General features: G+C 32.8%; 3 protein-coding genes and 1 long non-coding RNA gene across 13 annotated transcripts; 2 read left to right on the top strand and 2 right to left on the bottom strand.

Annotated features, from left to right (window-relative positions):
* Positions 1–223: 223 nt before the first annotated feature.
* On the bottom strand, positions 224–11,331 carry LOC100372865 (uncharacterized). Its single transcript, XM_006813397.2, has 11 exons — positions 11,223–11,331; positions 7,069–7,170; positions 6,256–6,349; positions 4,693–4,760; positions 4,257–4,375; positions 3,821–3,896; positions 2,852–3,417; positions 1,865–2,118; positions 1,469–1,615; positions 1,087–1,365; positions 224–645 (listed from the first exon to the last, which is right to left on the bottom strand). Exons 1-11 carry the CDS (start codon positions 11,304–11,306, stop codon positions 605–607), a joined length of 1,830 nt encoding a protein of 609 aa, XP_006813460.1. The 5' UTR covers positions 11,307–11,331; the 3' UTR covers positions 224–604.
* A 412-nt stretch (positions 11,332–11,743) lies between these two features.
* Positions 11,744–20,118, top strand: LOC102804924 (uncharacterized). Of its 3 annotated transcripts, none has more exons than XR_014928872.1 (6): positions 11,744–11,839; positions 16,686–16,809; positions 17,749–17,887; positions 18,258–18,365; positions 18,684–18,806; positions 18,948–20,118. XR_014928872.1 is itself a non-coding variant. In XM_085496525.1 (6 exons), exons 4-6 carry the CDS (start codon positions 17,809–17,811, stop codon positions 19,052–19,054), a joined length of 309 nt encoding a protein of 102 aa, XP_085352651.1. In that variant the 5' UTR covers positions 11,744–11,839; positions 16,686–16,809; positions 17,297–17,506; positions 17,749–17,808; the 3' UTR covers positions 19,055–20,118. The 3 variants fall into 3 exon arrangements, 2 of the variants coding, with proteins under 2 accessions (XP_085352651.1, XP_085352650.1); XM_085496525.1 differs by lacking the exon at positions 18,258–18,365 and adding an exon at positions 17,297–17,506; XM_085496524.1 differs by lacking the exon at positions 18,258–18,365.
* Positions 20,119–25,713: 5,595 nt separating this feature from the next.
* LOC146747567 (uncharacterized) lies at positions 25,714–32,563 on the bottom strand. The gene is made up of 2 exons (XR_014928964.1): positions 32,444–32,563; positions 25,714–27,038 (listed from the first exon to the last, which is right to left on the bottom strand). It is a non-coding gene; the product is annotated as an uncharacterized LOC146747567 (long non-coding RNA).
* Positions 32,564–32,567: 4 nt separating this feature from the next.
* Positions 32,568–93,219, top strand: LOC100374828 (ELKS/Rab6-interacting/CAST family member 1-like). 8 transcript variants are annotated; one of them, XM_085496908.1, is made up of 20 exons: positions 32,568–32,707; positions 32,787–33,609; positions 65,008–65,415; positions 67,599–67,712; positions 68,423–68,578; positions 68,901–69,068; positions 69,280–69,447; positions 72,383–72,661; positions 72,813–72,953; positions 73,786–73,809; positions 75,314–75,510; positions 76,105–76,128; positions 76,829–76,964; positions 82,227–82,358; positions 83,183–83,343; positions 84,747–84,900; positions 85,020–85,106; positions 86,419–86,433; positions 88,744–88,811; positions 90,902–93,219. In XM_085496908.1, exons 2-19 carry the CDS (start codon positions 32,836–32,838, stop codon positions 88,768–88,770), a joined length of 3,165 nt encoding a protein of 1,054 aa, XP_085353034.1. In that variant the 5' UTR covers positions 32,568–32,707; positions 32,787–32,835; the 3' UTR covers positions 88,771–88,811; positions 90,902–93,219. The 8 variants fall into 8 exon arrangements, with proteins under 8 accessions (XP_085353034.1, XP_085353038.1, XP_085353039.1 ...); XM_085496912.1 differs by having other exon boundaries at positions 32,569–33,609; positions 85,020–85,082; XM_085496915.1 differs by lacking the exons at positions 32,568–32,707; positions 32,787–33,609 and adding an exon at positions 61,938–62,071.
* Positions 93,220–103,362: the final 10,143 nt, after the last annotated feature.

The following is a 103,362-nucleotide window of genomic DNA, read 5'->3' as shown; positions in this document are numbered from 1 at the left end:
AGTACATGTGTCAATGGTTTACTGGGTTTTATTTCTGCTGATGGCAAAATGCCAAAATCTGTCACAAAGCAGTGAATTTTAAACATACTGAATAGCTCTGCAACATCAAATCTGCTAAAACCAAGGTAAACAATGTTAAAAAAGTAATAGAAATATCAATACCAAAATAATAAGTTTTCTTGAGTTGCAATGGAGGGAAAGATTATTATACTTATGTTATCACTTAAAACATTTCAGATTGCAAATTTAAAGACAGGAAAAGTAAATTCAAAAATATTCTAAGAATTGGTTATGGTTATTTTGGTGGCAGTGTTATATAATTCAGGACCAAGTGTTGGCATCCAAGAACCAAAAATTGAAATCCAGGGACCCAGTGTTGGAATCCAAGGACTGAGAATTGAAATCCAGGGACCCAGTGTTGGAATCCAAGGACTGAGAATTGAAATCTAAGAAACAAGTTTTGCAATCCAGGGTCAAAGGTTGGAACCAAGAAACAAAATCCATGAACCTGTTTGTTTGAATCGAGGGACCAAAAGTTGGTTTCCAGGGACCAAGTGTTGGGATGGGGCAATTTTTAAAAGACATTTTTTATTGTATTCTCCTGTCATGTTGAATCCATTTTTCTTCGCTTTGAATTAAATGAATCTGAAATAAAACAAAAATAAAACAAATTATTACATCGCATTGAAACTGTTAATTAGAAAGCACACCAGACAAATATTAAGAAAATTATTCACCAAAATTTCTTACTAAAACAAAAGATAAAATGATAAATCAATAAAAAAGCTAAAAATTGGCTAATTATGCAAATTGGGTAATTATTATGCATTGATTTCAAACCTAAAACTAATCAGTTTTTCAAATTGTCCCAAAGGCATCTGTGTACCAAGTTTCATTGAAATGCAATGATTAGTGCTTAAATGTCGATTGAAAAACCAGGAATTGACTTACAATAAAGCTAATTAGATAATTAATAGTCAATTTTAGATTTTCATATTAAACTACCTGGTTGTCAGGTCTTTGAAACTTGATGATTTTTCCGATAATGGTAAGACAGACATACATACAATTATTAGTTTAACTCACCAGACTTGTTGTCGCCATAAACCTTTGCAGTCAGTAGACCAGACTGCTGCCTGGTATTGTACGTTGGCTTCACATTGGGGAAATGGTTTGTCATCTGAGCATTGAATGTCAATGCATTTGGTGTCAACTTCTTTGGAGTTCTTGAGGTAGATTTGCCACCGCTGGGATTTCCAAAATTACTTGGTTTGATCTGTTTGCTTCCACAATTGTCTGTTTCCATAGCAACAACATTCTCCACGTCATCCATAGTCAGGGTGGCATCCCAAAGTTCCGGATCATCTTGAGAAATGAAAAATTTGAGATATAATTTAGAGAAAATTGATATCTCCCATATCTCCCGTCTTGGTAGAGCCAAGGTAAGTAGGTACGAAGTAGAACCTACCTTCACCAAGGAGAACACCCTCAGTTGGCTGATTTCCAGCAACGTCAGGTGGAGCAATGATTTGGTGATTCGGTACAATGATTGCTGCAGGTGCATCCTTTGGTGGTAAATCGCATGGCGTTGATGTGGCCAGTGGAGATAATCTACCTGTAAATGTGTAAATCAAAGTAACAAAACTTAAGGCTAACAGAAATGCATAAAGACAGTGATGTATACAAGCTAAATATTTGTATTCCTTAAAAGTAAACTGTTTCAACTGCATCATCAGAGCCAAACTTAATACTGTATACACACACACACACACACACACACACACACACACATAGAGAACAAAACACAAGTCCCCGTTTTTAGACTGCGTCTGAATGAGGTGAAGGTGAAACGGTGACGTATTACCATTCATCATTGTAGCCCATTCATCCGCAACCAGAGGGTGCTGTCTAGCTGGTGTTTTCATTTCTTGCTGCTGTTGCTGCTTCTTTTTCAAATTCTCCCTGAACTCCAGCTGTTTTTGTTGTTGTCTTAATTTCCTCTGAAGCAATTCATCAGGGGCTGCAGTGGACGACGAGGTTGATTTAATGGTTGATGATTTGGGGGGCAAATTTATTTCTCTTGGATTGGTTTCGTTTGATGATGAACTGGCAGGCATCCTGGTAACGCAAACAACCAATATAAAGATATTATGTATGAGAAGACTTTGGTAAGCAATGAGGACAACAATCTCAGTAGAGATAAAAAAAAATCACAGTAGTATATCCTCATCAAAAATGAGTATTAGATGATCATAGCAAGTTGACAGGACTCTTAAGGAAATGATTAGGAGCAAACAAAAACAATACATTTTACACATGTTGTATACATCACTATGGGTATCATATTGAACATGGCATGGTGCGATGACAGTAGCGCTTTAACGTTTTGAATGTATAATGACAAGAACACATAAAAATAGGTAATATTCTAATGATAAAGTATACAATAAATGCAATTTTTGCTTTATATGCAATTCTAAGAGAGGACACACTCATGTTCAGGTCAATGTACTAAAAATAAACTGATGAGAACACAACATAACCAGTACATGAAACAAGACTGATCCAAGAAAAATTATGCCTGAAAAATTCACAGTGATAGTAGCTTCATTGATCTGTCAAGCTTGTACCGACATAGGATCAGGCAGTTATCCCAATCAAATTATCCAATCAGAGTCAAATAAATTACATGAAAGTGTCAGCTGTGTTTTCAATACATACATGTATAATTCAGGGGCTTGGAAGAAAATGAGAAATAGCAAACAAATGTACAGTAATTGTGACAAGAGATAACAAGACCATTGGATCTCATTCATGTACACATGTCTGAGAGTAATAAATGTCAACTTACTTTGGTTCTTGTTTGATGCATTTATTAGGCACAGGTAAAGATCTTTTAATACCATCTGCTCTTGGCTGTACAACACAATTAGGTGCTTTGAAAGCACTATCAGATGAAGCAGATATGCCTGGAACAGGTGTATTCTTTATTATAACTGGCCTGGCAATACGTGAACTGGGCCCTGCAGTCTGTATACTGCTTGGGGATATAAATGCACTAATGTTCGATCTGACTTCCAAATTATTCTGATTTAAGGGGCTGTTTGTTGAATTTATCTTTGGCCCTGAAGTTTTTTCAACAGGTGTCATCTTTTTAGCCTGATCGTTGCTAGGAGAGATATTCTGATTCCCGGCTCTGCTCATACTAGGGCCTGCAATCGCTTCAGGAGTTCTGATGGCAGTTCTCAAATGATGTTCATGTTTTTCTGCATCAAATATTTCTGTATCCATAGCGACAGGCTGATTAACGGATGCCCCGTTATGATGGACATGATTAGGTTTTTTGTATCTAGCTTCTTCAACATGTTCACTAATGTCATTCCTTTTCATTTCTGAAAGATCGTAAGATCTTTGGGGCTACAAGAAAAAACATGCATTATTTAATACACAATAATAGTAGAAGACCATTGATAGTTCATTATAAAAATGCTTTAAAACTGATAAAAAGTTGCCCAATGCCCACACAATTACCTTGGAAACTTAATTGCATATTCAGGCATAAACAAATGTTGGCTACATAGTGGTGAGGCAGGGATGCAAATGATTTCATTGTGTAAACATTTGATAGCCCATCAGCGCACCGGGAACCAGGGAAACATGTGAACAAATTGTGTGATCTAGATATCAACGACCCATTTTTGTACAGAAACCGACTGATGACGCTATTGCTCACTATGGGTCAATTATCAAACGTGACGCGGTGCCACAGCTGTAGAACCTAAAACTGCTTTGTTCCTCTAAACTATTAAAACTGACTTACAGGTTTAGGAGCTTTTCCAATGTATTTCAAGTAATCCTTATCACCAAGACAGTTGCCAAGACCATGACCAAAACTCCTGCAAAGGAATTTTCGCATATATCATTTTCACACAATTTAAAACATTCGTCTACATTGTCACAATTTTAAAAACAATTATATTCAAAAGCAGCCCCGAATCCCCACATCAAGGTACTGTAAATAGTTTAATATTTACCGATACTGCTAGATTTGATAGCATTTGTGAAAACAAAATTTCACTGACACCGTATATATATTATATATATTTATTTATTGCCAGCCAAATTAAAATCATAATACAATGCAAGTTCAAAGCCAACTGAAAAGTTATATTTGTGTATATTTGACAGTACAGTACAGGGAATACAAATGGAGAGATAGTCATGTTTACAATCACGTCAATGTACGGGGTACTTACTTAAGCGCCCTCTTGAGACCATCTGTCACTGCTTCTTTCCTTGCCTTTTCTAAAGAGAGTGCTTTGGATTTCTGGCCTTCACTGACTCCATAGCCCACATCCTCATGGAAAACACCATCCTAGAAAAAATAAGGTCAATTACACATCAGGTCTATTACTTTCTCTGCTTGGATGATCCATGTGTCATGGATTATACATCAAGTGAATAGCGCCACCCACAGAAAAACAAAAAAACTTGGAATTAAAACCTCATGAGGGCAATATTTAAAAAATTTAGGAAACCGTATCACTATCTTTTTGAGGTATGACGGTTTATACAGAAAATAAAAACTTTCTAGTAGATTACAAATCAGCCAGCATGAATTTTCAAACAGATCGAACATGCTCTTGGCAGAAGTACAAACACAAAATCCCTATAAACACTGATTAAGTTTACCTTTAATTGTACTTTAACTATGGCGCTCACACCCACATAATACTTAGAGTTCATCTGATCAACAAAATCTGTAGAAATAACATGCAAGAAATGTAAGTCCTGTATTATTCAAGCTGTTCTCTGAGATCATTCATATAGCATCAGACCACTAAAAGAACAGACTGTGGCGATCAAAATCAGTCGAATTAACATACTAAAAGGAAACATACTGTTTGAACTTTTATGAACAAGCAACTTCACACACGAAATAAAGTTGACAATGTTCTGTTTGATAAGATAGTAGCTGTTAGCTTTTTGCCATGGTTATTGTTCCCTCAATGCTCTTGTCATATCACAACCATGGTAGTTTACATTAATGTTGCCATGGCAATTAAAAATATAATCAGCTGGTTACCAATCCCATAGAGTTCCACCCAAGGTTCTCACATACAATTACATATAACTGAGCTAATAAGTTTGTAAAAAGAAGTCGAAAATACTATTTTTTACCAAAAATGACAAAAACATTCACAAAAATATAGACTTGAAGATGACGTCAAAAAAAGGAAAAAAATTTGACAGAGGTCAACCCAAGGTACCTTCCGGAGAAAAATACCAAGTATCTAAATCATTGGGCTTGTAGTTTTCAAGAAGATGTTAAAATTGTGATTGTTGAAGAACAATAGGCAATCAATTATTTGAAAAGTTGTAACCAAACCAGGAAACTCAGTGTTTTTTATACTCCACATTATATATTCATGTATCACAGACTTAGGAATACTTGGGTTAAATTTTTAGTAGTGCAGTGATTTTAAATCTTGTGTTTACATGTTCATATGCAAAAGTGAGTACAATGAAAACTCATTCTGGGTGTAAAAATGATAATACCGTACGGGGTTCATCCTGAGTAAATAACAGAATAGAAAGGGTGCAAACCATGTTCTGTACGTTCCCCATGCACTCTCATAAAAGAACGAACCAAACTACTGGTACTATACCAATCACAATTTTTATTAAAAAAAAAAACTTTTTACACGCATAATTTAAAAAATATCGTCGATGCCTAGTAAAAACACCCTGGGCTAAACTCGTTAAATGTCTAAAAACAAAGAGGGTGGGCTTATACTGGGGGAGGTACTTATGATCCTGCAAGTACAGTAAATCAACTAGGTATGTTCAATGCAACAGTTTGATACACAGTAATTACGGTACTCTATGTTCATTTTTCACTAGCAATCAAAACATCACTGTATATGACATTCAATAGCATGAATAATGCATGAGTTACAGGAAATATTTGAGTAGTCCTCTGATACAATCCTAATTACAGTAGGCCACATTAATTTAAAAATTAATGAAGCTTTGTTAATTCATGTACGTCTGAACTCTATTCATAAGAAATAGAAATTGTAATTCAAACAAACAATCAATAAGCTGAAACGATTGCCAACATTCAGACTAGCTAAAAATCATTTAAATTTTAAGGTTTACATGTTGTAAATATTTTCCACAATTTGCGAGAGTTAAAGGAGTTAAAAAAAAAAACGAAGTAAATACTATGTTTACAGTAGCTGTTCAACTTACCAATATTTTGATGTGTCACTGAATGACTCCAGCCGTTAAAACCAAATGTTTCGTTTGCGAGCTGGATAATTCGCCAACCTTCAATGTATGCTAGCTGAAAGTCAGAAATAATGTGAAATGTCATACTAGAATCTCTCAAGTGAATTAATTAATCTATTTATTAATATTCAATACAATTTATGACATTTTCACAGTTTTGATGTTGTGCAAATCGTTCATTGACATCTAATAAAGACATCTTTATCTACTTTGCACATTAATCAACTGAAGCTCAGTATTCTCCACAGGATACAAGGGTGGTAAACTGCCACAGTGCTTTGTTTTACCACTACACTAGTCTGACACCACCACAGTCATTATCCTGACTGCCACAGTGCTTTGTTTTACCACAACACTGGTCTGACACCACCACAGTCATTATCCTGACTGCCACAGTGGTTTATTATATTATTGTTTGCATCTGGAATGAGTGTTTTATCAAGTATTTTAACCCTTATCCGGTCAAGTCAATGTAAAAGTACATGAGGCTGGTAGAATAAGTGTTAATCATTACAGGGTTTGTGATAATTTAATTGAATTACTGGTAATTATGCAAATTAGTTTGGAAATTGTTACCCGTGGTTTAAATTTCTGGGGATTAAAGTTAAATTGACTTTATGTTTACAGTTTTTGCAACATGCTATATCATTCTTGTGACTTAATTTCACCAAACGGTATTTGGATAAGTATGCTTTGTAAATAACACAGTAAAGGAATGAGCAAAACATAAACAGAAAATATCTAAGAATTCTTATTTTGTATACAAGTAAATACCTTTTGGCCACCTGGACCAGCTCTCTGACTGATAAACTCTGGTCCTAATCTCTGCCTTAGTGCTTCTTGGACTGATCTGTGTTCGTCTTCTGTAAATTCAGTCTGTTCATTAGTGAAGAAAAAATCATGATCATCAATGAATTTTTGTAAGTATACAAGGTAGATAATTTGCATATACCGGTACACTAACAGAATATAGAAATAATTAATATATTAATACTAGTACCTCTATTGTTACTAGTATTTCTGTAACCGAGTAAGGTAAAATTGGCAAGCTTAAAGATGCAGTATGAATTAAAACTGTAAAATCTTCATTAGAAGCCGCAGCTTCTATTAAAATAGTACAATGCAACAGAGGGGATGCAGCTTCAATTAGAGCATCTACACATGAATTTTTGATTCTCAATTATTCAAAAAGAATTGCTGTGATTTCTATTAAAGATGCAGCTTCTAATACAGATTTTACAGTAGTACTCTTTAGGAAAAGGGAATCAGACAGGGAATCAACTCAAGCCAGTTCAATAATCAGAAGTGGCAACATTATAGGACCTTACAGCTACATGTATTCCATCTCGAAAATCACATTGAGGTTGTTATCAAATCAGAGGATAAGGTTGGGGATGTTAGGCATAAGGATTTGTATTTAGCAGTAGCAGTTAACGGATGCAACTTGCTACCAGGCACTGGAAGCAAATATAACCACCAACCGGATATTATAACAACTCTGTTAATGGGTGTTGTTTTTTTCAAGACAGGTATCTACAGAGTGAGGCCAGGAATCTTATTATTCATGGACCTCCTACTCCAGTGTTCTATTTATTACCCAAGATTCACAAGACACCAATAACGTACTTAGGAAACTGGAACTATTTCGTCTTGTGCCAGATATGCCTACTTTTTCCAGCCTCCTTTGGATGTGAAATCATTGTATACATCTATCCCACATATGGGCATCAGCATTAACATGCTTTCTGAAGAAGTGAGTCATGCAGAATCTTGCAGAATTAGGTTTAACAAACATAAAAACTCACACTGTTAGTTACAAATGTACACTACACGCCAATGCAGTATAATCATTCCTTCAGCGAAAATTAATTCCAAGTGAAAATAAGTATTATACAGTAATATTTGTCATCACTTGCCAACCACTGTCATCATTAGAATGGTTTATTATAGTACATGTATGTGTACAGTAAATGTGGGATTGGCTCTACAGTTCATCGATGGGAGAGGGGGGGGGGGGGTATGGGACATTTTGCATTTGCGGTATACTGGGTAGGAGGAAACATTTATCCAGTGTTGTTACCTCATACTTCTAGTGGTCTATGCATTTTAGATACATGTATTTCAACTTCTGGGTTTGTTTTGTTACTAGTAAACAAGATCAGTTACCACATGTAGAAGATCAAGTCATATTTCAGACCTGGAACTAGACTTGCTTGCAGTCTGTTGCGATTCCGATGAAAAATCCTTTGCATAAACGAGGGGTGAACGCGAAAGTCATGAGACCGTGAAATCCCAACAGACTTGCCATCAGTGTAAGCGCCCTCACATTACCGACCAGATTCGGGCTTGTAAATTTGCTTATATGTAATAAGGTGGGCGGAGCAGCCGAGCCACGAATCATAACAATAAACTGGACATCGCACGTGCATGTGTTTACTTGTCTCGCGCTACGCGCTATGTTACCATGTTGCTGACGCCAACAAAATTGAGTAAAACAACCACCGTTTCTCCGAGAACGCAAGAAATTATCTGTACTGTGTGCGGTCTTGACATCGTAAAGGCAAACGACAGGCAATAATTGCTTAACGCTGGTAAAAAGACCCTTGCTTGCCAGGAGATTGTTGATCCGCTTTTGCAGGCAAATGTCGCCAGTTGAAGTTGTTCAAGGAAGGCGACAGCTATCGCAAAAAATATTCTAAATTTGAAAAAGTTGTGTATGATTTCCGGGGTCTCAGTTGATATGTTAATTAGCCTGTCTTCCGATTGTTTGAAACATACTAGACATATCAATCATTACAAGCCCGAATCTGGCCGGTAATGTGAGGGCGCTTACACTGATGGCAAGTCTGTTGGGATTTCGCGGTCACATGACTTTTGCGTTTATATGTACTTTTCAAGAATTTATCATCGGAATCGCAACAGACTGCAAGCAAGTCTAACCTGGAACCCAATGTAATGAATTTAACTGTATGTCATAACAATATGATACGCGTTTAATTGTAGTATTGTCCTAGTCATAGTTCTATTGTTTTAAGTTCTCTATTGTTTTAATATTTATGCAAATTTCAGTATACCCATTAGTTCTCCCATGGAGGTAGAAAAGAGAAGGAGTGAGGACGCTATTTAAGCCCATGTTAATCTTATAAACATCCTTTGTCTTCGCTCTGGTTAAGCCACTTATTGTTTTTGTTTAGAAGTCGTTTTATCTACATGATGATAGCCGCTTATTTACACAAGAAAACGAGAGTAGAACTGAAAAAAATAAATTCCGTTTAAACATCGTCTATAAAATTGAATGCGCAAACCATAAATAAAAGAATTGTGCATGCGCAATGACCTTTATCGGATCACAAAGGTCATTTCACACTTGTAGGTACCGGAAATTCTGCATACGGACGCCACCAAGATGTGTGATTACTTCTTTTCTGATATTTTACATCGCAATAGTCGTCCAACTTTGGACATTGATTAAAAAAATCTCGCAAATTTCCGCAGTGAAATTTAAATATACATGATAAGATTATAACAAGATGTTTTGACTCGTCATTTTTCATTGGTGTGCAGAACTGTGCAGATGTTTAAAATCGCGCATTTTGTTGTAATAGATTTCGGGCGTTGAGTACACTCAGCGTACGTTTTTCACTGCATTCTGTATTATTGTTATCTGTTTGGGCATGCGCAGTGCGTTGAGAATCTTCGTGAAGCTTCCGAATACAGCCGAAACACGTAAGCCGATTAACTGTGACATTGTACAGCGTGTTTGCAAACTAATTACATTGTGTATGTGAGTAAACAAATCCAAAGCATCATGAAACCAGCGGAAACAATAGCGTCATCACTCCTTCTCTTTTCTACCTCCATGGTTCTCCTTTGCAGCTAATCCTCAATCAGTGAAAAAAAAAATCAAACTTTCCTGATATTTTGTTGCAGTGGTTTTGCAACTTTTGTTATTCATATAGACTCGGTCAATGCATTTGCAGTCGGCTGTGTAAAACCAACCCTCAACATGAAGGTAGCTAAATCTGTACAGTTCTCATATAAATTGTGAAATCATTTAAATAACTAACTGTCTTTATGTCAAGGAATTATCTCTTGATCAATTGTCTGTCTCTCAGGTGAATTCTCTTGATTTGGAGATACTGGTAATCTCCATTTTGGGGGAAAATGTCTTAAAGGTACAACATTGGGTTCGTGATCCACTTTTGTCTAGCACTCTGGTTTTAAGTGGAGTTAAGCCAGTATAGCCAGCATGCTTGAGAAATTATGTAAAGATTAATTAACAAGACTGAAATTTTAATAATCCAGAGTGACAGACGAGTTAATCTTTCGCAGAAAAGTCAACTATTCAATGCTGCAGCAAATCATGTCTGTAAACTCCTAATTTGTACCAAAATATCAAATAGTTACATTGACCCATGATTGACCACATGTTCATAAACACGAATATGTATATTTCACCACAGTCAGAGGGACTGTGATTTCACCTTTCTTCGGGGTCTGTAAGTAACGAAAATTGAGGGAATCGCGGAAGTATGTGATGCTCACTAGAACTACAGTACATTGAAAATGCATATTACCCACTTATACTATCATTCCATGTCAACGGGCTCGTGACTTTTAAGTCAAAATAAATAAAATTTACTGAAATAGACGGCGTTGTTTGTTGTTGTTTTATTTGTCAATGAACCGTCCCGTGGCCAATGGTAGCTGCAGTGCCTGCAGTTCTGTAGCTATGTAGTTCTGTACCACGACGAACGAAATAACCGACAGCAAAACCAAGTGAGCTACAGAACTGCAGCTAGGCCAATGGTGGGTATGTGAAACTGGTGTACATTTTACACCCTGCTTTTACAACGAATTCGCTTGGTAATCATAGTTTTTGTTCCTGTATATGGTACACCTTATGTGTATATAAGTCGTTACATTACCTGACCAAAACATGGTGTTCGTATGTTCGCCATGATCAGACTCCGATATTCAGCGAAAACGAAAGAAACAAAATCACAGTGCATGTGAAGTTGTTTTGTAAAACTGCGCAAAACCAAACAATTCGAATTATGCGCACTTTTTCTGTTGACCAATCAGATCGCTTGTTGCTAGTCATATACCTTCTGACTCAAACCCGGCTCAAAAAAGGAACTTTAAAAATCTAATATTTCCATAATCATTTTAAGGTAAAAGGAACCGCATTTCGTCTTTTGATGTGTCTACAATTGTGTAATAAAATATTTTGCTCAAAATAATTAATTTTCCCCAGTTCATGAATATTTAATTCTTAGCTCTGAATAGCGCCATATTGAATTTCATTCGTCTGATGTGCGAGGTATAATTTTTACCGGAATACGGGTAAGAACCGCATATAAGAACCTCGCTCTGATTGGCTGACACTACGAACTGGCTGCCTAGCACGCTCAAAATTCACCTCACGCATGCTCACTTCACTGTTTTCGTCCCAGAATCGTAGCGAGAATGAAAATAGTGCAATGTAATGTGATTTTTACCATCGCTATTTAGGTTTTGATGAATATCTGACTAAATCCATCAGGTAAATCACGTTCATTAGAGAAATATCTCTTTATATGATTGCCAACTAAAGGTCACTGACTGCCCTTTGGTGTTTTTTTTCAAAAGGTTCTTGACGCATCAAGGTTCTATGTTTCCGCGATCAAAAGCCTGGTATTGATTCATATTTACTCATAAGATCATATATCAACTCCGTAGATCTATATACAATCTATAATATTAATAATATTATTCTCTAATTTCATATTTTAATATCAAGCTTCTTAAAGTACCATATATTGTATCAAATATAAGGTTCTTGGAATTCTATGCTTATTAATTCAATTTAAATAATATTTTAGTTTTGTAACCCCACATATCAATTTAATAGTTCCATATACACAATCTATAATATTAATAATATTACTGTCATATTTCATATTTCAAAATGAAGGTTCTTAAGGTACCATATATTGTACCAAATATAAGGTTCTTGGAATTCTATGCTGATTAATTCAATTTAAATAATATTTTAGTTTTGTAACTCCTCATATCAATTTCGTAGTTCTATATACAGTCTATAATATTAATAATATTACTGTCGTATTTCATATTTTAATATCAAGGTTCTTAAAGTACCATATATTGTACCAAATTTCAGGTTCTTGGAATTCTATGCTGATTAATTCAATTTAAATAATATTTTAGTTTTGTAACTCCTCATATCAATTTCGTAGTTCTATATACAGTCTATAATATTAATAATATTATTGTCATATTTCATATTTTAATATGAAGGTTCTTAAGGTACCTTATATTGTACCAAATATAAGGTTCTTGGCATTCTATGCTTATTAATTCAATTTAAATAATATTTTAGTTTTTTAACCCCACATATCAATATAATAGTTCCATCTACAATCTATAATATCAATAATATTACTGTCATATTTCATATTTTAATATCAAGGTTCTTAAGGTACCATATATTGTACCAAATATAAGGTTCGTGGCATTCTATGCTTATTAATTCAATTTAAATAATATTTTAGTTTTTTAACCCCACATATCAATATAATAGTTCCATCTACAATCTATAATATCAATAATATTATTGTCATATTTCATATTTTAATATCAAGGTTCTTAAGGTACCATATATTGTACCAAATATAAGGTTCGTGGCATTCTATGCTTATTAATTCAATTTAAATAATATTTTAGTTTTTTAACCCCACATATCAAATTAATAGTTCCATATACACAATCTATAATATTAATAATATTACTGTCGTATTTCATATTTTAATATCAAGGTTCTTAAAGTACCATATATTGTGCCAAATATAAGGTTCTTGGAATTATATGCTTATTAATTCAATTTAAATAATATTTTAGTTTTGTAACCCCACATATCAATTTAATAGTTCCATATACACAATCTATAATATTAATAATATTACTGTCGTATTTCATATTTTAATACCAAGGTTCTTAAGTTACCATATATTGTCCCAAATATAAGGTTCTTGGAATTCTGTGCTCATTAATTCAATTTAAATAATATTTTAGTGTTGTAACCCCACATATCAAATTAATAGTTCCATATACAATCTATAATATCAATAATATTACTGTCATATTTCATATTTTAATATCAAGGTTCTTAAGGTACCATATATTGTACCAAATATAAGGTTCTTGGAATTCTATGCTTATTAATTCAATTTAAATAATATTTTAATTTTGTAACCTCACATATCAATTTAATAGTTCCATATACACAATCTATAATATTAATAATATTACTGTCATATTTCATATTTTAATACCAAGGTTCTTAAGTTACCATATATTGTCCCAAATATAAGGTTCTTGGAATTCTGTGCTCATTAATTCAATTTAAATAATATTTTTGTTTTGTAACCCCACATATCAATTTAATAGTTCCATATACAATCTATAATATTAATAATATTACTGTCATATTTCATATTTCAAAATGAAGGTTCTTAAGGTACCATATATTGTACCAAATATAAGGTTCTTGGAATTCTATGCTGATTAATTCAATTTAACTAATATTTTAGTTTTGTAACTCCTCATATCAATTTCGTAGTTCTATATACAGTCTATAATATTAATAATATTACTGTCGTATTTCATATTTTAATATCAAGGTTCTTAAAGTACCATATATTGTACCAAATTTCAGGTTCTTGGAATTCTATGCTAATTAATTCAATTTAAATAATATTTTAGTTTTGTAACTCCTCATATCAATTTCGTAGTTCTATATACAGTCTATAATATTAATAATATTATTGTCATATTTCATATTTTAATATGAAGTTTCTTAAGGTACCTTATATTGTACCAAATATAAGGTTCTTGAAATTATATGCTTATTAATTCAATTTAAATCATATTTTAGTTTTGTAACCCCACATATCAAATTAATAGTTCCATATACAATCTATAATATTAATAATATTACTGTCATATTTCATATTTTAATATCAAGGTTCTTAAAGTACCATATATTGTACCAAATATAAGGTTCTTGGAATTCTATGCTTATTAATTCAATTTAAATATTATTTTAGTTTTGTGATCCCACATATCAAATTAATAGTTCCATATACACAATCTATAATATTAATAATATTACTGTCGTATTTCATATTTTAATATCAAGGTTCTTAAAGTACCATATATTGTACCAAATTTCAGGTTCTTGGCATTCTATGCTTATTAATTCAATTTAAATAATATTTTAGTTTTGTAACTCCTCATATCAATTTCGTAGTTCTATATACAGTCTATAATATTAATAATATTATTGTCATATTTCATATTTTAATATGAAGGTTCTTAAGGTACCTTATATTGTACCAAATATAAGGTTCTTGAAATTATATGCTTATTAATTCAATTTAAATCATATTTTAGTTTTGTAACCCCACATATCAATTTAATAGTTCCATATACAATCTGTAATATTAATAATATTACTGTCATATTTCATATTTCAAAATGAAGGTTCTTAAGGTACCATATATTGTACCAAATATAAGGTTCTTGGAATTCTATGCTGATTAATTCAATTTAAATAATATTTTAGTTTTGTAACCCCACATATCAAATTAATAGTTCCATATACAATCTATAATATCAATAATATTACTGTCATATTTTATATTTTAATATCAAGGTTCTTAAGGTACCTTATATTGTACCAAATATAAGGTTCTTGGCATTCTATGCTTATTAATTCAATTTAAATAATATTTTAGTTTTTTAACCCCACATATCAATATAATAGTTCCATCTACAATCTATAATATCAATAATATTACTGTCATATTTCATATTTTAATATCAAGGTTCTTAAGGTACCATATATTGTACCAAATATAAGGTTCGTGGCATTCTATGCTTATTAATTCAATTTAAATAATATTTTAGTTTTTTAACCCCACATATCAATATAATAGTTCCATCTACAATCTATAATATCAATAATATTATTGTCATATTTCATATTTTAATATCAAGGTTCTTAAGGTACCATATATTGTACCAAATATAAGGTTCTTGGAATTCTATGCTGATTAATTCAATTTAAATAATATTTTAGTTTTGTAACTTTTCATATCAATTTCGTAGTTCTATATACAGTCTATAATATTAATAATATCACTGTCATATTTCATATTTTAATATGAAGGTTCTTAAGGTACCATATATTGTACCAAATATAAGGTTCTTGAAATTATATGCTTATTAATTCAATTTAAATCATATTTTAGTGTTGTAACCCCACATATCAATTTAATAGTTCCATATACAGTCTATAATGTTAATAATATTACAGTCATATGTCATATTTTAATATAAAGGTTCTTAAAGTACCGTATATTGTGCCAAATATAAGGTTCTTGGAATTATAAGCTTATTAATTCAATTTAAATCATATTTTAGTTTTGTAACCCCACATATCAAATTAATAGTGCAATATACAATCTATAATATCAATAATATTACTGTCATATTTCATATTTTAATATCAAGGTTCTTAAAGTACCATATATTGTACCAAATATAAGGTTCTTGGAATTCTATGCTTATTAATTCAATTTAAATTATATTTTAGTTTTGTGATCCCACATATCAAATTAATAGTTCCATATACACAATCTATAATATTAATAATATTACTGTCATATTTCATATTTTAATATCAAGGTTCTTAAAGTACCATATATTGTACCAAATTTCAGGTTCTTGGAATTCTATGCTTATTAATTCAATTTAAATCATATTTTAGTTTTGTGATCCCACATATCAAATTAATAGTTCCATATACACAATCTATAATATTAATAATATTACTGTCATATTTCATATTTTAATACCAAGGTTCTTAAGTTACCATATATTGTCCCAAATATAAGGTTCTTGGAATTATATGCTCATTAATTCAATTTAAATCATATTTTAGTGTTGTAACCCCACATATCAATTTAATAGTTCCATATGCGTTCTAAAATATTAATAATATTACTGTCGTATTTCATATTTTAATAAAAAGGTTCTTAAAGTACCATTTATGACACAAACACAGATAGGTACATGAAAAATAAAGTTTATTACTTTGGCAAAACAGGGGTGCACACAATATAAGGTTCTTGGAATTATATGATTATTAATTCAATTTAAAGCCTTGTTATTGAAAGAGACCTCTTCATATGATTGCTAACTGAAGGTCACTGTCTGCCCTTTGGTGTGTTTACTTTTTTGAAATGGTTCTTGATGCATTGATACAACTTTCAAGGTGCCGTTATCCATGATCGAATCCATATAAATATAATCTTTCTTTTTTACAGAAATATGAAAAGAGCATGGCGTGATCTGGTTTAAAGTTCTAGATCAAAACTTCAGATTCATGACGAAGCAGAATATGTCAGTCACTTGCCAAGAATAGTTAGGGCAAAACGACCATGCAACCAGGTAGATGTGAATTTTGTCAATTTTCTGTCTCAAAATTGTATTGCCAGCAAACCGTAGTAGATCTAACAACTTTAGGAAAATCTTTCTAGTCCTGATAAGCTGAAATGTGCACAGTATTTTCTTCTTGAATATAGTGATTCGATGGCTTTTAGTTGTATTTTAATATATATTCATGCATGAATAACAACATTTTTAGTGGTAATACACATTATAAATTATTTTTTGGTTTTACAATATTCTATCAAATATTGTTGTCAATGTTTGACCCGTATCTTATACATTTACATTTTTATGGTGAAAATAAGAAATAATTTAATGATTTAGTAGAGGTTCACCTCTATTAGAGTTGCGCTTCTAATAATAGAGCTAATATGATAGCCATTATTGTATGAAAATTGAGTTTGCTAAGTTATTGCCCTTTTTAAAATAAATATTGTTATAATATTATGTATTTGTGTCATAGAATAAATTCTATGTTGATTTTTAGTCTTTTGTACATGGTGCAAAATCTGGAACAGACAGTGATGTTATTGAGTCAGACCAGAATCTTCACCTGAACCTATATGCAGTGAAGAAATCACTCCTGCAATGCCAACTTATATTGAAACTTAAAAACCGCAAAACAGTATTTGCCTGCAGTATTCAGTACAATGTATTTGGAATGGTGGACTATAACCACAAACAAAGGGAACTGAAAGTGATTTGCTTTTACTAATTATTATTCCCTGTTCGAACAAAGTCTAAAAATGAGGACTTATGAATTGACCTTGGTGTGGGTGAGTGTGTATCCAACCATATCTAGCCTTTTCTCACACATGCTTAGAATTATTAAGTTCAAAGTTTTCGGACATTATATTGTAATTGTGCTCATAAAACTACAATGTTACACAAATAGACCTGCTTTTGTATTAAATCATCTTTTAATTCTGATTATTGTAGATAGACAAATACATTTTTGTTCATCGAAGAGGGATGTATTTGGCTGGAACTTGTCACTGAATGTATACATGTTCATGTGATAATGACAGAAAGTTACTGATTGATGCTCTGCCACCATTTGTTACTGCAACATATAAAGGTAATAAATTTTATTTGCTAGTTTATTCTATTATTAACTTTTATTTTACCCAATCAGATATTGGTCATTTGTTTTTGTTTTTTTGTATATATCTATACTTAAATTTTATATAATATGTCATTGACTCAATTCTAGAAACATGCATATTGTTTAAAATAGATTTGCTGGACACATTCATTTTCCTCTTTCTTCTGACCGGTTTAACTTTGCCAGATTCAATGTTGCCACATCTGTATTATATAGCAAAAGTATATTAAATCAGCATATGCAGATATATATATATTTCTTAGTAATATTGATTTATTAATTGGAGCCCCACCCCTCCGCATGGGTATGTTTTATTAACCGTGGTTCTTTTTCTTCAATGTAGAATGCACTTTTGCAGGGAATATTAAGTGTCTCATGTTTGGTTGGTTCTTCGTTTGAAATATTAGCCTTCTAACAAGCTTATCAAATGTAGTAGAAAAGTTATTCTATGGTAATGTACCTTCTCGACTGCATCCATATTGTGCACTTATACTTTTGTCACAAAAATGTGTCAGTCAGTCAGTCACAATTTAATTAGTTGTATCATAGAGGGCTTACATTGAGGTGTGATATGAATAACATAAATCAATGTATAGAATTATGTTTCGGCTTTTTTGTGCTTTTCAGTCCCTTGGAATGTATATATTAAATTTTAGCCAGTATTTTATAGATTCTCAGTAGAAATATAAGTTGTATACTATTGAATACCAGAGACTGTGTCATGACATGACTTGTTATTACTATAAACATGTATATTTTATCATTACAGCACCTTCTGTTGTCATTTATGACAATGCTTGCAATTTGTATACATACTTCTTGAATAGAGATCTATGTTTCATTCAGAAGACTAGATTTTATGTTGATCGTCTTCATTGGAAGAATCACACTGGTAAGTAATAAATAGTAACATGAATGGTAAGATTAATCGTTTTTTTCAGCTTATTCTTCAGTACCAGTAGTATAAATATCAACAGTTTCTTTGCTGTGAAATATTATCAATAAAAATGAATCCATTTTTTTTTATTTGCAGGTTGCTCCAGGGCATACAACCTAGATGAGTATTCAGAATGGTGCCATTTGAATAGCCAAGTGGTAGAGCAATCTAATTCCAGAGTGAAGAAATTGATAATCTACTAGTACAGTATGATGGTGTGGCTTTGTATGTTTGTGCACAAATCTTCTCTCAACAAGTCCGTACAGAAAACATTTAGGTCACGTAATGTTTGTTTATATGCAGTAACCCCATATGTTGTTTACATTAAATATCATTAGATATATTGCTAAATATTATTTTGGAAAGTGTTTGCAGTTCATGTTTTTATTTGTATGAGGGCCCTTGATGTAGTACAATAACATGTAATATTAAAGTTACACAAGATTATTTTTAGAATATAAATACCATGGCATGTATTTGATTTTTATCACAGCCAGATAAACAGTCTAGTTTGTATTCTTCCTAATGTTGTATTCATTATTAAGTCAAAAACGGGGAATGCATTCAAAGCTGTATCTCAGGCATACCTTGAGCAATTCTCTTCAAATCTTGTATACTTAGTCTGTTACAGGTGTAATGATTTTGTGATTATGTCAAAAATGGCTGACAGGGACTGCGCACTGCAATATCTATTCTTGAATAGGCAAGGTTGTAATAGTTACACTATGTTTGGAAATTAATTACATGTATGCGAACATGATGATTTCACTTGAGTCATAATTATTGTATTCGGACAAATTGAAATTACTACATTTTATATTGCATAATATAATGTATTTTTTTATAATTTTCACATGAAATGATTTAGATCATGAAATTTCAGTTTTTGGGAGTTATTTGCTGCTGTTTAATGTTATAACACTATTAAATCAAGTCAACTGAATGTTTACTTTGAATATTTGAATATATATATTCTAATGTTAATTAAAAGCCATCAGTAAGCATGATTACAAGCCATTGGTGCTTGGAAACATTGTGACTTCATAACAGTAACATATTAATGAATTGTTCTGGTGGTCAGATCTCATAATACTAATTTATTGTAGATAAAAACTAGCCATGATAAACTCATCATATTGTGTTGCTGCAATGTACAATACCTCTGCAATAACTGGATTACACCCTTTGGTACTCATTACCCTTTTGTAAGAGCACTCATCATGTACCAATGTTAATTGTTATTATTAATAAAACTGCTTAAACTGTTGACTTGTGATTATGGCCTCATATTTCAAGACTTTATTTTATGCAAATCTGTAAGTACCTTACAATCATTAAATGCTGCCTGGAAATCAGATACATTTAGCCAATTCATGCTATATAAATGGGTCTTATAATATAAATTATAGAAATTGTTATTGTTCTGTATGTAAGTCGCTGTGTTTCAGTATGATTTTGTGGCGGCCCTGGCCCACAATGTGCTATGTTTCCTATTTATCAGAGCCGCCACTGTACAAGCAATCTCTTCTTTCATGCTAGACAAACTAAAAATTTAAACATGTTTTCTTTCTCATTTAATTTCAGGAACTGTAACAGCAAAAAACAAACTTGTTAACATAATTAGAAAAATGCAAAATTCCATGAGCTAGTGATTACCATTCCTTAAACAAACCGCCCATAAGTTCATACAACAATCACTGAAAAGAAAATGTTAAATTATTCATAGTTATGACATTCCTTACAGTTCTGGGCTGAACATAACTGTAATTAATCATAGACTCCTCTCCATAATATAAGTGTCAATACATTAAGTTGATAAATGTGATGCTTCAATTTCAATTTAGCACCATGCCCATGTAAATCAAACAGACAATTGAATTAAATTGTATCCTTATAGTAGCAATATATAATATATATCGCACAATAAAAATGTGTGTTGGCAACAAATATATTTGTTTGATAGGATAGTGTATTACCGTATTAATCACAAAGATAGTTCCCTGTACATCAAGCTATTTCGAAACACTTTATTCACACTTTCTGTGAAAAGAGGCCAAAGTGTGAAAATAGAGTGCAAAGTAGTGGAAAAGTGGTGCAAAGTGCGAATCTGATGGGCAAAGTTAAGGGAAAGTGTTGCAAAGTGTGAAACTAAAGTGCATAGTTGTGGAAAAGTAGTGCAAAGTGTGAAAATAGAGTGCAAAGTGTGGGAAAGAGGTGTAAAATTCTCAAAATAAAAATAACATACAGGGACTTAAGTGATTAATGGTCTTGTTGAATAGCTCGAGAAAATCGACATTATATAAGCATTATTTACAAATATAACTAATAACCATCCCCTGATAATAATGATGAAATACACTATTTGATAATTAATTATGATGAAGTAGTCAAATAACACCAATTATTATTCATTATTATTACTAAAAATAACCCTTATATCGTGTATAAATTTCGGTAGTATAAGAACCTTCTTTAGATAATAATAAGGAAATATCATATTTCATTGTTATTATTATTATTAATTATGACACGAATAGCTTCAAGAAGTAATCATCTAACACCGCCAACTATTAATAATTATTATTACAAAAAGTAAGAACCTTTGTATGTGTATGAATTTCGGTAGTATAAGAACCTTCTTTAGATAATAATAAGGAAATATCATATTTCATTATTAATTATGATGATACGAATAGCTTCAAGAAGTAGTCATCTAACACCACCAATTATTAATAATTATTATTCCAAAAAGTAAGAACCTTTGTATGTGTATGAATTTCGGTAGTATAAGAACCTTCTTTAGATAATAATAAGGAAATATCATATTTCATTATTAATTATGATGATACGAATAGCTTCAAGAAGTAATCATCTAACACCGCCAACTATTAATAATTATTATTACAAAAAGTAAGAACCTTTGTATGTGTATGAATTTCGGTAGTATAAGAACCTTCTTTAGATAATAATAAGGAAATATCATATTTCATTATTAATTATGATGATACGAATAGCTTCAAGAAGTAATCATCTAACACCGCCAACTATTAATAATTATTATTACAAAAAGTAAGAACCTTTGTATGTGTATGAATTTCGGTAGCATAAGAACCTTCTTTAGATAATAATAAGGAAATATCATATTTCATTATTAATTATGATGATACGAATAGCTTCAAGAAGTATTCATCTAACACCGCCAATTATAAATAATTATTATTACAAAAAGTAAGAACCTTTGTATGTGTATGAATTTCGGTAGTATAAGAACCTTCTTTAGATAATAATAAGGAAATATCATATTTCATTATTAATTATGATGATACGAATAGCTTCAAGAAGTAGTCATCTAACACGACCAATTATTAATAATTATTATTATTACAAAAAGTAAGAACCATGTATGTGTATGAATTTCGGTAGTATAAGAACCTGCTTATATTTGATAATATAAGAGGACACATAGAATCGAAGACCGAATGACGATGCCGTAAGTACGACATATGGAAATGTTTTTGTCGACATATATCAGCAGTCTTTGTGCGGTTTTCTCGGGGTGATTAAATTTTACGCGACATAATCATGATAACCAAACTTGCTCGCCGAAATGAAAATCTGAGAAAATTACTAAATTTCACTGAAATCACTTGGTACGTTCACATTCAGATTGTCGATACGTTATATCTTCTCTACTATACGTGTTAAATTCAATTGACCATCACATTGACCTAAAACAACTTGAATAACTTTTCTTCTTTTTCTTATAAATGCATCTCAAAGATCGTAAGTAAACATTTATTGGTAGAGTGTACAATGAGAGTCTTGTAATGTTGATATCTAGTCCACACAGAATTAATTGGTTGGGGCTTTTCATTGAGTATAATATTACACATCGATAGAACGCAGTTTTCATTTTCTATCGAAATAATAATATAGTAATTGCCAGAAGCATCTCACAATACGCATTCTTAACATTGAAAGCAATGTTCACGTGATCCCCGACAGATGGAAACATAATACAAATCTAACAAATTTCACAATTGTAACGTGGGCATATTACAATGTTGTGCAATGCAAAAAACATCACTCCTACATTTACTACCAGACAATTAATCTCATCTAAAGCAAACCTGTAGCGTAAAATTATCTAAAATGTTCGTTAGAATATTTCAATGATTATTATTATAATACACATTTTAATTTAATTTTAATTTAGATAAAACATATAATATCAATGCGCTTTACATAAACTAGTTATGAAATACATTATTCAGAAAAATAAGATTACATTAAAACCAGATAAAAACACACTATATGGTAAAGATAACATTTTTAGTTGAGAAAAGCAGACAAATTAGGTGCAAGGCAAAAGGATCTGGGAAGTGCGTTAGAGCTATGGTGCAGCAACCGAAAATGCCCTCTTTCCGTAATACTCTTGTTTATAACGGGGTTCAAATAACCGTATAGTGGATGAAGAACGAGTTTGTCTAACTGGAAATGAAATAGTAATGAAGGCGGATAGATAAGGTGGAGCTATAAAATGATGCGTGACAACCACCAATATTATACATGATTTGTTCGTACACGAACATAATTGATGCAATATTTTCATCATGACAACGAGCTCAACAAACTTTATCTTCATGTAGTTCGGTGACTATACATTTTTGATTAACAATACCAACTAAAAAAAAAAATCTGGTCATAAGTTTTAAGAATAAAGTATCTGAAAGTTTATATAGCTTTGGTAAATAGTTTACAGTAAGAGGAATAATACATAGATTAACAAATATACCCAAAAACTAGTGTACGTGGTCGCATACTATAATTTATCCTTGATTTTAACGAGCTAATCAATTTAGTTTAAGGTAGAAGCCTACTCATGATTTCAATTACACAGAATTTATTTATTTTCCAATAAATTGTACTTTCGAGCAATATAAAGGATATTGACTGAAAAAGTTGGGGCCACCAGCTTAATTTTCGAGGAAATTATGATTGTATTATTTTTATGGATAGTGGCCATCTTGTCAAAATTCTAGTGCCTTTACCTGAGGTTCCTAAGACAGAGATGATATGTCATATTTTATACTGTAGGCTGTAAACGATGAAGTACTTTTTGGTGTTCTCAATTATTTCGAAAATCTGGGTTTTAAAAAGTGGCAAAAATACAATAATTCTTTAACATTGTGCTCTATGTAATTTCTCAAAATACGTCACTGTTTCACACGAAAGAATGCTTATTTCCCGGTTCCATGCGATTTATGACCAACTTTCTCAACAATTTTTAACATTAAGTCGATTTTATATGTAGCAGATGATTTATAACAGTTTTATATTATTCATTTGTCAATGATGCATCTGTATATGTGATGTACACGACCGTGTAGTTTCTTTGAGGCAGAAACTTACTCACATTTTTGTAGAGCAGGTATTAAATTGCATAACAATGTTGATTTGTGTATTAATGCAATAGGAGTTACCACAAAACGACTGATGATGTATCTTAACAATTTATGAATTCACTTTGGTTTGTCATAGACAAAAAGTGAATCTTATCTTTTTTTGTAAACCATATTTTTGGAATAGTTCTTGACAACGATCAAGATACATTATATTTTCACCAGCCAACACTGTACATCGTCCCCTAGCATGGCTTCGTTGACCCATTTTCACGAATAGACGGTGACAGTTGTCTGAAACTATTTGTAAAGGCGTTCTCCGACACTGACAAAATGGCGGGCATGTTTATGTTAATAGCCCTGAACGAACAATCCAAGACATTCGCTGCCAACTCAACGAGCTCCAATACTGACTGGACGAACCAACACCTTTCAGTACACATGCAGTAGTGGGGGTATATGTTCAGAGATATTTCACATTAAAAAAATAGTTGCATTATACCGTTCATAATGTAAAATGAAGCAGGGCATAAATGGTATTTTGTTGTTAACTACAAAATGATGAGCCACCTTAAAATCATCGACCCCCAACATAAACTTCTACAATTTATAACACACATACTCCGAAGCACACACCTTCTTTCATAATCCTGGTTAACCTTTTCAATGCAAAATGTTATAATGTAGGTGTGTTTGAAGACTGGATTTTAGGTTTCCACAGCTGTTAGAGGGGAAGTCATGGCAAACAACATAATGCTTCTAGAAAAAAGAACTCCACAATGTAGGAGAAAGCAATTTACAGTTTCATTATATCACTTTTCAGTCTCATGATATTAAACTTTTAATCAGTATTATGTAGTCCACCATCTTGATTCTCCAACAAAGAGTTGTGGGTAAAGTGTGACATCATATTCACTGTTGTGAAAATTGAGAGATACTGAGTCAAATTAGTTTAAATTTTGGTGTGCATATTACTCATGTATATAAATATAATAATGGAAATACACAAAAAAACTGTATAACCTACTTGGATCAATGAATTGTAAACAATAAACACAAAAATGAATATTTTCAGTTAGTTGTCATGACAACATGTATTTTATATGCATGTTCGTCACCGGTACATGTAAGCTACCAGGCTATAAACTATAAGCCAATTTGAAGTTCAACTTTTTTATCAATTTCTCACAACAGTGGATATGATGTCATAATTTATGCATAATCCTTTGCGGTGGACCGCTTAAATTAATGAAAAGTTAAATATCTAGAAAATGAAAAATTATAAAAAAAACGCAACTAGCATTATTTTGTTAGCATAGACATCTCCTATTAAATGGAATTTTTTCATGTTTATGCCGGAAGAGCATGCAGAGAAACAAAGAATTTATCATTTTACCTGGTCTCTGGATTAACACACTGTTTTATGTGCCTTCTTCAGTGTAATCAAACACATTCACACCTTTTGTGTTCCTAATTTGTTCTTTATTTGTACTCCAACCCATATAAAGTATGACAATTCATAAAATATAAAACAACATGTATAATACAATCAACTCCAAAAATGTAACCACTTCAAAAGCAGGATTATTTAACTCAAAGAACCAACGTCAAACTTACAAAATATCATGAAGTTAGGGCTGACTATTTGTCCATTAGTCCAAATGATGAGCGTTGAATTTAAATAAAAACAGTGTAAAATCTGTTATCACAGAGTAATGTAAATCAGTATTTAATGTGCACATCTTATCAGAACAGAATGACCATCACACATAACACATTAGAAGATATCACTTAAAAACTACAAAAACAAATGAGTTGTATAAAATTCCAAAATAGTACAAAAAAAAGATATTAGAAGCACATTATCAATACGACATATAAACCAAATATTTTATTTATTTATTGTATACTGAATCATTATTTAGCCAATTTCTTTGATAAAAAATTTGCTTGTCAAATTTTGGTAGAAATTATGATTTATACTATATATATTGAGTTACTGAACTGTGCAATTCACAATTCTTGGAGATTATATTATTATGATTTATTTAATATCAGTAGTTGCTTTTTTTTTAATCTAAGTAGCATCTTTAAAGACATACTGTAATACTTTATTGACATATTAAATATAGAGTACACAATGGAGTTCTTATCATTAGTAGTATGGCATCTGATATATTTTGTTTTATCTAGGGACTAATTGCTTAATAAAAGAATAACAGTCAACTCAAATTTGGTCTGTTGATTCCAATAATAGGAACAAGCAGCCTGTCGGCTGAGATAGCTCTGCTGTTGACAATGCACATTTCAATTAAAGAACTGAAGATATCATTAGAAAATGGAAAATATGTATAGTATTAAAGCAATCGATTCGGACTTGCTTTTTTCTACAAGAATTCAAAAATATCACTTTACCAAAAATTACAAAAATATTCATCAAAATTGGAGAATCAAAGTTATCAGCATTAAATGAACAAATATGACAGCAGTCCACATGTAGTACCTATATGTATAATATCAAAGCAATCAGACATGCAGTTTTTAACAAGAAGTCACAAAAACATGGCAAAATGGAAATGGCAAAAAAATACTTCAAAGAAAAAAATCATAGAATTCCTTATACAAAAAAAAAATTGAAATACAGAAGTAAAAAAAAGTATATTATATTATATATTATTTACAAAAAATGTGCCCTCTATTCAAGGCACTTTATGAAGTTGAATCTTTTTGTTTGCAGATAGTCTGTAAATTCTTCTGCCTTCTTTTTGTAATTTGTAGAGAAATACTGAAATAAAAAAAAGGTTTATTCAGTTTTGAATATTAGTATACATATGTTATAGCGTGCAGTTAATATTGTGGTATTGCAGAGGGTACATATGTTTAAACAAAAGTCTATAATTTGTTATCTATACTTTTTTTTATCTCTTCCAGGAACAGCATCCGCATCGCAACCAAGACAGTTCACACTTTGATGTTGATACAATGTATCTAACCATGTTGATTGCATCTAGGAGGTGTTACCACTGTGACACCAAGTGAAATTTGTTTTGTCTGAGGAGACTTATTGTCGATTAACCTAGATTAAAACATACTAAGAATATTTGTAATAGCCATTTATATGGTTAATTATCACATAATTCCAAGAACCTTATATTTGGTACAATATATGGTACCTTAAGAACCTTGATATTAAAATATGAAATAGGACAGTAATATTATTAATATTATAGATTGTAGATGGAACTATTATATTGATATGTGGGGTTAAAAAACAAAAATATTATTTAAATTGAATTAATAAGCATAGAATTCCAAGAACCTTATATTTGGTACAATATATGGTACCTTAAGAACCTTGATATTAAAATATGAAATAGGACAGTAATATTATTAATATTATAGATTGTATATGGAACTATTAAATTGATATGTAGGTTTACAAAACAAAAATATTATTTAAATTGAATTAATGAGAACAGAATTCCAAGAACCTTATATTTGGGACAATATATGGCACCTTAAGAACCTTGGTATTAAAATATGAAATATGACAGTAATATTATTAATATTATAGATTGTGTATATGGAACTATTAAATTGATATGTGGGGTTACAAAACTAAAATATTACTTAAATTGAATTAATAAGCATATAATTCCAAGAAACTTATATTTGGTACAATATATGGTACCTTAAGAACCTTCATTTTGAAATATGAAATATGACAGTAATATTATTAATATTATAGATTGTATATGGAACTATTAAATTGATATGTGGGGTTAAAAAACTAAAATATGATTTAAATTGAATTAATAAGCATAGAATTCCAAGAACCTTATATTTGGTACAATATATGGTATCTTAAGAACCTTGATATTAAAGTATGAAATATGACAGTAATATTATTGATATTATAGATTGTAGATGGAACTATTATATTGATATGTGGGGTTAAAAAACTAAAATATTATTTAAATTGAATTAATAAGCATAGAATTCAAAGAACCTTATATTTGGTACAATATATGGTACCTTAAGAACCTTCATTTTGAAATATGATAGTAATATTATTAATATTATAGATTGTGTATATGGAACTATTAAATTGATATGTGGGGTTACAAAACTAAAATATTATTTAAATTGAATTAATAAGCACAGAATTCCAAGAACCTTATGGACAATATATGGCACCTTAAGAACCTTGGTATTAAAATATGAAATATGACAATAATATTATTGATATTATAGATTTTATATGGAACTAATAAATTGATATGTGGGGTTACAAAACTAAAATATTATTTAAATAGAATGAATAAGCACAGAATTCCAAGAACCTTAAATTTGGTACAAAATATGGTACTTTAAGAACCTTGATATTAAAATATGAAATATGACAATAATATTATTGATATTACAGATTGTATATTGAACAATAAAATTAACATGTGGGGTTATAAAACAAAAATATGATTTGAAATAAATTAATAAGCACAGAATTCCAAGAACCTTGATATTAAAATATGAAATATGACAATAATATTGATATTATAGATTAAATATGGAACTATAAAATTGATATGTGGGGTTACAAAACTAAAATATGATTTAAATAGAATGAATAAGCACAGAATTCCAAGAACCTTATATTTGGTACAATATATGGTACTTTAAGAACCTTGATATTAAAACATGAAATATGACAATAATATTATTGATATTATAGATTGTATATTGAACAATAAAATTAATATGTGGGGTTATAAAACAAAAATATGATTTGAAATAAATTAATAAGCACAGAATTCCAAGAACCTTGATATTAAAATATGAAATATGACAATAATATTATTGATATTATAGATTAAATATGGAACTATAAAATTGATATGTGGGGTTACAAAACTAAAATATGATTTAAATAGAATGAATACGCACAGAATTCCAAGAACCTTATATTTGGTACAATATGTGGTACTTTAGGAACCTTGATAATTAAAATATGAAATATGACAATAATATTATTGATATTATAGATTAAATATGGAACTATAAAATTGATATGTGGGGTTACAAAACTAAAATATGATTTAAATAGAATGAATAAGCACAGAATGTCAAGAACCTTATATTTGGTACAATATATGGTACTTTAAGAACCTTGATATTAAAATATGAAATATGACAATAATATTATTGATATTATAGATTGTATATTGAACAATAAAATTAATATGTGGGGTTATAAAACAAAAATATGATTTGAAATAAATTAATAAGCACAGAATTCCAAGAACCTTAAATTTGGTACAAAATATGGTACTTTAAGAACCTTGATATTAAAATATGAAATATGACAATAATATTATTGATATTATAGATTGTATATTGAACAATAAAATTAATATGTGGGGTTATAAAACAAAAATATGATTTGAAATAAATTAATAAGCACAGAATTCCAAGAACCTTGATATTAAAATATGAAATATGACAATAATATTATTGATATTATAGATTAAATATGGAACTATAAAATTGATATGTGGGGTTACAAAACTAAAATATGATTTAAATAGAATGAATAAGCACAGAATTTCAAGAACCTTATATTTGGTACAATATATGGTACTTTAAGAACCTTGATATTAAAATATGAAATATGACAGTAATATTATTGATATTATAGATTGTATATTGAACAATAAAATTAATATGTGGGGTTATAAAACAAAAATATGATTTGAAATAAATTAATAAGCACAGAATTCCAAGAACCTTAAATTTGGTACAAAATATGGTACTTTAAGAACCTTGATATTAAAATATGAAATATGACAATAATATTATTGATATTATAGATTAAATATGAAACTATAAAATTGATATGTGGGGTTACAAAACAAAAATATGATTTGAAATAAATTAATAAACACAGAATTCCAAGAACCTTAAATTTGGTACAAAATATGGTACTTTAAGAACCTTGATATTAAAATATGAAATATGACAATAATATTATTGATATTATAGATTGTATATTGAACAATAAAATTAATATGTGGGGTTATAAAACAAAAATATGATTTGAAATAAATTAATAAGCACAGAATTCCAAGAACCTTGATATTAAAATATGAAATATGACAATAATATTATTGATATTATAGATTAAATATGGAACTATAAAATTGATATGTGGGGTTACAAAACTAAAATATGATTTAAATAGAATGAATACGCACAGAATTCCAAGAACCTTATATTTGGTACAATATGTGGTACTTTAGGAACCTTGATAATTAAAATATGAAATATGACAATAATATTATTGATATTATAGATTAAATATGGAACTATAAAATTGATATGTGGGGTTACAAAACTAAAATATGATTTAAATAGAATGAATAAGCACAGAATTTCAAGAACCTTATATTTGGTACAATATATGGTACTTTAAGAACCTTGATATTAAAATATGAAATATGACAATAATATTATTGATATTATAGATTGTATATTGAACAATAAAATTAATATGTGGGGTTATAAAACAAAAATATGATTTGAAATAAATTAATAAGCACAGAATTCCAAGAACCTTGATATTAAAATATGAAATATGACAATAATATTATTGATATTATAGATTAAATATGGAACTATAAAATTGATATGTGGGGTTACAAAACTAAAATATGATTTAAATAGAATGAATAAGCACAGAATTTCAAGAACCTTATATTTGGTACAATATATGGTACTTTAAGAACCTTGATATTAAAATATGAAATATGACAGTAATATTATTGATATTATAGATTGTATATTGAACAATAAAATTAATATGTGGGGTTATAAAACAAAAATATGATTTGAAATAAATTAATAAGCACAGAATTCCAAGAACCTTAAATTTGGTACAAAATATGGTACTTTAAGAACCTTGATATTAAAATATGAAATATGACAATAATATTATTGATATTATAGATTAAATATGAAACTATAAAATTGATATGTGGGGTTACAAAACAAAAATATGATTTGAAATAAATTAATAAGCACAGAATTCCAAGAACCTTAAATTTGGTACAAAATATGGTACTTTAAGAACCTTGATATTAAAATATGAAATATGACAATAATATTATTGATATTATAGATTGTATATTGAACAATAAAATTAATATGTGGGGTTATAAAACAAAAATATGATTTGAAATAAATTAATAAGCACAGAATTCCAAGAACCTTGATATTAAAATATGAAATATGACAATAATATTATTGATATTATAGATTAAATATGGAACTATAAAATTGATATGTGGGGTTACAAAACTAAAATATGATTTAAATAGAATGAATAAGCACAGAATTCCAAGAACCTTATATTTGGTACAATATATGGTACTTTAAGAACCTTGATATTAAAATATGAAATATGACAATAATATTATTGATATTATAGATTAAATATGGAATTATAAAATTGATATGTGGGGTTACAAAACTAAAATATGATTTAAATAGAATGAATAAGCACAGAATTCCAAGAACCTTATATTTGGTACAATATATGGTACTTTAGGAACCTTGATGTTAAAATATGAAATATGACAATAATATTATTGATATTATAGATTAAATATGGAACTATAAAATTGATATGTGGGGTTACAAAACTAAAATATGATTTAAATTGAATCAATAAGCATTAGAATTCCAAGAACCTTATATTTGGTACAATATATGGTACTTTAAGAACCTTGATATTAAAATATGAAATATGACAATAATATTATTGATATTATAGATTGTATATTGAACAATAAAATTAATATGTGGGTTTGCAAACAAAAATATGATTTAAATTAAATTAATAAGCACAGAATTCCAAGAACCTTATATTTGGTACAAAATATGGTACTATAAGAACCATGATATTAAAATATGAAATATGACAATAGTATTATTGATATTATAGATTGTACAAGGATCTACAGAGTTGATATATGATCCCATGAGTAAATATGATTTAATACCAGGGATTTGATCGTTGTTATAGAACCTCGATGCGTCAAGAACCTTTTGAAAAAAACACACCAAAGGGCAGTCAGTAGTGACCTTCAGTTGGCAATCATATAAAGAGATATTGCTCTAACGAACGTGATTTACCTGATGGATTTAGTCAGATATTCATAAAAACCTGAATAGCGATGGTGAAAACCACATTACATTACACTATTTTCATTCTCGCTACGATTCTGGAATCAAAACAGTGAAGTGAGCATGCGTGAGGTGAATTTTGAGCGTGCTAGGCAGTCAGTTCGTAGTGTCAGCCAATCAGAGCGAGGTTCTTATATGCGGTTCTTACCCGTATCCCGGTAAAAATTATACCTCGATGTGCCGGATGGAACAATGAACGTTTGACAGCAGCGTGTGAGTAAAATCCCAGAAAATTTGTACTTTATTTTTACTTATGGTGGTTTTAATGTTTCTCTGTTTTTATAATGACTAGACGTGTGCGTGGGTGTCGTCAGTGATAATTTCTGGGCGGTAAATAAATAATGTACAGTCCTCGTCGTTCGCCGAGACCACCAAGATCTGATGCTCATCACCAATATCAGCAGCAATACCATGTGGAGGTCCCCGTACAACATCAACAAATACCGGCAACAGTATCAGGGAGAACAGGTCAAAGTCCTTCACATGCCTCGCCACGCATTTCCCGTCCTCAACTTCACGCTAGATCACACAGCCTCGAGAGGAGCGTCATCACAACTAGTTCCGGTCACTCGCCGATGCCTATGGAACAAATACAGTCGCTGAGCGCTGCATATAACACCAGTCTCGAGTTTATGCCCACTGCCGATAATACTTCAGGCGGTCCTTCAACTTCAAGGTCGCATACTCTACCAAGATCTGTACATATATCGTCACCGCAGCACACGCCGTCACATAGCCGGTCGAATAGCCTTGGTTCAGGCATTCACGCTGTCGTCTCCACAACCACCGATTTCGGCCAACATAAATCGGACCATACTGGTATTTCATCAAATATAACTATGGCATCTCCGCAGCTACCACAGTCTCACGAATTGAGACAGGTGAGGGACACTCTGTTGTTGGACTTGCAGACACAGTTAGCACATCTACAGAAAGAAAACGCCAATCTAAAGAAAGAACTTGAGGTGAAGGAAAACAAATTACAATCCAGCATGAACAGTATTAAGACGTTTTGGAGTCCTGAATTGAAGAAGGAGAGGGCTTTGAGAAAAGAAGAAAACAGCAAATTGTTTGTTTTAGCCGAACAGCAGAATATGTCTTCAAATGAGAATCAGGTAAGAGTGAAACTATTATTTTTGAGTATCACAAACTGGGTTTATTGAAAGTATATGAATACAGGAAGTGAGACATGTCCTTGTTTTGACCGTCTGGTCATTCAAACCACAATGCCCCACTCAACATGGCTTTCTTGATCACTAGTGAGGTGCAGATCCAAACAAAATACTTCTTCAATGCTATAACCCAACAACATTCTACCTAACTAAAATCAAGGGTTCAGAAACAGATGGAATGCCATTGTAACATATATATTCCAACACAAAGTGACAGGGAGTTCACCAGTGTGAATGTGATTGTATTTAAATCAGTTGTGCTTTATCAAGATGTGTAAACAACTTGTTTTGGTTTTATAATGTCTCCTCATAAATTGTATCTTGTAAGGCTTCAAATGCTTGACAGGACACCTGGCATTATTTACTGTCTGCATTGCCAGATAAGAGCATATTTGAAAATGCTAACAAAAGGTGCAGGATAAAATAAAAAAATAAACTGAAAAATAAAATGTTGTTGGTAATCAGAATCACAAAGTCGTTGAAATGTACAAATTACCCTTGGGAAGTTCAAGATCGACAGCTCGTAGCATTTTTATTAGCAACAGAACAGTCATTTACATTCATGGTGGTTGTTATGAGTATTCTTTTACAGACATGCTAAGATTAATTAATTTTACATTACCTCAGTCATTGATTAGGAATGCCGGACCAGTTATGACTTTAGTTCAGATGCTACTTAAAATATAAAAAGCTCTGATAAAGGTATATATGAATGCTTGTGTTGATAAGATAAAGTTCATTGAAAGTGTGTTGCAGTGACTGACTGTACTCTCAGGCTAGGGTCTGTGCTGTTACTTATTTCCCCCACTTTCAGATGTAAGCTTCATGATTCCATTGAATATGGATGGTTGTTTATTATATCATAGTATATAGGGTGAAGGCCATGTGAAGGCATTTTTTACTACTCAGTCCCAGAACTCGATAACTTTTTATCTATAATATAGTATTCACAGTACACAGACAGCAACTGCTTATTACTGTATAGAAAAGATTGTGACTGTTGACCCTTTATCCTTGGGAAAAACTCATTGGCTCACTGTATATTATTTCTGTGAAATTAGAGCTGCTCTTCTTCCCTCAAGGCTAAATTAGAATGTATAGTTACCAGTAAATTACTAGTTATACAGGTGATTCTCAGTGTCAGATGGGATGACATTGTTTGTGATAATCACCTGATTCTGACCTTTAACTTCTACTAAAGCTGAATAATTAACTCACCAGCGATAATAAAACAAATGTGTACTTTGCAATACCAAGTGAATTTGATTGTACTTGCATCTGCAGGCAAGTCTGACAATATTGCACAATTAATTAATTAATAGGTTCCACATTCCACGAAATCTTTATATATTTAACTGATTCAATTTAGAATTATTCAATTACTGGCAACACTAACTGTTAAATTGTAATTTAAAAATGAGTTAACCAACGTGAGCAAAATTTTAATTTGACAATCTTTTGTCTGGGGCGATTGTAGACAGGAAATGTATTGAAAGTAAGCGAGAGTAAAATTCACAGATGATCAAGGTGTTTCCTTTTCTGCTATCATATTACTGTATAATTACGTCATTCATCCAACACTAGTTGTATGAGAGATATGAGGTTGCTGCTGCTTCAGTTTTCACACACCTGTGACGAATTTAAATCTAATTTTCATGATTTCATTCATTCATATGTACGTATGTGCAACGTGAATGGAACAGATATGTAACTGTGGGTATGGAATGAATGAATGACCTTAAATGGTCATTGTAGTAAGAATCCACCCATTCTGTGGCCCACTGTTTGTGGGACTCCCCATTTTTAGGCCCCAGTCACTTGCTAGCTATCAAAATGTGGGTCAAGTACATCTCTAAACTGCCATACATGAATCAAATTAATTAGTATAGTGTGTTCCCACCAACAAATGAGATTTTGTGGCTTATTTGTAAATAACAATTTATTTTAAGATTAAATTAGTGTCTCGCTGTGCTGCTTCTAAATGTTAGTTGATAGTAAGTGTAATTTATTGCCTCGAAACTGATGTATTGTTGTCGGCTGTAAGGTAGAAGTTGTCTTTTATTCAGACTGATTGAAATGGTATATCAACATCGCTGATGTGAATCAAGTAAAGAACATTGAAATTGAAAAACAAATTAAGCTAGAATTTAAGTCATTCTTGTCTGTTATAATTAGTGTTGACTCTAACAATGACTCAGTCCTTGCTTGTTTGTAGCTACATCTATAGGTGGAAATAAATTGAAATCTGTTTTCAATCAAAGAATAATAATTGGTCATAGCATCATTGAAAGAACGCGATGTCTTAGAATTCGCTTGGCAATCCACTTGGAAAAAAAAAATCATGGAAAGCATGATGATATCGTAAACTATGACTCAGTCTGTAAACTGACTTGCCAACTTTACTTTATCGTCAGATCAAACCCTTGCATGAACCATCTGTAAGTTTTCTCTACCCATTACCTGATATAATTGTTGTGTGCCATGTGCCTGTCAAATTGTCTTCATCTTTCGAAAAAATAGATTACAGCAATGCGGAAAGAACCTGGAATTAAAATTGAGTTCATAGTGTACAATTTGCACTTAGATTATATTTGTACATTATGAATACCAACAATTTTTTCCGTGACACGTAATGTTTGACTTTTTGAATGAAAAATTAGATCTTATTTGAAAATATAAAATCTTGTGAGAAGCCGGGACCTTTAAGCGAAATCTGTGTCAAATAAATTACTAATGAAGGAAGAATGCCAAAATATATATCAAGTGTCACAGACCCTTTATCATATGACAGAGGGTCTGTGCTTGTGTATACAGTATAATATTTAGAATTGACTTGTTTCATTGAAGTTGATTTATTTCATTAAAGTAAAACAATCACTCACCACATCTGATTTGTAAGATGTATGACCCATTAGGAATATACAGTTACCGGTATATAGAATAAGGGAGTTAGTAGACATGAAAAGTTCAATTTGTATTCTCAGTGTCACAAGTATACGTATACTGAGTGTATTCGATTCAGTCAGTGACAGTCGCAGTCGCTTGATATTTATTGTTTTTTGGTGTTGATAGGTAGGGCTTGCGAAAATGCAGAGAAATTTCAATTTGAAACGTATAGCTATCCATCCATACAGTATTTGTGTCTCCCTCCATTTGTGTCCACCTTGTCGCTCTCTATGTCGCGCAAACACAAAACACATATGAATGAACAGCGAGCATTAAGATGAGACCCAGGTTTGTGGCTTATTTTGCACTTATACTAGTACAAGATGTTTCCCATCATGCACTAGCGAAATGGTGAAATTCAAGATACGAAGAATTGTTTTGTTTTTTATCTGTACATCAGAAGACTATACAATCAACAAATATTTTGTTGAATGTCTGTTACATTCTTCATCACAACAATGAAACAGCAACCTGTTGCAAACCAATGTTTTCTCTAGCAGGAATTTAGAGTAGAAATGTCCTTGTGAGCAGTAAGAGTCTCTGAATTTGTTGCGTTTAAGTGAGTCAGTTGAATAAGGGCACACAGAAAACATTAGTGGATCAGTTTCCTGTTTGAATAAAAACATACATACATGTAGCAGTACAGACAATGTAAATTATCACTACTTACCAACTGTATATGGTTTACCGTATGGATTATATGTAGAACACAGTCAGTTGATCACTTGTTAGAATCGTTGGATTTAATGAAATCGTACAATGAGTAAGATGCAAAGATGAATCACTCTTAAATAAAAAAGAAATATACATAACACTACAATTGAGTAACATTATCAAGGATTTATAAGAATATGAAACTAGAGTAATATCAAATGAAGATCTCGATACTAGGTAAAGTGAATTGCGAATGATCAGATAATCACATGACAAACCTGCATTTATAGAAATACTATGCAAATGAGCCTGGTTACTGTTGATTTCAACCATTTTTGCTAGTATCCTTGCTTATTCCCAAAGCATGTCTTGTGTCTCTTTTGCATTTTTGAATACGATAATTTCCATTATCAAACCTTTTCGTTACTGCTATTGTTTAGAATCAGCTTGATTTAAGTACAGGCAAAGTGGCATCTTTATCGCATATCACTGTACATAGCCTTATCTTGTAGATCCCTGATAATATGAGGTTGCGTCTTGGATTCCAGTATTTTGTGTATAACCATAAACTGTGACTACGGGTGTATAAAAGGAAAGATGGCCGCCAAGCGTGAAACAATGTTTCGGGGTGCTCCGTAAAATCAATCTTTTCGACAAGCTTAATGCTTGTGGTGCATTATTTTCATATCGCACGAAAACATGAATATATCTGCGACACAATAACGATGTTAATTTACAAGTTTGAATTAATGTCAGTTGATTTCCACATAAAAGCGACAGGAAAGCATGATTCCAACAGTCGTTTTGACTGCTTAAAATGACTGTCAGTCATGGGTTTATGCAAATGCAAGGTGTTAATCCCGACTTGTTTGTTCAATCTCTAGGTATGTTTAAGTAATCACGGAGTTGATGATGCAAGTACGTCCCCGACAATACGTCTAGTATATTTCTCGAATTTAATATATGACGTTCCCGACAAAGTACAAATGTGTCTTGAAATAAATAAATTGAAAGATCCCACAAAAATGTACCCTGAAATATATACCCGCAGTGAAATGATTGGTGACTGACAACATTGTCTGTGTTCAAAACCTATGTTAACGTGAATCGCACACATATTCATGTATATTGGGCATCGGGCAACTGGGTATGGCCGTGGCTATGCCTCAGAGCCGTAATTTTGCGCCTTGTGTAGGTCATTAAAAAAAAAAAAACTATTTATGCTGATGCGCTGTTTCGTGCAAGCACAGAACTAAATAAGAAGCTCCATGAAAACTGCTTTCAAAAGATTTCAGGGTCCCTGTGTGCGTTGAACAACACTATTCAATAGGTCCTTTGAAATCGAATAATAGTGTGATGCATAATGTTAGCTTACTGAATTAACAGCTTCGGCTGTGTACGAAGTAAACAACTGGGCGGACCATGCAAATTACATTTCCCATGACACGCTGGTGCAATCCCTGGATTGCGCAGCCGGGCTTTAACATTATATGCTTTTTTGTAGACAACAACAACAAAACAAATTTGTTTGTTTAAATTTGTGTTTATACAGTGTGCGTCAGCATGTTATATTAATACAACTCGTTTGCATATCAAACATCAATGTCACCAAGTTAAGAAAATTATTATATTGATTAGTATCATAGGTTACGAAGCTCTAGAGGCATATAATAATAATACATAATACCTATATGAGGATATGCACGAAGACAGAACAGCGCGAGTATCCTGCAACAGTGTACTGTCTGAGTGCATATTTTGCAGTATCCTCGTAATAACCTTAATATTATACATCTTTTCTTCCCAGGAAAATATTTAGAACAGATTTCGCGAACTTCTTTGTGTGGGGTCCAGTCAAACCCTGGGGACAACCATGTTTGTTTTTATTATTAGAGGATGCTTATGAATGTAATCGTTTCATATTTGGAATTCACATTTCCTAATATGGTAGAACGAAAATACCCAGTGCAATACCGCAAAATTACGACACGCTGTAACTTATGACGTTACAGTGACAGATGTATAATAATAATTTACTGCATCTCGGTATGGTACATGTTCAGATATAAAAGGCACCTGGGACATGGGCAGGTGGTTATACATGTACCATGGAGTTTGTGGTAATATTGTGAACTGTTTAATTTTCATTATTAGGGTTTTTTTATGATGGAATGTGAAAACTGATTTCAACTGACTTGCGAAATAAAGTAGTTATTTTATTTGTGTATTGTAATTATATTAACTATATACTAGGTTCATGTAATGTTGAAGACCAAACAATATGTGATGAGTCTACCTGAATTACATCTAGTGCATCTAATCTGTTCTGACAGAGGTCATCTATGAGTAGTCTTGACTATATTTACTATAATACCACTCAAGATAATGAACTAAATCTGGTGTATTTTATCAACTCTGTCCCATTTATTTTACCCAATTGGTGATTTCTTAACCCTAGAGTCTCTGTGTGCTTTGATTGAGCTTGCATATCAATGGATTTGCCGTGAGAATACTGTAAAATACTTTATTTTTGTATGAATTTTATTTTCACTCATTTTTGAATATAAAATATAGGAATAATGTATTTTCACTAGATTTATTTTTCACTGATTCGTCCCTTGAGCGACAATAGCGAAGATAATTTGCACGAGAACCATCGATTATGACATGTTATGAAAATGCATTCACAATAATTTCTTGAAGATTTCTTTGGTCAATAAACAGGACTATTGATTAATTACTAGTAGTCAGTTGTGTGCATAAATTGAAACCATTTCTCGGATAAAGAATTGTATATTATTGAACTGAAACGATTACTTTACGTGCTTGTATATTATTTCAACAAACAGAAGAGTTGAGCATCATGGAGTCGGGTGAGAGTGACACATGAAGAATAGTTTGAATTGAGTTATTTTCTTTTTCTTTCCAACATGCATTACGGTAACTGGATTTGTTAAAACTGAAAGAATACATTACATGATGACATGTATATACTGTGCTTGTTAATTTGCTTTTTAACTTCTATGAAAAGACATTGTTTTTGAAAAAAACATTTGTTTACTCTAGCCTGCTTATAGTTGATACAGTTCTCTATTTCAGATGAGGAAAATACTAACCATATTAATCTTTATTTGGAAAAAAATTAAAATGTCAAAAAATTTTCCAAAATGAAAAAATTGGATTACTGACTTTTCTAAAAATAATAAATCTTGGTTTTAATAGTTTGCTCTATATGTATATTAATAATTACGTACATGTATATATGTATATTAATTACAATGACTATATCCCATAATCTCAACTGTACACCCTTGAATGGTTCAGCAAGTAGAAATTCAAACTGTATCAACAAACTTTGAATACTAAATCAAATGCAAATACGGTTTTACAGATATATACAATGTACCATGTGTTTGTGTATATCCAAATGACAGTCTGCCATGTGTTGTTACGGTCACATCAGCATGCTTACTACATACTGTACATTTGTCACAGGCCGATCTGAAATACATGCATCATATGTAACTGTAAATAACATCACCATCTAATTTGTTTTTCAATACCATATTTTCTCTATTGGAACTTGTCTCGAAGAGAAATGTACACAAGCCAAAAATTCCACTTATATATTATAAGAGTACTTATTTTGACCAGACACTTCATTTTTGTGTAAAGCCCATATAGTGCTAATTAGAGAATAAAGGATGATTTACTGTCCATTATTACATAACCGGGCAAGGACGAGGTGGTGCCACTATTGGTGGTGCCACTGATAGGCGATGCACTGTTTATTATTAAATAACAGGACATGGATGGGGAGGTGCCACTAATAGGAGAGGCACAGTCATTACCATGCAGTAATGGGCAGCTTTATGTGTAGTAGTTGTTTTAAAAAGAAGTAATTAACAGTGTTGTAAGCACAACATGGACTGTGTGCTGTTATGCATAGAATGTACAGAAGCAAATTACATCAAAAACACACTCATAGGTAATTTTCTAGATGAATATAACCTGGATTTCTTAACGTTAAATAATAATTGGAGGGTTTGTTATTTAAATGATTTGTATACATGTGGGAAAACATTGGATTTGGAGTCCATCTTGTTAGAATGTTGAAGCATTGACCTGAAGGACTGGCCTGTTATCGTCTGCATGTGGTACCGATCGACCAATGAGATTATTGTTACTTGTTTAACACATTCATATTATATACATTGGCAACATTATTATTATTAGTTATTCTTGTGCAGTTGAGAAAATAAGTTTAATAACAATTACTAAAAGCAAGGAACATTGAGATACTTATGTTATATAATATGGCTTATAATAAATCAAAACAGCAGCTGAATGGAACATGATTTGTGTGTAAATGTAGTCTGTACTGTAGATGAAGTTACCCTTGCAAATAAGTCGCACGTTTTAAAGAAGTACCAACTAAGCATTGGTTTTCATCAATTCCCTAGCCTCGCACAGATTGATTGCATCTGTGCAATGCATTATGGGCATTTTTCTTTATTTGGAAAGATGTAGCATTAGTGAAAGTGGTTTCTGTAATACAACTGTTTCTTTACCACCCAGTATATTCAACTAAGAATGCCTGCAGGGCAGGCTTATAAAAAAACTAAACTTTAGTAATTAGCCTTGCAAGTTATTGCCTGTATGATTATGTAATGAACCAATAATCTTAGTATATTTTTACTTAGATATAACTACTATAATACGAGATATCATGTCTGGAAATCTTGTGAATATTCTTTTCAAATTTGTTCTCGTATAATGCCCACTCAATATTCAGTTTCCCTTTTATTTTATTTTAAAGACACTCCAAGAAGGAATCAATACTGTTTTCAAGCAAAGCTGGAGGCCAAACAGGTGTTTGCCCTTCAGAAAAAATCAATATAGTTTTCATCCTCTTCATGTCAGTAACAGACTGTTGTCACTAAACAAATATCAAATATGATAGTCGCTTGTGTTGTATAAATCTTGTGCTATATTACCTCCTGTCATATGTTTGTGACATTTTAAAGCAGTGTAGTGGTGTTATGGATTCCCATTGCTTGCGTGACAATTCAGGTGTAGTCAGTATATTGTAATCATAAAAAAAACTTCTTTGACATATATGGTAGAATGAATTGAAGTTAATTTCATTAGAACCGTGGCTTGAATTGTTGCAGTATGAGTCTGAATATTACAAATGAATGATTTCAGAATCTTGACGTTTATAAATTAGATTTTTAAGCTGCCTTGAGTTGTGCTTTGTTCGCCTGTCTCTGTATGTGAAAGGAGTGTGGCCGGTTAAATTGAAAGATTCTGAATCGAAGTTGAGGGGGAGGACTCCTGTGGGGAGATCATTTGAACGTGGTTGAAAAATCTCAAGCAATGGTCTTATTGATTATGATGAATTGCAGTTGCTTTTCACATTCTAACAAAAGCAAGAGATTAGAGTAATCCCAATACACTGGATCTACAGGGTTCAAAATACTTTGATGCACTGTGCATGTACTTTTAGCCTGTGCATATTTAAGAAATTTAAGACAATATATTTGCACAATACAAATAGATTTTCATGATTTATAGTAAAAAAACAGCCAAAATAAGATTCTTCTGCTTCTGTAGATAACCAGGAAGTGGATGTACATGTAGTTTGTGCGTATCGGAATTAAGTTTCGGCTGCCTTCAGTCTTGACCATAGAAAAAAGCTAACACATGCTCTGAGGAAGCTGAAGATGTATTCACAATTTGCAAAAATATTCGATGTATGTTACACCAAGTAATTCTCAAAACCATCATACACAATTTTTCTCTGTTTATTTAACACAAATAAATTCCTACTAGTGCCATATTGGATGAGGAGAAAGGTTGAGACCCATCATAAATTCAATATGATACTGTGAGGGGGTGGGGTGGATTCTTTATCGGTGTCTTAAAATGCCACCAGCAGAATTAAACAAATTTAGTAGTTAAATTGGAGGGCTTTTTTTTTGAAATAAATTCACTTGCAAATAAAGGTTTGCATTATCAGGTGATGTGAAGCTATGACATCATAAAACCCTCTAATTCTGAAAGTGGTGATTTATAATTTAAAATATTGTAGGCTTGTCAAACTTGTGACATTTTGAGATTTCCAGCAAATACACTGTAAGTGCACTTGTTTTATCCCACGTGGGCGATGATATTTAATCGCTATACAAACACCAATGGTGATCACATTGATATCAATTTCCAAAGGGGAGATTGGATAGACTATGGTTTTTATTCGTAATGATTTGACTGCTGAACTATAACAGTGCAAACAACTGAGTCCACCTATTTCATATCAATATCTTGGCAGAATAATACATTTTTCAAGTTGGCCAACTTGTTAAAAAGTAAATATCTTCAGGAAAGATCGTTTCAAGCCATAAAGGCATCTAAAAGTCCAGATGTGTATTTGGCGATATTGTAATTACAGATATTCACAAAATTGTGATGTTGGATCAGATAACTAATGTGTCATTAACCTTTCTAGAGCACTGATTTCCAGTAGTTAGAAATTCATGGATTTTTCTGGACTGGTGTGTAACATGCAGATAGTCTGTGAATAGAAAACAAAACACTGCCCATTATTGCACAATAACTGGCAAGGATGTGATAGATGCAAGATGCGGTCACTCCTGATTTTTTTTGGTGAACATCCTCGTCAGAGTCCTGTTGTGACACAATAATAGTGCTAAATCCTTTATTTCAATTATAATATCCTTGAATGTTGAAAAATTAAATATACAGACAGAAGTAGCTAGAAAAGGAAGTAATCGACAGTGATAAGTGTTTTGTAAGCACTTGTATTTCAGTTACGCTTGAATGTTCATTAGCAATCGGCATGCGAAAACATGCTAATAGGTAATTTTCAAGATGATGAGAAAGAATCATGGATGGGATGATGTTTAAACAATCCTTAAAAGTGTGGGGAAAATTGAACATCAGACACAATGTTTGTATGTTCATGCATTGAATCAAATCAAATCACTGACCAGTTATCGTCTGATAACCTGGCTGCACATGGTACTAATCGACCAATGAGAATGCAGTGTTCCAATATTAGTCAGTGCATTATATAATTTGGAATAATGCAATGTGATAAAAGGAAAAACTGAAAATGGTTGCTAAAAACAATAAAATTGTAATGTGTTGTTGATGTAAAAGTTTTGTTAAATAATTACAAAGGACTATAGCCAAAATGCTTTAGTAATAAAGGCCATCTGTTGCAATATTATTGACCGTGTTTCTCATATATTACAGTTGGTATTTTAACAAGGGTAATTATATTTTGGAATTCTAGTGCTGTTCATGGTGCTTCATTTGTGCTGAAAATTCATCAAAATTGAGCATTTCTGGCTTTCCGGAACTGGATCTTAGCTCTTTAGAGATGGATTTTGTTCAAACTTGGTACATAGACCGGACATTATTGGACTGTGATGCACTCAAATTCAAAATGGCCGACTGGCAGCCATTTGTTTTAATGAATGCAGTTCTAGTGCCACATCTCTGACATGCTTTGACTGATTATGTTCAAATTTTATATATTCATTATACATAATGTCATAGATATACAGATTTATTGGGTTGACGATCCAATTCAAAATTGCTGAAGGATGCCCATTTTTGTGCTCAAAAAAATTAAAATCCAGCTATCTGGAACATAATCTTGCTCTTTTATGGATGGATTACATTCAAACTTAGAAACATACATTGGACATTATGGGACCTCGATGCCTGTCAATTTCTTCTCCAAGTCGGATTCAAAATGGTCGCCTTCTGGCCATTTTGTTAATGCTTTTCAAGAGTAGTATCTCTCATATGGACAAGTACTCGTTTGACAATCAGATACAGGGTTCTCCACGGTTTGAAAATTAAACAGGGCGCACCAATGTGAAGTGGGCGTGGCACATTTGTAATGTGCATTGTTGGCAAGGATGTTGAAAAATGGAAACCAAAAAATCTATTAATCTACATATTATTACATATGCATAATATATATTTATTACAAAATGAATAGGAATTTTGAAGAGCTATTATTAAGTAAACGTCAGCACGTACAATCAGCTGATTTTAGCTGCACGATTCCTCAAGCGGCGACATCAGTTGTTTACAAGTAATGATCGCGTCCAGAAAAAAACGTAACAAGTTTGTTAATTTATTTTCCCAAATAGATACATACATGCTTTAATTATTAGCAAAAATTTATATTTATGATTTATATTTATTTGGACGAAGCAAAATAAAATGTATGTCGCACAAACGTTCGTAATTGGTTCATTAAAAAACTTGCATGAATGGCACCAAAAACCAAGGTGATCGAACGAAATAAAATGTACACAATAGAAGATTTTCGATCTGCAGTTAACAGTTACTATCAAAAATAATAGAATTAGGTATAAAAACATATTTAAAAGAATAATTTTCATTTGAATCGAAAGTTTGTTAATGTCTGCTTCGTTGAAAACAGCTATGACCCGGAAATAGTTCATTTTACTGTGTGCACCCTGATACTATGTAACGATGCTTTTGATTGGCCAAAGCCACGCATTGACGCGAAAAACAACCAATCAGAATATTTGTTCCAAAAGAACACAAGTAAATTTATTTCTTTCTCTTATGATGCGAGTTGAAAGCATGGCCGTTTTACCGGGGTTTTTAAATCGTGATTTAAAAAAAATTCAACTTTAAATAGTGACATTTAAATGTAAACATTTACATGTTCAAGCAAGCATTCATGTGGACTTCTTGGTGATCAGCAATGTCTGTGATGGTACGTCGGCTGCGCTGGTCGTTTACCGATCATGCAAGTGCATAGCTGCCCGGTTGCTGCCTTTGTTCCACTCGGCGGTGACGATGTTGCCGCTACCTAGTCACGGCGTGAACTTGGTTTTAACCATAGACCTTATGTTTAACGAATGGTTTTACCGATAATGATTTTATATATTTGACATCACCCTGGCAGTAAAAATATGGGTACGGTAATGCACTTTTCTGGGCCACATGTTCATTTTTAATCGTGTTGAAAAAACTTGTAACTTTTTGTTTGGTGGTGTTATCACCTCACGGTGACCTGCTACGATAACAAACCGGAATTTTCACAGTTGCACCTTAAAACAATGAACCAGTTACCCTGAGCACGATGAATCATCTTCGGAAGACAATGAGTGTTGGCCTGTTTTGTAAATAATTCTTTGTATGGAACCATGCAGGGCACACAGGAAATATAACAGGGCGCTGACAATTTAAACAGGGCGCCAATTTCAGATAACAGGGCGCGGCGCCCTGTAAAAACCCCTCGTGGAGAACCCTGAGATACAAGATGACTAAATGTCAATTATTTTAAAGTTAAAAGATCATCATAATCAAGCATCAGCTTCTGGATCCATATTTCTGACATGTTTATGTTTAAACTATGTATAATAAACAAAAAAATATATCTTAAATTTGATAATTAACAGGGAGTGTGCCATACATGGCTTGTGTGCCATACATGCCACCCTGTCAGAACAATATTTTGAAAAATGTGATACAAAAAATGCATTTATAATTTTCTGCAATAACATCTAAAGGATTAAGAATTTATGTGTTCTGTGTTTCTGTGTACAATGTTGTAGAGTAATCCTGAGTTATATTCTTGTCACTGCCAATAAAGTATTCCCACATGCTCCCAATTCATATTCAGAAGCAAGCTCTTTATTACATCTCATATTTGCTTGTGCACCACAAGGCTATTCTGTCCCACCTGATTTTTTAATAAATCACCCACTGACTTGATAAAAATGTGAATGCAAGCATATTCAAAGCCGCTGTACTGTGCATTCAAACTGCCTGCTGAAATTTACTATGGAGAGGTCTTTCAATGACTGCTAATGTCCATGTCTTTATATAGATGTGTACCACTGCTCAGATTTCAATGAAACTTGGTACGTAGCTACTCCTGGGACAATGCATAGACCTGATTAATTTTGGGTAAACGTATGGGCACATATTAGGTAATAATTATAGTAATTTTTTTTGGCTTTTCTGCCACTATCTCAAGTATGGTAATCATCACATTACCATAAAACTTGGTACATAGATGATCTGGCACAATGCATACCCTGATAAGTTTATGGTTAAAATCTGCTCACATTAATTGCGTGATATTTCATAAATTTCCACCGATATCTCAAGTACCGGGGGTACTCATTTTTTCCTGAATCTTTGCACTGTAAGAAAAGGTGTTCATCAACCCTTGTTTGTTTTTGGTTTAAATAAGTTCATAATAATTAATTTGCATATTAATTTAATTTTAGGCTTTTCCATCAATAAAAATGTAATGTTTGATTTACAGAGTTTTGCTGAAGTCTACTATCCAAGCTGTATTTGACCTCAGTAAAAATGAATGATTTGATTGGGCGTGTCAAGGAGTTGCATCCATCAGTCAGCATTTCTGAAACAACTCCAATCAGTTTCAAATTTAGGTTACACCAGCTTAAATCAATTTATAGCTTAACTGATTAAAACGTGCAACTTTGTGTTTGACACACCATGGACATGTATCAGAGCACACACCGTTGTTTGATATCGTCAAGTGAATACAGTTTTTAGTGCCCAACTAATGAACTTGGCTGGCGAACATGCACATGAAGAACTACATCTTCTGAGGCAAATGTTAATAGGTGATTTTCCGTACAATTGCGGGATCTCGCGAGATGCATGAAAGACGCGCGTCGAACATCTGCTGTAAAAATCAAACGATTTGATTTTCAACTCGAATTTCTTTATTTCGTAGCTCACATCGACCGGCCGATCTTCGACAGAGGAATATTGCTTTCGAATACCCTCACTTAATCGAAATTGTCTATCATCAAATGTATACAGCACATTATTAAGCATGGAAATGCCCCCAAAATATTTTCGCGTTTATCGAATCCCACGCAATGTTTGATGCCACTACGACGCTATGACCTTTGTTTGTCCTGTTTTTACGTTCGATTTCACGCATAACGCGCGATTCTCGCAGTGAACGGAAAATGGTCTATTAAAGCTGGGGACCATTGTTTTATGACTTGTGCAGGGAGAAAATAATTACAGTATAAATCACTATCACCAGTAGCTGTGAGTATAGTAGAACAGAGATTTTTGTCACAGTATCATATTTCTTAAATTCTTCTGAGTTTGTTCCATCTTTTAAAACTCAAATATGTATTATAAAAATGTATTAAAATTATTGTCCTTATAATGCAATTGATACAAACACTATCCACCTCCACAGCGTACCAGGATGTTGGCCTAATAACCTTTAGAGGTCATTTAAAGTACCAGGATGTGTGACCTCAAGGGGTGATTCACAGGAGTTTTGTGCTTGATTCTTTCTTTGGATATGTCTGTTTCGCTTACAGTAATACAAGGAGCATGATTTACATGCAAAAACCATTATATCCTGTTTTCATCAGTGACCTTTCCTTTCTGTAGGTGTCCATTAGCTTTCATTTGAGTTAAATTCATCAGCCTAGGTGGTCTTAAATGGAAAAGAAATCAATGAAAGTGATTGACATTGATATACTCAGTAGTAATGCAGAAAGTGTGTATGGGAGGAGGAATGGGTAGATATTAAAAAGTGCCAGACAAAGTAATATCATGATGACTGTTATTATCATCATCCATTGGGTCGGGACTGTAGATGAAAATGTGCATGCTATGTCAGTGCAGTTGTCAGTTGAATGGCTGCCTGTTTGAAATGAATTGCTACCTGGTTATTGTTTTTTCTACATTATGTGTGTGAAGAATCAGTAAATATTGTGAAGTTGTTAGGTAACTTCTATTTCTGTATATCTTGGATAAATTTATTAATTTCTAATAAATTACTGTGGTACCCATACATTTAGCATTGTATACAAGACTGAAGTTACTCGTGGCTGTTTGTAGACTGGTCTATATATGTAGATAGTCTGTTAATATATTGAGTTTAAGTTACATCTATTTATTCATTCTGGTAAAAGTGGCTTTACTAATTTTGGTACGTATTATAGTGTTTACATGTAATGTGCTCACAGTGGTCTTTTCCATGATATATGTAGTCCTTCTGTGAAGACATTTTAAATTGGTTCTAATCATGATCTGCTCTTACTTAAAGAGTGGTTTAATGGTTCGCGTGCCCACTAAACATCAGGAAGATAGAGGGTTTGAGTCCTTTTATAGGTTGCCAACTCAGTAGTGAGTTCTTTCAACCCACTTTCCAGCCTTGCGACTTTAGTAGTTGGGCGCATGGTATCTAGGTAGATTGGACTTTGTTGGCCACACTCTGTGTAAACAAATTACCGTAGCCTTGTCACGATCATCACTGTATTACCGGTACAACTACATATTTTGAACTTTTTAGCTATTTACCACTAATTTGGGTTAACGCAGCAATACACATGATTAACTGGAATTGAATAAATAAATATATTCGTATCACCCAAAATAATCAGATACTTATCATTCCAATAAGAACTGAAGTAGATCTACCGGTAAGATCTTTCTTGTATGACGTGTACAGGACTCGGTTAATATAAAGTTGAAATTTGTGGCATTGCTAGAATAGTGGATTTATCAGTTGAACTAGGGTAATAATTTATATGGCCTGTATTAATATCTTGATTGTTATCATGATACATGTGGGGTATTCAAGAATGCATTTTACAGGGTGGTTGTAATATAATAATACTATTGCATGGTGGTCTTCATTAGTGACTTGACTGACTGACCATTGGTGATCTGATAAAAAATGTTAAATTTTGGTAAAATTCCCTAAAGCCTTACTTATTGCATATCATACAACCTGAAGATGCTTGTAAGCTTGCATATTAATATTTTTTAATGGACTGGAAGAATTGATGACCCTAAGATATATTACAAAAGAATTGAACAAGAGCACTGAAAATTGGTTCCACTAACATAAGAATTTCTGCTTTATCTCAGCCCTATTCTGCTGTTAACAGTTGATTTGTACATGTGCTGCTTGTATATTCAACTGTGTTAAAATTCATTAATATCTACTGTAAAATACTTTATTTTAGGTAGCTGTAATTAATTTTTGCTGAAAGGGCTTTTAGATGTTTTGTATGGAATTTGTTTTCACTGATTTTTGATGAGTTGAATGTGAAATGTAGGGAAAAAAAGTATATTCGCTGGATTTTATTTTCACTGAAGCATCCCTTCAGCGAAAATAGCGAAAATAAATTCCAAGCGAAAATAAAGTATTCTACAGTAATTTCATTTTTCTGTTTGATCACATTTCAAATTTACAGATTGTCTTGTAAAAAAAACACGTTCTATTGTAATTTCATACATAATTTCCAATGGTTGAAATTTCAATAATGAGACAACCACTTTGCGAAACTGATTGTTCACATAAAAATACAAGCTTTTAAAAACACTAAAATAAATTATTTGTCAGTGAATGTGTTCAACAGTATTAGGACCATGTTTTGAAACAATTTTTTTTGACTCCCGTGGGAGTCTTTGCAGTTAGTGTGTCTGTGTCTGTCTGTGTGTGTGTGTGTGCGTGTCTGTGTCTGTGTCTGTGTCTGTGTCTGTGTGTGTGTGTGTGTGTGTGTGTGTGTCTGTTCCACTGATATCTCAAGAACCATACATTGATTTTTGATGAAACTTGGTGCACAGATGCTCTGGGCAAATGCGCAGATTTGATTAGGTTTTGGTAAAAAGCCATGCATATTAATTACCTAATTTGCATGGTAATTAGCTAATTTTTAGCTGTTCCATGACTGTTCCACTGATATCTAAAGAACCACTCATTGGATTTTGATGAAACTTGGCACATAGATGTGCAGATTTGATCAGTTGTGGGTGAAAATCTGTGCAATATTAATTACCTAATTTGCATAATGATTAACCAATTTTCGGCTTTTCCACTGATATCTCAAGTACTAATCATCACATTTCAATAAAACTTGGTACATAGATGTCATAGGACACTGCACAAACCTGATAGTTTTTAGGATAATATTAGTACATATTAATTACCTAATTTGCATAATTAATTTTCAGTTTTTGATATTTCAAGTAGTAATCATCACATTTCAATGAAACTTGGTACATAGATATCATAGGACACTGCACAGACCTGATAGTTTTTAGGGTAATATCAGTACATATTAATTACCTAATTTGCATAATTAATTAATTTTCATCTTTTGATATTTCAACTAGTAATCATCACATTTCAATGAAACTTGGTACACAGTTACTTAAGAACTGTGCAGACCCCTGATTAGTTTTTGGGTAAATATTTGTGCATTTTAATTACCTTATTATCATAATTAGTTAATTTTCAGCTTTTTGCCTGATATCTCAAGTACTAATCATCATATTTCAATGAGACTTGCTACATAGATCTTCTAGGACTATGCAGAGACCTGATTAGTTTTAATTGGATATTAATTACCTAATTTTCATAATGTTCCACTGATATATAAAGAACCACGAATTGGATTTTAATGAAACTTTTAAAGAGAACTATGCAGAGACCCAAATTAGTTTTTGATAAATATTTATGCTTATTAATCACCTAATTAACATAATTAACACTGATATCTCAATTACTGATTATCACATTTGAATAAAATTTGGTACATAAATGCTCTAGGACAATAAACAGGCCTGATTAATTTTGGGTTAAAATTTGTTCATATTAATTCTCTAATTAGCATAATAATTCATAATTGTTTTGTTCTGTTCTGTTCATATTAGTTACCTGATTTACATAATTAGTTTTCAGCTTTTCCATCAATATCTCATGTACAAGTAATTTTGAATTAATTTTTAATGTGTCTTCAATACTCTCAGCACATGGGAGTTCTTTCTAAGCTTTCTTTGATTCTAAAATTGATGCTCATGGACGGACTTTCATTCTGAAATTGTCAGAGTTTTCATGAAAACATTTTGTTTTCTATTTATTTTATTATTTATTATTTACTTCTGGAAAAAAAAATACGAACAGCTTTTTGACATGCACTTTTGTAACTGATGGCCAGAAATAGTGTTCTGTATATTATTCTGTAATGTTCCAATGTTCTGTACTAGTATACAATTTAGTGGTTTGGGCTTGGTATGTTCAAGAAAATTGCATGCAGGAACAAGTTTATTTTACACACCACCGTGTAGTTACATTTCTTGGGAGAGTGCCTTTTACATTTAATATCATTCACTCCACTAACTAACTCACTCACTCACTCACTCACTGTCTTTAATTGCCAACTCTATTCATAAACCATACTTTTTTTCTTTGACTGGAAACTTATAAAATATAATTGTTCCAGTACTTAAATAAATTCTACCAAACAATTTTGATATTTTTATTTAAAACTATCAATCACAGAGAATTCAGCTACTTCTGAAATTTGTTATATATAAATTAATTTTAATTACGGTAACATCTAATCAGATCTTATACTGCGTTTGAATAAAATTATTTTCTAAATGTGACTTCTTGTTATACATGTACCAGAAGTTTAATATAAACCAGGTGTGTTTTGTGCTTTGCATTTTATTTGCCGAAAACTGAACATTTTGGATTGATGAAACCTTGTTGTTTAAACAACATGAGAATAGCTCAGGTGGGTCTACTCAACTGTGTAGACATTACCTCTTCTTGCACCAGTTGTTGCAGGTAGTTGTTCTAGTTAAGTTGTCATATCCTGATGATGATGATGATGGTCCTTCAGACTGTTAATAAATACCTTGATGAAGTACATCCTGACATTTATGTAAATGTAAACAAAATTTATTTAAATTATGTTAAAATAATGATACGCATTAAAAATTATTTATTCTAAAATAAAAATATTTTGTGCAAGCATTTACAAAAAGTGTTCTGCTTTGGTTATGTTACAATTTTATGGTTTTATCTAAAAAAAATTATGTCATGACAGTACAATTGCGATGTTACACGAATGTCAATAGAATGACGTAATCGTGAGTCATGCTTGAGGCTGTGGGAGATTACGATTCATGTAAATAATGCCGGCTTTACGGATAGTGCATATATTGCTTTTCCATTAGAGTTTATGCATTTAAAATCCATCTCCCATCTGTATCTCTCTTCTCTCTATTAGTCAAGGCTGTTGTCTCAAATTTTGCTCCTTAGTATACATTTTTGTACATCCAGATCACCTCTTTCTGTGTCATTAGTTTGTTATTTTTATATTCACTTGCATTCCTGCGTGACACTGTACTGGTAACCTCTCTACAAATGTTTTATTAATGCCTATGAAACGATAGAAGGTTGTAAGATCTTTGTCAAAATTACCGATGAGAGGAAAGGAAAAAACGTATTTGCGCTCTAATGATGTCTGCCTGCTAAGGTCTCTTTGTGATTCGCTGATGTAAAGATGAAATTACCACCAGACTTTCTCACTCAAATTATTGTACACTTTCTTCTTATATTCTTCAATATTTCTGGAAATAAACCCAAATTTTCGAGGCAACTGACAAAATATGTCAATTTTCAGATTTTATTAAAAAATGTGGCTATTTTTGTCCAAGACTATTTTGTGAATTTGTTATGAAAAGAGGGTGGTGGTGGTGGTGAAAAGGTTAACATCTTTCTCTCATGAAACTACAAAACAGTTGACAATATATAACACACTGTATCTCAAACATTTTTCTTAGATTTCTTATAATTATTGCCTTCTTAAAAAACCATTTCTGCTAAAATCTAAAATTTTGTACACAAAATATAAGATGATGCAAAGGTATAATTTAAGTGAAGCTTAAATCGAGCAGCTTTTTTTCAAAACATTGCATGGGCCGCTTGAATATTTTCGGGTTTGAGGACACAATTAGTTTCATCTGTGCATGTATGATGTAGACTGGAGTCTAGGATTTATATAGGATTGTAATGTTGAGTATTGGATTATCATTTCTCTTCAAACCTACTGTACAATAATGCCATGCTGAAAAAAATATTTGTTTATCTTCCAACTACTATAATACATTTTATATGACACTGGTAGTCATAATTCAGTTTTAAACATTTTTCTTATGTGTAATTAGTAGTCATTATAGTATGAATTATTGAGTTTAGGACATATTTTCATATTTTTTCAATCTTAGTAAAAAAAACAATGGGCATGATGAGTATAACATAAACACAAAATAGTATGTCACAGCCTATATGCCATTTGCTCTATTAGAAGCATATTCCCAGTAGAAACCTACATAAACCAAAAACTACATTTATTGTATATTAACTTTTTTTTTACCATGGACACACCTGTCATTTAATTTACAAAAGCACATATACTATGATGCTAAACAAGTAACTCCAGTACTTATAATACCTGGTAACATCAACAGATGTTAAAGATGATTTTTCAGCTGTCAAGGTAATGTGTACTTGGACGTTCTGGTTTTTACCCTTTGTCAGTGTGAAATCATTTGCTACCAAAAATGTAATTTGCAGCATTTATGGATTAAAAAAAAATTTAAAGACTTTTAATACTGTAAAATGACTAATTTTTACTGGGTTTAAATTTCGCTGATTTACCTTTTCAGGCATATTCAGTGGGTTTTAAATTCATGGTTTTATCATTTAGATAATGTGTTCTATGCTAAATTTTACATATTCACTGGGTTTTAATTTAGCACATTTTCCTGTCGGCGAAATAAGCAATATTAAAACCCAGTGAATAATTAGCGTTTTCATCTTTTCACTGAAACTGAAAATAAATTTGTTTCCTATTTTTATCGTGTAACTTATCAATGAAACAATAATTTAAATCTGATGACCCACCTAGTCACAGTTTTCTTAAAAACAAATTCCGGTATAAACATCGCTATGCTGCAAGGTTGGGACAAAGTAAGGAATATGTTTCTTGGCATACTGTCTCTTAATTTCCTTTCTAACGTCATGGCGAGCAATGCTTTGAATTTTCAAGGTGTGTACTCAATTGATGAAAGACCCAATATAAATATTTAAGTACGTCAGTGGGCATGATTTGTATAGAACTTATTAGTTGCAGCAGCAAAATACAGGTTAATGTAAAGTATACACATTGCAGAGTGGGGGGAAAAAATGCAGTTTAATGAAACAACCCTTGAAAAGATTTGACAAATATAGTAGTTTTAAATAGCAAATGTGATGAATTAATGTGAGCCATAGTCCCAAAGATGATGCTTCCTCATGTCTAAAGGTTTAGGGTTACTTAGTACAATAGTGACATTTTTGTACCTTAATAAAAATGTCAGTATCATACTTGTAAGTTTAAAATAACTGTTACCTAACATATTTTTCTCTCGTAAGAGGGTACGAGTTATTATATTTTGATTGGAATGATAATAATATAAGGTTATTACGAAGATACCTCAAAGTATGCACGAAGACAGTAGAGCGGCAGTATCGACCGACACGCAGCGGAGGTCGATGCGACAGCGTACTGTCTGAGTGCATACTTAGAGGTATCTTCGTAATAACCTTATTATTATACATCTTTTCCTTACAAGGATACATCATGGAAATGCCGAAATCCAAAAAGTTTAGAACAGAATCAGCGAACTTCTTTGTAAGGAGTCCAGTCAAATCCTGGTGACAGCCATGTTTGTTTTTATTATTAGAGGACGCTTATGCGCGTAATCATTCCATATTTGGAATTTGCATTTCCAAATATGGTAGTATGAAAATACCCTGTAAAATACCGCAAAATTACGGCACGCTGTAACGTATGGCGTTACGGCGACAGACGTACAATAATAATGTTTATTCAACCTTTGTATCGGCACCATGAAAACAGTAATACATATCTTTAAATTACATTCATCATTTCTTTATTCTATAATGCCATAAATCAGTTACATATTTCCTAATTAAAGCTGATGAGGTATTTCCCACATTTTCATCTATTTTCCATAGTGTATCACCAAAAAGAAAATTTAACTTATAATTCAACCCCCCCCCCCCCCCCCCTGAAAGAAAACTGTTCAGTAGTGATGAAGATTCAACATTGTTTCTCAGTGAGGTTTTTAATGCTAAATAAAATTCCTTTCTTATATGATTAGATGACCTACAAAGATAAAGAAAGTGGTAATACTGTAAAACCATTTACTAAAATCATTACCGGTAGCATTTAATTAATTTCACAATTTTGAGATTTTGAGTAATGAATTTGGTAGAAAAACTATGATTTCTATTATTTTAAATGTTTATGTAAATGTAATTTAGCAGATTTTACTTATCAGCAAAAATAGCAAAATTAACAAGCAGTGAATAATTAATGCGTAATACTTTTATTTCATGACTTTTTGTCTTACCAATATCAATCATTAGAAAAATCCAGCGGACATTTATTTTGATACAACATGTACCAGGTACAGCTTGTGCATCCATTCACTGCATAGCAACAGTATATGCATATAGCAACATCTTCACCAGCTACAAAGTTTCTCAGATATTTCTATTTTTATATTAAAAAAATGAATCCATGCGATAAAGCGTGGTTGGGTAATACTAATATAGTTAAACAAATTATAGAATTATACTATGGTATATGTATATTATTTTCTGATAAGATATGAAATTTTATATACATGTATTATATAATATAATTATTCGTATTATACAATATAGTTATTCGTATTATATAATATAATTATTCGCTGTTCAATGCATTGTTCAGACTGTTTTTTCCTGTTTTTAGTCATTGTCATCTATATGATATGTATACATATAAATATAGCGATGGTTTTGGGTCAGTACTGTTTTTAATACATAAATTGGATTTCATATGATTCCTTGTATCTGACAACTTTATTTGCTGCATGACTCATAAGACCGACAGCAACGGACGAACCAATTATTGATTCACTGTCTCTTCTTGTAGACAACATCATTATTTATTCATTAGTACGTGGGAATGAGAAGTGAAATTAATATTTCATATCATGAAAATTGCAACTGGGACCACCGGTGTAAAAATAGATACATGTATCCTTGTAGGAAAATAGATAAATTTCTCGCTTGTCCGAGCCATGCGATTGGAAGAAGACTCAGGGGGATGAGAATCAGTTTAACCTTTTGGGAAATGGTAAACAATGAATGTGTATGAAATGCCACCTTACTAGATTGATATCAATGTACATATTTATCTTGCAGAGTTTTAGTTCAAATAAATCTTTAAAAGTGTTTTGGTTAGAATGAATGGGTTAATAAATATAAATGTCACATTTTCATTGAGGTTGTCTTTTGCTGAAAATACACAATGAAAACTAATTGATGAAAAATTTAATCACTGAACTGAAAGTAATATTTCTTGAATAAAAGTATTTTTTAGCAACAATAGATGTGATTTGGAACATTTTTTTTTAATATAACATCATAAACATGACAAAATTTACTGGAATATTTGTTTAGATACAATTGCATGGATAAAATCACCCCACACTAGGTTGATGTCACATGGAATGCGATGTGAAAAATTGAAATCATTGCCATTATGTTAGAGAAACGATTTGGTAGACGCACCAAGCCATTTTCGTTGATCGGTGACTTATTGGGAAAATTATGACACACACTATGTTGTAATTGGCACATAAAATCACCATTTTGGGGCTGGCAGAGAGAGGCATATCTGCCAATTCACCCATGGCTCCTGGTAAGTTGTCATCCTATACCATAATCCCTGAGGTTCACTTGACAAAACTGGATTTCAGTAGATGACGCCCACTGGAACCATCTTTTTTTCACTTGCAAGTGATTTAATATACAACGTCGGTAACATATTGTATATTGTATGCTTTTAGTACCCACATTTCGGCTATGATACCAATTGGCACTAATTAAAAATAAAAAATGGTGAAAAAGATAAATATTTACAGCTATTTCCGATTTAATATAGAAAGTTATATGTTGTCTTTATCTATCATCCTGTCGACTATTGAAATATATACGTTTCAGTTGAACTATCATAATATATCTGCTGTTATTCAATAGAAACTACTCTCTTAGTGGTGCATGCATTATGTTAATTACAGAGCTGTTTCTGTATTCAAAATAAGTAACAATGATTCAGTATACAACAAATTCAATTTTAGTTTACCTGATATACATGTATATGCACTTTTGTTGGAGAAGCACTTTAATAGAAGAAATATGGTACATGTCAACCAACTATTAAAATAAACATGTCATCAATCATAAAAATGACGTGATCTCATTAACACCTTGTTATGTACCTATGCATCATGGATGTTATTCTGAATATATTATATTCACGGGCGGAGCTGAATTAATGATTGTTGACGTCAACTTTATATTTTTAACTTCTTCTTAAAACTGTCTGCTGTATAGGTTTCATACTCATAATGTATTAAAGTAGAAGAAGACTACAGAAAAGTAAAAATATTGTCATTTTCTTTATTTTTATATATTTGATATATCATGTTACAAAGATTAAGAAAATGAAATGAAAATATGGAGCTGCTTAATCAGCTTTAAATGGCATGTTCTGTCTATTTTGGGACATTTCACCATTGTTTTCTATCGCATCAATATATCTCATTATCTCAAAATTTGGTGAGGTAATGGTGTCATACAGGGTACTTTTTAATGTCTACAAAGTATCAAAATATTGACAATATTTTTAGTGGGTTTTTAACGAGGAAATGGGTTTTTATTGTGGTCGAACAGCAGATAAAAAGGCATTTTATGCATATTATGTTACCATTTTCAAAAAAAATAATACAGTGAACCAAAAACGTTTCCATACTGCTGACTAATATCACCGGTAAAACGAATAATTCTAGACAGATTTTAATAAAAAATATTGCTGCTACGATATGTGTGAAAAACCAAGTAGCATTCTACCTTAATTAAAGCAGATATATTGGGCATTTTTTAATCCTGTGTGAACAATGAGTCTTTGCAATTAGTGAGTCTGTATGCATGTGTCTGTTCCATTAATATTCCAAGAACCAATTATCAGATATCAATGAAACTGGGTACATTGATTCTCTGGGATAAAGCGCAGACCTGATTAGTTTTTTGTTGAAACCACACATATTAATGACTTAATTTGTATATTAATTAGCTAATTTTAAGCATTTTCTCTTGTTTCTCAAATACCTTTAACAGATTTTACTGAAACTTTGTACATAGATGCACTGGCATATTGCACAAACCTGATTAGTTTTTTCGTTGAAATCCATGCATTTGAATGACCTAATTTGCATATTAATTAGCCAATTTTTTTTGCCCTTCTCACTTTTTTCTCAAGAACAGATTTCAATGAAATTTCATACATACATTTCATACATGTAAATATTTATAATATCCCATAGCCACTTTGAACCACCATGATCACTGCTTGCACTTATATTTATAATTGCCATATTTACTCTATTAGCACATCTACTTACATTTGTAATCTGTAGTCAAAATAAGATATTTCAAAGATTTTACATGTAATTAATAAAAATTTTGCTTTATGTTTATTAGAGATGTGCTTTTAATATAGTATATACAGTATTTCTTATTTGTACTTCATGTCTCCTATACCTTCTCCACAGCAACTTCTTTCTAAGCTATCTTTGTTTAAATATTCTGCTGAATTTAATGACCTTTCAGGAGTTAAACTAAGTTTCTTGCAAGGAGTTGACGAAATATTTTCCCTGAGACCAGAATCCACCCTTCAGTTGTACAGATATAGGTCAGATCAATTCTGATATGACAGTGTTCTTAGTGCAAACATAATTTATTATAATGCACAGTAAAAACTTCAACACATTGTCATGTTTATGTGTTTGTTTTTTGATTGCCCAGAGATGACCCGATTCCAGCATGTTCAGTGGTCTATGTACACGATCCATGCATGTGTAACTGTTGCTAAAAATAAGGCATCAATGCCTGGTATGTCTATAAATAAAAAAAAACATATACTTGATATAAAAGGGGTGTGCTTGTTTCTCTGATCCAGAAGTGCCTGAGATTGTTTGAACTTGAAAAGAAATTGTATTTGAATAAAAATGGCATGCATGGATCAAAGCTCATAAGCTTACATGTAAATGTACTGCGGCAATGATGGTTGAAGGGCAATGTTCGTTGCACCACGTTGTGTTGAATATTGGAGTCGTATACAATATGTGAAAAATAAATTGCTTGTTTACATGGAATTCAAACGTGTGTTGTGGGGGCCATTTAACAATCCTATTAGGACATATGCGTACATGTATATTTAATAATTATTTACATCAGTGTACAACGCCTTTCTTGATTCTTTGGCTTCATAACATCAGTCGCTGCACAGTCTCACCACTCAAAACAAGAGTGTCCTTAAATTTGACATCCCACTGGAATCTTAGCAAAGTGACTTCAATTGTAATACACATGTAGGTTACTGGGGATTCTAGACGTTGGTTGAGGGTTAGGGTTAATATAACACCCCCTCCCCCACCAATTGAACTTTGTTAATTTCATACAGATATGAACTAGAGCCAGTTTTTTTGAGGTTCATTGTCTAGATATTTTAGGTATACCGTCGTTTAGCTTTATACCGTCTTGCATGTTTTGTCAGACACTTAATTCCATTTGGGTAATTCCATAGATCATGAAATTTTTTTCACAGCCTGGCCAACAATGTAGCTTGCAAATTATGAGTCATAGTCACTAGCAACACGCTGCAATTGCAATCTATGAGCTACAGAGTTTGTAAGATTGCCAAATATTCAATCTTGTTACAGGCAGATAGATTGGAGCTTACCCATTACAAAATAACATAGTTTGATTAGAATTGAGGAATTGGGGATTTCTACCTGTCATCACTAGTCGATCACAGAAGAAGAAAAACTGTTTGTTTAAATACCTTAGTTTAATTTATTATTCAATTCAAGCTACTGTACATCTTGATTATGTTATCAAATGACAGAATAACGGTCAGATATAGGCAGTGCTTAAATGTGTCAAAAATCAGGGTCAAGGCTGTGAAATGATAAACCAAAGCCACCAAAATAAACTACATTTGTGTTCACATGCACATAAATATTGGAATAAAATAAAACTCGGATTTTATTTCTTTAAAAATATTGTTATAATGGGATTAATCTGTTGGAATTGTCATGCAAGACATCTCCCACCTGGTGGCAGTGTGTACATGTTCTCCTAACCATTTCACCCCAGTATGTTGGCTGCTTCACTTATGAATATGGATTACTGTAGAATACTTTATTTTCGCTTGGAATTTATTTTCGCTGAATGGATGATTCTTCTTTTCAGCGAAAATTAATTCCAGCGAAAATAAAGTATTCCACAGTAATTTAATTAGCCTATGATTGCAATACTCATTATAATTAACATAATAAAATAACTTCGATTTTCTTCAAAATTTAAGCTTGAGTGAGTACCACAAGATAAACACACTCTTGAGAGAACACTGGTGCTTAAATTGAAGCATTTTATTTTAGTACTAAAAAGCTGGGTTTTTTAACAAAAATACCTGCATGTAATAATGAGATTAAATTAGAGTCAGTCTGTAAACCATAAATGGACCTCCCCGCACATGTTTAATAGTTCCTGAATACAATAGTCTATTTCCTGTTTGGTTTCCTGGTATAAAATCCCACTGTCAATTGTGGTAATTCCCACATACTTTCTTAGTAATACTCCATTCTTAGAAGGTGAAACCGTGTTGATATTCATTTTTGGTTCAGCTTGTGTGCAATCATGTCTACCGTCAAAGTCCCTGCTGCCGTCAAACCGTTACTCAAGACTAGACTGGAATATTTATGCTCACTGTCTATGCTCCACTGTACAAAGGTACCAGTATTCATGTGTTTGACTGTCATTGTGTAAAATATAATCGTACTTGTGTAAAATCAAGATTTTATAAAAAAAATTGATTAGATAGTGAGGATAACTTCTTGCAAAAGTCATTGACTCCATATCTTGAAGATCCCAGCTAAATGTTGTTTCTTAATTTCCAAAAAAATAAACAATTGGACAATTCTTGATAAGAAGTTCTGATTTCTTAACATTATTTACTCAAAATTACTCTCAAAACCCACTGGTGAATTGCTTTACACTGTGTTACTGTGTACTGCTATCCAATCCAACCCATTCCATTTAACCCCATCCCTTTAACATGTTTTTCTAGGAATCACCCCTGGGGTTATAGTATAATGTACATCACGAAGTCCTCAGTCTTTGAGGAGTTCATAATGTACGTTTCCTAGTATATGTACATATACACAAGGCTTAATTGCTGTAAGGTTATAGTAGTGGGGTTCATGTTAAAGTTCTTGGCACATCATGATAGTCGAGACTAAGTCGGCACATCCTGAAACATGTACATGTATATGAACAGTCGAAACATGTCAAAAATAATCTAAGCGGATAGATCCCAACTAACGTCAATGCATCTGCTGTAATCCCTCACCAAAGAAATTGCGCAACATTCTGAGATCCTGTAATGCGAATGTAGCGATTTCCTCATCTCATGTTAAATTTCTATATGTGACCTAACTTGAGTCATAAAATGATAATTTGTGAATTGTACACATCTTGCAAACAACTACTGTAAATACTTTGTTTTAGCTGGAATTAATTTTTGCAGAAAAAAAAATTTGTGGGTGTTTTGTATAGAATTTATTTTCACTGATTTTTTTTGACAAGTTGAATGTAAAATATAGGAAAAAAGGTATATTTACAGGATTTTATTTTTCGCTGAATAATTCCATGCAGAAGCCTAGTCATAATTTTTGACAAAATTGGTCATAAATCGCATGACAATGTTCATTAGTTTCTTATGTACAATCATGAAGCTAATGTCCCATGGTACAATGAAATAGCATTATTTTGTGTGTTACAGTTAAGATTGTTGAGAAATGTGTACTAATATATCTTGAAAATTGCTATTTTTAGAACAGAAGATTTTTTAAATAATTCAGAAAAACAAAAAGTACTCCATCATTAACAATATATGATTTTTTCAGCCTATGTCACCAGGCTAGATTTTGAGATATTGTATATTATCTCTGCCATATGAACCTGTGGTAAAAGTGTCATAATAGTGTAAAAATGGCTACTTTCCACTAAAATACAACCATCAATTTCTCAAAAAAAAGGCTGGTGACCCCCAACTTTTTTTAGGTTAATATTCTTATATTGCAAAATGAATAAATTCGGGGTATTTTAATTTATGAGTAGGCTTCTACCTTAATATATAAAGTAAAATCAACTCCAAGTGAAAATATAGTATTTTACAGTATTTATTTTGGTATATGATGCAAATTACTTTAATATATGTATATAGAAATATAGAAAATGATGCAACTTTAAGGTAGAGATGCAGTTTACCTGACAGGTATTTTAATTAGTTAATTAGGAAACCAAAATGACCTCCCTTGTCCACAAAACTTATTGTATGAATTTAAAAATTTTGTAAGTATTTTTTTTTTTATGCACACTGTAGTTAGAAATATGCACAAAAATGTGCTTTTTTGGTTACAAGTGATTTAAAAAAAATTAGCTTCTAAACCATGCCTCTGTTTCCTGTCAAAATTGATTTACGGGTACTGTCTACCAGTTGTCAATTTTGCTGGGCAGCAACTCAAATTTCACTAATTTAAGTTTATGCATAAATTAACACTCAGGCTAGTTGTCTGTACGATTGTTGTAACACTGCTCAACCAAAAACAATGCCCCAACAGCGTTTTGAAGATAAACACATTGTCAATCATTTGTGAAAATTTCAAAACAAAAGGTCAAAGCGTCTACCTGTTATCTATATTTTAAAATCGTCTTTTGAGTATGTTCCACCATGGAACTATAAACCACAGGAAGAACAACGAAACTATTAAGAGGATTAAAAAAATCTTTGTCTTATCTTACAGTGCTTTTGCTTTTGTTTCCACAACATTAGTCATACTCCATGTTAGTTGCCGCCGATACGCCTGTATCAATCGCTTTGCTGGGAACGGAAAACTTGAAAAAACATATTTCATATCTGCTCAGTAAAATATTTCGTTCACTATTCATGCGCAAACAAGTCGGTCTGCAGGGTGACCTTCAGTGTACCGGAATTAAGTCGTGCAACGGGTCGGAGTTTAGTGAGTTTTCATCATTTTCAATGTCGTTTTTGGATTACTTTTTTTTTCTTCAACCCTCGAAAAAATAAGGTTGCAAGAGTTTGCGAAACATGGGGTTTGGTATGCCGTTTGTTGTCGAGATATCCCGACTTATTCCATGTTTCTCTTCGATCGCCAGATATGGCAATGTGTTTTTTTTCCCGTTGAATGTCGCTCATTTTTGTCTTGGCGCCATTGTTTTTTTATGCTATAACCAAAACAACTCGATCACTTGATCTGCCGAAGTAGCCCGATTGACTCCGAAAATGACTGATAGTTGGAGATTAACGTTCATTTGCGTAAATTGGCTTATTTTTTAAAGCAACGAAATAAACAGTCAAAATAAACGTTGGACATCGTGGCAACTATCATAGTTCAAAGGAAACAAAGTGGTTGTTCTTCCTGTGGTTTATAGTTCCATGGTCCCACTATTCAAAATTCTACAAAATTTTAAATCTATAGCAATGACTGTTTGGATAATAAAAAGCTAAAAAAAAAATTTCACTCCCAAGTGCCCACGAACCTGCATCTCTACCTTAAGCAAAGCTCTGCATACACCAATATATATTTTAGGCACTGATCACAGACACTATATTTCTCAAATTTCTTGTTGTTTTTATCTTAAAGGAGCTGACAAAAACCATTCAATCCCTTCAAGATGAATTACACACCCAGCGTGACTTGAAACATCACTTGGAAGATCTTGTGTCGTTTTCGAGCAGTCCCCAGGACGTGGAGATACTGAGCTTAAAAACCGAAAAAGAACGACAAGTCAAAGAGCTCTTCTTACTGAGAAAAACTTTGGAAGAGATGGAATTGAGGATTGATACGCAGAAACAAACTCTTGCTGCACGAGACGAGTCGATTAAAAAGCTGCTTGAAATGCTGCAGAGTAAAGGTTTACCGGTACAGAGTCTAGAAGAGAACCGAGAACTTGATAGACTGAGAACTCGACTCATTGAAAGTGAAGCCAAAGTCACACAATTAGAACATAAAATTGCTTTGAAAGATAAAGGAATTGGTAACTATAAACAGGTAAGTTACATTGTTTGATTGTCGTACAGGTATAGAATACATGTCAGGTATTCACAAATATTTACTAATTTTAGGTAGTTTTCACATTTTCCAAGATACAAATACAATAGATCACACCAGAACATGTTATTGATTTTCCTATTGATTCACCTGGAGTAATGATAGCAAGTATTAATATTTAATTAATTTTGTGATAACAAATGAAAGTTATTATATTTAGTGCAGATCAGTATTCCAGTCACATACATCTAATCTTCACCTTGTTCTGTACAGTGATGTTGTTAAGACTGCTTTTATTTTAATCTTAACTTTAGGTCTGAAGCATATGATGGTCTGACCTATTGTAGTTTTAAGTTCCAAGAATTCAATTAATAATTCTCATAGAAATGTGAAGTGTAAAATGGCAATTTATGCTTTGTGTGCTTGTTGTAACACGTTGTCTCAGCATTCTTTACATAAACATTTCAAATATCGTTTGAGATTTCATAATGTCAGCATTTGTGATTCTAAACATTGAAACATTCTACTTTCTATGTATAGTCAGAAGCATCCCAACTTATTATGAACAGAGGCAGGAAAGTTTAATATTTTAATATTCGATTTTTTTTTTTTGATTTTTTTTTTAATAAGGAGCTTTTTAATTTGCTTTATAAATTATTACAATGTATATTTTGCTATATATGGATTGGTAAGTGACGTAAACAAAAATACATGAATTGCAAGATACCTGTCTGAACTTGTTTAACTTTCATTTGTTTGTAGCATATCTGGAAGCTGTTAATCACATTAGCACCCAGTGGAGATTTAGTTTGAAATTAAGTTGCAAAGGCTTAGTCAGTCTATCACAATAACATCTATTACCTTTTACCTTATTCAGTTATAAGGACTGTCTATTTTAACACTCGCAGATTGCCCCAACATGTGCCACAGATTCAAAAAGGTTGCTTTGCGAATTATTAGTGCCTTACAGTAATTGAGGTTGATTTTCAAATGCTGATTTATTTCTTGCTGTCTATCCCCACTATCGATGCATAATCACATGTAGTAGTTAAACAAATGTAAATAAATATGTAATTTTATTAATGTCTGTGTTCAAAATGCACAGGAAATCATTCCAGAGAATATGAACATACTTCACGAAAGTATGAGTTCATGATTGAGAGGGGAAATACCCCTACTGCTCCTATCCTCGGGGGGCGGAGCTACGTCACAAGACGTTCCACGTTGCTAAGACGCGCACCACTGTACATGCATTTCTATGGGCTCTGTGCGTGCTGCTGTGGAAGGCCGGTGGAGCCGGTGAAAACTCGAGAAAACAACACAAACTCAACTTTGAAGTAATCCTGAACAACCAAATTCATATATGTTACACACGTAGGGCTAATCTTGTTACACTGTTCAGGGGACTCTCAACAACCATCGCAAAGTACCGTTTTCTGCGAGTTTTTGGTCTTTGTTTTCACCGCAAGGGTTGCCAGGCGGTAGAAAATGCCCGGATGTCCGCCCCCATGGATTGTGTTCTCTCTGTTAAAAGCGGATCTCCAGAAGAAGAAAGAAGGTCATATAAACAAATAATCGCAATCATTATACATGTAATATTACCGGTACTTGTATTGACCTTTGTAATGTATATGCTACATCTGCCTGTAACTGGCTAAAACTGCCTGTAACTGGCTGAAACATCCAGCTATACTTTTCGTTCTTGGAAATTTTACTTGCTAACAAAACTTAGTGTTACATTTTTTTCCCAGCAACTGTTGAGTGTTCAAACTTCTGACTCTGTGTCTGTCTTAGAATGCGCACTGTGGGGAGGGGATGCAAACTGTATGTCAGTAAATAACTACAGGTACACATACACATACAATTGTAGACAACCTGTCCTTTTTGTGACTTTTGCCCTGCCCTGCACTGACCTAACCCCCACCCCACACGATGCTTCATTGAAACCCCACAGTGTGAACACTCCAGGATCTTACATGTCTTGTGTGGAAATAACAGTAACACCTTCAAGTTTAACTCTCTTAATTGTAATACTCTGTTGCAAAGTCTCGTTCAACTGTATTCCTACTAATCCAGTTTCTTGTTAGCATGACCGGTAAGACTGACACTCTCCCCTCTTAGCATAATTCCTCTCTTTCTTTCTGCATTGGATTTATTTTTTTTTATCTACTACTGGTGAATAGGAGCTAGCACTTAACGCTGAGAAAAGTAGGAAATTAGAACGACAGCTTGGTTCATCCTTGCAGTCTCAAGACTCTCCTAAAGCTACAGCTCTTAAAACTATCATAGAAGTCAAGGTATCAGTTTGTAAATTTGATTGGTCATATGATGAATCATGTGATGGTCATGTGGTTGTCACATGATGTCTTCTTGCCTGCTTTTTTTGTATGCACCTTTCGCACATAAGGTCAATCAATGTTTTGTTTAATATTTCCAATAACTCTGCATGAATCTGTATAATCTTTCCTTTTTCCAAAGAAAAAAATTAAAATTGTCTTGTCATTGAAGTGTTGAATTGTTCGACCGTGGAAAAAGCAGGCGAGACGGAATGCAATGATTCTTGACTGTTATTAATTTGTCGTGATTAGAAATAAATTCATTCAATAGCATTTGTTATATAATTTCCCATCCATTGTTGCATATCTTTTCCAACCTTCTTTTTTAAGCTATTTAAAAAAAAAATATGTTCTTTGTGCTATCGATTGATGTCTTGTGGTAAAATACTCTGTTCATTCCAGTCAAAACTATCCAGCATTTCCTCACTCAACTCATTTGTAGAGTTCTATTCCATCCCCCTATTCCTTATACATGGTGTACACCTTGCCCTATCATATACTAATATATGAATCGTTTACTAATATATGGGGAAAAGAAGGTGGAATACTCGCCATCTACAAGTGAGACTTCATGCAGTTTTTTTTTTTTTTTTTTTTTGTTCAGCTCATTGTATAAAGGTAATCACCTTGTTGTTAAATTCATAACATTAATTTTATTTGTCATCATCTAGGATGGCAAAATTGCAGCTTTGGAAAGCCAAGTAGAAGAACTTGAAGAGAGACTTTCCAAACTTCGTTCCAGTGGTGCTATTAGTCCGGAGGAAAGGACTGAGGAGATAAAGCAAATAGAAGAATACAGAGGTCATTCCAAGTTTATGAAAAGACAGGTGTGAGACTTTATTCAATTATATTTGGTATTTCATCTGTTTTTTTGCTTGGTGAACAAGCACTCATGTGAAAAGGTCAATACTTAGTTAAAGGGTTTGACATTTTACAAAAATGCGAATTTCATTTAATTTCAGATCATTGGGCTGTTTTTTTTTTTTTTTTTTTTGATTTGGCATTCACCGATTAGATTGCTTATATCAAAATATTTACATCTTTTGTTAGCAAACGCTGCATGGTTCGTTTTCACACTGATTTATTGCATGCTAAAATAGTCAGCAATCAGAGACCTACATATAGCTGTATTTTCTTTTTAAATTACAGATTGATCAGCTGAAAAGCGACCTGGCTCAGAAACATGCTGACTTACAGACAACCAAGACTAAATTAGACACGTTGACAATTCAATTGTCTGATAAGCAGGCACATTTTGATGTCTTGAAAGAATCACTTGCTGCTAAAGAACAACATTCCAACATGCTACAAGCAGATGTAAGAATATTTTCTTGGGGCATAGATAACCAACAATTTCGCACAAGGATTTTTGATAATCAGTGCAAACAACACTATTTTACTATATTGATGGTTTATTTATCAAATAACTATCTTTTGGAAGTGTGATAAGTTTCACCTGGTGTTTTAGAATCGCTCATCAGCCATTTATTTAAGTTTTGAAATTTAGATTCCAAATTTCTCTTTTCAGGTTGAAGCACTGAGAGCAAGAATAGAAGAAAAAGAGGCGTTCATTGACAGGAAAAACAAACAGATCAGTAGCCTAAGTGAGGAGAGGAGTCAGTTCAATAATGAAATAAGTGAATTGAGAGATATGTTAGACATTAAAGATAGAAAAATTAACGTCATCCAGAGAAAGGTAAGGTTAGATTTGGTAAATGAAGAGACTCATCTCTACAGAGCTCTACCCAGCATTTTGATTATCCACAGTGTTAGGGGGTCACTCCTTGCATATCAAAACTTGCTTAGTCTTTCGGCAAAAACTAATTACTGTACTGCAATGAACATACAGCATAAAATTGAAAATACTGCTTTTTTAACCTAACATAATGTGGAAACTAATGAACACCTTTCATTTCGTTTTCAGTCTAAGTGTAGAGCACTTTTGCATGTCTGTATAATAAAGCTTTACTCTGAGGACTGTCACTTATCTCAAAATCTTTGTTCCTGCGGGTAGTGAATGAATTGCTTTGATAATGGTGTATTGCCTGCACACAAACAATTAATTTTAATGTATCAGAATTCACTAAGTCAATGGTTTGCTGGTTATATAGGTGAATGTTTCAGTTCCAATTTGACTTTTACTGATGTGACAACCTCTTGCTAAATCATACTTGAAACCGAAACAAAGAAAGTGTGAAGAAATCAAGATGTATTTGTCTTCCCAGTGTTCATCTTGTACGAAAGTATCTTCTTTTATATGGGATACAATCACCCCAACCTACTTACTGGTACATCTTAATACTATAATAAAAATCAACTTCTGAAACTCCAGGCTGCTCACTCTACTAACACACTGCTTCATCTGATTGGACATCTCACACAATACTAGTGTTATTTCACTTAACACAGCATGTTATGCACAAGTCACAATGCCCCACATGTCACTGAATCTTACCCCTATACTTACCACATATACTTTGCTATATTGCACTTATCATCAGCATACAACCACCCACCCACCAGCTGTTCACCCTTTTAACCCCCTCCCCCCTCACTGCAATATCGCTCACAAATGAATTCTTATATTTATGTTTTGAGCTGTCTGAGATGCCAAATAGACTGGATATCAAGGATAGAAAAATAAATGTACTTCAGATTAAGGTGAAAGATAATTTCATACTTCGTCGCTTTTTATTCCACCATTACCCCTCCCTCCCCCCTCCCACTCCCCTGTCATTTATCCCAGTTTTGTTCAAATGTTCGTCATAGTTGAATTGTTTTATTTTTGCTTTTGGTTCTCATTTCATGAAATAAAGCCACTGCTTTTACTCTCTACCAGACGTTTTTTTTTTCTTCAATTTTTTTTTTGTAATTATGCATGGATTTGATAATACAATTCAGTATATTGTAAAATAACTGCAGTTTTTTATAACTGAGATTGTATTTGTGAAATATACTGTTCTTTTATTGCATTTTTTCGTAACTTTCATAGAATGTGAAATAATGTTTCATTTGTTTTCAATAGCAGTGTTTGTTAACCATGTTTGAATTGTACACCTCATTGCTTATGTAATCAGTCTTCTCATTCTTCTGTGGTTGCATTTGTGAAAATCAAGTTGAAAGACAACTTTTATGATATAAATGTCAGCTTGTCTTGAGTACACATCAGTTTTTCCTATCACCAGAATCGCTGTCTTTTGAGTATTTAAATTTGCAAAATATACTGATATTGCGATTTTCGTAGCACCAAAGATGCTACAGAATAGTGAGACAGGCAACTGCAGTCTTTTCTATAATGTAATAACATTTCTGATTATGTTCGAAAATTACAAGACAAGTTACATCAGAAACATACAAAATTTAAAAAAAATTATAATTTTTTTTTTTCTTTGATAGACTAATTTCAAAATATGCTTACGTAGATGCATTATGAGTTTCAGAAGATAAACTTGATACTTCATTATTCAAAACAGCTTACACAACTGTGTTTTGTTACTCTGTGCAAGGAAATAGGTGATTTTCCGAACAATTGAGAGATCTCGCGAGAACGCGCGTCGAACGTCTGCCGCAAAAATCGAACGATTTGATTTTGAACTAGAATTTCTTTATTTCGTAGCTTACATTGACCGGCCAATCTTCGACAGAGGAATATGGCTTCCGAATACCCTCACTTAATCGAAATTGCCTATCATCAAATGTGGACAGCACATTATTAAGCATGGAAATGTCCTCGAAATACTTTCGCGTTTGTCGAATCCCACGCGATGTTTGACGCGACTACGACGCTATGACCTTTGTTTGTCCTGTTTTTACGTTCGATTTCACGCATAACGCGTGATTCTCGCAGTGTACGGAAAATGGTCTATTATGATTTGTGTTTATTCATCAATTTTCAATTAAAAACATGCCGACAGTATGTGAAGAGTCATACATAAACTCGTCTGTTGTGAACATATTTGTGGAATGGCAATTCTTGACTTGTAAGCACAGGAACGCTTAGTGTGATGCACCATAGCATAATTTTTTTTACTTTGATGTTGTCGCAATTGTCTGTCTCTGTATTCTCTAGTGCCTTCAATTACTGTACAATATACTGTGTTTTCAGTTATAATTTATATTTTGCATGCCAACTTTACATGTAATCAGTAAAAGTTTATATGATTCAATCCGCCAAGTAGGTGATTTTCTGTCAGTGCTAGATCTTGCATAAAGTGTCAAAGATGGACCACTAAACTAGAAAAAATGTTTTGGTTCAATATTGGAATGCAAATTTTTCTGAGGATGCATTTTTACATTTAATTTCACACATACCGGTAATGTTGGATCTCAGTGAAAGGAAAATGATCTATTATTGAAAATAAAATCAAGCAAAAAATATTTTATTGGAATGTGCATGTCACCCAGAAATAATAAACATACTGCAGTTATGCGTTAATCCTTGATTTTAAAAATACATGTATGAAAATTTTCAAACTTTTAGGGGTTTCAACAACAACAACAAAATTGTCTGGCACAGTTTATGTTTCTGCTCTAAAAAATCATCATCAGAATGCCAACCTAGTACTACAATGGAAAGATAACAACATGTAGAATGTTAAATACAAAGATTTAACATTCACTCTCTTTTGCAGCTTGATAACCTTCAAGAACAGTTGAGTGATAAGGATATACAGCTCTCCAACGTACGAGAGCGCATGAAGTCAATGCAGACTGATCATAGCAGCTCTGACAGTGCTGTGTCCAGTCTGGAGGAAGCGCTTAGCGACAAAGAGAGAATGATAGAGCACCTTAAAGAGCAGCGTGAGAGAGAAGATGCCGAACGACTTGAGGAAAGTGAAATGTTTCAGAAACAAGTAAAAGAGTTGAAAGATCGGGTCTATTCATTGCAGAAAGAAGTAGAAGAAAAGGAGGTATTTTGAATTATATCGGTATTTGCTTACAATAGAAGTGGGGTCCATAACTGCTGTTCACTGCAGCTTTCAACACGCTTAATAAATTTCCTAGGCTGTATTGTATGTTTTTCTGGATACCTTTACCTATGATTTTTTTTTTTACTTTTAGACAAGTTTAATGGACTTGAAGGATCAAGCATCGTCACTCACAAGTTCTGCATTCAAGAAAGATACCAAGCTAAGTACAATGGAGAGATCACTGCAGCAAAAGTCAGAAGATTTAGCCAAGATGGAGATGGAAATAAAGCGAGTAAGTGATGTTATATTGGTGCCTGAGAGTATACTTTAAATAGTACTTGTTACGATGGTTTACTGGTGTGATTGAAATGATGTGTGTATTCAATTATTTTGGAATAGCATGTGTTGGCAGTCACCCAACTACTGACAATTCATTTTGAATTAAAAAAAAAATAACTTTATAAAATATGTATTTCAGGTAATGAATTTTAAACTATCATAAAAAGTATGAACTTGATTTTTATACTGAATTATTTATTGTGTAGTTGATCCAGATAGTGTACATCTTTATTGTGATATGCCATAGTCTGTTTATGTGTGTTCTCTAGAATAAGTAGTACAGTTGATCATGATGAAATCTTTTGCTTACTCTATTTGCGTCATTAGAAGGTATTTTGTAAGCTGAAAAAAAAAGCTTTTTTGTGCTGTTATCACCCTGAATCTAAATCAATTTTAAATTTTGTATTTGACAGAAATTTTACTATTATAAAAGCTTGTGCTTTTCTAGATCGAATGTTGTGATTAGACTATCACAACAGTCTTCCAACTATTAAAAGCGTCTTTTCACGTAAAATATTTTTTTCAAACATACATACTTCCATCAATGTGCTCAATGCTCAAATATCAAATGTTTTCTGACTATGCAGCTTTGTACATGTATGTATAAAACATTCAGATCCACATGGATGATGTGCTACCAATTTTTGAGACTACATATGGTGATGTACTGTAATGAAAACTACACACAAAACACACCCACCCACCCAACCAACCATCACTAGATTTTTTTTTATACCCTTACACATGATATGCTTGCTTTGTCCTTTTTGCTTGCTTGTTATCAGAAAAATCGACAATTCAGTTTATGGGTAAGTGAAAACTAATTTCCCAGAATGCTGCTTGTTCACAATAGTTTTGGTATTTGCAGTTTTTAGACTTTGAATCTCAACATTATATTATTTTGAATTTTCTACTTCAAAAAAAAAAATTTCGTTTTTTCCCTCCTGCCCTCTTTTATTCAATTCCTCATCTCCCGCTGTATGATCTGAGTTTTAAAACGGCACAGATATATGATCAACTAATTTCTTATATTTTGTATTCCATGCACAGCACTCTTGCTGATTTCTGCTCCATTATAGAACATATAACCGGTACTCATACCATTATTTTCTTTGATTTTCTTGTTGCTGCATTCTAACCTTCAATTGATCAAACTCAGATACTTGGACGTTAATTTTGTTTTATTTTTTATTGAAGAATTAATTTTTTTTATAAATCTTCATGATATTACAGTTATAATTAACTTGTATTTTTTGTTTGTCTTATATTGTTATGGTTACTATGTTAGTACCCCTGTATATGAAGAAATATTCTGCTTGGCTGAGGTTGATTTTATTGCAATGCCCTATAATCTAAAACATATTTATTCATATACAAGTATATCCTATTATACGGTATGTTCACTAGCTTTTAATCAATTGCTAGTCTGTAATTCTTTTATATATTGCAAAATTTAAAAGTGACTTGTGACTTAGCAGATTTCTAACAGTTGATGACAAAACAAAAAAAAACATCAGTTTTCATGACAGCTTCCATATGTTTACCATACAAAAAAATATATCCTTTTACTAAAAAAAACTTTTGTTCTTTTTGTGTCACATTGAAATATCAGGTATATTCAAATCTGAGATTAATACTATTAGGAATTTTGAAACGTGCAGTACAGCTTTTATGAATGTTTGTGTGAATGACCCCAAGGCATTCAGAAATTCTATTTCCTGGTGATGAAATGGTATATACATATGCGGGAAGGTGATTGTGCATTTTTAAAAGGAGAGAAAAAAATTGTAGCTACGGTATTGTCGTGGATCATGTTTCCTTCGATTGTAATCGAGAAATTATTCTTTACCAATTTATGCCAGATGCCACACATCTTAGAGCAGCCCATTGGTATTAATAGAATGTCGACAGTCGGTCGTACCTAATATTAATTAATTATCACATGTACATACAATTTTTATATTTGTTTTAAATTGTCACAAAAAATCTAAATATATGATAGCTGTGATAATAAGTAGAAATAACATGCTATTAAACCTCCCATGCATGTGAAATCAACAAAGGTAAGAATCTGTATTCAAATCACAGAATATAAATATTTAATTTGTTACTCTGCCACTCCTTCCTCAGCCATGTAGAATTTGCTGCATGCTCTTCATTACCAGTAAGTAAGGTGTGTCACCATTTTTGTCATAGCATTGGAAAATTAGCTTAGTTAAATAAAAAAATGTCTTCAATGTCATTCTGCAAGTCAGTAGCTATTCTGCCTAACTTTCGATCCTGCCTAACTCTGTAACATTTTTCACTTGTTAGGTGAAGGAAGAGCGAGAGAGGGAGAGCAGTAAAGATGGGGAATTGGGCTCAAGGGTGAAGTCTTTAGAAGACGAAATTGATCATTATAGAGATCAAGTTAGTAAATCGCAACTAGAAGTAGATAGATTATTAGATATATTAAAGCAAATGGAAGAAGAGAAAAATGCTAAAGATCAAAAAATAGCTGAACTGGAAGGGTAAGTAAAGTGTACATCCTAATGGTTTACCATTAGAGAAAGATTGTGTGTGCCACGTTTTGCATATTTGCCAGTTTACTGTACGGGCTTACTCCTGTTGACTCGGCTTCAGTATTTTTTATAGTGTATAGATCTTGGTGGTGGCAGGCTTTTTTTCATGGATTTTCTTGATATCATGGGTCTTGAAATATGGGTTTGCAACTGAATTGAGATTATTTTCTGTAAAAATACAAATTTGTTTGTGCTCAGATTTTTCGGTCATCAAAATGTTACTTTGCCAGTAACAGTTCTGTACATTCTTGAGTGTATATTACCCAAGGAAAACGTAAAACTTTTACTATTGTGACCCAAAACTGCATCGAAATCTACTTGATGTTTTTTTTTCTAAGACCACCATAATCACTCATTTAAAAAAACAAATCTCTTTGCATCAACTTGTTTTCTCTCGTCAGTTGCCAACCATTATTCAACGTCCCACAATGTTCAGAACTCTTGGTTGTAGCTGATACTTCTTTATCACTGATTTACATAACTGGCCTCTTATTGCTTTACTTCATAATGTAATTTCTATCGTACTTTATTACCGCTTACTAGTAAACTTGAAGGAGAATTTGAAGGGTGAGTGGTGTCTTTGCTGCTCTCAGCTTTGACCTTTTCTATCCCCATTTTTGCACTTCTCATTCCTTCTTCTCTTAGTTGCAGATTCTTCAGTGCACTCTTCTATATACCCCATTACTTCAATTCAATTCTCATGTTTTACAGTGGCAGCATTTATCTATATTTATTTATTTATTTATTTATTTATTTATTTATTTATTTATTTATTTATTTATTTATTTATTTATTTATTTATTTATTTATTTATTTATTTATTTATTTATTTATTTATTTATTTATTTATTTATTTATTTATTTATTTATTTATTTATTTATTTATTTATTTATTTATTTATTTATTTATTTATTTATTTATTTATTTTTTTATTTATTTATTTATTTATTTATTCATTCATTTATTTATTTTTATTTATTACACACACACAAAACTAACCCTACTTCATATTAGTTGGTGATCAATTTAAAAAAAAAAAATCTAAATTAACACCTCAATTTTTCGGAAGAAATCTAATAGCATGCTTTTGAATATCAACCAATACCAGTAGCCATACTAGGTAGGACATTGCATGCCGATTTGATCATCGTAGTACAGACAGACTTGTTTGTGGTTGGTGTGGACACCACATCTTCATTGTAATATCTCTGTATTGAATTAAAAACTAATAATATCAAGATATTTTGTTCTCCATTTGTGTACTAGGCAATTGAAAGATGCAAGTAAGAGGCTAGCCACTTTGAAACGAGAGCAAGTGACACAAAAGAAGAAGAATGCCCAGTTACTGGAAGCGGCCCGCAGACGAGAAGGAGACCTCAGTGATGATTCACAACAATTACAGGTCTGTAATAACTTGTTACACTGTGTTCGTTCTTGAATAATCATTGAATAATAAAACCACTCTCATGGAACATGACAGAACATGGACATCACAATTACATGTAGAAGATTACACCAATCATGATTTGATAGTTAAACCCTTATCCTGTCAGCCCTAGGTTGTGCGCATGTATGATAACTAAATTTTACAAAACACACTGCAATGTTGAATGTTCAATGCTATAAAATATATCACTGTTTTTCTGGACTCATGAAATTACAAATACATTTTCCCTTGGTGTAGTAAAGTTGTTTCTTCAAATTTCCGAAATCATCGAATTAAAGTAACCCAATCATTTTACTTCCTATGGATAAAAAAATACATTCAAGAAGGCCCTGCAACATCCCAGCATGTTACATGTACAGTAAAAATCACTCTCCACATCTTTTTAGCTCCGCTGTCGACTTTGTCGAGCGGAGCTTATCATATGAGTGATTGTCCGTCGTCCGTGTCAATGTTTAACTTTTTTGACTTCTTCTTGAAAACGACAAGCCTGAATGCTTTGATACTTGGTGTATACCGTATGTACCTTGGGTAGACCTCTCTCAGATTTGTTCATTTCATGATGATATCTTCAATTATCTAATTTTGGTGAACATTTTTGGTAAAAAGTGATATTTTCAACTTCTTGTTAAAAACTGCAAGTCCAATTGCTTTGATATTACATATATAGAAACTACATGTGGACCTCTCTCAGATTTGTTCATTTCATGATCATATCTTCAATTCTCTAATTTTGGTGAATATTTTTGTCATTTTTGGTAAAAAGTGATATTTTCGACTTCTTGTTAAAAACCGCAAGTCCAATTGCTTTGATATTACATATATAGGTACTACATGTGGACCTCTCTCAGATTTGTTCATTTTGTAATGATATCTTTAATTCTCTAATTTTGGTGAATGTTTTTGTCATTTTTGGTAAAAAGTGTTATTTTCAACTTCTTGTTAAAAACCGCTAGTCCAATTGCTTTGATATTACATATATAGGTACTACATGTGGACCTCTCTCAGATTTGTTCATTTTGTAATGATATCTTTAATTCTCTAATTTGGGTGAATATTTTTGTCATTTTTGGTAAAAAGTGATATTTTCCACTTCTTGTTAAAAACCGCAAGTCCAATTCCTTTGATATCACATATATAGGTACTACATGTGGACCTCTCTCAGATTTGTTCATTTTGTAATGATATCTTTAATTCTCTAATTTTGGTGAATATTTTTGTCATTTTTGGTAAAAAGTGATATTTTTTTCTTGTTAAAAACCACAATCATTTATGGTGAAAAATGATATTTTTGAATTCTTGTTGAAAACAGCAAGTCCCATTGCTTTGATACTATGCATATTGTTCATTTTCTAATGATATCTTTTGTTCTTTAATTGAAATGCGCATCGCTAACAAAGTCTGAAAACGGGGACTTATAATTCGGTCTCCGTTTGTGTGTCCGTGCATCCGTCCAGAGTCGTATTTCAGAATCCTGTGGACCGATTCTGTTCATTCTTTGCATGTGCCTAGTACCTTATTTGGGACATATGCACATGCAGTGGTTTAGTGATTCGATTCAAAATGCCCGACTGGCAGCCATCTTGTTTTTTGAAAATGTTGTATTTTGGACATGCTTTGTCAGTTGTCATTCAAATTTGGTAGGATACATGTCCATGACGATTTATTGCGCAATTGGGTCAAAGATGGTCGACTGGCAGGCATCTTGTTTTTGACTCCCATGTGCGAAGCACAAAATGGGAGTCTTTGCAGTTAGTGTGTCTGTATGTGTGTATGTGTGTATGTGTGTATGTGTGTGTGTATGTGTGTCCGACTGTTCCACTGCTATCTCAAGAACCATACATCGGTTTTTGATGAAACTTGGTGCATAGATGCTCTGGGCCAATGCGCAGATTTGATTAGGTTTTGGTAAAAATCCATGCTCGTTAATTACCTAATTTGCATGATAATTAGCTAATTTTTAGCTGTTCTATGACTGTTCCACTGATATCTAAAGAACCACTCATTGGATTTTGATGAAACTTGGTACATAGATGCTCTGAACATATGCGCAGATTTGATTAATTTTTGGTAAAAATCCGTGCATATTAATTACCTAATTTACATGATAATTAGCTATGTTTTAGTGGTTCCATGACTGTTCCACTGATATCTAAACAACCACTCATTGGATTTTGATGAAACTTGGTACATAGATGCTCTGAACTAATGCTAGGTTTTGATTAGTTTTTGGTAATAATCCGTGGATACTAATTACCTAATTTGCATAATGATTAGTCAATTTTCGGTTTTTCCACTGATATCTCAAGTACTAATCATCACATTTCAAATGAAACTTGGTACATAGATGTCATACGACACTGCACAGACCTGATAGTTTTTATGGTAATATCAGTACATATTAATTACCTAATTTGCATAATTAATTAATTTTCAGCATTTGATATAAGTAGTTAGCATTACATTTCAATGAAACTTGGTACTTACATACTCAAGGACTATGCAGAGATTGATTGTTTTCGATAAATATTTGTGCATATTAATCACCTAATTTGCATAATTAGTTAATTTTCAGCTTTTCCATGGGTATCTCAAGTACTAATCATCGCATTTCAATGAAACTTGGTACATAGATCCTTTAGGACTATGCAGAGACCTGATTAGTTTTAGGGTAAATAATTGTGCATATTAATTACCTAATTTGCATAATTAATTTTCAGCTTTTCTACTGATATCTAAAGTACTAATCATTTACATTTCAATGAATCTAGAATTATGCAGACCCAATTAGTTTCCGGTAAATATTTGTGCATATTAATCACCTAATTTGCATAATTAACCAACTTTCACACTGATATCTCAGGTACTATACATCACATATCAATGAATGTACATGGATGCTGTAGGACAATAGACAGACCTGAATAATTGTGGGTTACAATCTGTACATATTAATTACCTAATTTGCATAATTAACCAATTTTAAGCTTTCACACTGATATCTAAAGTACCGTAAAAACTCCAAAATTTCGACCGGTTTTAAATAATTGGCGTTAGAAATGTGACATGTTTTTAGAGTCGTGGCCGAGTTGTAACTCAAAATCTAAACAAAGTCATCAATCAGTGAGTATTATGACAAGCAAAACAAAACATCAAGACGCGCAGAAGAGGTCAGCACAAAACTAATAGGTCAAAAGACAAAGCTGTCTCGCACTACCTAGGAAAACTTGCGAATGTTCGAAGTACAGGTACCCATTGGACAAAAGATACATGGAAGTTTAGCAAACTATCTCCCCGACCCAGTGCAATGTATCCGGTTAGAATCAAAGCTCACGTGTCCCTTATTTGAGGGACCAAATTCTGCCGTAAATTCGCCCTTGGATTAAAAAATAAAATGGGATTTAAGAAAATAAAATGGGACTTTTAACGTGTATTTTGGCGTCATTTTTCGGACATTTCAATCAATCCTGCCGGCTAAAATAGAGTCTAAGTTTTACCGTAGTCATTGACGTCTGTCTATTCAAGAGTACACGTGTATGATTTTTATCGTGACTAGCGTGAGCGGGTAAGCTTCCTTTCGAGAATGAGCTGTTATCACTGTGAACAATGTTAAATTATTCTTCAGATGACCAGTTTATTTTTTAAAAACAACTAATTTTTTTATTTAAAAAAAAATCATGCCGTTTTCGCATCAAAATCCAAGCCAAAATATCGTACTACAACATCAATCTCTTCGCATTGCGTTCAATAACATTAACATATTTAAATAAGCTATGGTAATTTGAACACGTTGGCATCATCCAGCTTTTTGATTGGTTAATTAGCGATTTGACCTATTTGACCTAAGAGAACATGGCGGATATCCTACAGCATCAAACGTTTATACGAGACCGGAATCATTCGCTTACGATGAAACTTAGTTGACTTTTATTTGTATTTCATAACCATTCAACAAATTTATTTTGTGTACATTATTATAATCACTACTGAGTACAGTAATAATCAACAATTCAGAAACTCAGCATGCCGAGATTTTTGTGTTCGTTTTTATTTGAAACTTCGTTTATTTAGAATATATTTTCGTTACCAATAAAATAAAAATCTCTCAGTCAATCAGAAACCCGGATTCATGCCTTCGAGGAAGGTCCCGTTTGAACGCTCACATCGGTTTTTTTTTTCGTTTGGGGGAAAACTAAAACTGGTCGCAATTTTCGAATAAGAATGAGTCGGCAATTTTTAGTGGAGTCGAAAATTTGGAGGTAAATAAAACACCGAAACCCGGCAAATAAATAGCCAATCGAATTTTTAGAGGGGTCGAAATTTTGGAGTTTTCACGGTACTAATTATTCCATTTCAATGAAACTTAGTACAAAGATGCTCTAGGACAATGTACAAACCTAATTAGTTTGGGGTAAAAATCTGTTCATATTAATTCCCTAATAAGCATAATAATTCATAATTTTTTGGTTCTAATCACATTTCAATTAAACTTGGAGACATAGATTTTCTGTTACATTGCGCAGACCTCATTAGTTTTACACTCAAATCTGGTCAAATTAATTTTCTAATTTGCATAATTAGTTTTCAGCTAAGTAATTTCGAATTATATTTAATGTGTCTCCAATACTCTCGGCACATGGGAGTTCTTTCTACGCTTTCTTTGATTTTTTTATGCGTTATCTAGGACGTGCTCTGTCAGTTTTCATTCAAATTTGGCACATACATGTACTTTATACATGTTAGGATGCATGTCCATGACAATTTGTTTCAAAATCTGGTCAAGGATGTCCGATTGACAGCCATCTGACTTTTTGGCCTTACTACTATATTTCCACAATTTATGTACCATTTTCATTCGTATTTGGCACATACATCATACATATCAGTGTGTTTCATAATCAGATCAAAGATGGCCGAATAACGGCTGTTTTTATTTTTGGCCATATTACTACTGCACTGAACAAGTGTTTTGATGTAAATAAACAATCTGTTGTATACGCCACTTGGAACTCAAGTTTCAAGGACATGCTCACGACAACCCCTCCGCTTTAATATGACGAGCACAAAGAGAACTTTCAAAAATTTAACGGGGACTGTGTCATTTTCAATGGCTTGGTGTATTTGACTTATTTCTGGGGCCTCCCTTAGGGAAGGATGAAATGAGATGATAATATTGTGTGATAAGGTATGTTTTATTGACTAAATCAAATCTTATTGTAGGATTCCATAAAACAAAAAGATGACAGAATAGAGGAATTAGAGGAAGCTTTGAAGGAAAGTGTAAACATCACTGCTGAAAGAGAAATGGTGCTCGCCCAGCAGCAAGCCATGCTGTCTGCTGTGGAAAAACAGGTGTGTAAAAAGGGTACTATGAATTCTCAATTGAGATGCATTAGTTGCTATATATAGGAAAGTAAAAATCTCATTTTCTAATATTTTTGCAAAATGACGATGATTTGACATTCTTATGACCGCTTTCACCTGTGTGGTTTTATGATTTTCATAATACTTTCTCATCACATATTTATTTGGTGCTCTTACAATTATTGACAATTATTTTTGAGAAACTGGGTACAATGTAAAAATATTTTAAATTTATTTCAAAGTTTATTTTATTGCATACTTTCTGAAACACTTATGGCAGCCTTATTATTTTACATCATTTTCCTGCTTGTAGTGATTATTTTAACGAGTTAATGGCCCAAAATGGCAGAGGAAATTGTGTTTACGTTATGTGAACGTTTGTGCGCAGTTACTATTTCCACCATGTGTTACTGTAAAATGACTAATTTTCACTGGGTTTAAATTTCACTGATTAGCATTTCTGGCATATTCAGTGGGTTTTAAATTTACCGTTTTATCATTTAATGTGTTCTATGCTAAATTTTACATATTCCCTGGGTTTTAATTTAGTGCATTCTCCAGTCAGCGAAATAAGCGTAATTAAAACCCAGTGAATAACTAATCCTTTTACAGTATAAGGATTCTGCATCCTAATGTAAACAAAGAATAATATTTAAGTGTATTATTAAAACGTCAATAATATCAAATGCTGGCGATGTAGTCTCCAAATAAGGAATAATTAGAAAGTTTGAATGAATACAGAGACGCTTTTTATGGTAAATTCTATTGTCTGGTGCTAAATGTATTATAATAATAATTTGTTCTTTCCATAGTTGGAAGATATTAGCAAAGATAAAGACACTTTAAAGAAGCATTTATCAGCAACTAGTGGTAAACTAGCTGACACTACCATGGCATTGAAAGACAAAGAAGCCAAGATGCAAGCTATGCTAGTGGAAAGACGAAAACAACTTGCTGAAGTTTTAGAAATGAAGTGAGTTGAATATCACTAACGCTCGGTGCATAATAAACATAAAAGCTTGTTGAATAATAAATTTCAAACCGTACTGATTGATCTCAAAGTTATGATCTTTCTGTCCCTCTTTTGAATAATTTGATCTTATCGATTGGTGGTATAAATGTTTTGTTGGTCAAATCACTATCATCATGTGTTTTCATTTGTAACATTGACTTCCAAAATTTGGTACAAAAAATACAAAAAACCTCATAAACATAATGAAAGTGCTGATTATGGAAATGTATAAGGGTTTAGCTTACCAGCGACATGGTACATGTAGCGGCGCTGCTGCTGTGTCTGTTGCGTTCTCTTCTTGAAGTGGTAGTTTCTTTTTCGTTCTCAATCCTGCAGTTCAGTTGCTAGAATTTATACCCCTATAATTCGACCACTCAAAATATGCCTCTGATAATTCGACCACACAAAAAAATAATTTCTGTTTTTCTTCTGATAAATCGGCCACTCTCAAAAATAGTTATTTTTACATGGCCGAATTGATAGGATTACGATACTATAGAATTGGAAATTATGTGTACAGTTTTATTTTATCGCTACACTGACACAGAATATTAGAATGCTAACAATAACACCTTTTTTAGAACGAGTTTTTCACCCCCATTTCGCTTGTGCTTTGTCAAACCATTATTAGTCTTGATTAAACCATCGCAATCACGGTGTCATTGTTGTATGATTGTTTGTACTCATGACTGAGTGATAGATGGAAAATTGAAGGTGATCTTTTAACCTGGAGATAGATCAGGATCTAATCTGCCATTGCTGATGCCCTTAGCTGATGTATGCATTTTGTTGTGAACCGTGGATAGAAATGATATAACAGTGTTTGATTTATAATGTAAATTCTGCAGCTTGTCTGCCAATTCTATATTTAAGTTAATATTAATTTTAGTGTGATATTGTGGTTACTGGGATGAATGATAATTCTAAGAAACACACTCCTAATCTTCAAAATGACAGATATGTATGCAAACTGATTGATACGCCAGCTGACTGTGGTTCTAACCATGCAAATAGTTTCTCATAGTTTACAAAGATGCCATTTCTGATAATTGTATATGGACATGCAAAAGACTTCCGCTAGTCGTTGTGTAAAAATTGATACTTTTTACTTTTGAAGATAAATACTACTGAGGCATTGAATTTTGCATGTGGTCTGATTAAATTGATTAAATCAGTTGTTGAAAACAAACTTCAGATCAGATTGTAGTTTAGGAATATAGAGGATCTGACAACAAACATCTACATCTTCCTTGTTTATTGCATAGGCCATCTAAATCATACTGCTGCGGGAGGGTATCAGTTTTCCAATATTCTAAATAGCTGCACCTCCTTTGACTAACTATATGAACTTTTTTTTTTGACAGACAAGAAGCTCTCCAAGCTGCCATTTGTGAAAAAGATGCCAATATTGCCTTAATTGAAATGAGTTCGAAATCTATCAAGAATGCAAGAACTGAGGAAGAAATAAGAAGGCTTAAAAAAGAAAAAGATGCACTTGTCAAGCAGCTCAAGCAACAGGTAAGACAGGAATTAATATAATATCTTGTTATCCCCGTTGACATCATTTTCCTGTTATCACTTTGCTTCTTATAAAACTTGTTATATAAAATGATAAATATTATTTTATATTATTTCAGACTGAAAGGCGAATGAAGCTGATTCAGCAGCAGCAAAACCAAAATGGAGATCATAACAACGAGGTACAAAGTCCCTCACCAGACCAGGTCTCTAGCATTCTCTCCTCTCTTATTCTTATTCAGTCTGTCAATTCTACTCCTTCCACTTTCATACCTTTTTCCTTATCTTGCTGAGACCGTTGTTTGTATCATTATTTTTTATTATAAGATAATATATATTTTGCTATGTGTGCAGGTGTCTATATATTATGTACACATGACACCAATTCTTGTTGCTGAAAGGTGGCTTATTTGCAATATATAGTTTTGTATAATGTGTTGTCATTGAAATGTGGTTAATTGTATTCATGTATATTGAGTGAATGACTCCAAGAGAAGCACTGTATAGGTACATCTATTTGGTCTGTAATGATCGTCCAGTGAGGTTTTCAAGCTAACATTAACATTTCCAGCACTTTGCTCTTTTTGTCATTGTTGCAGCTGTTTTCATGCTTACACCAATTTTGCCAGACATTTCATGCATTCATTTTTTGGATGTTAGTTTACTGTCTTTTATGTAAAACCCATAAGTTTCTTTGCAGTTTATGTATTCAACTCTGGTGAATAGATAATTCATATCTGCAGATAACATCATTCTTTATTACTTAACAGCCATTCCCTATACACACTGTGCTTCACTTTCTTGCTTTAAATAATTTACTACTGGTACCTCAGTGTGATTAAAATGAGATCAAAGTACAGATAGAGGTTCCAGTCTCTTTTCACTTTTTGAATACCAAATTCAGTTCTTGACACTTTCTACCATTTTGATCAAGATCTGTAGCCATTGGAAAACTGTGTTCTTTTCGTCTAAAATTAATAATGAAAAGGTACAAAAGGATAAATTTTTGAGGGGAAAAATATGGCATTCAAAGTTCAATTTTGTCATCTGCCTCACTGATGCATAGCACCACCAACTATTTTCTGGCCAATTAGCTATGCAAATCACATTCAGATCTGACATGATGAGAAACCAATGAAAACACATGTTAGACTGTTAGTCTGCTGAATGAATACTATTTGCATATAGGTAACTAGTCAGATGTTTAAATGTCAGTGCTTGTGTCGCGTCATGTTTGTTATGCGAACTCATAGCGATGTACACAATGTATGTAAAATTAATTGATTGTTCACATGAAATTCAAACCTATAAATACCGCCCTTTAAGAGACCAGACCCTCTATCTACCGGTAGATCTGATTTTCATCAGATTGTGTGTCTACCTGTAACTGGTATAATTGGTATAGCAAATATTGGTTTTCATACAACTTTCCATTTGTTGGCTTCTCTCTTTAATTTACTCACATGTTGCTTTGTTTCATTTTGACATTTGCACCTTTATCCTTTGCTTGCGCTTTAGGAAAACTCATTAAAGGTACACACGAATACTTTAATATAAAGTTGATAATAGGAGAAAACCTTTCTGGCTTTTTCATTAGTTTATCATTCATGTTTATATCTGCAGTCACCACATATTTCAATTAATTCACTTTAAAAATGTATTATTGCACACAGTCATGCAACAGATAGATTAGAAATGCCTTGTTTTTGCTATATGCTAGTTCTCTTATTGACACCCATCGTGCCGATGTGGTCACAAGATGCGATAATGTCTTCTAAATATGTTGCAATAGAAATGCTTGACATTGATTTGATCTGCACCAACCAAACTTGTTTATTACATAACCTGCTTTGCTGGAAATAGCGAGCATGCCAGATACCTGCAGCTGTGTTTGAAAACTTTTGGAAACGACAAAGTTCAAACCAGCATTCATATCACAAATGCATTGACCATTCACACACGTCTGTTGGTTGACTTATTGGTATCGTATCTTGTGCATGTTGCTTATTGTCGTCTTTTCTTTGTTGCATGAATAATGGTAAATATTGTGATTTGTTTTGATGTTATTTTATTGGGTATGTATATAGCATGCAACACCTGTATTCCCAACCAACTCTCCTGTCATTGGTAGATGTTAATATCATACTAGGGTAGTGGGTAGTTGGTCATTAAAACATGTATATTCATACAATGTAGTCTTGTAGTAGGCCAGGCATCAACAAGACTACATACATCATTAAAATAGTGAGTGCATTTAATAAACTCGCTCAGTATTTGATTTTCAGTACACTTCAAATTATTATGTCTTCATGATACCAAAGTTTAAGTAAAATATTGACACAATTACTATTTGAAATGTTTTTTCCTTTCGTCATTTTTCCCTGCAGTATATATGTATATAAATCACGGTATGCATTGCTACCAAGATTGGCCTCACTGTGTACCCTGTACTAAAAGTAGAAGCCTACTCATAAATGCAAATTTATTCATTTTGCAATAAGTTGTACCCTTGGGCTATATGGTGATACTGATTTGAAAAAAGTTAGGGCCCACCAGCCTCATTTTTGAGAAAATGATACTTGTATTTTAGTGGATAGTGGCCATTTTGGCAGCATTTTTAGTACATGTACCATTATGTCGTATCTCAAATTGTGGGCTGAAACAATCATATATTGCTAATGATACGTACTTTTGATTGTCCTGAATTATTTTTAAAATCTGGGCTTTAAAAAAAATGTCAAAAATGCATTTGTTTTACATTGTGTTTTATGGAGTTGTTCTAAAAATAGTGATTTTTAAGTTTCTCAAAAAACGCCACTAACACACAAAAGAAAGCTATCTCATGGAACAATAGCTTCATGATTTTATGTAATAAACCAACGAATATTGTCAAACGATTTATGACTTTTTTAACAAAAATTGTGAGTAAGCTTCTATCTTAAATGTTACAACAGGATCTCAGTTTCAATATATATATATATATATATATATATATATTGCATGGAAAAAAGATAAGATGGGGAAAGACTGTTTCTAGGTTATTGCACTCGCTATAACATTTCAACCATGTAGCTAACACCATAAACAATCATTAGTTGTACTTAATTCACTGTATCTCTTTAAATCTTTCAAATTTCTGGATCATTTGGTTCTGATTTGGTTTTATCACCTCATTACGAATAAGAATGGAACATCTCTACTATCAAGGTCATTCATATTCTCAAATGGACCAAGAGTGATGGATGTAGTTTTTAGAGTCCTATTTTGGAATAACTCAGATATTAATTTCATATCAAGGTTTTTTTTATTAACGCAATTAATGATACTCAACAGTTTTGCCGTTAGTATATTAACCTTTTCACCACCAGTTCTTTCCCTATTTTCATCACAAATCCACAAAATAGTTCCATTTATAGTCTAAACTTTCCTTCAGACGATTGGGACAATAGCCAAATCTTTTGAGTAAAAACTAAAAATTGACTAAAATTGTTTCTGTTAGCTCTAAAATTAGGGTTCATTTCCAAAAATAATGAAGAATTTAAGAAAAAAGTGCAAAAAAATTTGGGCTAGAAAGTCTGGTGATGAAAAGGTTAATAATTAAACAATTATGTATGATTAATATTTTAATTTCAATGAATTTACATGTCACTATTATTTGTCAAGTGTACACAGCAGTATGTTATGCATACGTGTTACACTTCTGTAGTTTGTAAGATGTATTATGCCATCAAATTGACAAGTTTTATTTTATTCATTCACACACACAAACACATTTGTCATTTAGATGGTTGGTATCATATGGTAACTTATCATTTCTCACTGTTTTTCATGTGTTGCATATAGGATGAAGAAGAAGGCATATGGGCATGATGTTGTCGTCCCGGAGACAATGTTATAAACCACTCATCAGGGTAAATGTCAATATAATTTTTCATTTCTTCTGTTCAAAGCGAGATCCTGCATTGTTGATGAAATTGAACAGAAAAATAGGACAAGGGTCATACCGTCACAGTGACATTAAAAGTTCACATTTGACAAACATGAAATTGTTTCGGTATTTCCACACTTTAACAATACTGTTCTTGTACACATACGATGATGGTCAATTTTGATAAAGTAAGGGAATCACAATGCAATATTCCCCTCTTAAAAGATCTGCATTTTGACATGGAGCTCTAAAAAAAGAAATTTAAATTCAGATTTAAGTTGTTTTTTTCAGCTGACATCTGGCCTGTTCCTTTCACACAATATGCAAGGTCTCACAGTGAATAAAAAAAATCCCTTATTTTATCATCTTTATTCAGTAGAGGCCATGAAGCTGATACTTGTTATTCCTATTATTAGACAGTTGCATCAATGATAAATATAACCTTTTCACCACCAGTTCCCTATTTTCATCACAAATTCACAAAATAGTCTCGTTTATAGTCTGCACTTTCCTTGAGAAGATTGAGACAAAAATAGGCAAACTGAAAATCGACTAAAATTTTGTGTGTTGGCTTTAAAAATAGCGCTCCTTTCCAGAAATATTGAAGAGTATAAAAATAGGGCTCCTTTCCAGAAATATTGAAGAATATAAAAATAAAACTCCTTTCCAGAAATATTGAAGAATATAAAAATAGGGCTCCTTTCCAGAAATATTGAATATAAAAATAGGGCTCCTTTCCAGAAATATTGAAGAATATAAAAATAGGGCTCCTTTCCAGAAATATTGAAGAATATAAAAATAGGGCTCCTTTCCAGAAATATTGAAGAATATAAAAATAAGGCTCCTTTCCAGAAATATTGAAGAATATAAAAATAGGGCTCCTTTCCAGAAATATTGAATATAAAAATAGGGCTCCTTTCCAGAAATATTGAAGAATATAAAAATAGGGCTACTTTCCAGAAATATTGAAGAATATAAAAATAGGGCTCCTTTCCAGAAATATTGAAGAATATAAAAATAGGGCTCCTTTCCAGAAATATTGAAGAATATAAAAATAGGGCTCCTTTCCAGAAATATTGAAGAATATAAAAATAGGGCTCCTTTCCAGAAATATTGAAGTCTGGTGGTGAAAAAGTTAACCATGTATGGTGATATACGATTAAGATCCTATTTCGAATTAGTTCTATTCATACATGGTCCAACCCTAGCCAATACATCATGGATTCGTGTCGGTAATTAAACCATTGAAAGGTTTGATTGTGCAAACAGAAATGAGTGAGGTTATCTGTTTATACAAGAAACAGACAGTACCGGTATATACTGGTGCTGTACAAACATCAAGAACAGTGTAGAAAAAAAACGAGCTTAGCTGAATACACACAAGACTTGTTTAGACTCGCTCATTTCTAATGGTATTTCTAGAAATTTGTAATCGGTCGTAGGATCTTCATCACACAGTTGCGTATAACTTTATCTCTCTATCTTTGGTTGTATCAATCACTATCGTTATAACTGTTTTAGAACAATTTCATGTTATCAACCGCTCGTTTTCCTGCATTTCCCAGCTACAGTGTTCTTCTGTAAAAATTGAAATAATTTAATGTTGTTAAAACTGCATCAGAATCACTGTAATGTCAACTGCTCTCTTTAATATCTGTATAATACTGCCTGTAGAGGGCGCTATTATGTCACATGCCTTGTAGTATTTTTCACTTCACACAACATGTAGTACCGTAAAATCTGTATTAGAAGCCGCATCTCTAATAAAAGTCGCACCCATTCTTTTTGAATAATTGAGAACCAAAAATTCACCATTTCTCATATGTTTAGACGCTCTAATAGAAGCCACATCCCTTCTGTTGCATTGTACCATTTTAATAGAAGCCGCAGCTTCTAATACAGATTTTACAGTACTTGTATTTTAACATGACATACTCATTTTTTAATTGTGCACTAGTTTTGTCATGTCTTGGGCTGACCTCAAATAGCTGAGCATATCACGTAGTTTCTTCTCCTGCTTAACCTTAAAGTGTTGACAACATCATATGTTTGACTATTTTTAAATTTCCTCAGGCGATGCTGGCACTGATTGACCTAATGTTGGATTGCTCTGCAAAATGAAAACTAAAAAGGAAGCAGCTTGGCTTCGGGTATTCAGATGAAGAGAGAGAGAGATAGAACAAGGACTTTAATAATACAACTTCTAGCAAGATGTTTGTATGTTAACGTTCTTTTTTGGACTGTCAACTGTAATACCATGCACACAAAAATGGTTTCTGGTTTGGCTTGTATTTGATGCAACTTCTATGATAAGATGACCTTAAACAGTTTTTTTACAGCAACTGATGTAATGTTAATGTGTCGTATAGTTATTAGATAATTTAATTATTATATTTATGACAATTGTGTGCCTCAAACATCAAATCAATTTGTAAAATATTAAAATCTTTTGTAATATAATAATGTGCAATTTGTGCTAGAGTACTGTAGTTCGTTAAGATTTACTAGCTGTCTTTAGATTTTGCTGTTACATCATGTTTTATAAACATTTCTTTTTTTTATTGTGGAAATCTTTTTGGACATGGTAATTTTCTCTATGTTCTTCTGTAAATATTGAACGTTTTTTGTTTTTATTGAATTTTAGCACATGTTTTTTGATTTTTTTTTTTTTAAACATGCCATACAATTGTTATGGAAATTGATCGTAGTGATACATTCAACATGTATAGTGAATTGAAAGTGTTTTGACATGTTGCGATTAACTATGCAGTAGGTTTGGAATGAGAAAGAATTTCAAAAAAAAGCTTAAATGTTTAAATGAACGTGTACCCAGGACCTGATGTAAAATAGGGTACAGTGAGGACTGTTGAAGTAGACTGGGGATGAGAAAGAATTTGATAGTAGCTTAATTATTTTGAATGAACGTGTACCCAGGTCCTGATGTAAAATAGGGTACAGTGAGGACTGTTGAAGTACACAGGGGATGAGAAAGACTTTGATAGTAGCTTAATTGTTTTGAATGAATGAGTTTCCAGGTCCCAATGTAATATGGAAATACCTTGGGGGCTATTGAAGTAACACATAAAAACAGGCATGCAAAATCGAAATATTTTTTTTCTTTCATATAATGCATGGAATACTACCCCTTCCTTTGTAGATGTTCTAATATTGTAAAATAATTCATGAGATATATATCACTCTGATTGACAATATGGAGATATGCATCCAGTGAAAGTTATTTTGGCATTTTTGAATTTCGTAATAGATAATAGTATCAGTTTCACTTTCTGAACCTATTGAGAACCCTAAAAATGATCACATTTCATTGTGTAATCTGAGCAATATTTCAGTTACATACTGTCTTATCAGATTTTATCACAAAGCGCAAAAGCTCACACAAATTTTAATATATATGTACATCTGCATTTTATTTAGTGTTTATCAGAAGTGTATTGTTTTTTTTTTAATTTAAAATTTTATGTTGTGATATAATGGTAAATTAAAAGATTTACGTGCCTCTTCCTGTACCTCTCCCCCACAACACTTGATGCACTTTCAATAATCTTGTTCCTGCTTATGGTGCATATATGAAGTGCCTATTGATACCACTCTTTTCAATTCCACAGTGAGGGCAGTATCTATTTTCTATCCTTAAAAAGATATTGAAACTGCTTAAAACAAACTTTTGTTTTACATGTGTGAGCACTGCCTATTATAGTAAATACAGATTTTGAGCACAGTCAGTAAAACATCTTTAGTGCAAGTCACGCTTTTTGTATAAATGCATACAGAAGGATATTGTTCACTGATTTAGTGCGTTTTGATCTATGATTGTCAATAAATATATAAAAATAAGTAAATAAAACTAGATAAATAAAAATACCTTTTTTAAGCCACATATTTGCTATAATACTATAAATAACTGATTACAACACAACCCAAAAGCCAAAAGGTGTAGTTTTGAAACTTACTTTATTCTCGCATCTCTGAAGTGCTTCATCAGCACTTGATTTGACAGTCATATGACAACAGTCTGAGCTTAAGTGCAATTAGTAAATCTGAAATAAAAGTTTGTCGAAAAATATCCCTGTAGATCAAATGTAGTATGGCCGATATAAAAATATTTATTTTAGTAAAGCTTTCTTCATATCATTTTTTTATGATCAAGTTTATCACACTTAAATTTACATTTTAGTTGCCATGGTTACTTTTTTTTTTGTATATCTTGTATTTATATCTGTATCTGCTGAATTTTCATAAGAATTTCTTTTCTTTCATATCACAAACATCCCCCACCAGCAATGATGGATTTTCCTGTTGCTCCCTAAAATAAAGCCTGGGTGCAAACAAAATGCCTCTTTCAAATAAACTTGTCACTTGAGATAAACATACTATCTGTCTCATTTGTGCCTTAGATGGATGGATGGTTGGTGGTGTGTCTGCATTGTCTGTAACCCTTCTAGTGCCAAATTTTTCCCCACCCATATTTTTGTTCACATTTTCTGTAATTAAATTTTAATTTTTGAACCAAATGGACAAAATGTCACATTGCTTTTAGTTTTCAATCAAAATTTTTTGCAACAGTTTAGACTCTAAATGGAACTATTTTGTGGATCGTGCCTGAAGTTGACTTAAAGCAGGAGGGTCCTCACCTGTGCATACACGCGAATTGACTCTCAAGTGACGTTAACAACACGTGCTAAAAATGTAAACAATCGTACGCTATGGCCATCTGACTTATGCGCAGGTGACGTCGTCACAGCCTTGTCACAGTTTCAAACATTTAAAGTGGTAAGTATTGCAAATAAAGTCGGGTGAAACAACAGTGTCCTTTAATGTCGAAACTATCTAAAATTGACAAACACCTCTTGTAATAAAAAACAAAGCAAATACCAATACTACCTTTTAACCAACTTATATGAAGACAAATGTGAAAGTTGTCTGTGTTTAAAGTGGTTTTGCAGGACTCCCAAGTTGATATGATTCTTCGTCAAACAGAATGCGTTTCTGTTGAATGTGGTTTTCAAATTGCTTGCAGGATTGTTTCATGACTGACTGATTCTAGCAGTGCGAGTACATTCCTGACTCGCTGTAAACAGGACATGAGTGCTGTTATTGGAGGGCTCCGCTGGGTTTTGTAGTCCCTGGCATTTTGCCAGACAATGACATGGGAGACCTCTTTTCTGATACTGCCCCATCAATACCATTGGCGCATATCCAGATGTTTTGGAATTCTATAATATTGGTTGATTGTTAAGATTGGAATATGTCCAGGATAGTGTACATATGAACATTTCTTGCGTATTCATGAGCTGGGACGCATTCTTTCGAGTCGAATAATATTAAATCTGTCCCACATGAAAAGATACATGCGAGTTGTCACTCATCTACTGTAGGATTTGTGTGACAATCTGTAATAGCAGGGATGTAGTTAGTTATTCATGCAACTCATCCAGTCATATAGCAGTGCCTACAGATGCACAGTTGTGCCTTGTATAGAGTACAGATACACACATTTTAATTGCAGAACTGATTTATTCTGCTGTGACTGGTCCAGTGATATTAGAAATGTAGTCCATGTTTGGATACAAGTGACGAGTCCAGTAATATAAGGAAAGTAGTCCATTGTGTATGGATACATGTGATTAGTCCAGTAATATTAGAGAAGGAGACCATCATGTATGGATACATGTGATTAGTCCAGTGATATTAGAGAAATAGTCCATCATGTTTGGATACATGTGATTAGTCCAGTGATATTAGAGAAGTAGTCCATTGTGTATGGATATATGTGATTAGTCCAGTAATATTAGAGAAGTAGTCCATCATGGATGGATACATGTGATTAGTCCAGTGATATTAGAGAAGTAGTCCATTGTGTATGGATATGTGATTAGTCCAGTAATGTTAGAAAAGTAGTCCATCATGTATGGATACATGTCATTAGTCCAGTAATATTAGAGAAGTAGTCCATCATGTATGGATACATGTCATTAGTCCAGTAATATTAGAGAAGTAGTCCATCATGTATGGATACATGTGATTAGTCCAGTGATATTAGATAAGTAGTCCATCATGTATGGATACATGTGATTAGTCCAATGATATTAGAGAAGAAGCCCATCGTGTATGGATACATGTGACTAGTCAAGTAATATGAGAGAAGTAGTCCATTGTGTATGAACACATGTGATTAGTCCAGAAATATTAGAGAAGTAGTCCATTGTGTATGGATACATGTGATTAGTCAGGAATATTAGAGAAGTAGTCCATTGTGTATGGATACATGTAATTAGTCCAGTAATATTGGAGAAGTAGTCCATCGTGTATGGATACATGTGACTAGTCCAGTAATATTAGAGAAGTATTCAACTGTGTATGGATACATGTAACTAGTCAGAAATATTAGAGAAGAAGCCCATTGTGAATGAATGTGAATGGCCTTGTGATATTAGAGAGATGTAATTAGTCGTCTATGGATATATATATATATATATATATATATATATATATAATTGTGTTTCAGTCTTACAAGTGTATAACTATCAAGTTGATGTATTGATGTATTCTCATTGGGTTTTATTCTGATCATCGAAGATTACTGGGAACTACATGAGGGCAAAGGTCCTCTTAATTGCATCTTCAAATTCAATTGCCAGAAGGCATTCATGTTGAATATATATACTTATTTTCACATCTAATTAATCAGTGTGTGAACTTCTCAGGGCTCCAAGTATCATTTGTTTAATGCTTGTTAATCTGAGATTTCTGCATTTATACTTGGAGCATCATTTGGGATCTCTCGGATTAGACGAAGCATTCATTTCTGACTTAAAGTATGTCTAATGAAGTTCCTTCAGAGTTGGATGACCATGCGCCCATCAACATCTTGGTCATAATATAGCATCGTTCGTTGCTGGTCGTGGCAGTTTTGGGCAGGTCTTATATGAGCAGTGTAGTGTAGAAAAGGGTATTCAACATCAGCAAACTCTTGCAAAAGGTGATCATCTAGATTTATCCATGCAAATAGATCAAACACAGCCCTGATCCAGTTCCTGATTTCCCACATATTTCAACTGCTTTTTGTTTGTGATGCTTGCTGCTTGACCAGCAAGTTCACAGGTCACAGCAGTCTTGTATTCATGATCCAATTTCTGCCTTCACCTGAAGTGGCACTGACACCAGTGTGGTGACAGTGAAGTTCAGTGCTTCGTCCAGTGCTTTGTTGGTCTAATCAGCAAATTTTCAGCAAAGCTCTTGGAAGTCAAAGCTATCTTGAAGTTACCTGCTCTTCTACAAAATAGTTGTTAGAAATCATTAACTATGACCATTCTAGTCCACTTCCACAAATGGTTCGTGGAAAGCAGCACAAGGACTTGTTCTAAAATATAGAGCTGCTTGGTCAACCATTAGTCACACTGAGTCAGTTGCACTTTCTCAGACACCTATGCCCAGGCTCTATTTGAAGGCACCTGATCTTATTCCACACCACATCAACTAAACCATCTATCTCCCTATTTTATCACAGGCTAGACTGAACATTACCCAAGGAATGGATATGTTCATTGAATGATGTCTGCATCAGATGCAGAAAGCTGTAGAAGTCATGCTCTGCCAACTGTCTTGGTGACCAGTATCAGTGCAAACAACTATAATAACAATGTCAATTCTAAAGGACAGTTTAAGTAATAAAAATTCGGGCTTTGATTCTAAATGGTGAGATAGTACAAAGCCATCCCTGTATGTGGAAAATCTACCTGTAAGTCAAAGAGCACCAATCAACGCCTTTGTCAGCTCCGAAAAAATTAAAACCCTGAAAGTTTGCTATGATTTATCTCACCCTGTGTTAGTGTGTGTTTCTGTTATTTCAACTTGAAAATCAAAACATTTATTCAAGTAAAATCAATTGAATGTTTACCACTTGCCCTTATACATATACTGAAAAGGCAATTTGTAACAAATCACTCATAAGTTTGTGAGGTAACAAAAATCAGTAGTGCCAATTCAATCAGAATCCAATGTCACCCAAACAGTTTGGTCACAGTGGCAAATGCCTGAGATGGAACTTAGCCATGATGAATCAACATTGCTGGATTCGTAAACCCAAAAGTGTTGTTCTTAAGTTGCAGTGTCTCTTAAATTTGGCCACCCTGACAACAAATAAAGCCAAATCTATTTACTGGTGAGCACTGTAGCTGGTGTTATGGGGAAACTATTTTACTTACGTCTTGATTTGAAAATGTTCGTTTACACTTTATATGGTTTGGTTTGGTTTGTCAGAAGAAGCGAGTATATGATTTTATTCATAAGATCATCACAATTTTGGGGAAAGACAAAGACTTTCCATCAAGCAAGGGGTGGTAGTCCTTTACAACGGCAACGAAAATTCGTTATACAGTACTATTTTCTCAGTTGTAACAGCAACAGCAGTTTAAAACAATCCCATTTAAAAAAACTATTTAACATGGTTACACCATGTGACATCTGCTAAAGTGCAAGGTCATGTAATTATCTAGTATAACTTGATTTACAGATTAAAGAAAGCTGCTTGGAAAAATAAACATACTGAATACAAAATGGTAGTAAGTAATAGTAGTCCTTGGTAATTGTTCAATATAATCAGATAATCAGATGTTTGCAGGATGCTTATTCACACATTCAAATACATTCATGTGTTTTGTAGTTGAAGGATAAGTACATATATGTTTGTAGTCCTTCCATTTGGGTTGACATTATGCTTCAGTTGTGTTTACAAATTTGAAATTCTGATAAGTTCTTATCTGGATGATTGGCTGTTCCAATATTGCAGCAGACAAGGTCTGATTCAAGAGATTTCAATACTAATTTGTATTTAAAGCACGAGATTTTCCGATTAGAAGAAATCACAAAATACAACTCATTTCTAGGTATGCATTTAGACACATTGAAGGGAGTATCCTGTAACCAGCAGTCAAAGCTAGTCTGGGCTAGTAATTTCAGTCCAAGCAGCACATCATGAATCACTGTAGAGTACCAGACATGGTTCTCCACTTCTACCACTGCAATGACTACACACGCATCACTGAGACAAATGAGAACCAACACAATTTCGTTGACACGTATCTGGGTGCTTTCTTTTAGTGATCTGCCCTAGTTAACCTGGCCAAGGAGGTCCCCATAACACTATCCATCTTGAGCATTTCTGTCACTGTGGATGCTTTGGTAACGGGTGTCAAGGGGCGTGTATTTCCTCAAGGTAAGAAGTCCCACATTAAAATGCAATTTACTTCTGTCCTTCCGGAACAGTGGTGTTATATGTTGTGACAGTTTGACAGTGGTACCCGGTCACATACTATGAATAGCTTTGTGCTAGAAATTCTTCAATCGGTTGTTAGTTTAGTTATACCATTCTTTTGGCAAAGCAGTTGCAGGGCGAACTGAAAAGAATATAGGGCTCGCTGTTGTTAGAGGCAGCTTAATGACACCAGTGGCAGACAACTCAGCCACTAGCAAACCTACTTTTCCATGTCTGTCCATGTATGGATATGTGTAAATAAGTTCAGTGATAATAAAATAGTCTGTCGTGTATATGGATAATTGATCATTCCATCGTGTTTGGCTGTGATTAGTCCAGTGATATTAAAGAAGTAGTCTATTGTATATAAACGCATGTAACTAGACCAGTGATATTAGAGAAGTAGTCCACCGTGTATACATGTGATTAGTCAAGTGATATTAGAAGAGTAGTCGGTCGTGTATAGATGTATATGATTAGTCTGTTAATATTAGAGAAGTAGTCCATTAAGTATGGATACATGTCACTAGTCCAATGATATGAAAAAAGTCCAACGAGTATGGATACATGTGAATGGCTGGTGATATGAGAGAAATATTTCATTGTGTATGGATATATGAAACTAGTCCAGGAGTGCATTAGTGTCTCTCTCTGGGGATGTGCTAAGTGACGTGGCAGTAGTGACCCATGGCAACGAAAAGTTTCCCCGAGGAAGTAGATTACACAAACGTAAGCCGGGGAAGTAATATCACGTGATCGTATTGGTCCGTTGCTATGCGAGTGAAACTCGTGTAAAATGTATAACATTTATTTTAAAATCACGCCCAGTTGCATTTTATGTTTGAGAAAATTACCTAAACATCTTTTCACTTATCGATTTCGTCGTTCATTATCTTTTTCCCAAACTTCCCCAGCTTTGCAAGCAGGGTGGTAAATTGCCCCGAGTCACCCCAGTTGTGACATCATATAGCAGTCAAACGAAAACTGGGCAGGTAATATCAGAGAAGTAGTGCATCGCGTATGGATACATGTGATTAGTCCAGTAATATTAGAGGAGTAGACCATCGTGTATGGATACACGTGATTAGTTCAGTGATATTAGAAACGTAGTCCACTGTGTATGTATACATGTGACTAGTCCAGTAATATTACAAAAGTAGTCCATCGTGTATGAATACATGAGACTAGTTCAGTAATATTAGAGAAGTAGTCCATTGTGTATGTATACATGTCAGTAATATTAGAGAAGTAGTCCGTCGTGTGAATAATTCCAGTGATATATGGTAAACAAAATAATTTGGCAGAGTTATTATATTGTTACTGTACTGCCAGCGACGAACCAGCGCCCTCTATTGAAAATCAAATGTAACATACTATCCTGTATATCCTGCATTGCGATTACAACCTGAATATGAATACAAGAGTTTCCGATTACAACCCGAATATGGATATAACTGTTTCCGTTTACAACCTGAATATAAAATACAAGAGCATCTGTTTACAGCCCGAATATGAATAAAAGAGTTTCCGTTTACAACCTGAATAAGAATACAAGAGTATCCGTTTACAACCTAAATAAAAATACAAGAGCTTCTGTTTACAACCCGAATATGAATACAAGTGTTTCCGTTTGCAACCTGAATATGAATACAAGAGTTTCCGTTTACAACCTGAATATGAATACAAGAATTTCCGTTTGCAACCTGAATATGAATACAAGAGTTTCCGTTTGCAACCTGAAAATGAATACAAGAGTATCTGTTTACAACCCGAATATGGATACAAGTGTTTCCGTTTACAACCTGAATATGAATACAAGAGTTTCCGTTTACAGCCTGAATATGAATACAAGAGTTTCCGTTTACAACCTGAATATGAATACAAGAGTTTCCGTTTGCAACCTGAAAATGAATACAAGAGTATCTGTTTACAACCCGAATATGGATACAAGTGTTTCCGTTTACAACCTGAATATGAATACAAGAGTTTCCGTTTACAGCCTGAATATGAATACAAGAGTTTCCGTTTACAACCTGAATATGAATACAAGAGTTTCCGTTTACAATCTGAATATGAATACAAGAGCTTCTGTTTACAACCCGAATATGAATACAAGTGTTTCCGTTTGCAACCTGAATATGAATATAAGAGTTTCCGTTTACAATCTGAATATGAATACAAGAGCTTCTGTTTACAACCCGAATATGAATACAAGTGTTTCCGTTTACAACCTAAATATAAATACAAGTATTTCCGTTTACAACCCGAATATGAATACAAGTGTTTCCGTTTACAATCTGAATATGAATACAAGTGCTTCCGTTTACAACCCGAATATGAATACAAGTGTTTCCGTTTACAACCTAAATATAAATACAAGTGTTTCCGTGTACAACCCGAATATGAATACAAGTGTTTCCGTTTACAATCTGAATATGAATACAAGTGTTTCCGTTTACAATCTGAATATGAATACAAGTGTTTCCGTTTACAATCTGAATATGAATACAAGTGTTTCCGTTCACAATCTGAATATAAATACAAGTGTTTCCGTTTACAACCCGAATATGAATACAAGTGTTTCCGTTTACAACCTGAATATGAATACAAGTGTTTCCGTTTACAACCCGAATATGAATACAAGTGTTTCCGTTTACAACCCGAATATGAATACAAGTGTTTCCGTTTACAACCCGAATATGAATACAAGTGTTTCCGTTTACAACCCGAATATGAATACAAGTGTTTCCGTTTACAACCTAAATATAAATACAAGTGTTTCCGTTTACATACCCGAATATGAATACAAGTGTTTCCGTTTACAACCCGAATATGAATACAAGTGTTTCCGTTTACAACCCGAATATGAATACAAGTGTTTCCGTTTACAACCCGAATATGAATACAAGTGTTTCCGTTTACAACCCGAATATGAATACAAGTGTTTCCGTTTACAACCCGAATATGAATACTAAGAATGAGGTCATCAGTGGCTTATGTGTAGCTCGAGAATTCATGTTTTACGTTAGCAAGGATTACTCACTTCTTCGCCATTCGATATAGTGTGATTTTAAGACATGAGAGTTGCCGTGAAAATATCTGTCGGACATGTCAGGTAGCCTTGTTTTATTTACAGTTTAACAGGCTTTAATCTTCAAAATCTAGCGAACCCTTAACTCAAGGTTGAGTACTTGGCACGATCGTATTTCGACTAATAAGATAAATTAAAATGGACGAATGTTATAGTTATGTAAGTTCCCACGTTCGATTCATGCATGGCGGTTAAGGGAAAACGAAATCCATTTTCCGTTTTGAAAAATAACAACACATTTTGGCCAGACAGTGGCCTTGGCTTAATATTTCCCTTCACAAAAACGCACCTTAGCACAGGTATGGCGACTACAAGACTATTTCCCATTGTGAGCAAACTTCACAGGCCGATTCATCGATATTTAAGTACACTTCATGTGAAATACTTTGGTTGTTATACTTTGCAAGTATTCTACTTACAAATTGGACAGATAAACAAAACACGGCAAGTGGATATGTTACAGACTGTGATAAGGTCATTTTTTGGATTTGAGGATAGCAATATGTATACATCTTTAACCAAATGAAGTCAATGTCGCATACACATGACCACGCACATAAAACGCGGTCGCCAGGTATCCAAGTATGCGACTATTTACCCAGTGCAGCAAATCAGCTTTTTTGGTCACATTTGTAATACATTTGTAATACATTTGTAATACATTTGTAATATATTTGTAATACATTTGTAATATATTTGTAATACAGTTGTAATACATTTGTAATACATTTGTAATGTTTAACCCTACATTAAAAAAGACTAATACACTAATGGTCAGTCATAATATAAAATGTGTTCACCGTGTGTCACCGCACAATATTCTTCGTCAATCGAACAACAATTTCGACACTTTAAAATTATATCAAAAAATTAGTATTCGTAAACTCCAACGGAAAATTAAATTGGCCCAGAATAATTCACACGTGATGAAAGTTTTAAAAATGCTGGCTATTTTATTTTGCATAAACAGAATTATAATATTTCTTTTCAAAACTACGTGAATCTGAGTCATTGAGTAATGAACGCATCTAATGGAAATGTAGTAATGATTTACGGCGTAGGGTGCGCGTAAAAGTCGGGGAACGTGCACAACAGTGGCGGATCCATCAAAATGTATTGGGGGGCCAAGCTTCGCTTAAGATATACAGAGCGAAAATTGCAGAGAAGCTATGCGTAATCCAGATGATATGAATCGTCATGCCTCTGGATCCGCCACTGGTGCACAAACGAGAACGATATTTCATTTTGTACCCGCTTTGGTCACATCTTCGTCAGGAAAACGAATTCGCCTCAAATCTAGTCTCCAAGACAACATTTCAAACGTCGCCCCTCTGTTACAGTCTTATTTTTGCAGTAGTTTGTCTGAATAGAATGACATCATGAATAATTAATCACATTACGTAATGCTTAGTGACGTCAGGCTTATGAGTGCATTTCCGTAGTACTGAATGATCGATCACGTATGAGGCGGAAAGTATACTTAATTTTATTTTCAGCTGAGTTGGATTATCTTAAAGTATACACTAGGAATTGACTTCTTATTGACAAAAAAATATGCATTAGTCACATTACACGATTTGTTTACCGAAACAAAAAATATTACTTGCGTTACGCGCGTTCGGATGTGTCGGAGAGGGCGCTATAAGTTGACCAATGCTTGCGTCATGCAATGTACATGTAATTTGTTGATGATAAACTATAATCTGTTTTACCCATTTTTACCCCAAACAACAGTTGGAGGAGTACCCACCCAACCACGCACAAATGTTGGTACAACAATGTCACAAACAAAAATAGTCATCGAATCAACACAATGATGAGAGTTTTTTCCCCATTGACCTTTGACCGCGGCTAAAAGTTTGAATTTCTGAGTAAGTTTCAAGCGATTAGTTGTGAAAACAGTGACACTGCACCAGAAAGCTGATTAAACCAAAGGTCTGTAATACTATAGGCATAGCATTACCACCATTAAAGACGTTAACGACTGATTTAGCGACTATTCCATGAGCTGAAAATACTCTTCTTGTTATTTACGCATTGGTGCGTGTTTTTCTTTTCTCCTGGTCTCCCAATTAGTAGATTGGTGGATGCACATCAATCCACTTGATGATCGACCTCAATCAATCAGCCTGATCACGTCACAGCGAAAAAAAATCACATTTGATGTAG

This window comes from Saccoglossus kowalevskii, chromosome 3, assembly GCF_978046115.1.
Source record: "Saccoglossus kowalevskii chromosome 3, keSacKowa6.1, whole genome shotgun sequence".
Lineage (NCBI taxonomy): Eukaryota > Metazoa > Hemichordata > Enteropneusta > Harrimaniidae > Saccoglossus > Saccoglossus kowalevskii.
The sequence above is the reverse complement of the archived record's forward strand: the minus strand, read 5'-3'. Positions and strand labels throughout refer to the sequence as shown.

Bases quoted from the DNA above. Each gene is read 5' to 3' on its own strand.
- LOC100374828 (XM_085496908.1), top strand. From the start codon at position 32,836: ATGTACAGTCCTCGTCGTTCGCCGAGACCACCAAGATCTGATGCTCAT. The intron at 65,416-67,598 runs GTAAGTTACATT...ACTGGTGAATAG, and splicing joins GAATTGGTAACTATAAACAG to GAGCTAGCACTTAACGCTGA. The intron at 83,344-84,746 runs GTGAGTTGAATA...TTTTTTTGACAG, and splicing joins GCTGAAGTTTTAGAAATGAA to ACAAGAAGCTCTCCAAGCTG.
- LOC102804924 (XM_085496524.1), top strand. From the start codon at position 17,809: ATGTATACATGTTCATGTGATAATGACAGAAAGTTACTGATTGATGCT. The intron at 17,888-18,683 runs GTAATAAATTTT...TTATCATTACAG, and splicing joins TGTTACTGCAACATATAAAG to CACCTTCTGTTGTCATTTAT. The intron at 18,807-18,947 runs GTAAGTAATAAA...TTTTATTTGCAG, and splicing joins TCATTGGAAGAATCACACTG to GTTGCTCCAGGGCATACAAC.
- LOC100372865 (XM_006813397.2), bottom strand. From the start codon at position 11,306: ATGCACTGTGATTTTGTTTCTTTCGTTTTCGCTGAATATCGGAGTCTG. The intron at 7,171-11,222 runs GTAATGTAACGA...ACTAATGAACAG, and splicing joins GAACACCATGTTTTGGTCAG to ACTGAATTTACAGAAGACGA. The intron at 2,119-2,851 runs GTAAGTTGACAT...TTGCGTTACCAG, and splicing joins TGCATCAAACAAGAACCAAA to GATGCCTGCCAGTTCATCAT.